The sequence below is a fragment of the Lepisosteus platostomus genome, chromosome 11 (assembly GCF_059453375.1).
Source record: "Lepisosteus platostomus isolate fLepPlt1 chromosome 11, fLepPlt1.hap1, whole genome shotgun sequence".
Classification (NCBI taxonomy): Eukaryota; Metazoa; Chordata; class Actinopteri; order Semionotiformes; family Lepisosteidae; genus Lepisosteus; species Lepisosteus platostomus.
In genome coordinates, this window is record NC_142621.1 from 32,170,573 (window position 1) to 32,290,446 (window position 119,874).

At 51.3% G+C, this 119,874-nt stretch overlaps 3 protein-coding genes across 9 annotated transcripts in view; 1 reads left to right on the top strand and 2 right to left on the bottom strand.

The window, feature by feature from the left end:
• The window catches only part of LOC148652454 (protein FAM78B), a 12,397-nt gene extending 7,493 nt beyond the window's left edge, over nucleotides 1-4,904 (top strand). The window contains exons 2-3 of one of the 2 annotated variants that reach the window (XR_015925322.1): nucleotides 125-1,153; nucleotides 1,239-4,904. Coding sequence is in view for 1 of the 2 variants with exons in the window: in XM_088599168.1 (XP_088455294.1) it covers nucleotides 125-647 (523 nt within the window). In the remaining variant the exon portion in view is untranslated. Of the gene's footprint in view, nucleotides 1-124 lie in introns of both variants that reach the window. The other variant, XM_088599168.1, reaches the window with a different exon arrangement.
• Nucleotides 4,905-12,762: 7,858 nt separating this feature from the next.
• Nucleotides 12,763-26,295, bottom strand: slc35a3a (solute carrier family 35 member A3a). 6 transcript variants are annotated; one of them, XM_088599169.1, is made up of 10 exons: nucleotides 26,203-26,295; nucleotides 25,956-26,065; nucleotides 23,714-23,757; nucleotides 20,632-20,836; nucleotides 20,378-20,532; nucleotides 20,003-20,125; nucleotides 19,276-19,450; nucleotides 15,838-15,956; nucleotides 15,165-15,298; nucleotides 12,763-14,174 (listed from the first exon to the last, which is right to left on the bottom strand). In XM_088599169.1, exons 1-10 carry the CDS (start codon nucleotides 26,223-26,225, stop codon nucleotides 14,084-14,086), a joined length of 1,179 nt encoding a protein of 392 aa, XP_088455295.1. In that variant the 5' UTR covers nucleotides 26,226-26,295; the 3' UTR covers nucleotides 12,763-14,083. The 6 variants fall into 6 exon arrangements, with proteins under 6 accessions (XP_088455295.1, XP_088455298.1, XP_088455297.1 ...); XM_088599172.1 differs by lacking the exon at nucleotides 23,714-23,757 and having other exon boundaries at nucleotides 26,203-26,288; XM_088599171.1 differs by lacking the exon at nucleotides 23,714-23,757 and having other exon boundaries at nucleotides 25,956-26,230.
• Nucleotides 26,296-28,739: 2,444 nt separating this feature from the next.
• On the bottom strand, nucleotides 28,740-112,482 carry notch2 (notch receptor 2). The gene is made up of 34 exons (XM_088599176.1): nucleotides 111,756-112,482; nucleotides 93,049-93,130; nucleotides 76,588-76,853; nucleotides 75,401-75,739; nucleotides 73,684-73,806; nucleotides 72,136-72,369; nucleotides 71,078-71,233; nucleotides 70,802-70,987; nucleotides 70,264-70,377; nucleotides 70,026-70,139; nucleotides 64,473-64,706; nucleotides 63,132-63,242; nucleotides 61,926-62,118; nucleotides 61,148-61,293; nucleotides 60,340-60,453; nucleotides 59,866-59,985; nucleotides 59,333-59,485; nucleotides 58,051-58,279; nucleotides 56,595-56,796; nucleotides 55,359-55,512; nucleotides 54,375-54,565; nucleotides 53,642-53,774; nucleotides 53,187-53,438; nucleotides 52,160-52,272; nucleotides 50,707-51,251; nucleotides 50,238-50,585; nucleotides 49,644-49,786; nucleotides 41,665-41,866; nucleotides 41,100-41,193; nucleotides 36,281-36,449; nucleotides 35,639-35,943; nucleotides 34,729-34,876; nucleotides 34,552-34,649; nucleotides 28,740-33,913 (listed from the first exon to the last, which is right to left on the bottom strand). Exons 1-34 carry the CDS (start codon nucleotides 111,820-111,822, stop codon nucleotides 32,564-32,566), a joined length of 7,428 nt encoding a protein of 2,475 aa, XP_088455302.1. The 5' UTR covers nucleotides 111,823-112,482; the 3' UTR covers nucleotides 28,740-32,563.
• Nucleotides 112,483-119,874: the final 7,392 nt, after the last annotated feature.

The window sequence follows — 119,874 nt, forward strand, 5'->3', positions numbered from 1 at the left end:
GTACCTCTAGGGTTGGCCATCCAGACGTCCAGCCTGCTACACCGGCCACCTCCCGGCACAGCACTCATGTGCCGGCAGTATGGATGCCCATATCCCCCTGTCTCTCTCTGTCCCCCCACTGCAGGTCAAGCTGGGAGCTGCCCGACCTGCGAGAGGGGCGGGTCAAGGCCATCAGCGACTCGGACGGCGTGAGCTACCCCTGGTACGGCAACACCACGGAGACCGTCACCCTGATCGGGCCCACGAGCAAGGTGTCGCGCTTCACCGTCAGCATGAACGACAACTTCTACCCCAGCGTGACGTGGGCCGTGCCCGTCAGCGACAGCAACCTGCCCCTGCTCACCCGCATCAAGAGGGACCAGAGCTTCACCACCTGGCTGGTGGCCCTGAACACGGGCACCAAGGAGAAGATCCTGCTGCAGACCATCAAGTGGCGCATGCGGGTGGACATTGAGGTGGACCCCAGCCAGCCGCTGGGCTCCCGGGCCCGGCTGGTGGGCCGGATTCAGCAAGACCAGCCCCGGATTCTGACCCGCATGGAACCCATCCCCTCCAACGCCCTGGTCAAGCCCAATGCCAATGACGCACAGGTTCTGATGTGGCGGCCCAAGAGAGGGCTCCCCCTAGTGGTCATCCCCCCCAAATAACACCGCGAGCAGTGCACAGCGTCACATGGGGGGGCATCTGCCTTAAACGTGCACGGGACAGGACACAGACAACAGGCCTGCCTGCAAAGTAGAAAGATACAGACAGCAACAGGCCGTACCAAGGAGGGGGCAACTTCTGCTTTGGCTGCCCCTGAAACCACACACTAATCCGCGAGGATGTGCCTACTCTTCGCCTCGGCTCAGGCAGTCTCGCTGCCAGCTGGGAGGGGAGACGGAAGGCAGAAAGATTCTCTCGGAGTTGATCGCCAAGGTGCAAACCACATTGGCCTTTTAGACATGGAGCGCCTCTCTCTAACGGTACACAGGACTGGGAAAAAGCCAAATTGAACACCACTGCATTCAGAAAACAAAAAACCGTCACCTGGCCTTTTGCCGGCAGATCTGACACTCAGCGTGAACTCGTGACAAAGCCAGAACACGTCCACACTCAGTTCCACATATGCAACTTCAGACACGCGCACTGCAGCAGATGTTGATGCTCAGATGTAAGATATTTTATCTTTTAAAGAGTACTGAAAAGAATCAAGCCACCGTCATGTGATTATTCCTGTCTCCCTGCAACAATTTCAGGCCATGATCGAAGCTGTCTCCTGTGCTGGTCTGCTGCAGAGCCCACCGGAGAGAGAGGGTCTTTGCGAGAGGCCGTGCAGTAGATCTGACCAAGAGACACCAAGACACCCTCACTATGGTCTGTATGCAAACCACACTGCAACACTAGGGGTGTCCTGTGGCAATTGGAATTAGCCAGTCGGCCAGTATTACACAGGACTGGTTCCCCGTGACTGAATTTTTGAAAATTCTGTTTTGACCAACCAGTATAGGCTGACATGGCGTAGCTGTGGGCTCATGATAAGGTGATTAAATTGTTCTTATTCCGATTCTTGCTTCCACATTAAGCTACCACAAATGGGAACCTCAGACAACAAAGTATATGTTTTATGTCATAAAAAAAAAACAATCCAATTCCAGCTGTCAGGAGACTTGTTGTCGACTGCAGACGGCTGTGACACCTGTCACCTTAAAATGCGTTAGAAGGGCATTAAGAATACCCAAATCTACACTCCAGTGTGTCTCTTCACAAAGGTGCCTATTCCAGTGATTTTATAACCAGACGTGTTTTCTAATCAGAGAGGACTCCAGTTACAGGAGGAGAAACTCCAGTGGGGAGCCGTGTCAGTGTGCACTGGCTGCAAAGAGAAACATGAAAGTCAATTCCACAAGGAAAAGTAGAAAGAAGGTAACGATATTTCGACAACTAAGCCTTCTTCGGGTGGCGAGAGAGAGGGAGAACAAATAACAAAGCAGGTGAGGGAGTGCCTCTCTCACTACTCTCCTTCACACCTGAAGAAGGCTCGCCCGCCGAAACGTCGTTGCTTCTTCCTGCTCCTCAGCACGGTATGAACCTGATTGCTCCTGTTCAGAAGAAGACACTCTTGGAAAGGGCCTACTTCTCTTTAAAAACAAGCGTTCGCTGCTGTTAGCTTGCCTTCACAAACATCTCCCCACCCGCTACACAGAACAGGCTTTGAGGAGTTCTCAGGAGTGTCAGGCGCAGTTCACACACCAGGGGGACCAGGCCTTGATGGGAAACGAACAGGGTGCTGCAGGTCCCGAAGGCCCTGTGTGTCTGTTCATTCCTGCCCTTATCTGGGCCAGCCTCACACCGGCTCCCCTTCCACCCACGCCCCCCCCTGAGCCTCCCATGCCAGCCTGGTCTTGCCTCTTCGTGCACTGGGATGGTCTGGTCCCGCTTGAGAGAGCCTGGGACCACAGACACGGGGCTCCTGGAAAGAACGGCAGTGAGGGTGGTGAGGGTGGCTTGCTTCTCAGACCGGGGTTCGGACATGTTCTGCCCTTCCTGTTTCTGGGTGCTCACTGTTTTGGCTAATAGGACGGGTGGGTGGCACTGTGGTCAGCATTGCTGCCTTGCGGCACTGAGGCCCTGGGTTCAATTCCAGACCCGGGGTACTATCTGTGTGGAGTTTGTATGTTCCACCCCCCCACCACAGTATAAAGACATACTGGTAGGTTAACTGCCTTCTGGAAAACTGGCCCTGGTGTGAGTGCGTGTGTGCGTGCCCTGTGATGGACTGGCATCCCACCCAGGGTGTACCCTGCCTCGGGCTCCCTTGCAACCCTGTACTGGAGGAAGTGGTTAGAAAACGGATGGGTTTCGAGATTGGAGTAATATTTACACTATGCATTCTTCTGAACAGACAAGCTATCTGAAACCGGTGGCATAGAACACGTCTTTATTAAGTATTAAACACAGTACTACTTGAAATCTTTTCCCATATACTGGTGTTGTTTAAATGTGTTAAGCTGCTCTGTGACCCGCCTGTTCACTCAATTCACATGCAAAGGGAAAGGGAAAGTGTTTAATGGAACTGCCCACCCTTTCCTCGAGTCTGTTTCCAGCCAAGCTCAGTCACAGTCTGGGCTGGCTGTGCAGGGGAGCTGTCCGAGGTGCTGAAGACACCACAGCCTTTCAACAGAGCCGGACTGGAAATGAGAGAAGAGACTTAACAACGTTTTCGCACTGTGGCACTGGAAAAAAAAAGAACAGGAAAAAAAAAGAATGGATGCTTTTTGTTTGTTTTGCATGCCAACACAGTGTTTTTAAAATAAGAGTAAAAAAAACATGCTGTCATGGTGTGTTTTTTTTTCCTCCACAAGGACAAGCTGAAAGCTAACAGGAGGCTAAATTTGTAATAGAGGGAAGAGATGCAGCTCAAAAGGGGAAGCTTAGTGGTAGGTGTGTGTTGTAGGGCCTTGCACTGATCTAAAAGAGTGGAGAAGGGGGAATGTTAGCACACTGTAACCTGGCGACACTCAGGAGTGAGAACTACATGCTGAAATAACCCTCCAGCCCAACAAACAGGCCACACGGTCTTCACTCAAAACGAACGCAGAGAGCAGATCATCAAACAGACCCTTCTGACACGGACAGGCGGAATTTGATTTGTCTGCGGCATCAAATTCTCAGCCTGTGTGTGCAGCAGACTGACAGCGCTGCTGTGCGCGTGGGCGCCGTGCGTCTGTACATTACAGCTGCACGGAATGAGTGATTAACGAAATTATGTTTTCCACCAGACAACTGAAAAAGGCACTCTTGTACAGTGACTAACACTTCGAATGGCCAGACAGCAGCAGGAGTTTGTATTCATCTGTGGTGTAGAAAGAAACTCTTCGACAAGGCAGGAAAGAGCCACTCTCCCCAGGAACACTTGCAAGTCCTGGGCGGTGACAGCAGTGGCCTGCCCCCCCACACTCCCAGGATTTTGGCTTCTCTGGGGTGGAATTCTACCCAGCCTGTGCAGTGCCTGACATTCTAGAACTCTGCTCCCAAGTAAATAACTCCAACTCTCTTAAAATTAACTTCCTATCCTGCCACCTGAGGGCACAAATTGGCCTGAATTTCTCCAGCTCTTCCCCCAAAATTCAATTCAGCAGTCTGACCACTTGCTTGTATTGTGTAACTGTCTGATGGGACCCTAGGAGTCCAGGTTTCTCACTTGCCTTCCTCCCTGTAGGAATCAGCAGACTCACCCCGGACACCCCAGCCCTGTTTTTAACTATTATAACCGGGGGGGGGAGTCAGCATCAGCACACGGTGAGGGATAACAGTGATCCTTTAGGGCATAAAAGTAAATGATTAGCTTCTCAAAGAGGATCGTAATGATTGGGAAACATAGGAGCACCAAACACCCAGAAAAAAAAAACCACGATGCAAGTTTGGTGTAGAAGACGTGTGCAGATTTCTCTAATCTAACTGTTTTTTTCAAGGCAAAATCTGTGATAACACTTTCAGGATCAGGATATTCTTAGGTGGCAGGGTGAGAAGGCTGTGAAACAGGCTAGAGGCAGCAATGTCACAGTAAGAGCCTGTCTGTGTGTGGAAGTGTGGAGGCATACTGTATACAGGATAGTGTACGCTCCCAGATTCCTCTTCCCCTCTCACTCCATGGGAAGATCCTTTCTGCCCAGTGATCTTCTGGCCAGGACTGCGGGAATTCAGCCCCCCTGCACATGCAAGCCTGCTACACTACGTTTCCAGTGACCCCAATAGCCATTAAAGAGTGCCACTGGAAGCATGACTGCTGAACTGTGTCCTGCTCTGCCCTACACGCTTTAGTGGTGAGCTGACAGTGAGTACTCCTCCGAAGGGCCAGGCTTGTCTTGTGATGAACTTCCTTTGTGTCTTTCCTAATGAGATTAAACGCCTATTAACAGAAACGGCGGCTGCCTTGCCCACCCTGAGTTTTTGCTCTTTATTTCCGTTTTTCCCCACTGATCAAACTTCAGGGAGGAGCAGCGTGGGCAGGGGCCGCTGATCAAGTCCCATCCGACTCCACTGCCGAGCGACCGGGGGAGAAAAACAGCAGGGAGACTGTTTGGCATGCTAATGATTCATTTACATCTCTTTCATACACTTACTCCCCAGTGTCACACCCCCTCCTTGCACCGAGGTGAAATTTGAACTAATCCTCTGCTTTCGTGATGCTGGGAATGGCATCGCTCAATGCCCTCAGCGATCCAAGCGCTTGCCAGCGAGCTCTTCTCTGCGTGGGGAGAGCAGGGACAGACACGCCCTCTGCCCCGCTGCCCGCTCCTCCCAGCCTGTGTCTTCGGCCATGGGAAGAAGAGAAAGGGTTAACACCCTCACTTCCTGTGGTATTCACATCACACAGACAGGCAGATGGCACGTGCCGTGCATTTTAACGTAACATCACGCAAAACACAGACTAAACCCACAAGAAAAAAAGCAGCTGGCTTATTTTACACCCGGTGGCGTTTGGTAAGAAAAGGACTGTGAGGGGTCTCCTGTACCGTGTTGCAGCCTCGTGGTGGACAGACTGCACAGCCATACAATAGATGTACAGTAAATGCATCAACATCCATCTCTATTCCTGGAATCGCCCTCCCCCCCCAGAGAGAGGAAAACAAAGACACACACGCTCCACACCAGGCTGCAGACTCACACTCACGCACACCCGCGCAGAGGACACTCGCCCACACACCCCCCGCCGTGCAGTGCGCGCAGCTAATGACAGCCCCCCCTGCAGAGCCACAGTGCAGCAGTGCTGCCATCGCCACTGCTTCTACCGAGCTGCTCGTTAACAGAAACTAGCAAAAACCCGGCCAGCCCACCTGCGGTCTGCGGGGGGCGTGCGTGGGATTAATCCGTTAATTGATTCAGGCCCCAGGGCTGCCGTGCGAGGTGGCGACTGCCTGTGCACATCTTGTGTGTGTGTGTGGCTGTAGAGCCTACAGATCGCCGTGTGCGCAGTAATGCGATGTAAGCTGTCCAGGTCAGCCGTCTGGTTTAAGCTGAGTGTGTGTGCCTGTGGACCATATCTGTCAAGGAACGTGTGTGGGGGTACGGGACAGAATGTGAGCAGTTGGCCTTCTGAATCTTCTTTGTGACTTTTGTTTGTACATAAGTACGCCATAAACAGACTCTGCTAGTGCCTATATCAATGTGTACGAGAGCACACAGAATAACTCTTGTCTGTTCCACTCTGTGACAACCTCAGCATTCTTGAAGGGATACCATAAGACCCCACCCTGCTGAAAATCTTACCTCTTATATTCTGAAGTGCTGAAGAAGGTCCTCTATTTGCCAGGTTCACTTAGAAACACTGACATCAGAAGCTATTAATGTGTAGAAGCTCAGCTGCATAAGCGGGCTTGAAAGTTTTTTTTTGGTTGCATGTCAAATGACACTTTCACACACTCATTCAACACCTCAAGAAAATAACATTCTGTATCTCACTTTCCATTTTCTCTCTCACCCTGTCTCAGTGTGCGGCACAGCTGCAGTAACCAGCGCTGCAGAGAGGGGGCGCTGTAAGACCTCTCTAGCAGTTTTAATGCTCCAGCTGCCGTCAAAATGATTGCAGACAGCAAGACACCTCTACCCAGACTGGCTGAGAGCCTCCCAGCAATCTTTCTATTCAGCTCAGATTTGCACCAAAATGTGTGATGTAGTTAGACACCTCACAGCTCTTTTTAAGTCATAAACAGGAAAGTCACACAGTTTTAAATTACTGGCTTAAAGCAGAGTGGGGCAATGTACAGAGTATGCAAGATGACACTGCAGCAGAACTGAGGACTAGGTAATGGCAAGAGATCGTGTCCATTACATACTGTACAGTGCCTTGCGAAAGTATTCGGCCCCCTTGAACTTTTCAACCTTTTGCCACATTTCAGGCTTCAAACATAAAGATATAAATTTTTTATTTTATGTGAAGAATCACCAACAAGTGGGACACAATTGTGAAGTGGAACGAAATCTATTGGATTTTTGAAACTTTTTTAACTAATAAAAAAATGAAAAGTGGGGCGTGCAAAATTATTCGGCCCCTTTACTTTCAGTGCAGCAAACTCACTCCAGAAGTTCAGCGAGGATCTCTGAATGATCCAATGTTGTCCTAAATGACTGATGGTGATAAATAGAATCCACCTGTGTGTAATCAAGTCTCTGTATAAATGCACCTGCTCTGTGATAGTCTCAAGGTTCTGTTGAAAGCGCAGAGAGCATCATGAAGACCAAGGAACACACCAGGCAGGTCCGTAATACTGTTGTGGAGAAGTTTAAAGCCGGATTTGGATACAAAAAGATTTCCCAAGCTTCAAACATCCCAAGGAGCACTGTGCAAGCGATCATCTTGAAATGGAAGGAGTATCAGACCACTGCAAATCTACCAAGACCTGGCCGTCCCTCTAAACTTTCAGCTCAGACAAGGAGAAGACTGATCAGAGATGCAGCCAAGAGGCCCATGATCACTCTGGATGAACTGCAGAGAACTACAGCTGAGGTGGGAGAGTCTGTCCATAGGACAACAATCAGTCTTACACTGCACAAATCTGGCCTTTATGGAAGAGTGGCAAGAAGAAAGCCATTTCTCAAAGATATCCATAAAAAGTCTCGTCTAAAGTTTGCCACAAGCCACCTGGGAGACACCCCAAACATGTGGAAGAAGGTGCTCTGGTCAGATGAAACCAAAATCGAACTTTTTGGCCACAATGCAAAACGATATGTTTGGCGTAAAAGCAACACAGCTCATCACCCTCAACACACCATCCCCACTGTCAAACATGGTGGTGGCAGCATCATGGTTTGGGCCTGCTTTTCTTCAGCAGGGACAGGGAAGATGGTTAAAATTGAGGGGAAGATGGATGCAGCCAAATACAGGACCATTCTGGATGAAAACCTGTTGGAGTCTGCAAAAGACCTGAAACTGGGACGGAGATTTATCTTCCAACAAGACAATGATCCCAAACATACAGCAAAATCTACAAAGGAATGGTTCACAAATAAACGTATCCAGGTGTTTGAATGGCCAAGTCAAAGTCCAGACCTGAATCCAATCGAGAATCTGTGGAAAGAGCTGAAAACTGCTGTTCACAAACGCTCTCCATCCAACCTCACTGAGCTCGAGCTGTTTTGCAAGGAAGAATGGGCAAGAATTTCAGTCTCTCGATGTGCAAAACTGATAGAGACATACCCCAAGCGACTTGCAGCTGTAATCGCAGCAAAAGGTGGCTCTACAAAGTATTAACGCAAGGGGGCCGAATAATTTTGCACGCCCCACTTTTCATTTTTTTATTAGTTAAAAAAGTTTCAAAAATCCAATAGATTTCGTTCCACTTCACAATTGTGTCCCACTTGTTGGTGATTCTTCACATAAAATAAAAAATTTATATCTTTATGGTTGAAGCCTGAAATGTGGCAAAAGGTTGAAAAGTTCAAGGGGGCCGAATACTTTCGCAAGGCACTGTATGTACACCGATTTCCTGCAAGGGTGATGAGCAATTTGCAATACATTCTAGGCTAATCCATTAGCAAATTGTCCAAGTGTTTCTCCAAAAGAAAATAACCAAGCAAGATTTGACAGTGTCTGCACCCAGCTCAATATTTTAAGGCTGCCGTTTAGACCCATCGATAAAAGACGTCATACCTGAAGTTTAACAGCAAGCTGGGAGTGATTCGTTGTTAATTGTAAAGAAATCTTTAAGGTTAACTTCCAGCCCTTGGAATACAGTAATCCCTTGCTATACAAGTCTTCATTTATACGAGATGTAGTCATTCTTACCTGCCTTTTCATTCAACAAGCTGATTTTCTCTAACAGACTGGGCTCTCTTAAAGCATTCCTGAAACTCTTTTCTCATCTTCTCAAAAGAAAATTGCTCATCTCATTTTTTATTACAAGCCTTTATTATGAAAAAGTTAAAAGCGCCTATAGTACAGGATAATATCTAATGTTTATGCATTTTCTATAGACTGTAATGATGTAACAGCTGTACTGTACAGTAAATGAGCAGCAGTGTTATTTTATTGTAATTCTACCTGCTGTTTATGCAATGGCTAATGATTTTATCCATGTTACATGAATAACTAACCAGGAATGTTGTTGTTTTACAGGAAGTACTGTTCTGTATTAAGCTTGTGTTTGGGTGCCTGAGGGAACCTAAAAAGTCCTGGAACCAATATGGTTATATCTTATAACACAGGAATTTAATTTCTGTAATTCAGGTTTTCACTTGAGCAGCAGTTTTCAAAGAACGAAGTAAGATCATATAACGTGAGATGACTGTACTGGAATCAGATCGCTTTTTTGTCCTCTGGTCAAGCTAAAAAAGACTAGGTCTTTTGTCCTCTCGGATAAGGCCATTCCTTTGAAACGGGGAATGCACATTGTTGCTGTTCTCTGAGCTGGGCAGTAATAATTTGATATGGTTTTATAGTCTGTAACCTGTGCTACAATCCTCAGTCAAGATGCTGATACAATCTTCTCATTAAGCTATCATTTGAGAAATCCTTAACCATCCGGCTGGGATAATTTTCTCAATTAATCACACAGTTAATACAAATGACATTCTTTAGTACATTAGTTAACAGAGCCACGCACACAGATTCTAAGAATTCATTATGCTCCTGTAGTATTAATACATTTGACTCACTATTCCAGGGAACGTAAATTACTGAAATGCTTGCATTCACCAACACAATCAGCAGAAGCGCACTGGTCCCTGAGCAACTCGCGCATAAAATCATACAGAATCTGTAATGTATAGAAGGCGTATTGACATTGCTCTGACATTGGGCCAGATGAAGAAACATTTCATTCAGCATTCACAGAGGGGGGAAAAATACGTTTTAGCCTCTAAAATAGGCAGTGTCCCGTTTTAATTCAAAAGCCAAAGTCTTTTCCTTTTGTATATGCAGTTATTTTTCAACCTTCTGATTTACACTGCAACAGAACCTATCTGAATGACTTACAGATATGCATGCTTATTGTGGACAGAGCATCCTTGACTCTTTCAAACATGGCTTCTCTTTCCACTGCTCTATCGTGAACTGTTTTTCAGAAAATGTGGGCTATATCATTGCAAGGAGCACTAAAGAGGGGAAAACACTGTAATCAGGCCCAGAAGGTGCTGGCAATGAACCTGATAGGATGTTCCTAATTTAAAAAAACTAATACTAATACTACTACTAATAATAGCACTTTACAAGTAATGGGGACTCCCCTCCAACACCACCAATGTGTAGCCCCACCTGGATGATGCAACAGCAGCCATAGTGCGCCAGAAGGCTCACCACACACCAGCTATCAGTGGGGAGGAGAGCAGAGTGATGAAGCCAGTTCATAGATGGGATTTACTAGGAGGGAAATTTGGCCAGGACACTGGGGTAGCACCCCTACTCTTATTGAGAAAGGCCCTGAGATTTTTAATGACCACAGAGAGTCAGGGCCTCAGTTTTATATCTCATCTGCCTTTTTACAATATAGTGTCCCCATCACTACACAGGGGCATTAGGACCTACATAAACTGTGGGGTGAGCACCCCTACTGGCCCCGCTAACAACTCTTCCAGCAGCAACCTTCGTTTGTCCCAGGAGGTCTCCCATCCAGGTACTGACCAGGCTCACACTGCTGAGCTTCAGTGGGCTGCCAGTTGTGCGTTTCAGGGTGATTTGGCTGCTGCCATGGAGGCACATTGTGAGATACAGTTAGCTCATATGTCAGCTTTGGTGGAGCTCAGGAGCTCTACAAATTGGGACTGGGGTGCATGTGCTCTTCTGGGAGATGACCATCAGAGGCAGAAAGTGCTGTATGAAGAGGGTTCACCACTGGGGAGGCCAAGGTAGAGCTGGCCTTAACAGGTGAAGTATTTAGACTTAATTGTCCTGCAGGACCAGGACCTCTCGAGCACAAATGAAACACAAAGTAAGTTATGCACATGACCACAAATGAGAAGCTGAATTTGACAATATTGAAGAGTGGCAGAGAGACCATCCTCATGCAGAAGAGCCAAAATGGGCACAGCCAAAAAAAAAACATCCACGTTTTTAGCATAGAGCTAACGGGCTTGGAGAAACTGCAGAGGAAATATGTCATCTGTCGCATCAGTGTATGTTGCAAAGCAACTGATTGAGAATCCCAGCACGTCAAGCTGGAGGCTGGTAAGGTCTTTGGTACAAGGTGATCCAGCACACAAGGATTTATAGAGGCAAATTCCATTTTCATAACGGCAGAAACTCAAACCTGAAATAAACCCAGATTGTTAAATTTCTGGGAATGTTATTTCAATGACAACACAGCAGGTGTTTCAAGAATCTTCACTGGAAGAGGCTGGCTGCTGGTCTGCTATACACGACAGAGCAGAAGGGGCTCTCAGGTAACTGGACTAGAGCCAGGTCAGCAGACAGATGGTGCACCCATCAGGGCTGGAGTCTTGGGACTGGTGCCCTGTTATATATATATATCCGATCTTGGCTCCTGCAGCCTTGAAATCAACCTGACAGGGGGACACCAGCCTCCTTACTAACCACAGAGACCCCGCAGGACACAGCACATGTTAGCATTTCTGTCGTCACGTTTTGAATTTTGTTCATCGACCTGCCTCGGTCACATTTGTGACCTCACTCACTTTCTAAGCTAGTGCTCCTATTGTTCCACAGCCTGTGAAGGTGACCACACATGGAAAAGTAAAGGATTACTGTTAAGGTTTTCCCAAACCGACCTTGTATAAAACACCTGTTAAGATCAGCAAGCCATTACTACTTGAAGACTGAAAAACATAACAGTAGGCCAATGGAACAAAAACGTCAGCTGGTGTTGCCAAGGAGAAAATCTATCTACATTTAACACTTTTGATTAAATTAGGTTGCTTGATGTTGAAGGGCATTTTGCTTCCTGTAAGCATACCCTTAAGTTCAGTACTCCCTACAGAGTCCTTTTGTTGAAGCCGATACCACCACATCTTTGATGAAACCTCTGGAGCAGATCCTCAAAACAAATGGGCAAGATACAATGTGTGGCCTCCTCTCGTTCGTCTCCCCCCCCCCCCCCATAAGAACAGATACAAAGGGCGGAATGACCACTTCTCATGGGCAAACCTGGTTTCATTCCCTTTCTGGCCTTGGAGATAAGAGGTTCAAAGATCTGAAGGAACAGACTTCGGGAATTAATCAGATCACATTAATAAGAAGGATCTACCTCACAGGCTCTTGCATGAGAAGTCCATTTATGTTTTTTGTCACTGTGATTTCAGGTAATCAATGATTCTGTGGCAATCACTGTTTTGGGAAAAGGTTATAGGATGTTTTCAGCAGCTTCCCTCAACACAATTAATTCCTCTGGCACACCGTCATGTCCACCGTGATCAGAACTGCTCTCCATCGTGCCCTGCGCAGCGATCATTACTCTTGAAGAAGAGTAAGACAGAGGCACACTGTCGGCTGAAGTGACAAAACGGAGACCCACCTGGCGCAGGGGAATCCACTGCTTGGGCAGGCTTCAGCACGAGCAGCTGGTGGAGGGAAGCACCCCTGCTGCTCGGGGTTTAATGGCCCACTGCTGCCCTCTAGTGGCAGATGAGTGAACACCATCGAGCAGACCACCCGCGTTGCGCCGTCCAGACAGCACATGACCATGCCCTTTTCACCTCCTCATCACTGCTCTAAAAGACTCTCGCCCCTTCGAAAACCGAGCTAATGGCAGGAAACACTGATTGTGCCTCACAGAGACGGGGACAGATTAGCCACAGCAAAACCCCAGCCAGTGAACAGACGGGAAAGGGTTTAATGGGTTTTCAATATTCTGTATTCTTTATAAACAATATTTCTCTCAAATACATTAACAAAATGACAATTACATAAAAGCACGGCCCACATCTCCCAAAATCTCCACTTAAAAGGACATGGCTGTAGTTAATTCCCTGTCTGGCTGACGTTTTACAGCCTATTTTCCAGAGTCGAGCCCCTCGTCCTTTGTGTAGTGCAGCCTGTTCAAAGGAATAACGGATTATTTGAACCGGCTGTAACTAGGTTTTGTGCTTATGATCGCTTTCTCGTGCCAACCAAGCTACATTCCCCAGCCATTTGAAACAGGTGGAAATCAGTGCACTATGCTTTCATGTGTCTGACGCACTTTGAAAAGTTTTTATTTTTACTTCATGCAGACTTGGGGTGCCTCTCATCTGTGGACTGTACTGTATCATTAACTGCACTGGATGAGAGCACCGGGTACACAATTGGGTATTAAGAATACCAACCGCTTGATGCCCAGGTAGAATGAGGGTAGGGGTTTGATCCGTGGTAGGAACTTCTCAACCATGTTAAAAAAAGCTGGATGCCTAATAATGTAACAATCCTTTCGACTGCAGCATTCTTTGCAAATCCTCCTGTGGGAATCGATTGCTCACAAGAATTACAGCCCCTCGGACAGCTGCACCTCTTAGAAACGGGATGAACTGCACAGCCGACTTCTGAAAGGCTCTTCAATCCTCGGCCTGAAGCAGCTATTCAAGGAGAACGCCACACAGGGAAGAGCCCCAGTCCGGCACTCAACCTCACCTGCACCCCTGTGCCCCCAGTCACCCCACACCATCCCCCACCTCCAGTGAAACTAAAACCGTCACGACAAAATAAAACAAATTTGGCCTTTTTTAAAAAAAAATGTAACAATCATTATATCGTTAAAAAAAAATCCCCCTCCCCAAAACTAACAAAAAAACGCCGCCTTGATTCTGAAATGTAAAAAAAGCCGGCGGACACATCCAGCTTGCCGATGCGCAGCTACAGTGATTCCCGGCGCTGGGACAAGTGGAACGGGCTTTTTGCCACGCCAGCAACTTGGATATCCGGGGGCTCCCCATCCGTGTCCGCTTGCGAGTGGCGACATTCCTGTCAAAATCCAGCGTGTCCGCACTCCCAGGTGTCCAGTGAACCTGCAGACCCCAGCAGCCCAGCGAGAGCCGAATGGCGCAGCCTCTTGTAGGATTGACTGGGTGCAGCGGGCAGCGGTTTTCGCGCCGCTGTGCACCGAGGTCCGTGTGCCCTCTGTGAGCGTGCCTTGCCCCCCAGCCTGGGGGGGCACCCCGGGGACCCGCCTCACCTGCGCTATGCCCGGCTAGGGTTGGGGGCTGGCTTCCCCTCGTAGCCATACAGGAAGGTGGCGGAGATGACCAGGACCGCACCCAGGAAAAACACGCTGGAAGGCAGAGAGAGGGCATGAGCATAAAAAACCCTTCTGACAATTCCTCTCTCTCCTGCCAAATCAGTGTAATATCCCAAGAAAAATGCAATTTACAACCAAAAGAGCTTACTATTGGTAACACCTAGTATAAAACCATTTCTGCCAAATTCCACTCCACGGTTTCTTTTTTCTTTACTTGTTGTGCTTTAACTGAGGCCAGAGATCTGCTCCAGCTGCAAACACAGCAGGAAATAAACCTTTACATCCCACTTGACACACAGTGCTCACAAAGTGGGCTGGCAGGCATACCTTGAGCTTAAGCATCAATAAGACATTAAAACACCCCCCAATGCATGAACAAGATGGGTCATTTCTCCAGGAAACACTATTACAAATTAAGATTATCTACTCAGTTTTGCATAATATAGAATATACAGACACGCCACTCACCTAGAAAACATTTCAGATGTTCTTGAACCAATCACATTACATTAGACTTTTACATACGATTTACACAACTGGACTGATATCACTCCTCATATAGCGTTACAAGTGCTGCTAATAATGGCTTTTTTGGGGCTGTGTGTGCAGATTTCAAGACTCTGCATGATCCTGTCCTGCTGTCCTCTATCACACCTGCAGGTTAGTTGTGACCTTGAGATCAATACAGGTAAATATATAGTCTCAATAAGCAACAATGCACAACCACACAAACTGCAATGATTATTAACATACGCATTAAGCATTTTATGTGAGATCTTAATCCAAAGCAAGATTCAGAATACAACAGTGCGCAAAGATGTGGAATGTGAAGCTGTTGGAGACAGGCAACTGACAAGCACGTTTACAGTTCGACGTTGAAGTACCCATGGCCAAATGACCCAAATTAAAATCGCTTCCAGGTTAGTGTCATCAGCTGCTTCCACTAGCACAGGCACTTTGGGAGAAGACTGCCTGCAGGGGGCGGCGTAACAGTGCAAGTAGGTTGCCCTAGGAGGGAGGTACCTGGTGGGGTCGAAGTCCTGCAGCCAGAAGTAGGAGATGAGGGTGGAGAGGATGATGGACAGGGAGGTAGCAAAGCCCTTCAGGATGTTGTCTGCGTACTTAATCACAGCAGCGACCACCAGCCCTCCCAGAGCCTGGACATACACAGACCCAATTAGACCGACGGGATTTTTATTACTGAACCTAAAATCGACTGAAACATATCCAGTGTATAACATAACAAGACCACATTGATAACAATTAAGGTTAACACTTAATGTGAATATTCCCACTGCATTGGATGCTCATATTTAAAAGTCTCATATTTATGTGCACCAAAACAAAAGTTCAATTGAAACTGGTATGAACCCTGCGACAGATATCAGCATATTAATTGCATACTCTGAGAAATGCAAATTAAGACCCTTTCATGCACTTATTACTAAAGCCTACATATGTAAAAGATGATTCTATAATACATCACTAATTTACTTGGTTGACAGATTTTAAACATTTATACACAATTATACATTAAGCATTTTGCGGGATTTCTTGTGAAGTGAAGCTGCTCGCTCTTTGTTTATGGAATAGCCATTTAACTAGAGCCACCAGTAACCCATAATCTCCTACTAAGAGCTGGAGAAATGTACTGGTGTGTAAGTGTTCGTGTGAAGGGCAGCGTGCCTTTGCTCACCTGCAGGGAGACGACGACACAGGTGAGCCTGCTGTAGCCCTGGAACACCCCGGACTGCCTCACGCGCTGCCCATCGAACACCATCATGCCCATCAGCCCGAACATCGTGCCGAACAGGCCTGGAGGAGAAAGTACAGCACAGGGATGAGTCTTCCACACACACGAGGAAGCACAGCACAGGGATGAGTCCTGTACACACACACGAGGAAGCACAGCACAGGGATGAGCCCTCTACACACAGGAGGAAGCACAGCACAGGGATGAGCCCTCTACACACAGGAGGAAGCAGAGCACAGGGATGAGTCCTCTACACACAGGAGGAAGCACAGCACAGGGATGAGTCCTGTACACACACACACAGGAGGAAGCACAGCACAGGGATGAGTCCTCTACACACAGGAGGAAGCACAGCACAGGGATGAGTCCTCTACACACAGGAGGAAGCACAGCACAGGGATGAGTCCTCCACACACACACACACACACACACACACACACACACACACACACACACACACACACACACACACACACACACACACGAGGATGCACAGCACAGGGATGAGTCCTCTACACACAGGAGGAAGCACAGCACAGGGATGAGTCCTCTACACACACAGGGGCCACACACACACACACACAAGGAAGCACAGCACAGGGATGAGTCCTCTGCACACAGGAGGAAGCACAGCACAGGGATGAGTCCTCTACACACACACACACACACGAGGAAGCACAGCACAGGGATTAGTCCTCTACACACACACACACGAGGAAGCACAGCACAGGGATGAGTCCTCTACACACACACACACGAGGAAGCAGAGCACAGGGATGAGTCCTCTACACACAGGAGGAAGCACAGCACAGGGATGAGTCCTCCACACACACACACACACACACACACACACACACACACACACACACACACACACACACACACACACGAGGAAGCACAGCACAGGGATGAGCCCTCTACACACAGGGGCCACACACACACGAGGAAGCACAGCACAGGGATGAGTCCTCTACACACACACAGCAGAGTTTCACAGGCTCCTGATCTGATCCACTAAAGCAGGACACCACCACAAAGCTCTGACAAAGCCCTGTTCAGTCAACAGACTGATCCCTCTGACACCCTCCCTACAACCCCGCTGCTCAGATCATGTACCAGAAATCACTAAGAGCTCAACAAAACAAAACAGCATAAATATAACGCATAGAAGAGTGGAAGCCATTCTGTGAACTGGTGCATATTTAAAAAGACAGAGCTCTCCCTTTAGAGCAAAAACTGCAGAAAACCAAGAGCTAGTTGGGCCGGCCCCCTCTCGTTCACAAGCAAACTCCTCCACCATCCCACTTCAGGCTACAGCAATCATGTGCAACAAGCAGGATGTCGCTGAGTCAATGAAGGAAGATGATCTGAGGAAAAACACTGAACAGACACAGGCTGGGTTTTGGAGGATGAAAGAATAATCTGGAGAAAAATAATTAATGTAATATATAAAGCTACTTAACAATGTGCTGTAACACATTAAAGCATATGTTTGAAGTGAGGTCTAACTTTAACCTCGTTTGCAGTTCATAAAAACTACATATACTGACCTAAGCGTTAATTACTTTGAAGGAAGATTTATTTACACTCAGGTGTACCTGAGGGTGTTTATATGTAAAGCTACATTCTGATGACTCTTTTCCGATATTTTAGTGTACATATCTTGTTTTAAATCACCACTGCATCTATGGTCCTGCTCATGTTTAATATTAAGGAGAACTCCATTCCACTTTAATCAGGTACTGAAGTACATCCCCTCACTAAATCAAGCATCCTGTCCACTTACATGAACCTAAGCATAATCCTAGGAAACCTGAATACATCATTCTCACACAGGACATCTGACGAGAATGACGAAGGCAGGACCAGAAGTATCTAAGTTCTTATAAAACTCCTGCTTCTTTAGTTTGTGATGCGTCTTGTACATCTACTGTTGTTCCATATTAAAAACATTGACAATGGGTCATGAAACGGCCTGTTTGATTACTCCTGTCTGGGTCAATGGGTGGGGCAGCAGGCTTCCACCGAGTCATGAACCGGTCTGTTTGAATACTGCTGTCTGGGTCAATGGGTGGGGCCAGGTCTACAACAGGCAGGTGGGACAGCAGGCTTGTTACTGGGTCACGACCCGGCCTGTTTGATTACTGCTGTCTGGGTCAATGGGTGGGGCCAGGTCTACAACAGGCAGGTGGGACAGCAGGCTTGTTACTGGGTCACGACCTGGCCTGTTTGAATACTGCTGTCTGGGTCAATGGGTGGGGCCAGGTCTACAACAGGCAGGTGGGACAGCAGGCTTGTTACTGGGTCATGACCCGGCCTGTTTGATTACTGCTGTCTGGGTCAATGGGTGGGGCCAGGTCTACAACAGGCAGGTGGGACAGCAGGCTTGTTACTGGGGCATGACCTGGCCTGTTTTGTTACTGCTCTCTGGGTCAATGGGTGTGGCCAACTGCCTCTATAACAGGCAGGTGGGACAGTGGGCAGAACAGAACCTGGCCATTTCCTTATTTCACAGGGCACCTTGCAGAGGGAACTACGTGCAAGTGTGACACATTTAACCCAAGGGAAGCAAGTGAGGATCTGAAATTATTTGGAAGGCTAATAAGACTGGTATTCCCCGTCACCTGTGAAATGTCTTTCGAACATTGTAAAGTCCTATATTTCACAAAACAAAATTCTGGCTGGCAAATAAAGCTGTGCTCCCTACAAAGTGTTAACCCCACAGCACACAAACTTCTCTTTATCCCCAAAACACACACACAGACCAAAGCACAGCACTGTACGGTCTCCTCCCTGCCAGAGTAGAAAAGGAGCGAGGAAGCAACAGTGTTTCAGTGTGTTACACAGACGACGCGTGTGCGTTGCACAGACAGAGCGGCTCTGTGCGCGTCTGTGTCAGAGTGAGCTGAACAGCGCCAGTGTGTTCAGGAGCCCTTGCTGTCCCAGGACACCCGACACTGGCTACGCCCCTCGGCCTGTGGTGAAAAGGGTTTTTGTCAGGGCTCTCTGCTGGGAGCTCAGCACAAAGGCTGCACTGTGCGCCCTTCTCCACCAGACAGCCCTCACCCTCCTGCCCCGAGAGGGGGGAAGGAGCAGAGCAGGGGTGCGGACAGGAAAAGAACAGGAGCCACAACTCCGGCTGGGGCAACGAGCAACGGACAAGAGAGAGAGGAAAGAAGGAAGAGAGAAAGGGCAAGGGAGAAAGAGAGAGGGAGCCAAGCAGGAGCAGAGACATGATAAAGAAACTGGGGGACAGGGACAGATACTCCAGGAGACACGCTGGGGGACAGAGCCGGAGAGGTTGAGGCAGATTAGAGGCTGAGAGAGGAGAAGGACAAAAACGGGGGGGGGGGGGGAGAGATGCAGGCAGACAGGGCTCACCCAGCTGGATGTTCCTGATCCAGACGCTCTGCTTGGTCTCCTTTAAGATCTTCTCAAAGTAGACGCCCGCGAACCCGCTGGAGAAGCAGGCGACGAACACCGCCAACACGCCGACCAGCTGGGATCCCGCTGACAGCTCCTTCTGCCCCCCTGCTGCGCCGTCGTCTGAGGGCCACTGCAGGCAGAAGACACAACTCCAGACACTGAGCGAGCACTCCCCCTGCAGGTGGAGCAATACATGCCCTCTGTAACACCTGCCGGCAGGCGGTTCCTGGTGCACACACGACAACACTGCTGCAGAGAAAACCTGTCAGGTAGGACAGTTTTTAACGGGGGCTCACATAAAGGTCTGGACCCTTCCCACAACACCAACTAGCTGAAAACCCGGATACGGGGACTGGGAATAATAGTTACAATTTGAGTTGTCAGCCGCCATCAGCATTTCCTTGTTTGAAGAAACCCATGGTAACCTCCAGACTAGTAAATACTGCCAGACAGGAGCAAACCTGCCGCAAATCTTATCATTCCAGCACAAAGCAACAATTACACCCGTGACTGCCCCAGGGTAAACAGGGAAGGACAGAGCACAAGGAGAAATTGGGAAGGATCACTTTCACCCGCAGGGTGAATTTCCCCATCAGCTGCGTGAATCTCCAGCTGTATTTGGGTCCCCTGGCCCTAGCTCGACCTGGATCAGTCTTCCCAGAGCCTCCACGCAGAGCCCTACCTGGACGAGCACGACTCCGGCCATGAGGATGAGGAGCGACAGCCACTGGTACACGCCGAGCCGCTTCCCCAGCATGAAGACGGAGAACAGCGCGGTGGTCAGGATCTTCAGCTGGTACGTCACCTGGCGAGGTACAGAGCGTCAACCTGACACAAGAGCACGGACAAAGACCAACACGCGCAGACAGCGTACAGTGTCCGTGTAAAGGTGCTGGAAAAGCACGAAGCAATCTGCCACAACCCAGCTCATACCACACTGACCTGCGCCAAACTGTATTATATACCCACCCTCCCCCCCCCATCTTTTTCCCCAGCTGTCCACCCCTGTAGGCACTGTTCCCACACCCCCCCACGGTGCTCACTAGCCAGTGGTTACCTGGTAAGTGGCTGCATCCAGGTTGGAAAGCGCCACGTACAGCAGGTTGTTCTGCAGGGTGTAGATGCCCGAGGGGATGGCCAGCTTCAGCGTCTCCATGGGCTTGTGCACGATCTCGTCTCTCAGCAGCCGGTTCAGGGCGCGCACGCTGTAGCCTGCGGGACACACGCACACACACACACGGGCTGGGTGACGCTGGCCCGGCCGCGGCGGCGGCGAGGTGGAGAGGCGGCGGCGGCGGCGGGCTCTCTTACTGGTGTCCTTGAAGACCAGCAGCACGCAGGCGGCGATCTTGAGGACCTCGGCAGAGACGACGGCGGAGGAGGCCAGGTAGCGCGGGCCCTCTTCCTGCAGCGTGCGGGAGTACCTCATCGTCAGCACCAGGCTGGTGGTCTGGAAGACCAGCACCCCCAGGGACATGTACTTGAGCCGCGACGACATTGACTCCTCCGGATCAGCCTGGGGGGGGGGGGAAGAGAGGAGGGGTTTGACACGGTGGAGTGCCCCATGGGGCTGCGTCCAGCGCTCCCCGTCTCGCTCACAGCAGCGGGCCTGTCAGCGGGGTGCAGGGCTCAGACTGCTGACCATGGACAGCATTCCTCCTGAGGTCACTTAACACGCACAGGCAGACTCCCCTTCTTAAACAGGAACGCAGAACTGACTACCCAGAAAGTTCGACGTTTAGGATGTTAGCTATCCCAAATGCGTGCAACTGTTTACCGGCGACGGCCACGAAGGGGTTAAAACAACCGTTCAAATAAAAAAAAAAAAGGCAAGATATTTACAGAACACAAATGACGCCACACACGCGAGTCTCCAGCTGACCGCTGTTTAAGTAGCGCCGCTGTACTCAGAGTGAGATGAAAAACGCAGGCAGTGCGTCATGAAATGCCAAAGCCAGTCAGAAGGCACACGCGTTTGAAGGCGTCAGCACATGACCTGTGCTGCTAACAGAACAAAACGGCGGCCGGGTGGCATCTAGGTTTGCACAGAAACCCCATTTCACTGTGTTGTCGCTGTAAAGCCAAACGAATGTTACGAAACCTCAACAGCGTAGTGGCCAAAACGCTTTCCTTTAAAGGGACTATTTTACCTCATACCTGTGTTTCTCCACAAATATACTGAGGTGGAATGGGCGCAAAGAGTGTCGCTCCTGCGTGTGAGGCGCCAAGTCTGAATGTTAATGAAACCTGCCACGTTTTTTAATTCAATCTGTACCAATGTTTCCAAGACACAGGAAACCGAATATTCAGAAACGACAGGGCGATCAGACAGCTGTCTCTGTTCACGCAGGAATCCCCCTTCAATGCACTTTAAATTCACTTTGTGCAGGAGCTGACACAGACGATCAAGCTGCAGTCACCCCTAAACAGACAGCACTCTGGGGCGGGGAGGAGCGTGTCTGCAGTAGTTTCAGCTCTGCTCTTGAGCTCAGGTCACTCAGCTTCCTGGAATCAGTTGTTAAACAGCTTCTTCCGGCTCTGCTGGTGCTGCTAGTTTGAAGAGACCTAGAAGACCCGCAGAGCCAGGCTCTTAATCCAGGCTCTTAATGTGCCTGTTTCTCACCTGCCAGCTGTTCCATCACACCTTGTGCAACTGGAGACCATCCCTGTGCTGGGGCCACGTGTTACACTTCATTGAACTCATACTGCACGCCCTCTCTGTTTGCACAAATAAAAAACGACACAGGGCTACCTTTCCGATGGCGTCTTCTTTCCCTTGCTTATATATGACCTGCTGGACTCCCCAACCCCTGCTGGGCTACACTAACAAAACAGCGCACTGGGACCCCCGACCGACCCCACACAGTAACGCTCCCCAATTCCTCTCAGCCAATCAGGCACTCCAGAGAGACTGTCGGATAAAACGCAGCACTCCAACCTGATGTCCCCAGGGGGTGAAAAATGCTCATCGAGACCCTGCGAGAGTCTTAAGCACAAGGCATTGTGGAAAATGAATTTTGGAACACAAAAGTTTGCACAGAAACCCCATTTCACCATGCTTAATTAAAGGCCAGCTGAGACCGACGATCAAGCTGCAATTACATCAGAGCAGACGGCACTCTGGGGCACTCTACGCTTAACTAAAAGCCAGCCTCGAATTTATTTTGAATATTAATTCACAACACTAAAACCGACCCGAGAAACAGCTATGAAACCAGCACTGTAAAAAAAAAAAACGTCTGCAATCTGATCCTTCCATGCAGGTCAATGAGGGAACTTGAGCCCTGCAAATCACACAGTAAATGCCAGCAAAGAATCACAACCTCGCACGTCACGGCTCGTGTTCCCGCACAATCAACACGGAGACAACCGGATGGGGTGTGACCACAGAACAATCATTCCTGACATTACTGGGAGAGCTCACTGGAGAGATTAACGGGACAGGCAGCAACTGCTCGCTCACCCCGGCGATGAGCACAATACCCCCCACTGCTCAGAGCTCACATGCACAGCGGCACAGCCACTTCCACAGGACGAGCAGGTCCAACGAGTTGAGGGAAAGTTGTTGTTCGGCCATGTGGAAGCTTTGCCGTTTCCATCTAGTAAGAACAAGCGCAAGTAAACTCCACACATAAAGGAGACAGAAGAAAACCGTTTCAGCCACGGAGAACATTTCAGGGCAGCTGGTCCGTGGAGCACAGGGGTGGCAGAAGCAGGGCAGGTCTGTGAGAAGGGGCAGAGGAAAACAGAAACCCAAATCTGGGAGAGTGAAATGCCTGGGGCTGAAATCTACACGTGAAGGGAGAGATTTAGACAGGAATCAGTCATCACTGAGAGCTGAGGGGAGGCGTGACCCCAGTGTGAGGCTAATTTTGTCCTGGGAACCCCTGAGAAAGGCCCCCAAGCCGACAGAAGGGGTTAAGCGTGAGGCGAGACGGAGAACGATCAGTCAGGAGGGGTCTTCACAGGCGAAAGGGTCAGCTCGTCTCGTTCCTGGTTCACCATCAGACGCGGAAAAGGGAACTTCCCACAGGGACCCCAGAACACCACCCCGAAGACCCCCGAAGCCTGTCCAGTGTCACACCCTAATAAACCCACACTCCAGCAAACGCAATAATAACAAAGACAGAACTCATTGGAGCAGGACAGCACGGCTTCCTGTGAAAAAAGCAATTATTGGATATATACAGGTCACCTATTTTTGCAGATCGGTACCAGCGAACAATATGACCAACCTCTGTTTCTACGCACCACCTTCCCGACTTGAGTTTGAAGCGAATTCAAAGCGAAAAAGACGTTTCTCCTCTCGATCAGCGAGTGCAGACTGAAAAGCTTCCCGGGGGGTAGTTTTTCAGTAGCATTGTCTCTGAACCGTTGCTACTTCCTCGCTCACCATAATAAGCACCTCTTCAGACTCTAGCTCCTCGGACTCCATGGCTGCAAGCAGGAAGAAACAGGAGGACACTGTTTCACCTGCTGCTCCTCTGTCAACTGCGCGCAGGAGGGAAGGAACAAGCCGGCAGAGTGGACAGAAAGAGAGAGGGTGGGGCAAAAAAAGTAGAAACCAGAAATCTGCACGTGAATGAGGTAGTTCAAATAGGATTCACCAGGGAGAGCAGCAGGGGGAAGAGGAGGAGAGCTGCGTGATTTTGGCTTCGGTTGTCTGTGTAACACAGGTGGATTTCAAGCCTTGCTGAAAGACTCAGAGGACACTGCCACCATGATCAGAAGAGGTACAATGAGAGGATTATCATTTTCAGGAAGTCTTTGATCCTCACTTCACTAACAGACTTCCTGAAACACCTGGACCATATTAATCCTACTACCACACTGTACCATATTCCTTCAAATATAGCAACCCTCCAATTTGAAGTGTATCATTAAATGCGCAAAAAAAAGTGCAAGATACTTTTTGAAACATACTGCCTTTATAGTGTATACCTGGTATGTTACACACCGTACAGAAAGAACAGGAGACTCCTCATTGCACACAAGCAGAAAACGTACTTTTAAGATGGAAGCTAACAGTATCACAAAAAGTGTGCACTATACTCACAGGACTACGGTAAATGGCAGGGCAGATTCTGCCTGAAATGCCATTACTGAGGTTAGTGTACAAACATGATCCTGTGCTCAGCTGGAAATGCACTGGCAGGTAATTATTAATCATAATTGCTTCCACCTATATAGCGCTTTTCTGGACACTCCACTCAAAGCAAATGTGAGAAACCGAGCGCTCATGACAAGGAGAGCCTCGCTGGCAGTCTGGCTGTCAGTGTGATCGTACTCGCCGGTCGGCATTGAATTCCTTGCGTTTCACAGAGCTCCTTTTATCCCTACAGCGCGCTACATACCACAGGGGACCCACCACACAGATCGGGGGGCGAAGCGAGCACTGCCTAGTTAAACGACGGGGGCAGTCTGGAGGGCAGGTCGTTCAAGCACAGGGCGGAATTCAGCCAAGACACCGGGGTTCATAACCCCCATTACTCTTACAAGCGATTGCCCTGAGGGAGCAGCAGGATGGGGTGTCTTCGATCCCATAATGGCAGCAGTTTCTCCACGGGTCTGGATCTACAGTAACCAAGAGTTGGGAACTACCTCACCATTTAGCGGAAGGCGGTGCACCCCGAAGAAGCAGCCGAGAGGACGATCATTGGGGGTGATCGAGGTGTGGAGAAACCAAGCAATGCGAGCGAAGCCCAGTCCAGAGACCTCCGCAGACGGGACAGCAGAGTTACTCGAATCCGCGCTTCTTACTCCAGGATCCACGTGGGCATCGCTTGGCCTTCCCAGAAGATCCCGAAACGTGCATCTCGGGTAGTTAAAACGCTATTGCATTTGATATACATTATGTTATACTCAGATCTATCCCCGTTAACCTTCCTGCTAAGAGTGTGGTTTCCTCCACGACCCGAGTGGGAGGCTTCTCGCAGAAAGGTCTCTCTTCCAACAGCAGCTCCGGTTCAGCTAACGAGCACCTGTGGGCCCCCCTGTCTTTTCAACTGTACAGGATGGGGAAAACCGATCACTCCTCCTCCCCAGAATCTGGAAGGAGGACTGACACACATTTCGCTCCCCAAAGTCAAACACGTAACCAGGAACCGGCCTCACGCCGCCCCGCTCCCTGCAGCCGCGGTCTGACGTGCGCAGGGCGGAGGCGTGGCAGCAACGTGTAAAATCCACACAGTCACCCACTGTCCCCCGTGTCCCTCTTCCCCCTCCCGCAGCAGGTTTCTACTCAGAAATGAGTCTCTTTTTTTAAAGAAATTAACAGCCCTGCTGAGCAGTCTAGTTATTCACCAATACGAAGTTTAACGCATCGCCTCCCCGTTTCCCCCAAGTATTATCGTCCCTACCGTGAGCACGACCTAGTCGCTACTTAGAAGGGCGGATCGTCCGTGCAATAAGGCTCGTTAAGCACCGTTAATGCCGATACAGTGGGGACTGGTTCAAATTAAAGCGCTTAGGAAATGCAACATACGTAAATAACATTAATACGGAAGTTGAGCATCTGCATGCAGTGCTGTAACGTCATCGCTGCTCACACTCCCAGGGCCTCTCCGCTTAGGTGCGCAAAATAAACAGGCGATCCCGGATCCGCGGCTGTCGACCTCCCGTCTCGACCGTCATACCTGTGTAAGTCGGCTCCCGGACACCGGCTCTCTCCGCCGGGCTTGCGGTCAGCGCAGCCGACTGCAGTCGCTTTCCTCGCCGACGACTCCCACTCCGAAAGCGGGTCAGGCTGCAAAACGATAACCGGGGGGTCAGGGTCAGGCGCGGCGTTCTGAAAAGTAACTACAGTCCCCTAAAAAGCACCACTGGGCCTCCGTCATGATCTGTTCACTGTTTGTTTAACTGCTGTACTTTAGTCGTACTCACTTCCTTCCCATCTCTTTCCACATCTCGCCTCCTGGTCCTCCTATGTTTTTTTTCTGAACAGTGCAATAGAGAAGCCACGACAGCCATCTAGCGGAGCGGCGGACTACCTCACAGAGGCGATTATTGAGCTTTGTCGTCATCAGTACTAAGTACATTTGAAATCTCTTTGTTTTCGAACAATTCAAGTTTTATTGTCCCCTAGGGGACATTTTTTTTTTACAGTTAAACACAACACAATGACAAATAAACATCATCAAAAGGGAAGAGAACACAGTAGTGTTACAGGAGAAACAAGAGACAAGGTAGTTACTCTGCATTAAGAGTGTGATTGCAGTGGGAATGAAAGATTTCCCGAGTCTGTTGGTTTTACACCTGGGGGCACAGAGGCGTCTCCCAGATGGGAGAAGTGTGAATTCGCAATGGAGGGGGTGAGACAAACACTCCATGATGCTTTTGGCTTCCTTGGTCACCCTCTGTTTGTAAAGGATACTTAAGTGATTATTCCTGATAATTTTGCCACTTATATTCCTTCCCATCTCCTGCTTATGCAATCGTTAGTGTACAAAATGTACAGCAGAGGGGACAAGACATAGTCCCGTGGTGATCCAATTGAGGTGCAGCGAATGTGAGATAAGCACTTCCCCAGTTTGATAAGAATGGGTGGGGGAAGGTTTGACCTCCTCATTCGCCGCAGGAAATAGAGACGCTGCTGTCCTCTCTTGGCTAGGGAGGTGGTATTGAGGGACCAAGTGAGGTCATCTGTAATGTGTACACCAAGAAACTAGGTGCTTCTGTCTCCCCAGGGGAGCCGTTCATGTACAGTGGGGTGATCAGCGTCGGCCCTACAGAAGTCAGTGATTATGTCATTTGTTTTGTTTACATTAAAAGATGGCCTGTTCCTTGTGCACCAGTCCACTAGTTGCTCCACCTCCTCTCGGTGTGGTGCCTCATCGCTGTTGCTAATGGAGCCCAACATGACGTCGTGTCATCTGCAAACTGGATGATGCAGTTTGAACTGTGCTGGGCAGTTAGTGCTTGGCCCTTTGATAGTAAACGGCGGACAAGTCGGGTTTGTCCTTAACGTTTTGCCAGGTGACAAAAAGCTGCGGACCCCTCAGATGGCAAAACACAACTCGCCAATTTACTCCAGCCTGGTAAGTTGGGAAAACTGGTTCCCGTGTTTACTTTCCTTGGACATTCTATCTGCCTGGAGGAGCGCTCTCATGTGGCACAACACAGAGTGGGAAGCGAGGGAGCTGGAGGAGAGGATACTTGCGGACCTCAGAAGGAGAATGAAGCGCGATGTTGCCAAATGGGGCTTCTCCACGGCGAGGGAGCGCTGGAGAGGACTGTGGGCCCTGTACAGGGACTAGTGGACAAAAGCAAGCGGTAGGGCCTGGAGGGACTCTTTAGTTGCACAAATCTGGCCCCATCATCCACTTGCATGAATTGACAATGGACACTCACCCCCGTTTGGAAAGTTTTATTGCATGGAAAGTTTTATACCTGGTTAGAATGTTAACTAATTTTGTGAGAATGTGTTCTTGTGAGATGCTGTTTTTGGAAATAAAGTATATTTTGACAGAAACAACAACAAAAAATGTGTGTGGAGTTTGTATGTTTTCCTCACGTTCCCATAGGTTTCCTCCCACAGTCCAAAGACCTGGCTGTGTGCATTTCTGTGTCTGTCATGTGATAGACTGGCGTCCCGTCCATGGTGCCTTGCGCCCAATGCTTGCCGGGGGATAAGTTCCAGCTCCCCCAAGACTCTGAATTGGATAAAATGGATGGATGAATATTCAACAGTTTAAATCACTTCATCGCCTGCGCCCAATCGACCGTTGCACTAATAAGCTGACTTATAGACCATGCAAGAGAGTCACTCAAGTGGATCAAGGACAATTACAATTGATTGGTTATTCAAACCGATGCCAAATTCAATCAATGTCCAAAATCTGTATACCTTACTTCTCTAAAGGCAAGCATGTATACCGAGATCGGTTTCTTTTGATGCTCAGAGTAAGAAATTAGATTTTTCTCATGCTCCCAGTCGAGATTTTTTCTCAACTGTCCAGAGCGGAAATATACCTTTCTGAAACCATAAAGGCTCAGATATACAGTATACACAAATATGATATCTGCACTTCTTGTTCCACTTCACTGTTGTATATTATTTTGTTGTGTTGTGGTGGTCCATTTGGGTAATCTGTTATATGTATTTTGTACGGAGCTGTACTGTTGTAAACTAACAACCTCAACACACATACAGTATCTGAAGTGTTTCCCACTGAATAATATTCGGGGTTGCACTACAAACTGCCCTTTTGTAAGGAGATTTTGTAAATTTGTGATGAGAGATTACAATGCTGAACTGTTATCTTCACCCCATCCTTAACATTCTGGTGGGTTTGGTGCCAATTTGAGGCAAAAACCAGACAGTTCCTGTTTTTAAAAGTAATTTTAGCTCACAGAACTAGCCTGTCAGAAATGAAATAAAAAGCATCACATTGCCAACATCAAACTCTCCACCAGTCTGGTACGAAAAAAAAGGTTTTATTTAGGCATCTGTTTTTTTTTTTAAAAAGTAAACTTTCTTATAAAGGGTTCCTTCTATTTGAGAAAGAAGAAAAACTACTTCATATAACATGAACAAGAATTTAGTAAACAGACAAAGAAGGATATACATAAAAATATCATTTATATACAGTATAAAAAAAAGGTTTACTATCAACTTAACTATGAGCTTTTTTTCTGTAACTCAGACTATTATACTGCCTGTAATATTCTTCAAATCTGGGTTATCCCATCTGTTTTTCAGGGAGTAAGGCTACACAACACTGTTGGAAAAAACAGGTCAGAGGACAAGGAGATACAGTATGTGGTCAGGCTGTTTGCACTCATATCCAGGACTGAAACAAATAAAACTGCAGTATCTAATAGGCTCTGCCCTTACTTGACTACCATTGAACCCATTCCTGTCACATTCATTGCATGTGGAGTGTAGGACTACTGACAGATGAAAGCTGCTCTATTAAGCCATTCCTGCTTGGCAGGTTTCTCTTAACTCTGATGTAGCAGAACCTTCACAAGACTTTTGTTGATCAGTAATTCACAGTCCAGTGGAGTTCAATGCATTCCTGTATGTGGGAAGTCTTCCTCCAAGACTTAAACAGATGTTTCCTGAAACTGTAACTTCACCGCCCTTGACAAACAAAGCTACCGACTGCATATTTGACCAGGAACATTACTTGGGTAAGCAAGATACAGTTGCAGCTCACTAGCGAAAACAACCGCAGCAGTGGGCACACCCAAACGTGTGCAAGAGAGAGTTAAACCCGAGATTCGCAAAAGTCTGCCCAACGCAGCCGACATCCTCCCAAACCCCACTCTCGTGGTTTTTACTCAGCTTAGAGAACACCTGGAGGTACGAGCAGAGGCAAACTAACACTTAAAACACCTAAAAAGAAGGGGTAGGAGGGAAGGAAATCAGAAAGGTTGAGAAAGCACAAGATGGGTGACACAAACTAACTTTGCACCTTTGCCTTCATGCTGGAAGCACACTGGTTCCACACTGGTTGAAGGCCACTTAAGAGAAAACTGAAACCTAGTCATAGAAGCGCTGAGCCTAACTGTCCAGGCAGAGTTGTTTTACTCTGCTGGTGGCCAGCCTGAGAGCCGTGAGATTAATAAGCCACTAGCCCCTGGATGTGCAGAAGAATCCTCAGACCCGTCCTTCTCTCTGTTCAGTGCAACATGTAGCCCTGCCCCCTGAGCATAGAGATGGCGTATCCTCGTAGCTGTCTCATCATCAGCATCAGGCTGATGACTGTTTCCAGTATTAGCTAACAATATGCTGTACATGCAAGAAGTGAATTTTAATGATTGTCCAAATCACCGTACTAGTCTGTTAAGACGCAGTACCAATTCTAACTCCCCCTACCGGTCTCCACTCCGGCCACACCGTAGTTTAATCTCATTGAGGCAGTCATCCATTAAGACACAATAATGCAATTTTCTATGCATGTTGAACAATTTGTGTGGTTAAAATGGAAAATCCATTTCCAGTTCTGTTACAAACAGGGACTAGCCACAAACTTCAAAACACTTCTGACGTTATTTTATAAAATTAGAGAAAAAAAAAATCACAGGGTAATTACAACAAAAGAAAAAGACTGATTGTAACAGTGATTTAAACTTTTTTCAATAACCTTGCATTAAAATGGTACCTTATCATAAAACATTAGAAGCATTTACATTAAAAAAAAACCAATATACAATAGAATTTGTAGAAAATATAATAATAGCAACAACGGCGCAGTTTTTTCAAACTTTCTCTAGCACCAGACTGCAGGAGTCGAGCTCTTCCAGGTGTCGATCGCTAGATTACCTGCCCGCCTGCGAGACTGACACTCAGATTCTGCTGTCAGAACAGGGTTCTTCACAGTCTTAAGTCTCCACAGTGCAATTCCCACCAGCTGCTCTGAACTTCAAACCCGCCAGTGCAGAACTTGTATTGATCTCGATATTTCATGTTTCCGTATTTCTTCACAGGGATCACAGACGTAACACAGGGCGAAGACAGCTCTCAAAACGTCTGGTACAAACTAGTTTTTTTTTTTTTTTTACACTCTTCTACATCACAGTAATATTTCTTAAAAAAAAACAAGTAAAAAGCAGTGTCCTGCCTTACACTTTAAACGGGTAGAACAATTAGTCTTCTCTTTAGCTCTTTGCTGGACTTGAATTAGAGCCTCTCTGCCTTTTTTGCAAACAGTTTTATAATGATGAGGTGCGATCCACTGACGTACTTATGGATAATATGATAAGACCCTTATCATGTTAAATATTTTTCTGCATGAGGCCTCTTCTCCTCTTTAAAAAACAGAGACATTATGGGTTAACAAGATATCAATACAGAGAAGCTATCTTACTAAGAAGGCAGAGTAACAGCTATATGTTGCTAACATAACATGAGCTATAGAGCAGTAAAAAAGCCTGAGTGTATAATCCTTTAAGAGCAAGAACGTAGTTTTCTTCTGCGGTTTCGTACAGAGGCAAACATCTGGCACATTAAGCAGAACATCCCCTATCCATATAATCACACCTAGCTAAAAACTGATACACTGAAAGACATTTCACGAGTCTGGTAACCAGCAGAGGCATAACATGTGTACGCCACAGTATATATGAATATATGTACATGGATATCTACCACACAGGCCATAGATATAGCATAATTTCAAAGTAGAGCTCAGGGGTTACGTCCGTACATGGTACATTATCAGGTAATAAAAGATTTAAAGAAAAATTAATTTAAAGACACTTTAAAGACACACTGCTGAGCAGAACCTCTAAAAACACAGCATTTTGCTTCTCCTCACATCATTATGGCCAAGGATCAAGTCTGAAGGTGTCCACCCATATAGAACAGTCCACTGAGAAGTGTAAAGCTGTATTTTTCAGCTCTTGGCTACTTCAGTCATTTTGAAGATGAATTACTTTCCAGTCATTGCAAACGCTGGTTCTGCTCCAGCTTGGTGCTGTGAGCTCTGAGGTGACTACTGCCATTCATCCGTTCGTAACAGACAAGGGCATCAGAGATGCCTTTTAACACTCTGGTTCATCAGCCTGATGGCAGAAGACACACCCAGCTTCTCTCTTCACTGCTGAACTTACGATCCACAGGTTCGTTGTCGATATCAACAGAATACAGACGTTGTTCATAAAGTACAGACCGTATTACTTCTGTTCCGAAGGTGTTTTAGATGGCTGTACAGAGTACCCTTATTATTCAGGCGTCTTGTCTACAAACACTTCCTAAAAGCATAACATTTTATAAATACAAGATAGCGTTGGGAGGAAAAAAAACGACATCCTTCAAAAAAAAAACACAAACTAAAAATGTGACCCAGCGGGTCCAATCTAAAGAGATGGCTCCTCAGGTCAGTCTAGGATCTATGTTAGGATCCTGACTCTCACACAGAAGGAGGGAACACACACTGTAGAGGAAAGCCTTTAAGGCAAAGAGGGTACTTTTCGAGGCAAATCTTCTTTTTCTTACCTTCAAATTGCTTTTTAAAGCTTAATGACTAATGTTGTCACGGAATACTGAATACCAATGGATCTGTGTCAGCAGTCTTCTTCTAGCCCCTCACCAATCCTAGTTTTCATCCAAAGTAAAAGCCTTGATTTTAAAAACTGATGTTGTTACAGACAAGGTAATGGCACGTATTTCTGCTTTTGAGGGAAAAAAAAATAAATACGCAGCTATATGACCAGAAGGAAGAACTGGACTGAGAGAGTGTTGGTTTCAGAAGCAGTGCGTCAGCTGTGATTGACTCCGCTGCCAGCAGGGGGCGCTCTATGCATACACCTGCATGTTGCCACGCTGGGAAGGGGGTGGCGGATGCTGCTGCTGCTGCTGCTGCTGTTGCTGCTGCTGCTGCTGTTGCTGTTCAGGAATGTGCGTGAGGCCAGGCTGGTGCTGCCCCAGGGGCGTGGGGCTGGTGGTGACGTCGGACCAGTCGGAGTTAGAATGAGGAGAGGAGGAGGACCAGGGATCGGGCGACTCAGGCGAGGGGGTGAGGTAGGGGTGCTCGCTGGGTGGGTGGGCGCCGTGGCTGGGCGTGCCATCGGAGGTGGCCGTGGTGTAGCTGTGTTGAGAGGGAGGGGTGGGATATTTATCCACGGGGCTCTGCAGGGTCTGGTAAGGTGGCAGAGGCCTCTGGGCATCAGCTGGTGACTGGGTGAGCACAGCAGCTGGGTGAGCCATGTCGGGCAGCTGGTACATCATGTTCTGGACGCAATGCAGGTGCTGCTGCTGCTGCTGCTGCTGGGGCGCCTGGGTCTGCTGCTTGAGAAGCGGCTGCTGGCTGCCCGGGATCATCTGGAAGGTGACGATGGGTGGCAGCTGCTCTCGGCTCATGGTGACGTTCATGGGCGTCATCATGCCGGTGGGCATCATGGAACCGGCGCCCAGGTGGGCCTGGTGCTGGTGCATGCTGGGGTGCGAGCCACTCACCTGGTGGGGGTGCATGAGGCCGAACATCTGGCCGTATCCGGACTTAGAGAGCCCCATCCAATCGTGCTGCTGCCCCTGCCTGCCAATGGCCAGCCCGGCCTGCTGGGATAGCATCTGGCTGACAGGGGGCAGTACAGGCCCGCGGGGCGGATGCATGGTGCCTGCAGAGGAGGGGTGCATGGTGCTGGGGGAGGTCAGGAGGGGAGGGGAGGTCGTGTCGGACACGTAGGCGTGGGGCGACTCCAGGGATTCGACGGGGGACAGCGTGACCGAGCTCTCCGACAGCGGCCCCTTGCCCTCGCCGGGAGACTTCTTCCGCCGCCTGGCCTTGACGTCCTTCAACTCCTTCGCCAGCCCCGCGGCCGAGCCGGCTTTGGCCGCAGGGTTGGCGCGGCGCGTCTTCTTGCCCTGGCCGGCCTGGCGCAGGCCGAGGAAGGAGCCGTTGGAGCCGCAGACCATGGGGGAGAGCGTGGCCCCGCCCAGGTGGCCCCCCGGCCCCGCGTGCGGGCTGTGGACCAGGTTGTACTCGTCCAGGAGCCGCACGATGTCGTGGTGCATCCGCTCCTGAGCCGTGTCGCGCGGCAGCCGGTCCAGGTGGTCGGTGATGTCGCGGTTGGAGAAGTGGTCCAGCAGCACCTGCGCGGCCTCGAAGCTGCCCTCCCGGGCGGCCAGGAACAGAGGTGTCTCCTCCTGCGGAAGACCCACGAAATAAATGTGATCACTCTAACCCCCCAGGGGAAGGCAGCTTGAGCCGTTTATCCTTCCCTGCCTGGTCTAGCCCTGTACGCAGTCAACGGGAAAGTTCAGACCAGAGCTCATCATGGTCTCTGTCGTGTTTTATGCAGACCAGAAAGCACACAAATCCCTTCCCAGATGGGACACAGTCCCATCACAGGGATCACCCCGCAAGAACACGCATCCCCACTTTTACAGCTGGGTGGACTGGAGCGACCGGGTGAGGTAAAGCACCTCACTCACTGTCTGTAACAGGGACTTGAACCCACAGCCCAGCTGTACGAGACCAGAGACTTAATCATTATAACACCATACAGCCCCATCTACAGTCCAGGGCATCGTCCTGGTCTTAAAATAGAGCCGTTTCCCATTTAGTGAATCGTACGGATTCATTGGGAAGGATTTTGCAGTCCTTCCTACAGGAGAACAGCATTATACAGTAGATACAATGTGCGTATCTTTTTAAGTTTCTGAGTATTTTGAACTGTCTTGGCCGCGGGCATAAAAAAGAATGAAAGTGCCCCCCAAGTGCTCAGACGGACCCCCAAGCAGAAGGAGCCGGACCACGGGCGGGGGGCCGGAGCGGAGCTCACCTTGTTGTCCTGCATGTCTCTGTTGGCGCCGTTCTTCAGCAGCACCAGCGTAGCCTCCACGTTGTTGACCGCCGCGGCCCAGTGCAGCGCCGACTTGCCTGAGGGGACAGAGTGGTTAACCGGGCCCGGGCCAAGCCCCGCGGGCCCCCTGCCCCCCTCGCGGCCCCGCGCCCTTACCGTGGTCGTCCACGGCGTTGACGTCGGCGTGGCAGTTGATGAGCTCCTCCACCATGCCCTCCACCGCCAGCCGCGCTGCCAGGATCAGCGGCGTCGTGCCGTCGTTCATGCGCGCGTCCAGGTCCGTCGCCCGGTTCCGGATCAGGATCTATGGGGGGAGAGAAGGGAACCATGAGCTCCTGCAGTAACGGGTTCGGTCAGTCCAAGTGTGGCTGACAGTAAGGACCTCCTCTCAGCAGAGCTTCCACAGGTGTAAACAGGCAAGATGGGCTGAACGGCCTCTTCGCATTTGTAACCGATCTTATGTTCTTATGGGAATTTGTGTCCGACGAACAGCATTTCATCTGACTCCAGACTCTTCTAGAGCACTTCTCTCCCTGCTAGTTGGGGATTAGTGTTCTTTCGCCCTTGTGTCAGAATGGATATCTAAATCGATGTGTCTCACTGTGACGTGCTGTGTGACTCTGGCTGTGAGCTTAATGTGTGTGCCGGTACCTCTGTGTGTGTGTGTACGCTGGCACCTCTGTGTGTGTGCGTGTGTGGGCACTTCTGTGTGTGTGTGCTGACACCTCTGTGAATGTGTGTGTGTGTGTGTACGCTGGTACCTCTGTGTGGTTGTGTGTGGGTGTACGATGGTACCTCTGTGTGGGTGTGCATGCTGGTACTTCAGTGTGTGTGTTCTGGCCCCCCTGTGTGTGAGCACGCTGGCGCCTCTGTGTATGTGTGTGTGTAAGCTGGTACCTCTGTGTGGTTGTGTGTGTGTGTACGATGGTACCTCTGTGTGGGTGTGCATGCTGGTACTTCAGTGTGTGTGTTCTGGCCCCCCTGTGTGTGAGCACGCTGACACCTCTGTGTGTGTGCACTGGCACTTCTGTGTATCGGGCACTCAGCGCGGGGTCACTCCACATACCTGGAAGACCCCTTGTGCGTCAGCAGCCACAGCGGAGTGCAGAGGCGTGCGGCCCATGTTATCCTGCGCGTTGGCGTCCGCGCTGGCATCCAGCAGCCTCTTTGCCGCATCGGCGCGGGCGTAGCGGGCAGCCAGGTGCAGAGCAGTCTCGCCGGTGCGGTCCGTTTGGGCCAGCAGCGTGGCACCCTGGGCGATGAGGTCGGTGATGACATTGGCCGAGGGGTCGCTGTTGTCCTCATCTTCATCCAGGCTGGCCTCCGTGCCACCCACACGCAGAGACGCCAACATGAGGGGAGTGAAGCCGTCTGGGAGGGAGGGAGGACGGGGGGAACAGTCACTTCTCAGGCTCACACAGACTCGTATTTCAAGAACCCCAAGACAAACTCTGACAGATCCAAGGATATCATCATCAGACTGGTGAATGGTATATGGTTTAAATGGAACAAATATGCCTGCATGTTAGAAATCATGGTTGATTGTTTCTAGATTAAAATAGGTTTAACATTCCTAGATGTCAAAGATCAGAGAGAAGCACGACAAACACAGGCAATCTCAGTAGCTCTGCTGTAGTGACTGTGTGTGAGTCCCATGTCCCACAGCAGATGAGACCAGACAGTACAGCGTGTACGTGCAGCTTGATACCTGGCCCGCGCACGTTGACGTCCAAGCAGTCCACCTCCTGCTCAGCCTGTGGTGGGGTCAGCGCTAGTGGTGGGGTCACGCGGATGTCAGCAGCCTCAAGGTGCTGTTGGGTCCACTGTCGGCGATCGACTGGCCCCTCACCGCCCGACAGCAGTGCCTGGTCCTCTGTCTGGATGTGGCAACATGGACAAACGGACAGCTGTTAAGTTTGTGCAAGACAGCATCAGGCATTCAAAGACACAAAGTGTCTGTGGGCTGTACGGACCGTCTCTCTCTCGCCCCCAGTCTGTGGGCTGTACGGACCGTCTCTCTCTCGCCCCCAGTCTGTGAGCTGTACGGACTGTCTCTCTCTCTCGCCCCCAGTCTGTGAGCTGTACGGACTGTCTCTCGCCCCCAGTCTGTGAGCTGTACGGACTGTCTCTCGCCCCCAGTCTGCGAGCTGTACGGACTGTCTCTCGCCCCCAGTCTGTGGGCTGTACGGACTGTCTCTCGCCCCCAGTCTGTGGGCTGTACGGACTGTCTCTCGCCCCCAGTCTGTGGGCTGTATGGACTGTCTCTCGCCCCCAGTCTGTGGGCTGTACGGACTGTCTCTCGCCCCCAGTCTGTGAGCTGTACGGACTGTCTCTCGCCCCCAGTCTGCGAGCTGTACGGACTGTCTTTCGCCCCCAGTCTGTGAGCTGTACGGACTGTCTCTCGCCCCCAGTCTGTGGGCTGTACGGCCCGTCTCTCTCTCTCGCCCCCAGTCTGTGAGCTGTACGGACTGTCTCTCGCCCCCAGTCTGTGAGCTGTACGGACTGTCTCTCGCCCCCAGTCTGTGAGCTGTACGGACCGTCTCTCTCCCCCAGTCTGTGGGCTGTACGGACTGTCTCTCACCCCCAGTCTGTGAGCTGTACGGCCCGTCTCTCGCCCCCAGTCTGTGAGCTGTACGGACTGTCTCTCTCTCTCCCCCAGTCTGTGAGCTGTACGGACTGTCTCTCTCTCTCCCCCAGTCTGTGAGCTGTACAGACTGTCTCTCTCTCTCCCCCAGTCTGCGAGCTGTACGGACTGTCTCTCGCCCCCAGTCTGTGAGCTGTACGGCCCGTCTCTCTCCCCCAGTCTGTGGGCTGTACGGACTGTCTCTCGCCCCCAGTCTGTGAGCTGTACGGACTGTCTCTCGCCCCCAGTCTGTGGGCTGTACGGACCGTCTCTCTCTCTCGCCCCCAGTCTGCGAGCTGTACGGACTGTCTCTCGCCCCCAGTCTGTGGGCTGTACGGACTGTCTCTCGCCCCCAGTCTGTGGGCTGTACGGACTGTCTCTCGCCCCCAGTCTGTGGGCTGTACGGCCCGTCTCTCGCCCCCAGTCTGTGAGCTGTACGGCCCGTCTCTCGCCCCCAGTCTGTGGGCTGTACGGACTGTCTCTCGCCCCCAGTCTGTGGGCTGTACGGACTGTCTCTCGCCCCCAGTCTGTGGGCTGTATGGACTGTCTCTCGCCCCAGTCTGTGGGCTGTACGGACTGTCTCTCGCCCCCAGTCTGTGGGCTGTACGGACTGTCTCTCGCCCCCACTCTGTGGGCTGTACGGACTGTCTCTCGCCCCCAGTCTGTGGGCTGTATGGACTGTCTCTCGCCCCCAGTCTGTGGGCTGTACGGACTGTCTCTCGCCCCCAGTCTGTGGGCTGTACGGACTGTCTCTCGCCCCCAGTCTGTGGGCTGTACGGACCGTCTCTCTCTCTCTCACCCCCAGTCTGTGAGCTGTACGGACCGTCTCTCTCTCTCACCCCCAGTCTGCGAGCTGTACGGACTGTCTCTCGCCCCCAGTCTGTGGGCTGTACGGACTGTCTCTCGCCCCCAGTCTGTGAGCTGTACGGACTGTCTCTCGCCCCCAGTCTGTGAGCTGTACGGACTGTCTCTCGCCCCCAGTCTGTGGGCTGTACGGCCCGTCTCGCTCTCTCGCCCCCAGTCTGTGAGCTGTACGGACTGTCTCTCGCCCCCAGTCTGTGAGCTGTACGGACTGTCTCTCGCCCCCAGTCTGTGGGCTGTACAGACCGTCTCTCTCCCCCAGTCTGTGGGCTGTACGGACTGTCTCTCACCCCCAGTCTGTGAGCTGTACGGCCCGTCTCTCGCCCCCAGTCTGTGGGCTGTACGGACCGTCTCTCTCTCTCGCCCCCAGTCTGTGAGCTGTACGGACTGTCTCTCGCCCCCAGTCTGCGAGCTGTACGGACTGTCTCTCGCCCCCAGTCTGCGAGCTGTACGGACTGTCTCTCTCTCGCCCCCAGTCTGTGGGCTGTACGGACCGTCTCTCTCTCTCGCCCCCAGTCTGCGAGCTGTACGGACTGTCTCTCGCCCCCAGTCTGTGGGCTGTACGGCCCGTCTCTCGCCCCCAGTCTGCGAGCTGTACGGACTGTCTCTCTCTCGCCCCCAGTCTGTGGGCTGTACGGACCGTCTCTCTCTCTCGCCCCCAGTCTGCGAGCTGTACGGACTGTCTCTCGCCCCCAGTCTGTGGGCTGTACGGCCCGTCTCTCGCCCCCAGTCTGCGAGCTGTACGGACTGTCTCTCTCTCGCCCCCAGTCTGTGAGCTGTACGGCCCGTCTCTCGCCCCCAGTCTGTGAGCTGTACGGACTGTCTCTCGCCCCCAGTCTGTGAGCTGTACGGCCCGTCTCTCGCCCCAGTCTGTGGGCTGTACGGACTGTCTCTCGCCCCCAGTCTGTGGGCTGTACGGACTGTCTCTCGCCCCCAGTCTGTGGGCTGTATGGACTGTCTCTCGCCCCCAGTCTGTGGGCTGTACGGACTGTCTCTCGCCCCCAGTCTGTGGGCTGTACGGACTGTCTCTCGCCCCCAGTCTGTGGGCTGTACGGACCGTCTCTCTCTCTCACCCCCAGTCTGTGAGCTGTACGGACCGTCTCTCTCTCTCACCCCCAGTCTGCGAGCTGTACGGACTGTCTCTCGCCCCCAGTCTGTGGGCTGTACGGACTGTCTCTCACCCCCAGTCTGTGAGCTGTACGGCCCGTCTCTCGCCCCCAGTCTGTGAGCTGTACGGACTGTCTCTCTCCCCCAGTCTGTGAGCTGTACGGACTGTCTCTCGCCCCCAGTCTGCGAGCTGTACGGACTGTCTCTCGCCCCCAGTCTGTGAGCTGTACGGACTGTCTCTCGCCCCCAGTCTGTGGGCTGTACGGCCCGTCTCTCTCTCTCGCCCCCAGTCTGTGAGCTGTACGGACTGTCTCTCGCCCCCAGTCTGTGAGCTGTACGGACTGTCTCTCTCTCTCGCCCCCAGTCTGTGAGCTGTACGGACTGTCTCTCGCCCCCAGTCTGTGGGCTGTATGGACTGTCTCTCGCCCCCAGTCTGTGGGCTGTACGGACCGTCTCTCTCCCCCAGTCTGTGGGCTGTACGGACTGTCTCTCACCCCCAGTCTGTGAGCTGTACGGCCCGTCTCTCGCCCCCAGTCTGTGGGCTGTACGGACCGTCTCTCTCTCTCGCCCCCAGTCTGCGAGCTGTACGGACTGTCTCTCGCCCCCAGTCTGTGGGCTGTACGGCCCGTCTCTCGCCCCCAGTCTGTGAGCTGTACGGCCCGTCTCTCACCCCCAGTCTGTGGGCTGTACGGACTGTCTCTCTCTCGCCCCCAGTCTGCGAGCTGTACGGACTGTCTCTCTCTCGCCCCCAGTCTGTGGGCTGTACGGACCGTCTCTCTCTCTCGCCCCCAGTCTGCGAGCTGTACGGACTGTCTCTCGCCCCCAGTCTGTGAGCTGTACGGCCCGTCTCTCGCCCCAAGTCTGTGAGCTGTACGGCCCGTCTCTCACCCCCAGTCTGTGAGCTGTACGGCCCGTCTCTCACCCCCAGTCTGTGGGCTGTACGGACCGTCTCTCTCTCTCGCCCCCAGTCTGCGAGCTGTACGGACTGTCTCTCGCCCCCAGTCTGTGGGCTGTACGGACTGTCTCTCGCCCCCAGTCTGTGAGCTGTACGGCCCGTCTCTCGCCCCCAGTCTGTGAGCTGTACGGCCCGTCTCTCGCCCCCAGTCTGTGAGCTGTACGGCCCGTCTCTCGCCCCCAGTCTGTGAGCTGTACGGACTGTCTCTCGCCCCCAGTCTGTGGGCTGTACGGACTGTCTCTCGCCCCCAGTCTGTGGGCTGTACGGACTGTCTCTCGCCCCCAGTCTGTGAGCTGTACGGCCCGTCTCTCGCCCCCAGTCTGTGAGCTGTACGGACTGTCTCTCGCCCCCAGTCTGTGGGCTGTACGGACTGTCTCTCGCCCCCAGTCTGTGGGCTGTATGGACTGTCTCTCGCCCCCAGTCTGTGGGCTGTACGGACTGTCTCTCGCCCCCAGTCTGTGGGCTGTACGGACTGTCTCTTGCCCCCAGTCTGTAGGCTGTACGGAGTGTCTCTCGCCCCCAGTCTGTGGGCTGTACGGACTGTCTCTCGCCCCCAGTCTGTGAGCTGTACGGCCCGTCTCCCGCCCCCAGTCTGTGAGCTGTACGGACTGTCTCTCGCCCCCAGTCTGTGGGCTGTACGGCCCGTCTCTCGCCCCCAGTCTGTGAGCTGTACGGACTGTCTCTCGCCCCCAGTCTGTGGGCTGTACGGACTGTCTCTCGCCCCCAGTCTGTGGGCTGTACGGACTGTCTCTCGCCCCCAGTCTGTGGGCTGTATGGACTGTCTCTCGCCCCCAGTCTGTGGGCTGTACGGACTGTCTCTCGCCCCCAGTCTGTGGGCTGTACGGACTGTCTCTCGCCCCCAGTCTGTGGGCTGTACGGACTGTCTCTTGCCCCCAGTCTGTGGGCTGTATGGACTGTCTCTCGCCCCCAGTCTGTGGGCTGTACGGACTGTCTCTCTGCACCAGTTTCCATGTCTCCTACCCTCTGTTTCTTGGCCTGGGAGCCCTCTTCCAGCCAGTACTCCTTCTGATTGGGACCGATCATGCCACTGCCATCCTGTGGCTTCACCAGGTTCCTGACAGGAGAGAGCAGGCAAATGTAAGTGTCAGGTCCCTTCTACCTCCACATCTTTTTGGGACAATTTACTCACTGGGAATGAGAGCTGACAAGAATTTGTTCTGGCGTCAGTGTGAGAGGGTGAGGACTTCAGTGTGACAGTGTGAGGGCTGCAGTGTGTGAGAGGGTGAGGGCTTCAGTGTGACAGGGGCAGCAGTGTGTGAGAGGGTGAGGGCTTCAGTGTGACAGGGGCTGCAGTGTGTGAGAGGGTGAGGGCTTCAGTGTGACAGAGGCTGCAGTGTGTGAGAGGGTTAGGGCTTCAGTGTGACAGGGGCAGCAGTGTGTGAGAGGGTGAGGGCCGCAGTGTGTGAGAGGGTGATAGGGACTCAGTGCCAGAGACAGCAGGTATGGTCTGAAGTGCCTGAGCTGCACTGCACCAGCGTGTGACAGAAAGAGAGCAGCAGTACATCACAATAACCAAGACTCCTACTTCATGTCGAAGTCGTCCTGCCCCACGGGCTCACGCCTCTTGCGGTCCTTCTTGGGCAAGAAGCCGTCGGGAAACCAGAGCGCGCCGTGTTTCCGCTTCCTCTTTGCCACCAGGACACCCAGCACCAGGATCAGCAGGATGATGGCCGCAGCAACACCCAGCAGGTACAGCAGGTGCGACTGCTCTATTTTGCCAGGCTCACCTGGTAAACCAACACACTGGTATGAACCCTGACCGGCGCAGGACACACTCACACTTGACCCCGTGGTTACATTTTCTGACGCCCACATTTCAATACAGATCGTGCTGTGGTGACAGTGAACATCAAGGGTTGTAAAAAACTCCCCTGCATGTAGTCACCCCTACGCTGAGGCAATGAGAGAAGGCTTTGGAAGAATACCACCTGCTCATAAAGAAGAACCTGCAAAAATGAGGCACTCCTGAGCCAACTGAATAACCGGCACTCAAAGAGAGTGAGATCCCACAGGAGAGGAAACAGCTGATAGAATAGGCTCTGTGGGGAACTGGCCACTCCGCTGGATGCCAATTATACAATCAAACCTTGTTTTTACGGGGTTTTTTCTAACAGATGGCTTTCTTCCAAAGCCCCCTCTCTCTACCTTACACCTAGCCACGGAGGTGAAACTGGGCAAGTCCGATCATACAGTTTAGACAATAAACCTCTGCAGCCCATTCAAGAATATAAGATCCCAAGCGATACATATAGGGCTAGCCTCACTCCCAGTACTGAAACAAGCACAGGAGGCCACAAGAGGAAACTAGACGTGGATGAAATAAGACGAAGCATAGGGAACGCTGTTATTTGTTATTTCAAATTCTTCAGCTACTAAACTAACAATGAGGGCTGTCCTAGTGCCTCCTGCAGGCTGGGTGAGGCAGCTCGTGTGCCCCTGGGGAAGGCGGTGTAGATTAAGCCGGTTCAGGGACGCCAAATATGTAAGAAAAGTGGCTCTCTGAAGGCACAAGTTCTGTAGGGTTTGGGCATTTACTGAGACAATTATTAATTGTAGCAGTAAATCACAAAGTTGATTCTTTTGATGGCTTTAGAATCCAACCATGCGACATAACTCAAACAACGCGCACACACAGGTACTAATACACGAGGATACATTTATTAATACATAGAATATGCATATAAACCTAACAGATCTTATCGAGAGGGTTATCAGAATACAAAAGTTATATATTCAATCAGTTACAAAGTGTTACACATATCAAGAGGACATACGTTCAGTATATCATTCATTAAGACCGTTTCGTAAAGTGAACTTGGTTACAACTTCTACATTAGATACTCAAACAAGTACATAACTCTTAGGAATTAAATTGATATCAACTGGTTGGGATAACAATTGAATTCTCGAGCTGTAATGCATTGAAGTTGAATACTCATCCAATTTTTGGGGATTCAGATCTCCTGCAGGCACAAAGAAACAGTTGCAGGCTGTTGCTGTCCAATCCGCGCTCTCTGGCTCCGTGCCAGGCTGTGCTGTGCGGCTTGCGACGGTGCGCTGCTGATGCTCACTGTTGGCTTTAACTAGCAAAGTTTGTGCACAAGAGAAAAGATGACTGTGGGTCCCAGCAAGTCAGGAAGAGGACCGGTTCGTTCCTGATGAAGAGATTGTTCTGAATAGTAATTCAGCTGTCCACAGTTCCGACCTGTTCACGAGGCCTGCTGCTGGTTACTCTCTGGTAACCTCCACTCTAGACTCTTAGAACAAAGGAAAGTTCTGGCACTCGGACACACTGGCCGTTCCGTGGTTGTCCGGGCTGAGTCTCAGGATGGTCAGGAGGCACGCTGCGAGAATGTCCTGCCCTTGGGATTCTCCTTTGAATTCCCTTTAGAATTGTTGAATCTGAATCTGAATCTTGTTGAATCTGAATCTGAATCTGAATCTCACAGGCTCTCTGTGTTGCCTGTTTTTACCTGGAGGAACTTCAGCTCATTGATTGGCTGAAAGTTCCATGGGCATCAGAGTCCCACGTGGGTTACTCGGCCCTACTGATTGGTTGATCAAGGTGAGATATGAGTCACTTAGTCCTGACACTTAGTAATGCAGTCCAGATGTCCAACTGGCACTCCCTAGACAGATAGGCGCCAATGGGTGACCATTGATCATGATAGCCAGGCTTAGCTAAGTGCATCCCCCTTTGGGAGCTGTCCTTGGACCTTAAATCACCTTGCATGAATGGTTTCTCTGTGGCTGCACCACAGAGATGAACAGAGAAATGAGGCCTAATTTGGGAAAGCTCAGAAACACTTAATTCTGCCTTATTATTAAGCCTCGCCGCTACATATCCCCCCTTTTTGAAGGTCACGAGGTCCTGAGGCATTGTTGCCTTCAAAACAAAACAGAGTTAAGTGATGTCCCTTGCCATTAGAACATTAATCTTAAATGTCTACATTACTCCTCGAGAATTCATACCAGAACCAGCATTGGATACAAACAGGATGAATAACATCTGGAGTATGTATAAACACGGTAGGAGACATTATCTCAGTCTAGGAATTACACATCAGGAAGTTCACTGTCAATATCTGATACCTCTGTGGTAGATATTTGGGGAGAAGTCACTTCCTTTCTTTTGACATGCTACCTTTGACTCATTCATGCTACCCGGAGTACATCTTGATGTGAGAGTACATCATTCAGAGTACACTGTCAGTCATGATCCAGCTACCCGGCAGCAGTGTTACAATAACACCAGTTCCTGTTCCCAGCCCCCCCATAAACCACAACACCTGTGTTGGGTATCTGCTAGGGTGGTTTGGAGGTTTGTTCCATTAACGCAAACTAACTACCTGTACCTCTTCAGGGCTTACTGTTTCTTGGATTTCTATCCAATTGAATAGTGTGGCACCTGAAGGCATCTTAGACCTCAAGTTTGGTCTTATATTGTCTGGTTCCAGACCGTACAGTGTTAAGTTACCATGCTGTACTATGGCCTCCTCGGGAACTTACAGGAAAACTATTGGTTAGATAGCTGCATTGTGGTAGCTGTATCATGCCCGTCACAAGTCATAGTGTCAGTTAAATGTGGTGTGCTGACCAGCCATTTACTTCCCACCTGCTCTTCATGGGGTTCATTAACCTCCCTCTGCTCATTAGTAGCTTTACACCCTTCATTGGTGAATCGTTTAGACACAGCCAATGGATAGCTTTGGTAGCCATACCCATCTCAAGATTTGGAACCGAATTCAATCTTGGTTTGCCTTCTGGGTGAGCTATGAGCGATGGGGTTAATGTCACATACTCCTCTACTGAGAAGAGTGGAATCAAGTGGGTTGGGAATTGTGCCATGGCTAGACTGGCTACAGTGGCACTAAACTCCCTTAACAGGTCTTGTGTCAACATTCTGGCCTGTTGCACACAAGCATAAACCCACTGTATAACACCAACAATCATGTCCACTGTTTGGGGAATAAGATTTAACCCTGTTGCATAGGAAGTTGCCTGTAGGGTTTTCCCTAAGCTTTCCAACTTTTGCTGCTGTTGATACAGTCTGTCACTACCCTCTGGCATCTCTGACACCTGCCTTCTTGGGGCAGTCAGGGTGAGAGTGCCAGTAGCACACAAACCTACCAGAAATAGCAAATGCACAACAGTGGTGGCAGCAATCAGTCCTCCCAAAAGTCTTTTCGGGTGGCTGATCCCAGTCATCTCCTTCTGAGTGACTGTTGCCTTTCTAAGCTGGCGCAGCATGTACATGGTGTCTTTCTCAGTATGCCCTGTGGCATCTTGGGCACCAACATCCTGCAAATCTGGGGAGATCTGACGCAGCGGCTGATGCTGCTCCTCCGTTTCCAGGGCATCTGCTTTTTCGATTTGTTCATGCCTGTGCTCTAGTAACCCTGCAGGGGGCGGTGCAGCGGTGGAGCATGCCTGACCCTCGGCTGAGTGGTCATCTGGAGCACCTGAGTGATCTGGGATTGTTACCCCATTCTCACTGTTCAGGTCCACCCTGCACACTTCCTGATTGAGGAATCCCTCTATTGGCATGTTTACAATCGTTCGCTGGGCGTGGGTGTAGGACACCTGCTCGCTCCCCCCTTCCCTCGCTAGGGGTTCAGGGAGCTGCCCCAGCACTGGGATAGCTAGTTCACTGTCTTTGAACTCACTATCACTCACCAGGCCCATGTCAGTGCAGGCGGGGATTCTGACACCCCTCTTTGCGATGTCCTGCACTGGCAGGCGGGTGGCTTGACCATCCAGCTCCAGTCTGGCTGAACCACTGTTGGTCAGACTCAGACTGACAAACTGAGCTGGTGGCTGTAAGAAAACCGTCTCGGCTTTCATTCCCTGTCCCTTCCTGGGGACTGGGTGTGTTGGCAACCCTGCCGTTGAGGCAGGAACAATCAGGTCAGTCTCACTCACTACCTGGTAGTTGTGAGAAATAATATTACCTGACTGCAGGTTCCCTGGGTCACAGCAGAGGGAATCGGCATCTGGGATCAGGTGTGTCCACAGCGCAGTAGTCTCAGCGTCCAGCTGGACCTCCTGTCTAACCTGTGAATGTTGCACTAGGGGCACCTGGCGGTGGCCCTGCGACAGCTGCTCAAGCAGATCCTCACTAATAGAGGACCTCTCAGGGCCAAGGGTGAGGGCTACATCACCAACCTGGTCTCCTGCCATCTGGATCCCTTCCACCACTGCGGGGTGGTGTTCCTGAACCCTCTTGGGTGCCAGGGTGCACAGGGAAAGCTCCTTCTCATCGCCATGTGGGGAGATCTGCTCCTCTTTAGGGATGTAGAAGGGGTGTGCTTTACCTGGTGGATCAGGCGGCTGCTCGGAGCACCGCTCCTGTGGCAGGGAGGCTGTTGTGACCTCAGCCGGGACACGACTTCCCTGTATATCTGGGGAACAAGGAAATATTTTTATTTCTTGTCCAGAGGGAACGGAAGGAATCTTCACATAGGCTTCTGTGTTCGGTGGGCACTGTGTGAGCACAGTCTGCCTCTTGGCCCCCCTTTCCTTCTGTACAGAAGGCTTAGGAGCCTTGACCTTTTTCCACACTTTGCCTTTCTGGTGATCCACCAAAGGTTCCTCTCTGAGTCGCATGCCCTTTTCTTTTTCTACCCGTTTGAGCTTGCCGTGTGACATCAAACACCTTTCAACCTCAGTGTCAATCAGTGTCTCACTGGGTAAGACATCTCCCATGGCAGCCTTGAGGTAAAAGCTTCTTGCTTTTCCTCTGCGTTTTACTGCCTGCTCTGTGACTTCAGGGGTGGAGTCAGCACTCACTTGGGAGTGGCTGACCTTATCCAGGCAGGAACCATTCCGCTCAATCAGATAGACTGAGGGAGGGAGAGGGGGCGGGTCTCCGCCTCCTCCAGTGGAGAGTATCAGCTCATTCACGCTTCCGGCAGCCTTGGGGAGCGGTTGTCCCTGTCCTAATAAAGCTTGTTCAAGCCTGGCCAGGCGGGCGGCTACTGAATCCTTTTGTTCAGCCTTTTCTAGCCCTTTCCCTCCCCCGGTGTTCTCATGGCACTTAGGACGCTGGGTGCGGTCCTGTGTGAGTGCTTTGGAACGGGGCTTAGCCAGCTCAGGAGCCTGTGCTCCTTCGAGCAGGGGGGAATTAACCCTGCTGGCTCTGACGGCGAACACAGTCGCTTTAGCAGCTTTTTGCTCAGAGCGACTTTGGACATCATACTCCCAGGCTTTCTGCACGAATCTCTTAATATCAGTCATTTTCATGGTCTGTGCATCTGTATGCATTAAGATCATCTTTCTGACTGACGGGTGGAGATTCGCAATGAATAAACCATTGAAATGTGTGTTCTCTTCGCAACCCTCATCATTTCGCCCTGCAAAATAAGTTCGTCTAAGTCTCTCGTAATATTCGCGAGGGGACTCTGCTCTCTCGTGCTTAATGTTAAGAGCGGCGGCTATCGCAGCAGTCGGGTCAATAAACGCACTGTATTCTTCGATAAGTGCTTGACAAAGCTGCTCAAAGTCATTACAGACTTTCTTCATCTGCCTAGCCATCCACTCATGTACAGCTCTGCTGGTAGTTTTCCTGACAAGAAACACTTTCTCCTGTTCTGTGGCGTTTGGCAGGTACTGCAGGTTATACCTGAGGTCCTGAATATAACTCTCGATATTATTCTCTGACACTGCGGGGTCAAATCTCTCTATGTCCTTCGCTAGCTCTCTCAGAGAATGGAGGTTTATTCTCCTAGCTTCTCCGCTGACGGAGATATGGAAGAGATCGTGGTCAGACCTGTCGCTGCTAGAGAGAGTGCTTAATAGCGACTCGAATTCAGACCTTTTTGCAACCATCGTTAAACTTAAAGAGTATCACTTTTAAGTACGAAATCACAGTTTTACCACAGAAAACCACAAGATCCAGTATGCAATCAACCCGGTAGATTGCAAAAGATCACAAAACAATCAAGCACTGCTTAAAGAGCAAGGGGAACTTTTTTCCTTTCGGCTTTCAGCACACTGTATTGTCGTGTATGAAACCCGCGGCGTTTTATATTGAATTATTCCGCTTGGTTGACTCATTTCAGTCTTGCCACGCCCACCCAGGGACGCCAAATAATGTAGATTAAGCCGGTTCAGGGACGCCAAATATGTAAGAAAAGTGGCTCTCTGAAGGCACAAGTTCTGTAGGGTTTGGGCATTTACTGAGACAATTATTAATTGTAGCAGTAAATCACAAAGTTGATTCTTTTGATGGCTTTAGAATCCAACCATGCGACATAACTCAAACAACGCGCACACACAGGTACTAATACACGAGGATACATTTATTAATACATAGAATATGCATATAAACCTAACAGATCTTATCGAGAGGGTTATCAGAATACAAAAGTTATATATTCAATCAGTTACAAAGTGTTACACATATCAAGAGGACATACGTTCAGTATATCATTCATTAAGACCGTTTCGTAAAGTGAACTTGGTTACAACTTCTACATTAGATACTCAAACAAGTACATAACTCTTAGGAATTAAATTGATATCAACTGGTTGGGATAACAATTGAATTCTCGAGCTGTAATGCATTGAAGTTGAATACTCATCCAATTTTTGGGGATTCAGATCTCCTGCAGGCACAAAGAAACAGTTGCAGGCTGTTGCTGTCCAATCCGCGCTCTCTGGCTCCGTGCCAGGCTGTGCTGTGCGGCTTGCGACGGTGCGCTGCTGATGCTCACTGTTGGCTTTAACTAGCAAAGTTTGTGCACAAGAGAAAAGATGACTGTGGGTCCCAGCAAGTCAGGAAGAGGACCGGTTCGTTCCTGATGAAGAGATTGTTCTGAATAGTAATTCAGCTGTCCACAGTTCCGACCTGTTCACGAGGCCTGCTGCTGGTTACTCTCTGGTAACCTCCACTCTAGACTCTTAGAACAAAGGAAAGTTCTGGCACTCGGACACACTGGCCGTTCCGTGGTTGTCCGGGCTGAGTCTCAGGATGGTCAGGAGGCACGCTGCGAGAATGTCCTGCCCTTGGGATTCTCCTTTGAATTCCCTTTAGAATTGTTGAATCTGAATCTGAATCTTGTTGAATCTGAATCTGAATCTGAATCTCACAGGCTCTCTGTGTTGCCTGTTTTTACCTGGAGGAACTTCAGCTCATTGATTGGCTGAAAGTTCCATGGGCATCAGAGTCCCACGTGGGTTACTCGGCCCTACCAGTCCCTGATTGGTTGATCAAGGTGAGATATGAGTCACTTAGTCCTGACACTTAGTAATGCAGTCCAGATGTCCAACTGGCACTCCCTAGACAGATAGGCGCCAATGGGTGACCATTGATCATGATAGCCAGGCTTAGCTAAGTGCATCCCCCTTTGGGAGCTGTCCTTGGACCTTAAATCACCTTGCATGAATGGTTTCTCTGTGGCTGCACCACAGAGATGAACAGAGAAATGAGGCCTAATTTGGGAAAGCTCAGAAACACTTAATTCTGCCTTATTATTAAGCCTCGCCGCTACAGCGGGTACTTACTTCTGACGCTGACCACAGGGTAGGACAGCGGGGCCTTGAGAGACTGCGCAGCGATGTAAGAGGCGGCCAGGCTGGTGTTGGTAAAGCAGTCATCGGAGCTCTGCACACACTGGCGGTTGTCGATCTCCATGTGCACTTCCGAGCTGCAAAGAGGCACACCGTTACCCACAGTCCACTAGGTGGCGGCACACTCAACCCGCTGCCAGCAGAGCCCGAGGCGGCAGCAAGGCTTTCACAGACCGTTATTTTCAAACGGTCGCTCCAGGGCTTCTTCCACAGCTGAATTTCAAGTGTGCTGAACAAATACTTCTATAAACGGACCTGAGCTGATTACGCCAATATATCAGGTCACCCTCTCGCGTAGACGTGCTCTGTTACCATATGAACTCTTCAGCACTGGTTTGGTCGTGGTTACTCAAAGCAGCAACACATGAGGACGACAATCTGCACTGTTCGGTGCTTTCTCCCATTACTCCGGGCTCACACGCGTCAACACGCAGCAATAATTCAAAATGAGCCAAATCTGGACTTGAGGGCCTATTTGAAAACATTCCGTCGACGGCGGCGGGACAGGGGCACCGGTGCGGGCCTCACCCAATGATCTCCTTCCCCAGCTCCCGCCGCGCCAGCGAGCGCCTGCCCCTGCGCTGCCCGCTGACCGCCCCCTCCTTGCCGAAGTAGGGGAAGACCATGAGCTGCCCCTTCTCGTCCTTCTTGACGCGCAGGTTGGTGCGCAGCAGCGTGCCCAGGGAGCGCAGGAAGCCGCGCAGGTCCCCCAGCAGCTCGCTGGGCTGCAGCAGCACCACCAGCACCAGTGTGCCGTCGGCGATGCGCTCGGGGGTGTCGGCGGCGCAGTCCAGCCCGTCCCAGCCGCACTCCTCCGTGTTGCAGCCCTGGTTGCAGTGCCCGTTGGCGTAGTGGTCCGCGCAGTACTTGTCGTACCTGCAAGGGGGAGGGAGACGTGAGCCCGTGAGCAAACGGCGGCAGGGGTGGGAATTTCGGGGACGCAGCCGGCAGGGGAGGGGGGAGGTACCGGGAACGGCGGCGGCGCGGCGCCACTCACTTGCACGTGCTGCCGGCGTTCTGGCACTCGAAGCCGTCGAACAGGCACGTGGCGGTGTTGCAGGCCTCGTCGCAGCGCCCGTTCTGGAAGAGCTCCCAGCAGGGCAGCGCGGCCGTGCAGTTCTCCCAGGGCCGCGGCCAGCGCAGGGAGCAGTCGCCCCCGTCCCACTCGCACTCGTGGGTGTTGCACTGCGGGTCGCAGATCTCGTCCCCGGCCCTGCCCGGGCACTCGGCGAAGGGGCAGGAGGGCGGGGGGGGGCGGGTGGGCGCGGGCGCGGGCGCGGGCACCTCGCAGTGGCGCCCCGTGAGGCGCGGCGGGCACTGGCACTGGTAGTAGGGCGGCAGGGGGTCCCCGAGACAGATGCCCCCGTTCTGGCAGGGCCAGCGGGAGCAGCCCAGGGGCGTCTCGCAGTGCGGCCCCGTGAACTCCGGGGGGCACTGGCAGCGCGGGCCGGCCGCCGTCTGGACGCACTCCTTGCGGTTCTGGCAGCGCAGCCGAGAGCAGGGGTTCCTCTCCACGTGGGTGCAGTTGCTCCCCGAAAACCCCTTGCAGTAAGACAGGCAGACAATCAGTACCAGAAACGGGGGTGAGCTGGCAGTCATACCCCCGGGACACTGAATGGGCACAGAATGATGGCAGCCAGCCCCAGCCCTGCATGTCGCAGCAGGGAAACAGTACGACAGCAGCGACAACGACAGAGGGGAAGAAAGCCGGGTACCATGAAATACACACATGCTGTCAAAAGTGTGGCTGCTGCATGAAAGGCCACTGGGGCTTAGTACTATTTAACCCCCTGACCCCCTAATAGTTTAACCCCCCTATCCTAATAGTGAAAAACAGCAAATCTGACTTCAGCAGGCTCAAATACGATGTGAAAGTGAGCATGACCAACAGACAGCAGTGTGCAAGGCTGAAGCTATCAGACCGAATGCCTGTGTGATGTGCAGCTGTGATTGCTAACAAGATGAGTGAAACCTGCATGACCTGTAGTCTGTCACACACACACACACACATCTGTCAGTAGTTTAGGCTGATATCTTGGTATCTCTAACCCAAGTGCCTCCCTAACTGTAACCACCTGCGTACTTGCACTTTGCCATCATGAAGCTGGTACAAAGCTGGGCAGCGATGCCCCATACAGTATGTGCATGAAATGAACCTGATCACAACACAAAATCTGATTTCCAGGATGCACCTTGAAAAGTACTGGATTTACCTGAGCGGCATCCTTCGAGCCTCTTTCCATTCGGCAGCATGAGAACAATACAAGGTCACGTTAGAGCAGTGCCACTGATCTCAGCACCCACCCCCAATGCCAACCCAGCGGGTGTTTCCTGGTGCAAATCCCCGAGCAACAGCTGCTCAGGAAGGTCAGACCCCTGTAATCAGCCCCGGGCCCGCACCAACGCAAACGCGGCTGTGTGTCAGGAGAGGCGCGGGGGAGTGCGCTCACCGGGCGGCAGTGGCAGCTGTATCCATGTGGGGTCCCGATGGCCATCCTGCAGGTCCCGCCGTTCTGGCACGGCTCCAGCTGGCACAGGTCCAGCATGGCCTCGCAGCGCCGCCCTGGCGTCGCGCGCGAGAGGGGGAGAGGGTCAAAGACAGGCGGGCAGAGCGGAGACCAGCTCACACCTGCTGCCAGGTGTTGTGGAGCGGTGTGTGTTATAACAGCGGAGCTGTGCAGCAGTGTGTGTTGAGAAGTGAAGTTACGCAGCAGTGTGTGTTGAACGGCGGATTGTGCAGCAGTGTGTGTGGGTGGAGTTGTGCAGCAGTGTGTGCTGAACGGCAGTTTGTGCAGCAGTGTGCGTTGAACGGCAGATTGTGCAGCAGTGTGCGTTGAACGGCAGATTGTGCAGCAGCTTGCGTTGAATGGCAGATTGTGCAGCAGTGTGTGTTGAACGGCAGATTGTGCAGCAGTGTGTGTTGAACAGCGGAGTTGTGCAGCAGTGTGTGTTGGTGGAGTTGTACAGCAGTGTGTGTTGGTGGAGTTGTACAGCTGTGTGTGCTGAACGGCAGTTTGTGCAGCAGTGTGTGTTGAACGGCAGATTGTGCAGCAGTGTGTGCTGAACGGCAGATTGTGCAGCAGTGTGCGTTGAACGGCAGATTGTGCAGCAGCGTGCGTTGAATGGCAGATTGTGCAGCAGTGTGTGTTGAACGGCAGATTGTGCAGCAGTGTGTGTTGAACAGCGGAGTTGTGCAGCAGTGTGTGTTGGTGGAGTTGTGCAGCAGTGTGTGTTGGTGGAGTTGTGCAGCAGTGTGTGCTGAACGGCAGATTGTGCAGCAGCGTGCGTTGAACGGCAGATTGTGCAGTGTGTGCTGAACGGCAGATTGTGCAGCAGTGTGTGCTGAACGGCAGATTGTGCAGCAGCGTGCGTTGAATGGCAGATTGTGCAGCAGTGTGTGTTGAACGGCAGATTGTGCAGCAGTGTGTGTTGAATGGCAGTGTCCTCTTGTCCACTCTGTCCCCCAGGAGAGCTCACCAGTGTATCCCAGGCGGCAGCGGCACTGGTAGTCATTGGCGAGCTGCACGCAATCCAGGCTGCCAGTGGGGTCACAGGGGTTGGACAGGCACTCGTTCACATCGCCTTCACAGTGTTCCCCCTCAAAGCCTTTCGGGCATGAGCAGGTGTACCCTCCAATGCCGTCATTACACTGACCCCCGTTGAGGCAGCGAGGCATCCTTGAGCTGGGATCAGGGGCGCAGTCGTCAAAGTTGATCTCGCACTGCAGGCCTGAGAGCACACACACATTAAGCCACAAAGACTTTAACCTGCGACGTGAAGGTGAGCACACGGTCATGTGGTCAAACTGTCCTTCATAAGATCCTTCCGAAGACAAAATCCAAAACGTGACGTGCATCCTGCGCCTCTTCCCCATCTCCCCCCAACTCTCCCCCCCCCCCCTCCGTGTGCGCCTCCCCCTTGCCCTTGCTCACCGCTGGTGCCTGGCGGGCAGGAGCAGGTGTAGTGGTTCACCAGGTTGATGCAGGTGCCCCCGTTCAGACAGGGCTGAGACTGGCACTCGTCCACATCGTACTGGCAGTTCACCCCCTGGAAGCCCGGCTGGCACTGCGGGTTCGGGCACAGAGAGAGAGAGAGAGAGAGAGACTCATTCACAGAGCAGAACAGTAGAGGAGCTGACCTCTGTATCTCCGCTGTTACGCCAGCCACTGTGCTATAATCTCCACACTTCACACGTGCGGCACCTGATTGCTAAACCAGGTCACGGCAAAACCCGAGAGTTTAGAGCGATTTTGAAAAATTCCTAAGATAACCACGGATTTTCAGAGCCACAATGAGCGTAGGCGCCTGGTGAAGAAACCGAATGAGCAGAATCCAGAGACGGATATTGACTGGATTGATTTTTAGTCCAAAAAGTGTTTACTGAGGTCAACGAATTGCATGTAAACATTTCAACAATGCTGCATTATGCTTCCTCCCGCCCTCTCATCCCACCCCTCCCTCTCACTCACACGTCTTCCTAGGACGCCAGCAGTCACACAAATGTGCCCTGGAATAATTATGCATCAGTTCCAAAATCACCGCCAGTTTTGCGCGCGGGGAAGCTCCCCTGCAGACGCGTGAAACGTCTCTGCCTGCAGCGCGACACTTTCTCCCCGAGGAGCTACCCCCTTCGTCCTCGCTCTGTGCCTCCGGAGGGTGGCTCACCTGGCAGGAGTAGCCCTTGGGGTTGTGGATCTCCACGCAGGTGGCGCCGTTCTGGCAGGGGTTCGAGGTGCACTCCTGCACGTCCACCTCGCAGTAGCTGCCCGTGTAGCCGGCCTGGCACTGGCAGTGGTGGGTGTTGCCCGTGGTCATGCACTTCCCCTGGTTCTTGCACACGCTGCTGACCGCCACACCTACGGACAGGGGGCGAGGACGAGGAGGATGAGCGATCCGGGTCTCCCCCGCCCCGATCTGGAACGTCACTCTGCGTCAACAAGACGATCTGTACAGGAGGGCTACTTAAACCCCGAACGGGAGAGATCTAGTCTATTCACTCATCACTTTCCTCAGCGAGACCACGGAGGAGAAATGTAAAGACCAGCAGAGGTACCGGGATACAGTTTATCAGTCACAGATGGAGAACTCAAATCACGAGAAGTCATTGTAACATGGCGCAATGGCGCATGGCCTCACGGGGAATATCGCATTACGTTGGGTCACCCGTACCAAACAACGATACTGCCACAAAGGAGAGAATCCAGACGTTTTCTTGACCCGAAGGGGATGTCATTCCGCGACACAGTTCTGTGGAGACTCGACTGGCATACTTAAAATTCTCCAAGGTCAAACCAGCTCAGGGGGACCCTCCCAAGGTCAGCGGCAATACAAGGTCCCCGAGATACAAGCCACATTTAAACTGAGGGGACACTCAAAACATCAGGTGGGACGGACGCTCCTTCACGCAGAGGAATATAAAAGATCTGGAACCGACGCCTTCATCCTGCGTCCGAAACTGAATCTGTGGGAACCTCTGTGAGAGAACTTGATGCAAATGAGCAAGATGGGCCACGGGGTGTCTCTCAGCTGTGACCTTTCCTACGCTCTTATGTGCAAACCGTTCTGCAGTGGGAAGTCTCCCTTCCACCTCCTGTAACAAGGGGCTCTGACAGGCAGGGGTGGCAGAGAAACCAGGGTCGGGGACCTCACCTCTGCTCTTGGCCACGTCTTCGCAGGACATCATGGGCACGTCGCAGTAGGACCCAGTCCAGCCCACGGGACACCTGCAGCTCCAGTCGGTGCCCTTCTGCACACAGGTGCCCCCGTGATTGCACTTGGGGTCTTTACACAGGTCCATGAGAGTCTGCGGAAAAGGAGAGGTGATATTAACAGACAATGAAGCACAGGAGCAGCCCGCCCTCTTCAAAACCATAGCCAGAAATAAAAATGACATGTTTGCTGTTCACTCAGCAGTTCAACAGACATATAAATGCAAATGCTATTTGACTGAATCCCACTGCAGGAGCTTGTTCCAAGATGCCCAAGAGGAGAAGTGCTGGCCTAAATTCCAAAGTGGGCGTGAGGCGTTCAGATCAAAGGCACTGTTGCCATAGTACCTGGAACAGTGTGCTGTACACACACAGAAGGCACGGAAGACCCACAGAGCTCCTTCAACACCGCGTTCTGTTGCTGAACGAGCCGCCTTTCATCAACAAGTTGATGATCAGTCCTTTTCCATTTCACATAATTAAACATATCATATGTTTAGCATGCGTCATGACGTGAATGACTTCAGCTACAACTTAAAAAGACTTTAAATGATTTAGAGAACAACTGAACTGAAAAACACAAAAAGTAATAAATAAACAGTGCACATTCATTAGAATTTTAGGAAAGGGGCCAACAATTTTAATTATGTGGCTTTCAGAGCACCTTCAACTGCAAACAAGCACTTCAGAAGAAATGCAGTGCAACATTAATTCTCAGCTTAAGCAGCTCTAGTTCACTGGGTTGTTGTCACCCTGCAGTATCCCACCTCAGGCATTCTTTTCCTGCACATCCAGCTGTCCAGACTAACTCTCAGTAGGCCCCTGTCTGAACGTTCAGATTGACAAATTCTGAACTCACCCAGGGAATACAAGAGCCCACATGCTGTACATAAAAGTTATTCTGCTTTCCTGGAAGCAGAGTCAGTATTAAATATTAGGACAAATGCAATATGACAGTGAATAAACAAGAGGGTTAAGCATGACAGCATATGTCATCAACACAAAAGTCCAGGATAGCCCTTTCCTTTCATTCAAATTTAGAAATGAGGCGATAATGTGACCCTCTAACAGAAACTGGAGTTGGGGTGCCTGTTGGGCCGAGTCCAGTAACTACACAGGCACACAGACTCTGACAGGAGGGGGGTCTGGGAGCGGGCGGCAGGTGTTCACCCCTGACCTGGCAGTTCTTGCCGGTATAGCCCACCGGACAGGAGCATCGATAGGACCCCAGGCCGTCCGTGCAGGTGCCTCCATTCCGACAGGGGTGCGAGTCGCACTCGTTGATCTTGTACTGGCAGAAGGTTCCGGAGAAACCGGGTCGGCATCTGCAGGTGAAGCTGTTGATGCCGTCGATGCAGGTGCCATTGTTGAGACAGGAGCTGCCAAAGAGAGAGACAGACCAGGTCACACAACACAGAAAGATACAGGGATCTGAAGAGTCACATAGAGACACAGACTGGGTCACAGAGCACTGACAGACACAGGGATCTGAAGAGTCACACACACTGAGAGACACAGACTGGGTCCCAGAGCACCGACAGACACAGGGATCTGAAGAGTCACACACACTGAGAGACACAGACTGGGTCACAGAGCACTGACAGACACAGGGATCTGAAGAGTCACAAAGAGACACAGACTGGGTCACAGAGCACCAACAGACACAGGGATCTGAAGAGTCACACACACTGAGAGACACAGACTGGGTCACAGAGCACCGACAGACACAGGGATCTGAAGAGTCACACACACTGAGAGACACAGACTGGGTCACAGAGCACCGACAGACACAGGGATATGAAGAGTCACACACACTGAGAGACACAGACTGGGTCCCAGAGCACCGAAAGACACAGGGATCTGAAGAGTCACACACACTGAGAGACACTGACTGGGTCACAGAGCACCAACAGACACAGGGATCTGAAGAGTCACACACACTGAGAGACACAGACTGGGTCACAGAGCACCGACAGACACAGGGATCTGAAGAGTCACACACACTGAGAGACACAGACTGGGTCACAGAGCACCGACAGACACAGGGATCTGAAGAGTCACACACACTGAGAGACACAGACTGGGTCACAGAGCACCGACAGACAGGGATCTGAAGAGTCACACACACTGAGAGACACAGACTGGGTCACAGAGCACCGACAGACATAGGGATCTGAAGAGTCACATAGAGACACAGAGACCTGGTCACAGAGCACTTACAGAAACACAGATCTGAAGAGTCACACACACACACAGAGACCTGGTCACACTGTACTGACAGAAACACAGATCTGAAGAGTCACACACACACACAGAGACCTGGTCACAGAGCACTTACAGAAACACAGATCTGAAGAGTCACTCACACACACACACACACACACACACACACACACACACACATACACAGACCTGGTTACAGAGCACTTACAGAAACACAGATCTGAAGAGTCACACACACACACAGAGACCTGGTCACACTGTACTGACAGAAACACAGATCTGAGGAGTCACACACACACAGCGAGACCTGGTCACAGAGCACTGACAGGAATGTAAGACGTTTAAATATGACCTGGTTCAGGCACGGCTTCAGAGGAAACGCATTTGCACTACAGACGCCAGTCCCCTACCTCAATGTGCACTCAGGGATGTTGTTCTCGCAGTGGATGCCATTGAACCCGGGCACACACTTGCACACGTAGCTGTTGACGTAGTCTTTGCACGTGGCGCCGTTCCGACAGGGGTTGCTGGCACACTCGTCCACTTCCGCCTGGCAGCGGTCGCCGTGGAAACCCGGCAGGCAGCTGCAGGAGAAGCTGTTGACCTTGTCGATACAGGAGCCTCCGTTCTGACAGGGGCCTGGGAAAAAAAGGACACACGCATCAGCACACGGGATCCTGGGGGAGCGCGGCTCTCACTCTGGTGTCCGGTGTAGGTGCACGACAGCTGCAGCGGTCAAGCAAGGCAGGATGGGAGTGGACGCTCTGGTCACCTCAGTCACAGAAAAGATAGCCGGCAGGTGCCGGGGGTCTGTGGCTGAGGATCTGCGCCTGTGGCTGGAAGGCTGCCGGTTTGGATCCCACGGCTGGCAGAGGAATCCTACTCCGCTGGGCCCCTGAGCAAGGCCCTTCACCCCAACTGCTCCAGGGGTGCCGTATAAAAAGCTCTGACCCCCAGCTTCTCTCCCCGTCTGTGTGTCTCATGGAAAGCCAGTTGGGGTATGCGAAAAGACAAATTCCTAATGCAAGAAATTGTATATGGCCAATAAAGTGATCTTATTTTATCTATCTTATCTCTTAGCCAGATTCTCTGAAATAGCGGCACAGCCATCACCTGTTAGGCAGGCTGCTGAGGGCGACAGCGACCTTGACCGCACCCCCAGAGGCAGCCTTGGGCAGAACGGGTTATGCCTCAGCTAGAGAACGCCAAGGGGCTGGCTGTGTCTAACTGCACGAGTGTGAGAAGCGCCTCAGAGCAAGGGCTTGACACAGGGCAGAAACTGGGACGTGTTTCAGAAGCAGCACATGGAGCCAAGGACCTGCAATGGCAGGGGTCTGTGGGAGGGGGCGCTGATTTGAGTTTGCCCAACAGGAGACGTTGTGCTTAAAGAGGAACTTTCACTCTTCTTACAGAGTTTACAGAGTTTACAGAGTTTCCGTCTCATTCTGGCGCTTCGCAGTTTAACGGCGCAGTCCTCCGTGACTGGGCTCCCATAACCTGACCCATTGTAGGTCAGGAGCGTACATTCTGCCTGTAGGGTACAATCTTTTCATCTGATTGCCTTTTTTTTTATTCTCGGGCTATAATGTAATCACACCATAATCAGAACTGCTCATATGTGGTGTTGACCATGAAAGGGCAAAGAGTTGGGTACAGACGGGTTTGACCGGCTGTGTGTGGACGGGCACTCACTGGGCGTGCAGTCGTCAATGTTGGTCTCGCAGTTGGGCCCGCTGTAGCCCTGCCGGCACTGGCACTGGTAGCTGCCCAGAGTGTTCTTGCACTGGGCGCCGTTCTGGCAGGGCCTTGAGACGCACTCGTTGACATCCTGCGTGCACTGCTGACCTGCAAACACCCACAGACGCGCAACAGCACGTGAGCAGACCCCTCGCCGCCATTTCCTGTGTCCACACACACACCTCGTCACAGTTCTTACAGGCCCCTCACAGGCGCAAAGACGTGTCTGCAGGACCTCGCCCTCTTCCGTCTCGTTCGCACGCACGCACACACTTCGTCGCAGTTCTTACGGGCCCCTCACAGGCGCAAAGACGTGTCTGTAGGACCACGCCCTCTTCTGTCTTGTTCTCACACACGCACACACTTCGTCGCAGTTCATACGGGCCCCTCACAGGCACAAAGACGTGTCTGTAGGACCGAGCCCTCTTCCGTCTCGTCCACACACACGCACGCACACACACGCACGCCAAGACGTTCATCATACCCACCTTGCCAGCCGCTGCCACACAGGCAGGTGTAGCTGGTATAGTCGGCAGACTCCTGGCAGATCCCTGCATTTGCGCAGGGCTGCGATGCACAAGGTGCCAAGATCACCTCACAGTTCCCACCTGGGCAAAGAGCAACAACAAGGGTTACACTGCTGCACTCACGCCCCCTTAGACCCCGAGACGACTACAACTACACAACCGTCAGCTCAGCACAGTCACAGGATCCGTTTTCCAGGAGAGCGTAAAGGAATGCAATTGAGACACTTTCAAAAGTGAAGGGTACCGCTGTAGGTCCCACAGTAAAAGAACACACATCAAGAAAAAAAACAACAATCAGGTTGGAAGCTTGGCTAGGAATCTCGCTGCACGGCAGTTCCTGACAGTCTAAACTCTGATTTGCTTTTCCCTGCGCGAGCCGAGCCCGAGTAGGACACACAAGGTGCAGAATGGGCCCGGAGCGTGGCGTTACTCTACCTGTGTAGGGCAGGGCGCAGAGGCAGGTGTAGCTGCTCACTCCGTCCACGCAGGTGCCCTGGTTCAGACAGGGGTTGGACGCGCACTCGTTGATGTTGACCTCACAGTTTGACCCTGGTGGGGGGGGAGGGGGGGGGGGGGAAGGTCAGACAGTGCTCTGGAGGGTGGGCGGAACGGGGGAGAGAGAAAAGCGACGCTACAGAACAGGGAGAGACGAGGGGGGTCTTTTCCCGGCCTAGTTCTTTTCTCATGACCCGGTTCGGGGCGCACAAGCGTGAACTCTCACTGCTCCGAGTATGAGGGAACACCCTCCCAATGCGGGGTGCGCCCCCATCCGAAACAAGACGTTTTTCAGGCTTCGCGTTTGTCAGAATGAACCAAATCTGGAGATCAACCGACCTCTGAGCCGGACCAACCGCTCCGAACAAACTCGAGAACGGGAATGACTGTAGCTGTAGTGAGTGGTATTGCTAAAGAAGACAGGGAAGAAGGGAGGTGGTCTGTTTAAAACAGACTGAGGATGAGGGCTCTACATAGTAAAGGGGGACGTGGCTCTGTTCTTTTAAGTGCAAAAGGAAAGATACGTATGGGGATTTCTGGTAAAGAGGAATTATATATGTCAGCTGTTAACATTCCACACTTGCGCGATTGTCCTGTGTCCCTTGCGCGTTTTGGAAATACTGAATTTTTCCGGTGGTGCCAATAAAGCCAATTTGAATTTCAGGGAGGGGAAAAAAAAAGAGATCAAGGAAGAGGGTAAAGAAACAGGAAGAAGCACAGAAAAGGAGATAGAAGGAGTCTCACAGACCTTTGAAGCCACGTCTGCAGGTGCAGGTGTAGCCATTAGTGAGGTCTGTGCAGGTCCCCCCATTCTGACACGGGTTTGACTCGCACTCGTCCTGATCCAGCTCACAATTCTTCCCTGTCCAGCCTGGATCACACTGACAGCTGTACCTGAGAGACAGAGAGAGAGGTCATCTGCAGCACTGGACAATGACACAGAGGTCATCTGCACCACTGGACATTGAGAGAGAGGTCATCTGCACCACTGGACAATGACACAGAGGTCATCTGCACCACTGGACCATGAGAGAGAGGTCATCTACAGCACTGGACTATGAAAGAGAGGACATCTGAAGCACTAGACAATGAAAGAGAGGACATCTGAAGCACTGGACAATGAAAGAGAGGACATCTACAGCACTGGACCATGAGAGAGAGGACATCTGAAGCACTGGACAACGAGACAGAGGTAATCTACAGCACTGGACAACGACAGACCTAAGGACAGCACAACACAACACACATTAAAGTTAAATCGCTGCACAAGCCAGACAACACTACTTTACCCACTGGGACGCACAGACACAAACGCAACACAAACTGGAAAGCCCTGAAAGCCAATACACACTAGCTGAGTGTCTGACCAGGGTAAGAGACAACAGGGAGAAAACCTGTACCGTATCCGTTTTGCCAGCACTGTAAGTCACTGGTCATGAATCTGAATGTGTTCCGCAGAGAAGCTGTGTGAAAAGAGTCAGAGAAGGAGGGAGAGAGAAGGTGCGTGCTAGGTGAAAGGCACTGACCCCTCCAAGTCGTCCCGACACTCCCCGTGCACGCAGGGGGCACTCAGACACTCGTCCTGCCCGGCGTGGCACAGCAAGCCATGCGTGCCCTCGGGACACTCGCAGTGGAAGCTGTTATTGCCGTTCACGCACGTGCCCCCATTCTGGCACGGGTTCGAGAGGCACTCGTCTATATCAGTTTTGCACTCGGGGCCTGTGGACAGAAGAAGGGCACACATCAGTACTGAGTGTTCAGCACTTGAAGCCAGGCTGGATACAGGAGCTACCTGCTTTCAGACACAAGGCGGTTAACAGGTCAAGAGCACTCGGACACACGAGGCAGAACTGCGACCCTTGGTGCCGTGAGATCACCAGGCCCATGCAGCTCTGTTAAATCACTGCATGTCCCCTCCTACAACTACGTGAGAATGGGGCTCAGCCAATCACCCTCGCGTTCAAGCGGCTTCAGTAAAAATAATACTGCAAGATGTTTTTCAGCACCGCGGAAATCTCACCCTGGCTTTGGAAATCAGTCCTGTAAGGAAAGAATTAAGTTCAAGATAAAACAGCGCCGCCGAAAACAAAGATCTCAAGAGGACTGTTATTGTAACAGTTGGCCGATATTGACCTCAACAGATGAGCTTGTGTCCAGAATAAAACCGAATGTGCTTGTTCACCTGCTTTATTCTTGTTCCAGAACTGCTCCGTCTGTCCTCTTAGGCTCCTAAAAGAGCTTGCAGGCCAGCCAGAGTGTTGAAATTGATATGGAAGGGCTACGATCACCTGTTAAGATTCTCCATTCTACAGTGTGAAAGGGTGCAAAAGGCTGGGCTTTGCCACACACTCAGTTTGATCGGGACTGCTTTTTTACCCATTGTGGTCTAATCCTGTCTGATCCTGAACCTCCAGTCCTGCTGCTTTCTACTGCTATGATCCAAGGCGCCAGCAGGGGGCGGCAGTGGAGGCCCATGAGGCCTGCTGTTGGCACAGTCCAAGGCTGGAAGCAGGGCTGTTAAATGCAACTGTCTGGCTGTATTTGAGGGGGTCCTTCAGTAGGAACGTGGAGGGGGAGAAACACTCTTGGGTGACGGGACGGAAAATGTTATTTTATTTGCGAGAAAAAGCCAAATGTATTTACAGATAAAAATGAAAACCTGCTGAGGGCCCCACAGAGGTACACAGGGGTGAGACAAGTATTGTCTGCTATACCGGAGAGGAGAGACATACCAGTGAAGCCAGGAGCGCAGACGCAGTCGTAGGAGTTGATCCCGTCCTGACACACTCCGAACTGGCAGGGGTTACTCGCGCAGTCGTCAATGTTGATCTCACAGTTGGGCCCTGAGAAAACACCAGAACAGGTTTCCTTTATTTTTTACACAGAACGCAAACTCTCTGGGATTCAGGATCCTCCATGGGACTTGGGAACTGGGAACAGGACGAAAGCCAGGAGCTGCAGCCCAGGTAAAACTACTGTGCTCCTCGAGCCAGTGAAACTCAGAAGCCCCTTCCAGCGGGGGTAAATAATTACTTCGGCACCAGTCTCCGACTCCTCTAAGTCACGGGGCGATGTCCCAAAAAGGCCAGATCTTTTCATTTTCTCCAACATTGAATCAACACGTCGCATCACGGCCTTAATGATGAAAAACACCGACAACTCTACAGCTGAATGTCCCCAGGGTTCAACATGGGATTGTACTTAAAAACACAAGCAAATTCTTTTGAATTTATTCACGAAAAAGCGCACTGTTGTGCCAGGCTTAGGTGAAGATGAAGTAGAAATTTTAGAACTAAATAATAAAAATACTTTTAATAAAGTTATGCAGCACAACAGAAAATCTACGGGGTGCTAGTTTGAGAGTCACTGAAGGCATTTCGATTTCTTTCTATCTGATCTCTTGTCGCAACACAACTGTCTTTTTTTTTTGCAAAGATGGCTCTGCTGTCAGCCTTGACACTTCCTGCTTCGAGATCTGCGCTCTGATTAGCTGAGAGAATACCCAGGCCTTCGCCTTGGCGAGCCCTGCAGCTGCAGGAAGCGCACAGAAGGCCCCCCTTATCCCTTATCCCCTTTATGCCCCCCCCAGGCGCCTCGTGCTGGAGGTGTACCGGGCACAGACCGCGGGGCAGAGACTCCAGGACAGTCCCGGGAATACCTGGGAATCCCCCAGGAGGAGCTGGAGACTGCTGAAGACTGGTCTACTCTGTTAACTCAGCAGGAGCAGGCAATTAGAAATCGAGGACGACGAGGGCGAGTTGAATTAATTCGGTGAGGCAACTCCTACAAAAGCAAGAGCTGTCGAGGGCGCAACAGTAGAGACTTCCACAATTAAGAGAGAAAGAAAAGAGGACAGGGGCACAACGGGGTAAATGAGACACGCTGCACTGCACAGAAAGGCCACCGGGTGGCAGCATGCGCATACAGAAAAGTGTGGAGAGCCCCCTGGAAGCAGTTCCCAGTTGGCTGGAGCACTTCGTATTTGTATTTTACCACCTCAAAAAAAACGACAGGGCGCCAGGAGCGGGGAGGAGGGGGCAGCGCGGCGGCGGAGGACCCCAGGGGCAGCTCACCATCTGTGCCCAGCGGACAGATGCACAGGTACATGTTGACCCGGTCCACGCAGCGGCCGCTGTTCTGGCAGGGGTTGCTCTGGCACTCGTTGATCTGCTCGCTGCAGATGGGCCCGGTGTAGCCCGGGTTGCACACGCAGGTGTAGGTGGCGATGCCGTCCACGCAGTGGCCGTGGTGGCAGGGGTCGGGCTTGCACTCGTCCACGTTCTGCTCGCACAGCAGTCCAGTGAACCCTGCAGAGAGACCGATGGGGAGGGGGGAGGGTGAGAGAGGGGGCGCGGCTGGGAGGAGGGGAGGACCGGGCCGGCGCTGGGGCAGGTCGGAGCCGGACAGCGGGGCTGAGTGAGCGGGGTCAGCCGGCCAGGGCCACACCCGGAGGAGCGGAGCAGAGCCAGGGGCCGCAGCAAGAGCGGGACGCGGCTCTTCCCGCAGTCCCGGGGTTTTCTTTTTCCGCTCAACGCGTCCGGGGAAAACAGCGGCTATGCATCCGCGGACAAGCAGCGGCTGATTGCTGTCCTTGTCACCATCACGCGCCTGCTGTGTCGCACAAGGGACAACAGGCTAAGCCCCTAAGAGGTTTAGCACGCTGGTGGATACGTGAACAGCTCAAAAGATCAGACCACTTGTACCGCTGTCCTTTAGCAGACTGAGCAGAACACAAAGAATGAGCCGAGGGGAGGAGAAACCCACGCTGGGAAGGAAGAAGAAAGCTCACCTCCAGGGCTGTGGAGACTTGCACAGGTGAGCATGAGGACAGCTCCCTAACAGACTGAAGCCGGGAGGCCACCCAGGAGGTTGTACACCATGAGTCAAGCCCTAGCCCTACCTGCTGTACTGACACAACACTGTGCCTAGTGACCACCACGGCTACCAAGCCGAGCAGCAGGCAGCCATTCGAGGGGCCAGCACAGCCTTCTCCTCAGTCCAAAGCAGAACTGCTAACAGCCTCGGGCACTCCCCTGTGGCACAGTTACGTCCCTCTGAATTCCACCCAGCGACCAACGAGGTTCAGGAAAAGAGAACCCAGCCGAGTGCTGAGTGGGTGGCTGTTCTGTGCACCAGCACCTCAACTTTTCTCCTGCTGCGCTTGCCTTTGCTGTTAACCAAAGGGCCTGTGTCTGCAAGCATGTGTAAGTACTGTAGTGGGGAGAGGAAACAGAAAAGGGAGAGAAGAGCTGAAGGACAAGTCCGTGTTCTACTGCAGGGGTCTCCGGCCCTGCTCCTGAAGAGCTTCAGTCCAGCAGGCTTAGTGGGTCACCATTAAATCACCAGGTGTCATTCATACGTATAGCATCTAAAAAACACTGTCAACCAGACCGGGCGGACCAAATGGCCTCTTCTTATGTGTGGATTTGTCCGTCTGCTCTTTGTGAACAGCACAAAACCTCCAACAAAGAGCTCACAGACAGAAGTTGGACCACTGCTGTTGTCACAGCCACTTGCGTGTTTCAAATACCCGAAGATCCGAGTTCCAGATATCCGAACGAGGAAGTCTGCAGCCATGGAAAGCCGCTATCTCACGAGTGACTTGTGAAAGGGATTGCTTCTCGCCCGGCTGTTGGTTTGCGGAACAAGTCCGCGACGGACCACCACCCCCTCCAGGGAGGATCCTGCCTCACGCCTGCTGCTGGCTGGGATAGGCTCCGGCTCCCTGCGGTGGCTGAGGCGGTTGGAAAATGGATGGATCTGAAGTTTGAAAGTGATCTATGCTGTGTGTGCACAGTTCCTATGTAAAGTCACACATTACCTCTTAAGGGAATTTCCCCCAAATCGTCAATGTTAATAATCCCTTACACAAGAAACGTGTCACTGCTGTAGATTACTGTAGAGCAGAAAATGCCGGAGTTTAGTCATAAGCTTTGTGAAAAGCTAGGTGTTTTTGGCACCTTAACACTATTTTAAGGCTTCCAGTAAAACACCTGGTCAGCTTGTTTTGCTCTGGGCCAGCAGTTCCAATGTTCAGCTCAGCCTTTCAACTCAACCGGCAGTCCGCAGGAATACAGCATCCTTCCAAGGAATCCAGATCATGCTTTTGCAGCGGAACATTTTTTTTAAAAGCCTTTTCCATTCAAATATTTTAAAACGGTCAATATCTTCAAATAGAGGAGTTATTCAAATGTAGTCCTAATCATTCACATGCTCTCCTTGTTGTATACAGCTAAAGGTTTCATACATTTTAACATTAAGAATGATTAATAGTTTTGTACCAAAAACAATTGCTGCATTAATCAGTTCTACCTCTGCTGCCTGCAATAGATGCGGCTTGTAATGGCATTCAAATATTGTTTCCTTGGATTAAGCCTAAGTCTTGCATGAAAACGTTGTTCCTTGTGCGCATTACCCGCAAATTCAATCCATATAAAAAGAACATACAGCTCAAGTCAAAAGAAACATGCCAAAGTCATCCACAGAACAATAATGGAGCTAGATCGACTGCACACTCTTTAAAAACTGAACTGGAGTAAAGATAATCACAGTGTGAATATCCCCCCGAGAGTGAGACATTACCTGCTGCTGTTATCTTCACCTGTTTTTTCCACGTTTTTAAAAACAGAGCGGATAAAGATATTTCAACTCAATCGCGGGCACAAGATTTTACAAAGGAGGACAAGGACTCAGACTGTAAACAGCCTGAATGGAAAAATCTTAATCTTAACTGAAAGTGAGCACACAGCCCTGATGCCTGGAAGCTCCATCTTAGCAGCAGATAACACAAAGGTCTCTTTTTTTTAAACGATGAGCCAAAAAAACCTCTCTGTGTTGCCGTTGTGATACCTTCATGGAGCCAAGTACCTGCTTTATCTGCTTTGTTAAGACCTTCGTTTGTGTTTGTTTTTAAAGAGGAGAAATCTCTCACTTGACCTCAGATCTGTGACTATCCAGTTGGGTTCTAGAAATCACTGTACATACAATTTCTGATGCTCCTGTGGAGGAATTCACCCACTATCTACTTCATTGTGCCCACCCAAACCGGAATGGCAAAATTCCCCCTGCCCACCCAAACTGGAATGGCCAATTCCATGTACCTTCACAAGCTGGAATGGCCAATTCCATGTACCTTCACAAACTGGAATGGCCAATTCTCTCTGGCCACCCAAACTGGAATGGCCAATTCCATGTACCTTCACAAACTGGAATGGCCAATTCTGCTCGAGGCAGCACCACCCGTAAAAGCACAGGGCTCCTCAGGTCCATTAAGAATCAATTTACTACAAGTTATGTAGAGTTGCAATAAATGATCCATAAATGCACACGGGTGATCATACTAACTGTAACTTTAAGATGACTGAATATCTCGAGGCCCTTTAATTACGAGTTTGTGATCAATCTCAATTAAAAGCAAACTCACAATTAAAAGGACATCCGTGAAACCTTCGACTGCACAATTAAATCTAAAGCCTGACCCCAAGAACGCCCGCCATAGTATCACCAAAAAGCCAAAAGGACAGAGTCACATTCGCCAGCTGAAACTAAGGCCTGTAATTGTTATGATTTGGAAAACACACCACCAGTTTCATTTTGTTACAGTACCCACATCTGTTTTCTTAATTTCCCGCAAATTTAAATAGGACGCACTGTACTTTTCTTATGTACTTCTTTTTTGGTCTAAATATGAAATATGATATCCATTTTGGAATCTTCATTGAGGTTGTGTTGTTGTTGGGGTCCCTGTTTACTCTATATATGCCTTTAAAAAGGAATACAGAAGACCATGAGCGGCGGTTAAGTAGCGTAAACCTGCCTAGGAGACACACCATGTACTGAGCTTGAGTTAATAACTGTGAGAGGGTGAGCGTTTGCACGCTGAATGGGTGTCTGTGTTCTGTTAATACACTGTGTGTGTGTGGTTCGCACGCGCGCGTGTGTGGAAGTGCTGTTGCGTGCGGGTAGTGGCGCCTTTGAATAAATCTGTGCCACAGGGGATACTTGGATTATGTTTGAGAAGCTGATGAACATCAGAATCAGCCACAGTTGTTGAAATATCTATCCGCTGAAGGGGCAGAGCCATCAGTGGATGCTGTCCGGGAACACAGCAGCCAATCAGCACAAGGCAGGCATGACAGTGTGACTAACCACCCCCGCCACAGTCACAGCCCCACACAGACCGGGGAGCACGAGTCCTGTTACAGGCACAAGGCACTCTGCTCCTCTGTGTTCTCAAGATCTCAGACGGGGAGCTCGACGGCTACATCTCTTCCTCAAGGCTGCATTTCAAAGTCTCTCACATGGGTCTGTGCATGTGTGACTCTTCCTGCCTTGTGTCTCTGTACACCAGCACACGTGTTAAACGCTAAATCATGTGGGACACCTCTGCCCACATTTCTGCACCAGTAACCAGAGACCTTTACTACTACGAATAATAATGTATGACCGTGTAGATTCCAAAGCCTCTAAAGCACTCTAATGCTTGTAAAATTCGATGACTTCATTCATCGGAGCCAAGACTATTCAGAAGTTGCGCTCCTCACCTGCCGTTCCCACTCCCACTCAGGACCAGGGGTCTGCTGTACTAACAGGATCTCATCCTGGATCCAGGCTACTGTCCTGATCTTAACTTGAGTTTGTTGGATCGGGCTCAGAATCTGACCCTGCTCTCAGGCAGGATCACAGCTTGATCGGCGTGGCTTTAAGAAGCGCTGAACACTGCGGTGCTTCTGACAAATTAGGGTGCTGGCAAAGATTTTGAAGACCATAATTAGGACAGAAAGGCCCTATCTTTCAGTGTTTCGATATTTATGACAGTGCATGTTTCACTGCACATGTACACAATGACATTAATAATTCTATAACTGGATTATAATGAGGGTGGCACAATGGTGCACTGGTGAGCAATGCCTGTTCTCGCTGTTGAATCGCACTGATCTTGCTCGGAAAGTACCACCCCCACCCCCATGCCTTCGGCGTGCCTGATCACTTGTTGTTTTAGACCAGCAGCTAGAGGAATGTGGGGCTGGAATAGGAGCTAGGAGACTTAACCATCTAGCTCAGCCCAGTGTCAGTGATTATGGCACCACCTACACAAAGCAGCCATTGAGAATGGGGAACACAAGCATTCAATTTAAGTACTAAAAATTGAATATAAGCATTCAGAATCATCAAAAGTAATCAAACTGACTAAGTCAACCCAGTGCACTTCATCAGAACAGACCAGGGCACACAAACCAGAGGGCACTGGTAGAAGCTACGTTGAAGCTGAAGCTGAGAACAAGATACACTTCTTTACCCAAAGAGTTTTGAGGACATGGACCAACTACCCAACATGGTGTTGAAGCCGATACCCTGGCTTCTTACAAGAAATGGCTGGATAAGACTCTCCCAATGGCCACAAGACCACCCAGGCTAGATGGACTGACTTTCCCTCTGAAACCTGTCTTGTGTTCTTGGGAAGACACTGTGTCTGTGCTGCCCAATAAGGAGCTATTGGCCCCTGCTTAGTCCACCCTAAGTAATATACACATGCTGAGGTCTCAGCCTTCCTGTGCATACATCTTATTACACGCGTGTGCCAGCACACACAGGCGGTCATGTGCGTGTGATGGTGTGTGTCATACCTTCAGCACAGTTGCATTCGTAGCCATTGGGCCGGTCGATACACTTGGCTCCGTTATGGCAAGGAGTGCTGGCACATTCATCATTGTCCACCTGGCACATCTCCCCACTGAACCCTGAGAGAGAGAGAGAGGGGGAGGAAGTGGGTGAGCAGTCTGTTGTGCTGGGGCTGGAGTCTCAGTAAGTCGGGAGATGGCGGAACAGAGAGAGAGGTGGAGGAAGAAGACGACAGGGGCGGACCTGCCGGGCAGTGGCAGATGAAGTGGTTGATCCGGTCCTGGCAGCGCCCGTTGTTCAGGCAGGGGCTGCTGGCGCACTCGTTAATGTCCGTCTCGCAGTGAAGACCCGTATAGCCTGGGGAGACAGACAGACACAGGGATCTCACAGTGAAAGTTTAAAAAAAAAAAACATTATACACCAATGAATTGAAAACGACCTATTAGCATTCATGCCGAGAACTAGGAGACCACATGACAAGAGGCTTCTGCAGCTTTTTTCCAAGGTCTATACCACTAAAACCAGGAGAACGTTGTGTCACCTCGGTCCTGCTCCCTCGCAGTGGACACGTTACTATAGGACCTCAGTACAACTAGCAATCGAGTTTTCCTGCTTCATAAATGATTAGCCAGTGGCTATAAAAGTCCCTGCATTTAATTATCATTGAGGCTTATTGGCCGCATGGCTTAATCCAGGATGCGCTGGGACAAGGCCTCAAGGTGGAGAGGACACGACGAGCCTGTCCCCCGGACCGCAGGGACCCCCCGCCCTCTCGCCGTACCCGGCATGCAGATGCAGGTGTAGGCCCCGATCTGGTCCAGGCAGGTGGCGTCGTTCTGGCAGGGCGAGGAGTGGCACTCGTTGACGTCGCTCTCGCAGCGCGGGCCCTCGTAGCCGCTGGCGCACTCGCAGGCGAAGGAGCCGTCCGTGTTCACGCAGCGGCCGCCGTGCTCGCAAGGGTTGGGGCCTGGCACGGGGGGGGGGGAGAGAAAGAGAGAGAGCACAGTCAGCGCGGGCGGTTTCAACAACGGGGGCGGGCGCGAGGGCGCGTCCTCACCGATGGAGCACTCGTCGATGTCTTCGTTGCAGGAGTTGCCCTTATAGCCTGGGGGGCACGTGCAGGCGAACTTGCCGTTCAGGGGGTTGGTGTCGCACACGGAGCCCTGGCGGCAGGGGTTGCTGATGCACGCGTCATCCAGGTGGCACAGCAGACCTGCCGACGCAGCGACAGCAACATGAGTCACCTGACAGCCGCCCCTTACGAGGCGAATCTGAATTTGCTCCTTCAGGGTTCCGAGTAAAACAGTTTCACAATTGCCATTAAAACCTGTTGATGGCCATTTGGAATCCTGTGCCTTTTTGATGACATTTTCTTTTCATTTTTACCACACGTACCTACCTTAAATATAAATTTCACCTTGCATTCAAACAAATCCACATACTGCTTTTAAAGCACCACAATGTGGTTTTTACAGCTGTTGTGTATTGTCAAGGAGCATAGGTACACTAGTGTAGCACTCCTGCACAAGGAAGAAAATGATGAGCCTTAGTTCCACATACTGTACATCCCCTGATAGAAGGACATATACCTTACTTCTCTAGCTTCTGGGTGTTCCACTGCCCAGATCTCGATCACCGGGGGGCAAGAAGCACAGGCCAGATGTACCCAAATCCATTCTTGAGAAATCACTATCAAGTACGAGCTAATGGCTCGTTCATTTTGAAAAAATCACTGCATTTAAAACGTGACGTCTTCCGAGACCGGTGTCTACGGTAGTGTATTGCAGGACATCCTGGCAGATTCTTTTCCGCACAGATATGTATGCAGCCTTTGGGGTAATCCCAAGGATATCTTAAAGAAGCGGTTCGAAACATTAGAAAAACATGACATACCCCATTCTGGCACTGAATACGTTTGGTCACATCAGGAACTAGTGAAGACTGTGAATTGGGTCTTAAAGGCAAGTGTGCCGTTGTCAAATAAATGCTGATGACGCACAACACTACGCTTCACCAGGATATCCGGCCCACGATCCCCCTCAGAAACAGGCAAGCATGGAAGTCACTACCGGAACCCCGCAAGGGGAAACGGGAAATGGGAAACGAGGCTGGCACCTGTTTTTCCGGGGGGACATTTGCAGTAGAAGGAGGCCACACGGTCGATGCAGGTGGAGCCCGGGGTGCAGGGCGCCGCGGCGCAGTCGTCGATGTTCTCGCTGCAGTCCTGCCCGCTCCAGCCGTTGACGCACACGCAGTTGTACGACCCCGGCACGTTGCTGCACGTGCCCCCGTTCTGGCAGGCGTTGGGCTGCAGCCGGCACTCGTCCACGTCCTCCGTGCAGAACTGGCCTGGGGGAGGAGGGGCAGGGAGACCGTGAGGCGGAGAGGCAGGGGTGAAAAGGCACTAGACTAGGAGAGAGACGAGGAGAAACGCAGCAAGACCAGCAGGGGCGGAGACGGACGTGTGGGGGAGAGAGAGAACCGACTGCGGAAGGGGGAAGAGAACGAGACTCTGGTTACATTTTGTAAGAGGTGGGGAAGGTATGTGCCCCTGGCCTCCGAGAAAATAGCTCTCGTGAGGGGGTCACAAACAGTCCTGTGGCTCCACCCCAAAAGCCTGAAACTTCAAACCCTTGAAAACAACTGCAGGACGACGCACATTTGCACGTAGTTAACCATTTTCATTAAAGGATCTGCCTTATCAAAACTGGTGGAACTGTTCTGCCCTTAGCTGGTTTAAATAATTGAGTACGTCGTTATATAGATTTAAATGAGCTTTTTATGCTGGTTTGAATAAGGGTTCCTGCTGAAGGCAATGATTTAAAACGGGAGTTTCTTTACCAAAATGATCCCTTCTTTCCCATCCCCCACCTTGTCTGGAGACTTGCGTATGTGCCAGTGATACAGAAAGATTTGGTCAGGCGAGAGGGCACACTGCCAGCACTCCTGAGAGATCCACTGACACAGCACTTTGAATGCAGTCCCAGTCACGTTGTGTATAGCACGCTGTCTGCTTACCACAGCCAACTCTCCCTATCTCCTATTTCTCCTCTGCCTTCTCTGTCCTCAATGCACAACTCTCCTTCATTATCTCTCTTCCCCTTTCTGCTTCTTGTCTCTCTATCCCCAACAGGTAAATGAGCAAGCCTGGCCTGGCTGTCCACCCCTCTACCTCAACCAGACAAACGCTCACCTGGCTATCTACCTCAACCAGACAAACGCTCACCTGGCTATCTACCGCTACCAGACACATGCTCACCTGGCTGTCTACCCCTCTACCTCCCCAGGCACACACTCACCTGGCTTTCAACCCCCACCAGGCACATGCTCACCTGGCTGTCTACCCCTCTACCTCCCCAGGCACACGCTCACCTGGCTGTCTACCCCTCTACCTCCCCAGGCACACGCTCACCTGGCTGTCTACCCCCACCAGACACATGCTCACCTGGCTGTCTACCCCTCTACCTCCCCAGGCACACGCTCACCTGGCTGTCTACCCCCACCAGACACATGCTCACCTGGCTGTCTACCCCTCTACCTCCCCAGGCACACGCTCACCTGGCTGTCTACCCCTCTACCTCCACCAGACACACACTCATCTGGCTGTCTACCTACACAAGGCACACACCCGCCTGCCTCTCTACCCTCACCACACACACTTACCTGTCCACTCTGGTGGACACTGGCAGTTGTAGGTGTTGACTCCATCCATGCAAGTGCCTCCATTCTGGCAGTGGTGATTGGGACAGTCATCGATGTTGTTCTCACAATTCGTCCCATTGAAGCCTGAAAACATGGAAACAGAGATAGGGAAAAGGAGAAAGAGGGGGAGACAGACATAAAGAATACAAAAAAGAGAGCAATAGGTGACTATGAAATGCCTGTTCTCAGTCCAACAATAACAGGAGGCTTCAGTGTTGAAAGGGACATTATGATTGTTTTCAAATACAACAGCAGACGTGAGGTAGGTGGAAAGGCATTCTCCTTCCCTGTGTTTATGCGTATCACAATGAAAATAAAACTCTTGCTTTCTAAACTCCTACGTTAGTTTGGTCTGAAGCAGGAGTACTGCTGTGTTCAGGTGTTAAACTATGTCTCCCTCCTGTGTAACCACTGCTCTCAGTCTTATCCCTTCCATCCAGTATCTGCACCTGCACCCATCAACCTCCAGAGACACGCCTTCCTCTATCATTTAATCCCTCTCACAGAATGTCAGGAACTGGAGAACACTGATTTTTGATCAGGGCATAGGTTGTTCCCTCTGTGGAACTGGGAACTAAATTCTGTAAGGGTTACAGGTGGATGAATAGCAAATACAGCCTCCTTTCTCTGAACTAAACATAAGAACAGTGACAAACAAGAGGAGACATTTACTAAACCCCTAACCTGTGTTGTAGTTAGTAGCTAATTCATTCTCATCAAGCTGTTTCTTGAAAAAAGCCAGGGTAAAGGCTTAAACAGCCTGGCTGTGTGGCTTGTTCCAGACACCCTCAAGCTCTTGAAGTTTCACTGGGAGGAAATCCCACAGCCTTAACTCAATCAGTTCTTCACCAGAGCCTGAACTGCAGCCAAACAAACTGACCCAACCAGTCTGGATTCCTCTGCACTGACACACAACAGGCCAGGAAGTGGCTTGGGATTCTGCAACTTCTCTATCGCACCATCTGTCTGTTTCCCTCACGACGTCTGGTCCCACCACCTCTCTGAGTAGCACGCCTCTCCTTTTTCTCAATCGCCCCTTCCTCCTTTGGCTTTCTGTGCTGTATCTGCACTCGTCCTCACTCTCTCGTTCGCCGCCCTGCTACATCCCTCTCGCCTTTGTGCATTTTTATTTTTCATTCCGCCGACGTCTCTCATCACACAGCCCAACGACAACGTGCAGAAGAAGCTAACGTCTAAAACCTTTTTAAGGCAAGCTACATAATGGCTTGTTACGTGGAGCGGTGGCACTGTGGCTAAAGATCTGCTCCTGTGGCTGGAAGGCTGCCGGTTCGTATCTCGCGGCCGGCGGAGGAATCCTACTCTGTTGGGCCCCTGAGCAAGGCCCTTAACCCCAACTGCTCCAGGGGTGCCGTATAAATGGCTGACCCTCACTCTGACCCCAAGCTTCTCTCCCCGTCTGTGTGTCTCATGGAAAGCAGGCTGGGGTATGCGTAAAGACAAATTCCTAAAGCAAGAAATTGTATATGACCAATAAAGTATCTTATCTTATAAAATAAGCAATAGACTTCTCTCACTGCCTTGACCCCTCAGCATGGCTTCCAATTCTATCTCCTTCTTCCCTGTTCGGCTGGCTGTGACGGGTCTTGCCAGGGAAAGGCGATCTACACCGCAGGAGCTGACTAACCGACTGACCGATGGGCCGGCGACAGCCCCTCACCTGGAAGGCAGTGGCACTCGTAGGAGCGGTCCGAGGTCTGCCGGCAGGTTCCCCCGTTGAGGCACGGCGAGGGGCTGCAGGGCTGGTACGCGCTCTCGCAGTTGCGGCCGATGTGGCCCGCCTGGCACTGGCAGCGGTACGACCCGGGCGTGTTGAAGCAGACGCCCTTGTTGCGGCAGGGCATCGAGGTGGCGCACTCGTCGATGTCATTCCGGCAGGTGGCGCCCGCGTAGCCGGGCGGGCAGGCGCAAGAGAAACGAGACCCGGGGAGCGTGGAGCACGCGCCGCCGTTGTCGCAGGGGCTGGAGGCGCAGGAGTCTACCTGCTCGCAGTCCTGACCTGGGGGGTTCGGGGAGAGGGCAGAGAGGTGCAGGCTTGTAACCCGTCGACTCCTGTACCCTGGACTAGTGCTGGGCGATAATTCAATCACGATACTTATCGCGATATAATTTTCCTCGATGTAATTTTAGCAAAAGTTCGATAAATGTTCGATATATACGTTTATGCTTTGCGCATGATATGCACATGCGCACAAAATACTGCGCGAGTGCGCATGAGTGTTGCAGACCGGGCAGCTAACATGGTGTTGTTTACCCACACGGTGGTGGCTGACAGGATTGTAGTTAGAGTGGAGAAATGAGCGACACTGAAGCAAATGGAGATAAAATGGGTAATTTGGAGATATTTTGGCTTTTTACGATCAGACATAAAACAGAGCAGTTTAAACTTTGCCGTCTGTCTGAGCCATCTTCCATGTGTGTTTTATCACACTGCAGTATTTCATTTTTCTATTAAGATATTTATTTTGTAAATTTTTCTTGTGTCTATTTTGACATAAAGAAGACTTGAATACTCTCTACCTCAGATTTGTTTAATGTTTCTGCTGTTTGGCAAGTGTTTGTTGTGTTCTTAAAATAAAGAGTTGTTAAATTTACCAATTAACTTTCCCTCAGGAGAAAAAATCTGCCTTTAAGCTTGAAAGAAATAATGATTTTACATTTACCGTGATAATTATCGATATCGACTGATATCAACATTTTTAGCGTGATAATGTTTTTGGCCATATCGCCCAGCCCTACCCTGGACCATGCATGCTCATGTGCACTGAGAACAGAGACAATCCTACACGACGCAAAATGCAACAACGAACTTGGTGCTCAGCTGTGCGGTAGAAACTGATGTCTTACCAGTCCAGCCCACGGGACACAGGCACTGGTATTTGTCCAGTGTCAGCAGGCGGCACTCGCCGTTGTTCTGGCAGGTGTTGTTGGGGTGACATGGCGTTCGGAGGGCCGTCTCGCACTGGCTGCCCGTGTATCCCAGGGGGCAAATGCAGCTGGTCTCCACCAGCACCCCCTTCAGCGTGGCGCTGCAGTTACCCCCGTTCTGACAGGAGTCCTGGCGGCAGGGGTTTCTGTGCTGGCAGTACTCCCCCAGGAAGCCGGAGACACAACTGCGGGTACAGAAACGCACGGGCACGCGTCAGACATCGGGGCGGAGGAAAAGCTTTTCCCTGCCCTCGCTGACAGCGGCCGCCACCCCTAGGGAGGGGTGCACAGCCAGACGGAGACTAAACATTGTGTTACCGTGCGTGTTCTGCGTTTCACGGCCTGTCACGTGCACAGGCCCACCACACTGCTAACAGATCCCCCGTTGCAGACAAACGAGCAGGCCCTGAAAGCGAAGGACTGCTATGGACGTGCTGCCTGCAGCTTTTCAAATATGCTAACTTGCACTGCGGACTTGAGGAAGTCATTTTTCAGATGTGTTAAAACTGCTGGCTACAGAAGTGTCAATCTAATAAGTTAACTCGTGAAACTGCACACTGCCGTAAGAACAGTGCAATAACATGAGTCGAGTTATCTAAAAGATGTCAACACAATGCGCTGTGGATCTGAAGTAAGCAGGGCAGTGCAAGCACACAGGTACCTCACGCTGCGAAGTGAACGATATTTCATACAGGAATCATATTATACGAAGGAAAGAAGACAAGAAGAAAGAAACATGACACCTCCAGTTTAGAAAGGTCACCTAACGAGCAAAAAACACCACGGAACTTGCCAGGCTGCTCAACATTATCATGTACAAGTGTGACAGGAACTACCGGGAAGCTAATCTCTTTCATTCAGATTGCGAAACTAAACTAACTCTTTGGCATGCATCAAACTAGTCAATTATGGACTCCAGCTGTTTACTTGAGCCCAAAACAGGAAAAAAAAACACATTCTCAACACACGCAAGAGCTGGTAACACTTACAAAAGTGTCAATCTTTTGGGGTTTTGTGGGGGGTGATATGTGACATCTCTAGAAACAGCACGAGTAAATGTTTGTTTACGGCAAAGCCTGAGTTTCTATTATTCATTTCAGATATTCTATGCTACAACAACTTCTCATCGAGTACAATTCTCAATTGAATGTACTGACCATTCTAGAAAGGTTGATTTGATGACTGATTCATCAGAGAACATCAAAGGCATTTGTCCCGAGTTCCAGAAGCGCTTGCCTACACAAAGGGTTGTGTGGGTATGGAACAAGCCGCCCAGCCTTGTTGCTGAAGCTAATACCTTGGTTGCCTTAGAGCTGTTTCAGGTGCCTGGATCAATTAATGACTGATTATCTATAGGGCTAGGTGGGTCAAAGGGCCTCCTTTTGTTCTTGTTGTCAAGCATTCTAACTTATTTTACGGTCTTAAACGTGGCTGTTAGCCCGCCCGCAGGATTGATGGTTTTTAAATCCAGATCACACTTTCACAGCGGCCCTGGTTGTCACTGTGTCAGCAAAGCACAGCACTGCACTGGCCGCAGCCAGGACATGACTGGGGTGCAGGCTTTCAGAAGCCGGTCTTCTAATCTCGAAAGACAGACGACACCAAAAATAAACCGAGCTGAAGCCTGCAGGCAGACGGAGCAGTCAGCTGAGGGAGAATCACCTGCACCTCCAGGAAACACTGAGCCGGACAAGCACTAAAATAAACGCCAGGAACTCGAAAAAGACATCTTTACTGTAGCGTATGAAAGCCTTTTATTTGGCAACCAGAATATTGTGCGATTCGAGTATATTGTGTGACTTGAGATTTAAGGGCTGCCTTAGTTCTGGGTCTGGGAGACAACAGCAGATCAGACAACAGACAACAGCAGATCAGCAGCACCAGGAGGAGTGTTCACTGTACGTACAGTGTATGTTCTTCTAAAGAGGAGCGCAAGGAGTCAGGAATCTTCTGGCTGGTAGCTCTAAGGAAGTGAACTGGAGAGATAGGGAAGTTCCTATCGCTAGGTGAGACACCGGACCCCTTGCATTCTGAGTTTATGGAATATTGTGGAAAAACGAGGAGAATATTCAATTGTTCCAACCCGACCGATTGCTACATTCAACTCATATGAATCGTAGGACAAGACTGTCAGGAGAGCCAAAGGAAACGCTGACTATCTGTTGGCGATCACGTCGGACTTTTTTGGGAACTTTTCGACCGCTGTAAGGTTTTTTGTGTATTGCAAAACTGCATTGAACTTCTCATGGTGGACTATTGTGCAAGAAGGGCAAATAAAGTCCCACAGCCCTGTTTGTTGGACATTACCCTTGCCTCAGCTCTCCCAGCCTGTCTTTTATTAGCCAGTCTAGAGCGCGGGACGCAGTCTGGAGACCACACGGTCAGGACTGCAGGTGTGGGCGCCGCAGGGGGAGCCTAGGCCGACATCTGACGGGGAAGGGCCTGGAACTCTTGGTGTCAAGAGATCAGAGCTTTTATTGGGTGAAAACCAGCAAGGCCAGAGTTCCCCTCGAACCCCGGCTAACCCTGCATGGCACAGACATCAGGCTGATCTCACTTCCTTCCCTGCCCTTTCACAAACAACAGGAAATGCGACTCTGACGGCAGCCACATGCCCCTGTCTCTGTTGTCTTCTTTAAAGTGAGCCGGGTGACTCAAAAGTACATTTAACAGTCTGACTGGGGAATGGCACGGATGAAACAGAGAGAGAGAGAGAGAGAGAGAGAGAGAGAGAGAGAGAGAGAGAGAGAGAGAGAGAGAGAGAGAGAGAGAGAGAGAGAGAGAGAGAGAGAGAGAGAGAGAGAGAGAGAGAGAGAGAGGCCTGTGCAAAGCAGAACTGGCTGTGCCCTCGTGCTCCTCTGTGACCTGGCAAGAGCCTAACCACATCCTGTTCATAGTGAATAGCAGAAATGCACTTTGACTTTGAACAGCTCAACATACACTGCCTTGGTCAAGCGGAGCACACACACGGTCTCAATATAGCTCCATTGTGGGCGTCAATACAATGAAACATACACACTGCTTCAGCTTGGTCAACTCGAGCACATTGCTTCAATGCACCTCGGTACAGTCACACACCAGTTTAACACCTTTAATCACAGACACAATACAGCTCAGCACACACACTACTCCTGAGCGCACTCTACCTGTTAATATAGATAGTCACAGACACGCTGCCTTAATCCTCTTCGGCACACTCTATCTGTTAACCACAGACATGCTGTCTTATTCCTCCTCAGCACACTCTACATGTTAATACAGCTTGTCAAAGACAAGCTTCCTTAGTCCTCCTCAGCACACTTTATCTGTTCACACAGATCATCAAAGACACGCTGCCTTAGTCCTCCTCAGCATATTCTACCTGTAAATACAGCTCGTCACAGACACGCTGCCTTAATCCTCCTCAGCACACTGTATATGTTAATATAGGTCACCAGACACGCTGCCTTAGTCCTCCTCAGCACACTCTACCTGTTAATACAGATCGTCATAGACATGCTGCCTTCGTCCAGCTCAACACAGACACACCACCCTAGTCCAGTTCAGCTCAATCTAACAGTTAAAACAGAACTGCAATCTCAACTTCTCAGACCGCTTATTAAATCTCGGTTACAAAATAAAATAATTAACGCCATCACAAAATTGGACAAATTCTGAATTGAGCACAAAATCATGAACTTTGTGAAAGTACTGTAGAGTCGCCATATTGTTGCCAACTCCTGGTCTCATCACGGGCGAGAGAGAGAGTTCACGTGAATTGGAACGTGAAGTGTCCCTTCCTGCCAACTCGTCATCGAAATGACTAATGTAATGTGATGTACGAGCAAATAAGTACAGGTTTAGCAGCAGACATTTTACTGCAGAAATGTTCCAACGTGAACTTTATGCAGAGTTATCTAGCAAGTTGGCAAAACTGTCTCAAAGACGACAGCAATATTCCTACTGGATTAAAAATCAATGTATTCACATGTGTGCTGGCTTACACATCTAATAGGGCTGCTTCACATCACCGGACGTTTTGTTGCCTCGTTCTGATTCACAGAACCTGGCGCTGCCCATTCTGGAAATTGAATCTATTTTGTGATGTAAATTGGAGGTTTAAGACGTTACTGTGTGCATTTTACTCTCATTGCGGTTTGACATTCACTCATCAATGCCGATTCTTTCTAACCCCGAAGTACAAAAATAGCATTGCAGCTCCCCTTTAGTACAGCTCTCCACTGACATGCTGGCTTAGTCCAGCTCCACACAGACACACTGCCTAATTCCAGCTCAGCTCACTCTAACTGTTAATACAGCTCTCCACAGACTCACTGCCCCAGTCCAGCTCAGATGACTCCGTTATACAGCTCATCACAGACACTCTGCCTTAGTCCAGCTCCACACAGACACTCTGCCTTAGTCCAGCTCCACACAGACATGCTGCCTCAGCACACTCTACCTGTTAATACAGATCGTCACAGACATGCTCCCTTAGTCCTCCTCAGGAGATTCTACCTGTTAATACAGATCGTGACAGACATGCTGCCTTAGTCCTCCTCAGCACACTCTACCTGTTAATACAGATCGTCACAGACAAGCTGCCTTAATCCTCCTCAGCACACTCTACCTGTTAATACAGATCGTCACAGACAAGCTACCTTAATCCTCCTCAGCACACTCTACCTGTTAATACAGATCGTCACAGACAAGCTACCTTAATCCTCCTCAGCACACTCTACTGTACCTGTTAATACAGATCGTCACAGACAAGCTACCTTAGTCCTCCTCGGGAGATTCTACCTGTTAATACAGATCGTCACAGACACGCTGCCTTAGTCCTCCTCAGCACACAGACACTACTCTTGTCCAGCTTGACACACTTATACATCTTGACGCACACTGCTTCACTGCACCACTCAACATACACTAACTTAAAACAGATTAACACACACTGCGCTTTAATCCAGGTCAACAATTACACACACACTGCCCCCACATGTCTCCACACATGTACACCACCTCAACACATCTTCACACAAAAATGGTCAGGTTACCCTTAGCATCCTAGAAGAACTATTCAGTTTACCCTTTATACTCAGATTCTTTTCCCATTCTAGGGCAGTAAGGCACTGTTTCCATCTCTTCCGGCATTTCAGTGAAAGTGAAAAGTCTCTCACCTTTCTACAGAACCGGAAAAGCAGAGCTGCTGCAGTTTCCCTGGGGCTTGTGCACGAGATGGAGAAATAACACCCCTCTCTCTCTCCCCTGCAGCCAGCAGGCCTGGTGTGTCATGGCTCTGTGCTGGGCCTGCTGTCAGGTGTGCTAAGGCACACTGTCTGGGGACATGCCGACACGCCCGCCGTTCGCCAGCCACCTGCCGCCCCCCATACCTGTCCCCTGCCCCTCGCCCCAATCAGCGCCTATTGTCCTGGAATCACAGTACGCCACAGCCCCCTGGGACGTCCTGGTAACCAAAACCGGTCGGGGCTGGAAGAGACGCACATCTCCACACAATGGCTCATTGAGGAGCCTCCCAGGATCAAAGAAGCACACCTGTCACTGCTCCGGTTACACTGCGCTGATCAACACAGCGGGCTCCTGATGCACACTGACACACACAGCGGGCTCCTGATGCACACTGACACACACAGCGGGCTCCTGATGCACACTGACACACACAGCGGGCCCCTGATGCACACTGACACACACAGCGGGCCCCTGATGCACACTGTCCAACACACCGGGCTCCTGATGCACACTGACACACACAGCGGGCCCCTGATGCACACTGACACACACAGCGGGCCCCTGATGCACACTGACACACACAGCGGGCCCCTGATGCACACTGTCCAACACAGCGGGCCCCTGATGCACAATGACACACACAGCGGGCCCCTGATGCACAATGACACACACAGCGGGCCCCTGATGCACACTGACACACACAGCGGGCCCCTGATGCACAATGACACACACAGCGGGCCCCTGATGCACACTGACACACACAGCGGGCCCCTGAGCACACTGACACACACAGCGGGCCCCTGATGCACACTGTCCAACACAGCGGGCCCCTGATGCACACTGACACACACAGCGGGCCCCTGATGCACAATGACACACACAGCGGGCCCCTGATGCACACTGACACACACAGCGGGTCCCTGATGCACACTGTCCAACACAGCGGGCCCCTGATGCACACTGACACACACAGCGGGCCCCTGATGCACAATGACACACACAGCGGGCCCCTGATGCACAATGACACACACAGCGGGTCCCTGATGCACACTGACACACACAGCGGGCCCCTGATGCACACTGACACACACAGCGGGCCCCTGATGCACAATGACACACACAGCGGGCCCCTGATGCACACTGACACACACAGCGGGCCCCTGATGCACACTGACACACACAGCGGGCCCCTGATGCACACTGCCCGACACAGCGGGCCCCTGATGCACACTGACACACACAGCGGGCCCCTGATGCACACATCTATCTACAGGTTTTTACTAGACATGTTATGTTTTGGTTAAATACTGCATGATTATTACAACAGTCTGTCTCAAACTAAGAATGAAACACAACGTGGAATATAAGCATCCCAGCACACTCTTGATATTCTAGTGAACAGCAGGTCTTTTTTGGATGCAGTGCTTCTCTGTAATATTCCAGTGGATTCTGCCCATGCAGGCTTGCAGGCAGCACTAGGCTGTGATGAAGGGCTGGCTATCCCCCGTTTTTAGCAGAGCTGCAGAAAGTGTTTTTGGGTGCTCGTTCTATGATGCAGCGTTTGAAGCCCCAGTGTCCCGCTACGCTGCACCACAGCTCCGATGAGCAACAAGCCGTGCCGTGCCAGTACAGCCATGACCAGTGCCCGGCAAACAAAAACCACATGTAGAGCAGGCCAGGCTGTGTCCGATTATCCACGCCTCCAGCGCGGCACTGACAGGGCGGCGTCATCGCTGCCGGACTGTGCTGGGAACCGTACCTCTGCTTTGAAGGGCTCCTATATATCATCCACACTCTTTACTGCCGCTCTTTGAAGCTGCAGACCCTGTGACGACCTGCGTTGCTGTTGTTTTGGTGAGAATGACTGGGGCGTATCCAAAGACAGAAATCTAGAGGGAGTCCCAGAGCTGTGTTGCATTATCCCAGGCCTTGTGTAACTCCCAACAGGGGGTACTAGGGATAGGGGGCTTATTAAAGGCGTTTCGTGTTTTAAACGGTCCTTGAGAAACAAAACTACGCTGTGACAACCCCTTCACTGTCAACAAGCTGCTGAAGCTGGCGAGGGGCGCAGCCAGACGGTGCCTATTCCAGACACACGGGGCACCAGGCCAAATCTCACTGCTCTGTCCCCCAGACAGGAGCTGGGACACAGGGGCAATGCAGAACAGCCAATCACGCCAGCAAGACTTGGGGAGGTGGGATCAAACTAAGGCACTCGACAAACACCCTGGCAGAGCTGGGGAAACATGCAGACTCCACACAGACAGACGATTGAGACCAAAATCAAACCCTGGGTCTCATCTCTAACCCCCTCACCGCCATGTTCATCATGCAATAGGAATCATCCCTTGAACCGAATAATTCATCCTTTAACCCATTTAGAAAGCTGCTGTGAATTCCAGCAGGGGCTGTAGAGACAGTTCAGTGTTTACGGCACTGTTGCACATCAAGAACAATCCGGCCAGTGAGCATGCCTTCAGACTGTGCCCTCCGAGACACAGGGCACTGTGGAAAGGCGCTATATAATTACTGCCGGATCCGATTTTGCAGCTTGCCGCCGAGACGAATCGGCTGCGGGGGGGGGGGGGGGGGGGGCGAGTGGCCGCAGCTGGATCATATTAACCCCCCAATTCCCTCCCCCAGTTCACCACAGAGTCAGTGCCCACTCCTCCCGACTCGAGCGGGAAGGGGAGGGGTTTCCTCCTCGCGGTTTCTCCCATCACACCCTCCCCGGGGCTCTCCTGTCCTGCCCGGCTCCCCCAGCGCTCTCTCAGGGAGGGGGGCTGCTGAGAGACTTATTTTTAGGAACACATCCGCCCCACTCCCACGCCCTCCTGCTGTGAAGCGTCTTTTCTTCGTTACTGTCAGGAAAAAGAGCAGGGCGCGGGGAGGGGCTGACGATTCTCGGAGCACGTTACGACATCGCCTTTTAATCTCCTGCGCAATCCGAGCGCACAGACGACGAACAGCAGAGACGTTTTCACATGCTGGGTCTTATGGTCACCCCCCAGCGATGGCCTTTCTGTTTATGAATGCTCTTCCAAGTTTATTTCCAGTAACGGAAGTGCTCTTACGATTTGTTTTGTATTTCCACAGCGTGTAAACAAACCGGGCCCACGGAGCTCGTCTCCAGCAGCCTCTCCCTTGACGGAAAGCTGAGGAGAACTCATGCCTGGGGCACCCCCGCGCGCATCCCAGCTCTCACGACACCCCCACGGGCACGGGCTCAGCCCGCGGGCCAGGTCAGCAGGAGGGACAGACAAGGGGCTGGACAAAGCTGACAGTCTGACTTTCCCAGCTTTTAGAGGTCAGGATTTTCCACGCAGGCCGTCAGGGGCCTTGTGTCAGAAAGGGTTTTGAAACCGAGAAGAAACGGCCAGTGTAAAGAGCAAGCGAGGGGGTGTCTGCAGCCAGCGGTCTTGCCAGATCACTCCGGTTTCTCTCAGCGAGGTGTGGTTCCTTAAATTCCTGCTGCATGTTTTTTTCTTCTTCTTTCAGACGACAGTCACGTCAGGCGGCGCGGGGAGCCCTGCGGCCCTGCGCCTGACCTTCCGCAGGCCCCCCGCCGAGCTGGCACGGTCTGGCACAGATGCCCACTTCTCAGCGGCCTGCCAGAGGTTTAGCAGCTGATCGGCACATTCCTCGGGCCCGCGCCACGCACCAGCGCTGCCCTCGGGCCCTGCGAGTGTGTCCGAGCCGCCTGCGCGTGCTCCTGCCCGGCGCTCCAAAACCTCGCAGACCTCCGGCAGACACACGCCGGGGGGGGGGGCGCCCCGATCCCCGCACAGACTGGACCTCTCCCCGCAAGCCAGCGCCCCTTGGTTCAGCCTTGGGGTCACAACCGGGGGGACAAGAAGACTCATTTCAGCTCACACAAATCAGGCATCTTCCAAACTCTCCAAAACCTGCTTTCGTCCTGAGCCTCTAGACTCTCTGCTTGGAGCAGGAACGAGCAGTAAACAAGCAAACCCTCCACAGCTGGGCTTTCCTTTCTCCAGCACCTCCGTGTCACAGTGTAAAAGGCAAACTTGCATTAACAGCCCACTTGTCAACAAACAGCAATGAGCTGCTCTCCCGCCTAAACCCCACGGAAGGCCAGCACTTTCTTCAAAGGAGCGAGCCAGCTGTTCTTTATTAACGTGATCCTGATTAGATACCCTTCTAAAAGCGCCCATTCACTGCGACTTATCAGACTGGCATTATTAAAGGCCAAATCCATCAGGTGCAAAATGAGGGAATGTCTGACACTGTAGTTTTCATTTTGCCAATTTTTTTTTCCCTTTACCTTTACCAGGCTTTTTATATACAATAGCAAAACAATGTCTTCAGTCTTGTTGTTCACATTTCATAGTACATTGTGCAGCAGTGAACGGCTTTCTCCAAATAGCTCTTCGGCTGTCATTGTGGACCATTTGTGCGACAGCCTTTTCGAAGGTTTAAATGCCATATGGCTGCTTTTTAATTGAAAAACCACATGCAGCAGCAAAGTGTGGCTGCTGCATCTTGGAAACAACAGCTGAGACATGACGAGATGACCAGGCAGTAGACCTGCTTCGAACACCTTTGATCTTCTGGCTCCTGCTTCACAAGTGGACCTGAAAAGGAGCCTTCTGTGCAGATCTGCAAAGGCACGCTAAAGATGTTCAAGTCCACATTTAGTTTAAAATGAAAACATAAAAAAAATGCTGCCTATAATAACATCAATGCAAGCCATACAGTTCTAATTATACTCTTTTCTGTGCACTGCTTCAGAATAGGTTTTCAGGGTGGGCGTTTTTAACACCTTGCTATTAAAAAACCACCCGTTTCTCAGCAGTCAGTCCCCTGATTTTCAAACCGTGCCATCAATGATCAAATCCGGAAATGCAGCTTTGCAAAAACGGACTGAAACAGGTATTGGAAGGCTGTGCTTAAAGATGCAGTTTGCAAAACATGTCTCCATACCACCGCATCAACAGCGCAATTAAATACAACAAACTTGCACACGGATTGAGAATTCCCAAGAGATTTTGCATATTCCTGCCCCCTCCCCCCCCCGATTAGGAGAATGTTGCAACCGTGACACCATCCACCACGTTTCAGTGAGAAGCCAGTCTGGTAATATCCACAGGAGTCGTTCGATTATGAGACTTTACCTCTGACCGACTACCTGTCTTTGTTGTACTGTAATCAGTGCTCCTGACAGGATACTCGCCCCCTTTGTGATGGAGAAGGGTCGGAAATTTTTCGCCTTGAGAAGCTGAATGAGAGGAAGGCCCAGTTGTGCGTCATTTTCTTTCGGACTCCTACAGTGGCTGCTTAGCAACCCTGCTCAGGGCTCCATACATGTCAGCTAAAACCCCAGTAAGCGGTCAAGTAATGAAAAATACACGTGTACATATTAAAAGCCAGTTTGGTAGCAGACATTATTTAATTAAATTACATTATCAGAAGGCCTACTGGTAACATGGGGGAACCACTACAGAGCTAAGTGTAATGTGTTAGCAGCTTTGAAAACCACCCTATGTTTGCAGCTGATTAGAAGTTGACAGCATGCATGGGGCAGTCAATGCCTGTTGAAATCACGTCCGGGGCTATAAACACTGAACTAAGTGTACCCCACCATTCCCTTACCCATGCCGTTACCATAGGGTGGGACACCCCTTATACCATGAAACAAGGATTCCTGCAGCACCCCCAGACTATGTGTGCTGATTGGGGTACCTGGCTCTTAGTGTCTAAGCTGACACACCTCTCCAGCTTGGAATGGTTTTTTATTCCTTGGCCGCACAGACCACCGCTGCCACCTCGGTCCTGAAGCCTGTCCTCCACCACTTCCAGGGGTCTCTTTCCAATGCCCAGAGTCTTGTACAAACCACGTGTTGCTTCCTGCTTGTCCTGAGCTAACCTTCTCTCGAGAAAAACCACAAAAGGCACGGAAAACACACCAGGAAAGACTGGATATTTTTGCACATAACCTGTTACCTTTTTGTTGTTTTGCACATTGCCTGTTGTTGTTTTTTTGCACACTGCCTGTTGTCTCTGTCTTTCTTTTGCTACACAATTGTATTGTTGTTGTTGTTTTTTTTCTTCTCTTTGTACTACTTATGTCCGAGAGGCAGCTAAATAGCATTTCGTTATACCATATACCATGTATATGAGTGTAATGACAATAAACTTGAACTTGGATGCCCTGTCTGCTGGTTACTGGGATGCTGCTGAAATCTCATCCTGCCTGTGTGCTGGACCCAGAGTGTCTGTGGCCCTGGGTGACCTTGGAAGAAAATGCAAACGTGAAAGGAGGCCTCCTTCTGATATGACTGCTGTACAAGAAACCCTGGCTGATTCGAATGGTTCCAGCACATAAGCCTATTCACGGCGAGCTAATCAATAGCTAGTGTTTGCTTTATGACTAAACGTTGCTAATCTGGCCTTGAAAAGAAGCGGTATCCCTGCTACAAGAGCACTTTCTAAAGGGAACTGGAGCGGTCTTCGAGCCATTTTTCCGACGCCTCTCTGATCTGACCTTAAGCACGGAAGTACAAAAGCAAGCATTAGCGCGCCATCGGCCGCACGTAATATGACCTCTGGCTCAGATACTGCAAAACGCCAAGACATCCTGTGCATCACGTACTGTGGAAAAGAAAAACTTGCTTTGCAACCCTGACAAACCTTTTTTTTTTTCTGTGTTCCTCACTCGGAATTGTTTTAGAAACTAATATCAGAATTTCTGAGGGAAACTATCTCTGTGGTCGATCCACAAACCTCGACTCTACTCTGCCAGTTTTCTGTTTATTTGTCTACTGCTTGCACTGAGCTAATCTCAAAAAAGAGGTGAATACTGTGGTATTATAATAATCGCGATATTGTTTTGGCGAGGTTACCATGCATTGCAAATGAAGCATGGCGCGTGTTAGGTGATGGGCTGGAACGCTATAAACGTGTAGAAAGCAGAGAGGCAAAGCTCCAAATGTAGGCAGCAGGGCGGGAGGTGGTCTGGGTTCAGGTTTGGGAACTGGATGTTTGTGGGCTCGTAGCCCAGGTGAGATACTACTGTTGTGCCCTTGAGCAAGGGACTTCACCAGCACTGCTCCGGAGAAATATTCACCTGCGTAAATGTGTACAAATGTAAGTGGCGGCAGATAAAAGCAGCTGCCGAGTGAGTCACGAACCTTGAAACGCAAAGCTGAAGGAGTACGCTAACCCCACCCCCCCCCCCCCTCAGGCTGCGATTCGACTCCCGCTCGGGGGTCCCAAGAACTGAACGTGCTGCACAAAGCTCAGCCAGCAGCTCCGCCTACAGGAGCGAGGGTGTGGCGGGGCGGACAGGCGCGGACCATCCCGCTCGCTCCTGAATTTCGACAGGCTGGCCCGCGACGGCCCCTCTTTGCCTGGTACATTCCTCGGCAGCAGGTTTTTGAACACAGTCCAGGGCGAGACATGTGGCTTTGATTACAGTCCCTCTCAAAACCATGAATAATTCCAATAACAGTAATATGAACTAATAGAAGGCAGAGCTCCTGCCTTTACTTGCTGGCCAGCTGTGGGGGAGGAACGAGAGCACAGCCTAACTGGGAAGAATAAAGCCCCTCAGTCACGGCACTGAGACAACACTCTGACAGCAGGGCCCTGCACAGCTCTTTAGTCAACAGCTGACCTCAAGGTTGCTTGAAGCCAATTCAAACACTATCTAACGAACTGGAATGCTGAACGCCTCCCCCAGATGCGGTAATGCCCAAAAGGAGAGCATTACAGTCCATTACAGGCCCTATCAAAGTGTCCCACCAACAGGCTGATCTTCAGGGCTTCGTTACTTTACCATTATTTCAACGCCTGTGCCAGACTCCCACACAGAAATACACTAGTAGGTCCAGTTAAACTGTCCTGTCCTTAAGCAGTGCCGTCTGTCGTTCCCAGAGCTGTGTTTATTCTTGAGGAGATGGAGGATATTTTGAAACCCACCGACGGTGACAGCGACGAGCGCATCCAGGGGTGAAAAGGACCGAGACTTCCCCGGCGGTGTTTAATCACGCCGGCTGCTGAACGCATCTCGAGAGGGAGAGGAAGAGCTCTCTTTTGTAGAAGAGAGACGTCTGTCAAAGGTGGGGAGGCAGTCTGCAGACAGACACGGGCCGCCCAGTGGTCTGCCTGCCTGGAGCGCAGTCACGCCAGACGGGGGCTTACGCCCGGTCACCACAGCAACGCGAGGAGGGGTGTCCACGCCGCTGCCACGCCAGGCCTCACGCACACACACACAGGCCAAGGGACCCGGCTCAACAGACGGGCCCGCAAGGGACCACCTGATGCCTCCTGTTGCCGAAATGTCAGGATGAGGAATGGTAAGCCAGTGTGAACAAAGGCACTGCTTCATTTCCACAGCTTAATGCGGTTCAGACATAGCAGTTCAGGAAAAAAAGCAGTGTTACATACCGGCTAGAACTGACCACGTGCAAATACCGTTTCTATTACGGGCGCGCTATTGCACGTAAGAACCCCAGCAGCGAAAATGGAACGGAATCCCTGTGATCTTCCCTGACGCTACAAAGATCGCACTAACTAGCAAGAACACTGAGCACCCGTATCGATATCTCCAAAAACCTCCGTTTGCTAAAACTGAATATTTTGCCAAAATTTCTTACCAAAACTGACATTTCTTAATGGGGATTTTGTCTTGCTCCGCAGCTACCTGACGCCATGACAGTTAAGCAGAGGTCGTGGGTGAGAAAGAGGGGTCAGCGCCGGGCGTAAAAGACACCCCGAGCGGCCCGGCCCCCCGTCATTCTGACACCCCGCATTGAGGCACCCACTTCCTTCCATCGGGCACAGCGCCGACCCCGCCAGGCCGGAATAACGCCTGTGATCTCCGGAAAGACGAAGACGACGGCTCAGCTTGGCCCCGAGTGTGAGCCGCTGGCCTCCCTCCCCGCCCGTGTCGAGCGGGTGACCCGCGCACGGATGGCGGGGGACACCGCCGCCCCCGCCCCCCATCTCAATCTGGGTTGTGGGTTAGGGCGCCAAGACGAGTTCATGAATCCAAACTAAGTGGCGGAGAAAGAAATATCACCATCGGTGATTCCGTATTTCGAAGCAAAAACCCAGTATTGCACAGAGTGGTTTCGGATGAGGGCTGACCTTGCCGATCAGGCCCGGAACGGGAGATCGGCTACAGTTCAGCTCAGTCTGCGCAGCAGTTAACTCCCCCGACACACAGGAAAGAGGCCTCCGTCTTCAAAATGCCAGGTGAACGGCTCTTGATGTTCCCCCACTAAGCTGTCATTTCTAAGCTTTCTCTAGCTAATAACGCTAATGACAGGGACGAGAGGGCAGGACGGAGCAGGACTGGGGGGGCAGGGGATGATGACAAATAAGACCTGACAGGCTAATTCCTCTGCTCCCCTGCTCTGCCGCCTCTGCGGCGATGAGCGAGTGATTTTTCCGAACGAGACGCGAGTCGGGTTACAGACTTGTGACTTCTGAAGGAACGTCCTTTTGCGTTACCTGCCCCAGGAAAAAAAAACAATCTGCCAATTCAAACAAAAGGCAGATTCTCTCCTCCCCCCGCGCCGTCAGCAGTGCACGCCGAGCACGGCCCTTTACAAGCATAAGCAACAGTGTTGTTGGTGACGGGCTTTCCTGTGTGGCCGGGGATCATGCAAGGTAGACTCCAGAGGAGCACACAGCTATTGCACAACAGCCCCCTCAGTTTCACTTCTTCTCCCCGGTCAGGGGCACTTGCCTTCTGTGGCTGTGGCACACTCCAGACACACAGCGCCACATCTAGAGAGACGTGCCACAATCTGCCAGGACTTTCCCACAGGACACTGCTTTCCCAATCTCCCCTTCGCCTCCCCGCTGGCAGGACAGGATTGGCTCCAGCAGACACAGAGCAAACGGACGTCAGGCTGGCACGCTTTGATCTTTCCGCAAACACAAACCAGCAGGAGAGAGGCGAGGCGAGGCAGGGCGAGAGTGCCCTTGTTTTAAAAGCGCTCGGGACTCGCTGGGTGCTCTCCAGCGTGACAGTCGCTGCCACACACCTTGCCCGGCGCGTGCTGGCTCCCCGCCGCGCCCCGGCAGCGCTGAGCGCAGCCAGGCGGCCACACCGGTCCGACAGCCTTGCCTACACACCTCCTCCTGCGCCTCTCCCGTTCGCCTCTCTCCTCCATATCGCACCCTGTCACTCCGGCAGCTCTGCTGAGTTTCCTCCCCCCTCCCCCAGTATGACTGACAGCTGGGAAGAGTGGGAGGTCCCCATGACTACCTCACTCCCTCTCACCCTACCCCTCACTGAGAGGGAGTGAGAGGGAGTGAGGGGGCAGGGAGAGAGGGAGTGAGAGGAGACAGGGTGAGAGGGAGCGAGGTGGTAGAGGGGACAGGGTGAGAGGGAGTGAGGTGGTAGAGGGGACAGGGTGAAAGGGAGTGAGGTGGTAGAGGGGACAGGGTGAGAGGGAGTGAGAGGGGCAGAGTGAGAAGGAGTGAGGTGGTAGAGGGGACAGGGTGAGAGGGAGTGAGAGGGGCAGGGAGAGAGGGAGCGAGGTGGTAGAGGGGACAGGGTGAGAGGGAGTGAGGTGGTAGAGGGGACAGGGTGAGAAGGAGTGAGGTGGAAAAGGTGACAGGGTGAGAGGGAGTGAGAGGGGCAGGGTGAGAAGGAGTGAGGTGGTAGAGGGGACAGGGTGAGAGGGAGTGAGAGGGGCAGAGGGGGGCAGTCTGTCTACCGGGTCTCTCCCAGTGCCAGCGAAAGAAGAAGGAAATGCTGACGCAGTGCAATGAAATCACCTCAACAGCTGATCTTTAATACAGCCCCACCTTGTTTTGCAATAGACTTTTCCTTCACTGCTGTTTCCCAATTCTCATCACATAAACAAGCTGCCAGCTCTCGAACACACAGGCCCCGTCCTTCACCGCCCATCCTCTGTGTTTTTCTGTGCATACTATGTTCAAAAACACATGTATTGGCTGATTTACAGAAATATGGAGACCTGCTGTTTCCGTATTGCGGTACTCTTATCGTGCACTGCATGACTTTTGCAAAGCACCTTGCACACCCTTTAACAAGACCAGAAGAGACCCTCACAGGCACTCACCTGACATGCAAACACGCATTCTGTGCACTTATGTCTATTTATATCACAATTCAAAAAGCATTTTGCCTTTTTGCCCAGACAGACTTACCTGCAGTAACCGGTGCCGTTTCTGAATGTGACGCAGGTCCCATTATTGACACAGGGCTCCTTCGTGTCCCGACACTGCAGGGCTGAAACAACAGGGCAATGTCAGACTACAGAAATTAAGCCACATTTATGAAGCACATATATATATACTGTATATCTGAATAAACGCATAACATGCACAGTCATTTACACACATGCCCAAATGTTTTAAGGCGTAGCGCTTCTGAGTGTTACTTCTAAGAACACACGAGAGACAGCGCTAGGCCAGTGTGTGCGCAGTTTGGCTTTGTGCATCGTAGCGCGGTACACAAACATCGCGCCGCGCAGTGCCTCACACGAACGAGCAGAGAGGAGCATCACAGGAACCAAGAGGGCCAGACCTTGACGGAAGAGTTTAAGGAGGTGCAGAAAGGGCTACACACAGGGTGTTTAATGAGCTCGAGCTCAGGGAGCTGGAATTACTCATGCGAAACATGCCCCGCAGTGGCATCACGCTCAGGGTAGCAGCGGGCTCACTCCCCGCTGGAAATACAGCCCTCTCAATCGCAATGCACAGAACTCTAGATAAACCGCGGTCCACTTTTTCAAGTCAAATTAAAAAAAAACAATGATCTCTACAGCTGCCACCATCTATACCCTACAGTATGTGTACCCCCTGTACACCCTATGTGTACTGTGATTGGGGTGGGATCTGATGTCACAACATCTAGGATTCAAACCTTGACATTTACGGATGATGAACAATTTGTCTCCAGAATATGCTACAGCAAACGAACAGCACAGGATCTTGACGCTCATTAGGCAGTTAGCTTCTAAGCAAGAATAAACTAAAGCTTGACGCATTTTAAGCGGCTGAGAGGCGGGTATGACGGCTCTCTAGGAGATTTCAGGCCCGTCCGGTGAGCAAGACAGCACAGTCCAGTCAACCGAGCATCTCGCTGCAGCGAGCAGAGCACAGCGCTCGCCGAGCTCGGCGCAGCAAGAAGAGGAAGAAGAAAGGAGAAAAAAAGACCAGAAAAAAAAAAAGAAGAAGAAATGGAAAGACCAGGACTGAAAGAAAAAACACCGCCACCAGAAGTGAAAAACGAGTCCACTGCCTCGAGGCGCTTCAGGACAGGGAAAGAGTGCCGAGTGTGTGTGGGGGGACGCGGGTCAGGGTCCGCTGGAAACCGAGTGGAGCACAAAGGGGAATTATCCCGCAGCTGAGATGCTTTTGACGCCCTCGTTGGCGTCTGTCCCGAATCACTGCGCCGTTTTCCGTTACTACAACACTATCCCAGCAGGCAGCCTGTGCTGCGTCCGGCCGTCGGAGCCAGGGAAATCACGAGGAGGAAAACGGAGCCATTCCCTCACTTTCTAAACGCATACAAAACTACATTTCACTTTGGGTCCTTTTTTCTGTGTCTATAGAAACTAGCGCCCCAAAAAAAACAACCCCTCAAATCGCATTGTGGCAAGAAGACAGGGGGGCACCTCAGCATTGCAAATCAGCTCCGTGGTTATCCGAACACGCGGCGCCGTTGGCGACGACAGACGTCTACAGATGAAAATCTGTTTGTTTTTTTCCTTCGAAAGGACGAGCACGTTTCTGCCTCAAACAAATTAAAAAATTAAAAAACAACAACAACATCCAACCCATTTGCTCATCCTTTTCGTTGGCTTTGAACTAATGCTTTGCACTTTCATATCTCCTGGTATACCTGCACCTGTCGGTCCATCCACTTTCTGGAAGCACCGTATCCTTAGCTGGGAGTGGCGAGCATCAAGCCAATACAGCAGCCATGCCCTCCGCCGGCAGAAACCTCAATACACGCAAGAAGCAAGGGAGGGATCCAGTGCAGCCAAAAGCGGACATGACCCATCCATCCATCTTCTAACTGCTTTATCCAGCACAGGGTCAGGGGGAGCCGGAGCCTATCCCTGCAAGCAATGGGCGTAAGGACAGGGCCCAGTGATGGGAGAATAGGAGCTACTGAACCCAGGAGGGGACAGGGCCCAGTGATGGGAGAATAGGAGCTACTGAACCCAGGAGGGGACAGGGCCCAGTGATGGGAGAATAGGAGCTACTGAAGCCAGGAGAGGACGGGAGCCAGTGATGGGAGAATAGGAGCTACTGAAGCCAGGAGAGGACGGGAGCCAGTGATGGGAGAATAGGAGCTACTGAAGCCAGGAGAGGACGGGAGCCAGTGATGGGAGAATAGGAGCTACTGAAGCCAGGAGAGGACGGGAGCCAGTGATGGGAGAATAGGAGCTACTGAAGCCAGGAGGGGACAGGGCCCAGTGATGGGAGAATAGGAGCTACTGAAGCCAGGAGAGGACGGGAGCCAGTGATGGGAGAATAGGAGCTACTGAAGCCAGGAGAGGACGGGAGCCAGTGATGGGAGAATAGGAGCTACTGAAGCCAGGAGAGGACGGGAGCCAGTGATGGGAGAATAGGAGCTACTGAAGCCAGGAGGGGACAGGGCCCAGTGATGGGAGAATAGGAGCTACTGAAGCCAGGAGGGGACAGGGCCCAGTGATGGTAGAATAGGAGCTACTGAAGCCAGGAGGGGACAGGGCCCAGTGATGGGAGAATAGGAGCTACTGAAGCCAGGAGAGGACAGGAGCCAGTGATGAGAGAATAGGAGCTACTGAAGCCAGGAGAGGACAGGAGCCAGTGATGAGAGAATAGGAGCTACTGAAGCCAGGAGAGGACGGGAGCCAGTGATGGCAGAATAGGAGCTACTGAAGCCAGGACAGGAGCCAGTGATGGCAGAATAAGAGCTACTGAAGCCAGGAGTGACAGGAGCCAGTGATGGCAGAATAGGAGCTACTGAAGCCAGGAGTGACAGGAGCCAGTGATGGCAGAATAGGAGCTACTGAAGCCAGGAGTGACAGGAGCCAGTGATGGCAGAATAGGAGCTACTGAAGCCAGGAGTGACAGGAGCCAGTGATGGCAGAATAGGAGCTACTGAAGCCAGGAGAGGACGGGAGCCAGTGATGGGAGAATAGGAGCTACTGAAGCCAGGAGAGGACAGGAGCCAGTGATGGGAGAATAGGAGCTACTGAAGCCAGGAGGGGACAGGAGCCAGTGATGGGAGAATAGGAGCTACTGAAGCCAGGAGAGGACAGGAGCTAGTGATGGCATGAAAGGGAATGAGGAGGTTCATAACAAAGTACCAAAATCTCTTCAGCTACACTAAGGCCAGCCAATCAGGTCCCTTTAGTCTTACGAACACATCTCAGGCTGCCCTCGCAGCTCCACAGATGCCAGCGTGCAGGGGAATTACCCACCGCCCTGAGCTCCAGTCTGACGCTGACCCGCGCAGGGTGCCAGAAACAGTTTCTGTTCACTCCAACGTGTCACACTCAGCATCTGAAAACTCCCTTTCATGATCTGCTTTCTGCTTCTTACAGGAATCGCACAAAAAGAGCAAGAGGGCAGCTCACACAACACCTGATGTCAGTTTATAAAATATCCGATGCGTCATCCACCACCGAGGTGAGAGGACACGGATGAGAGTGACTTTTTGACAGCATGGGTTTTGGAATTGAGTGGGTGGAAACATGGCAGCATAACAAATCGCTGTATTACAGCTTCACTGGATCATCCATTACAGTACTACAGCGTCGCATGTCACAGGGGACAAAGAGCTGCCTGAGCCCTGACGCTCATTCCTGTGGACAGCTGAAAGAAAAACTGCGCAGGGCTGGGGGAGAGAAATTAACAGTCCTCGCAGATCTGGGAAGCCGTCTCCCTCGTACCGCACAATAAAGCGAAACCACTCTTTTTCGTTTTCACTTCCCCCCGAAACGCACACATCTGTCGGGATCGGCTCCGGACACGTGGAGCCGGTGCGGGGCGGGTGAAGGAGGAGGAGGATTTCCGGGAAGAGCCAACGGGGCTGAGGAGAAGCCGGCAAGCCACGTGCCTGCCCGCCAGCGCCGCCAGCGCCGTCACCGCGGCCGTGAGGCTCGCCTGACACGCAGGAGCGGCGCAGGAAGAGAGCGGCCCCGCTTCCTGCCTCGCTCGCCCGCCAGCCCCATCCCCGGCGAGAGAGGCAGGGAGACGGGGCCAGAGCCCAGGGCAGAGCCCCAGAGAGAGGGGAGTCAAGACTAGCGGACAAGCTGGAAAGCCTAAGACACCAGGGCTGTCCGTCTGAAGCCGGCTGCTCTCCTCTCACCCCCCCCCTTCCCCTGCACAGTCTCCCCCTCTCCTGGAATTAAGGGTGAGGCTCAACGCTTCTCCTTTTCTGCCCTGTCAAGGCCAGGGTGCGAACTGGAGCACCCCGATCACCAGCTACAGCTCATGCTCCAGGTCTGTCCACGCCCCCCAGGGTCCCTTTGTGCCCTACAGAGTGCAGGACACCTGCAGCCTGGCCCTGCGGAGCACTGCTCTGCTAACACGAGCACTCAGGCAGCAGGAGAGCAAGAGGACATCTGTCCCCGTGAGTCTCGGCCTCAGAATCACAGGCTGTTTGGGGCGGCAGATTGAAATTGGGCGGAGAGGTGGCTCTGTGGCTAAGGATCTGCGCCTGTGACTGGAAGGTTGCCGGTTCAAATCCCGCGGCCGTCAGAGGAATCCTACTCCGTTGGGCCCCTGAGCAAGGCCCTTAACCCCAACTGCTCCAGGGGCGCTGTACAATGGCTGACTCTGCACTCTGACTCCAAGCTTCTCTCCCTGTCAGTGTGTCTGTGTCTCCATGGAGAAAAGCTGGGGTATGCGAAAAGACGAATTCCTAATGCAAGAAATTGTATAGGGCTAATAAACATTATAAAAAAAAAAATGAACAGAAAAGACTCAGCTGCGGTTCACCCTCCTGCATCACTTCCTGCCTGGTGACCGAATCTGGGTGCAATGGTTGTGTGGGTTTAACCCCTCGCATCCTGACAAAGAACCTGCAGGGTTTCTAATTGCTAAACCCTCTGCTAAACCCTGGCACTCCCACTTTCAGCAGGGCTGCAGTTGCCACACTAGTTGCTAATTAAACATAGCAAATGCCCAAAAGGCAGAATTAGCAAATAAATAAGTCAGGGGGGATTAATAATGCATGGATCTCAAACAACATTGTTTAAACAGGTATTGGTGCAACAGAGCAGCACTGAGCCTTTTAAACCAGTTAGTCGAAGCTTTTCACATCGCCCGTTGAAGAGGAAAGGCCCAGTAAAACCAGCTTTGCACTTAGTCAATTTTCTGTCTGCTTGGTTATTAAAGAGCAGACGCTGCCACACAGAAATAGGAGACACCAGCTCCCAAGACTAGATTCTCTTGCTTTGCAGCACTAAATACAATCCAGCATGGGCAGATACAGGCCCCTGCCCTCCCCACACTTCAGATCTGGTGTCGAGTGTGATCCCGTTCTGAATTACAGATGCAACGAAATCCGTTTCAACAAACAGACAACTGCCACTGTACACTTCAAATTACCCTGAAAGTCCACCACGTGCGTCGCTAACAGGAACTCCTTTTTAAATCAGCCGTTGAGCATTTTAAAGATTTCAGTCACAAAACACGAGTATATGGCTTATTCTTTGTATATCAGAGGACGTCGTGGTGGCTGGAGACGTAGGGACACTTCAGCCCAGAGGAATACTTCCGACTGAACAGTAAAGCACAAGGGGAAACCAGGGAAGTGCAAGAGCAGGGAGCACTTTTTTTTTACCCAAAGGGTTGTAGGAGCATGGAACAAGCGACACCTGCTATGTTGTTCAAACCGATACCCGGGATTCTCTCAAGAAACAGCCGGATGAACTACCGATTACCGAACGGGCCCAATGGCCCCCTCTCCCTCAGAAACTTGCTTGAGTGGCGACTACACTAGAAGGCACGCGAAAATGACTGACGCTCCTCTCAGGCAGCGGGCTTCCCAGCACCCTCCGCCCTGACCCAGGGGGGGAAAGGCCACGACGGTGTGTCACTCGACACTCGCTTCAGCCTCAAGTTCGTTCACCTCAGCCATTGTCTTGAGCGCAGAGCTGTTGACACTGGTGTCGAGGCAATTACCTGCACCGGGTTCGCAGAACAGGTCCAACTGGCTCCTTACCTCGCTGCACCGCACTGCCAGATCTCTACAGATAAAACCAAGATACTTCGGAGCTTTTATTCTCCCCACAACGATGGCAGAAGGGATCCTGAGTTATTTAAGAAGCTACAGTACCTGCTGGTTTTCTGGTCTTTCTGAGTTTGCTCTACCCCTCCCCCGACCCTGGGCAGTGGGTCTGGGGGTGAGAGCGTGTCTCTGCGGCCACCAGGCCCCTCCAGCAGAAGGGCAGCTCTGCCAAGGAGCACCTCCGTCTACTTTCAGTCACTGCACAGTCCAACAGAAGGCAGCGGTGAGCTGAAGAGTACCCCTACAGAAAAGGGGCACAAGGCAGGACGGATATATGCTGGATCACTGGGGGCACACCCAGGCTCACACACAAACCAAAACCATGAGCACAGGAGCCCCGAGCACCTGGGGACAACCCACATGGCCTTCGTAAGAACATGCAAACTCCCCACAGACAGCGGAGCCCAAGAGCTGTGAAGAGCTGCCCCGCTGTGCCTGTCCCTTCCTGCAGGCTCTATGGATCACCCTTAAATCACTCTCTAAGAAGCAACTTTGTTTTGACCATTTGCTCCAAGCGGTTTGGAGATCATTTGCAATGAAAACACCAGTATGCCACCCCGCTCTGTGAACGACAGTGAACCGTTAATGAAACACACGGCAGTACCACATGGCAAGCAGATGTGTTTATGTTTAATTACCACCAGCCACTACAGACTCTCAGAAATAAAACACACATTGTTTTCCTATTTTCAGACTCAAGGCTGCTATTAAGAGACTCCAGAGCGAGGGAAGAGTGCCCAGGCACGGCACAGCAGGGGGTGGACACTCCCCACCCCCCACGGCCCCTCTCTGGGGGGCGGGCAGGGTCGACCTGACCAAAAGGCTGCACTTCAGAACAGACCTAGACAGGCCTTCGGAAAGGCAAATAAAACACAGCAGTCTTCTGAGCTCCATAAAACTCCCCTCTAAGCCACTAATGTGTAACAGGCCCCAGAAGAGAGTAATCTGAGCCTCAGCACCCCCCCCCCAGCGCAGAACCTTGAAGATCTCATCCAGTGACTCACGCCCGCCCTTCTGGCCCTCCCCCGAGCTCCCAGGTGGGTGGGAGAGGCGGGGGTCCTGCAGCCAGAGCATGACGGCACAGTCCAGATGTGTTCCGCGGGGAGCAGGAATACAGCACCGCAGCCAGCGTCGCACGGCGGGATCACCGGGGCGATACGCAGCGTGACTGACCCGATTTCGATCTGCCAGACTCCACCAGCTCATACAGACAATTGGTTTCTTCTTCACTCGGGCAAGAGGGGGTGAGGAGTGAGGCAGGGGATGCCACACCCGGGCTCGGGCGCCCACACAGCGGGCGGGTTCGGTTCCCTCCGAGCACCCAGTCAAGGAACTGAACTCTTCACAGACCTAATAACGGGATTGAACTCTTTGTTCTTACTTCCTAAACGTGCTAGAAGTTGCCTTTTAATGATTGTGTTTCAGAAGTAACCGAAAATCTCCCAAGCTTCAAGCAGGAAAACCAAACTTGCCAAGGTTCCAACCAATCTTGTCGGGAATCGATTCGCGGAAGAGCTCTGTGAAATGAAAACCAGGAGGTGTGTGAATCCCCAGGTGCAGGAGTGGGGATCCCTGGAGTGAAACTCCTCACGAACACATTCATGACCTCGCAAGCTTGCTCGTGCTTTTACAACCGAGAACAGGGGGGGGGGCAGGTCTTTACGCAGAGGGTTGTGGGAGAGTGGAACAAGCTACTACGCCAGGCTGTTGAAGCCAATAACCTGGCTCACAAGAAACAGCTGGATGAGACCCCTGGAATGGCTGACCACACACATGGGCTGGATGGACCGAATTGCTGCCTCTCATTAATTATCTTTCTTACGCTCTGATGACTCATACACCCTGGGAAGCGAGTCACACTACACAGCTGATCTGACGAGCGCACACACAAGCTTTCTCTCAGGAGCCCCCAAAATATTTATCTGGACGACAACATTTCTCTTCTTGGACGGTGCTGCTCTGTCCTGGTCCTGGGAGACCTCATTTTCTTCCGATTTCTGCCCCAGCCAAGTTAACTGCAGGCACATTGGGTTCAGTTTTCTATATTAAGTGAGTTTTTAAAACTCTAAAAGCTCTTAAAAAGTTTCATGGGGTCTAGAAGTGGCATCGACACTGCCATTTCCCGGGTTTTAGGCAGAAATAAGGGACAAAAAGTCACAGCAAGCCGAAGAGAAACTGCATAAAGCTCAACATGTTGATCTTACTATATACTGTATAGACATTTTAGGACATTTTTGAACCCGAAGACTGAGAAAACATCCTGAACAAACAAGCAGATTGATTACATTCAGCAATTAGCACCAGTGATTAAGGGCCCAGTTTGAATGGAAACCAGCAGAAAACCATTACTGAGAGCCACTGTTCAGGGAGGTATTAGAAAATACTTGATTTTCTTAACTGATGTAGAATCGGAGAAGATGATACCATTATCTTCTCGGATCACCTACAGAATCACTGATTCCTCTATCGCTCTCTGCACCTCAAAGCAGCTGAATACCGGATCGGGCCTGACTGCACTGCTTCTACAATACTTAACTCCTGTGGTCAAAATAAACGTAACTAGTCCACAGGAGGCTGGAGCACTCTGGGACCCCTTCCCTTAGTCTGGACTCTTCGCTGGTGTGAAAAAGCTATAAAGCACGTGCCCAGGAGACCTAATTCCTGAGGCCACGCTGCACCTGGATAAAAGCTACAGCCCCCTCTCTGCTCCCAGTGTCCCGGGACGAGGACCCCCTCCGGGCTGCTGTCCAGCGACAGAGCGGCTGGTTTTTTGGCGGCTGCAGTCGGAGGAGAGCGCGCTCATGCCTCGTCCAGGAATGCGGCCGTCAGAGAAAGTCAAAAGAGCTCCCCCAGGGCATCCAGAGAGAGCTGCAGTAATTCCTGCCCCCGTCCTGACACGCGCTGCCGGACAGCGCTCTCGGCGGCAGGCCCGCCTGCTTCCTCTGCCCTGATAAGCACTGGCTCCCAGATCCAGCCAGGAAGCACTTCACACCCTCGACGGGAAACAATCCGACTGCAGGGACGTGCTGCCCTGAAGGAAATTGTTTCCTGTCCAGAAATCCAGATAAGAGTGATCCTCATCAGGAACCATCAGTGCTCTTCAGGAACCGGGGAGAGGGTTACACTACAGCACTGGAGTACTCTAGATCAGTGACTGAAGGGGGTGGGGGTGTACTCTAGATCAGTGACTGAAGGGAAGGGGGGTGTACTCTAGATCAGTGACTGAAGGGGGTGGGGGTGTACTCTAGATCAGTGACTGAAGGGGGTGGGGGTGTACTCTAGATCAGTAACTGAAGGGAAGGGGGGTGTACTCTAGATCAGTGACTGAAGGGGGGTGGGGGTGTACTCTAGATCAGTGACTGAAGGGGAGGTGGGGGTGTACTCTAGATCAGTAACTCGGGGGGTGGGGGTGTACTCTAGATCAGTGACTGAAGGGAAGGGGGAGTGTACTCTAGATCAGTGACTGAAGGGGAGGTGGGGGTGTACTCTAGATCAGTAACTCGGGGGGTGGGGGTGTACTCTAGATCAGTGACTGAAGGGGGTGGGGGTGTACTCTAGATCAGTAACTGAAGGGGGTGGGGGTGTACTCTAGATCAGTGACTGAAGGGGGTGGGGTGTACTCTAGATCAGTAACTGAAGGGGAGGTGGGGTGTACTCTAGATCAGTAACTGAAGGGGAGGTGGGGTGTACTCTAGATCAGTGACTGAAGGGGGGTGGGGGTGTACTCTAGATAAGTGACTGAAGGGAAGGATGTACTCTAGATCAGTGACTGAAGGGAAGGGGGGGTGTACTCTAGATCAGTGACTGAAGGGGGTGGGGGTGTACTCTAGATCAGTGACTGAAGGGGAGGGGGGGTGTACTCTAGATCAGTGACTGAAGGGGGGTGGGGGTGTACTCTAGATCAGTGACTGAAGGGGAGGTGGGGGTGTACTCTAGATCAGTAACTCGGGGGGTGGGGGTGTACTCTAGATCAGTGACTGAAGGGGGTGGGGTGTACTCTAGATCAGTAACTGAAGGGGAGGTGGGGTGTACTCTAGATCAGTGACTGAAGGGGGTGGTGGTGTGCTCTAGATCAGTAACTGAAGGGAAGGGGGGTGTGCTCTAGATCAGTAACTGAAGGGAAGGGGGGTGTGCTCTAGATCAGTGACTGAAGGGAAGGGGGGGTGTACTCTAGATCAGTGACTGAAGGGAAGGGGGGGTGTGCTCTAGATCAGTAACTCGGGGGGTGGGGGTGTACTCTAGATCAGTGACTGAAGGGGGTGGGGGTGTGCTCTAGATCAGTGACTGAAGGGGGTGGGGGTGTACTCTAGATCAGTGACTGAAGGGGGTGGGGGTGTACTCTAGATCAGTGACTGAAGGGGGTGGGGGTGTACTCTAGATCAGTGACTGAAGGGAAGGGGGAGTGTACTCTAGATCAGTGACTGAAGGGGGGTGGGGGTGTACTCTAGATCAGTGACTGAAGGGAAGGGGGGGTGTACTCTAGATCAGTGACTGAAGGGGGATGGGGTGTACTCTAGATCAGTGACTGAAGGGAAGGGGGGGTGTACTCTAGATCAGTGACTGAAGGGGGATGGGGTGTACTCTAGATCAGTGACTGAAGGGAAGGATGGGTGTACTCTAGATCAGTGACTGAAGGGAAGGATGTACTCTAGATCAGTAACTGAAGGGAAGGGGGGGTGTACTCTAGATCAGTGACTGAAGGGGGTGGGGGTGTACTCTAGATCAGTGACTGAAGGGGGGTGGGGGTGTACTCTAGATCAGTGACTGAAGGGGAGGTGGGGGTGTACTCTAGATCAGTAACTCGGGGGGTGGGGGTGTACTCTAGATCAGTGACTGAAGGGGGTGGGGGTGTACTCTAGATCAGTGACTGAAGGGGAGGTGGGGGTGTACTCTAGATCAGTAACTCGGGGGGTGGGGGTGTACTCTAGATCAGTGACTGAACGGGGTGGGGTGTACTCTAGATCAGTAACTGAAGGGGAGGTGGGGTGTACTCTAGATCAGTGACTGAAGGGGGGTGGGGGTGTACTCTAGATCAGTGACTGAAGGGGGTGGGGGTGTACTCTAGATCAGTGACTGAAGGGAAGGGGGGGTGTACTCTAGATCAGTGACTGAAGGGGGGTGGGGGTGTACTCTAGATCAGTGACTGAAGGGGAGGTGGGGGTGTACTCTAGATCAGTAACTCGGGGGGTGGGGGTGTACTCTAGATCAGTGACTGAAGGGGGTGGGGTGTACTCTAGATCAGTAACTGAAGGGGAGGTGGGGTGTACTCTAGATCAGTGACTGAAGGGGGTGGTGGTGTGCTCTAGATCAGTAACTGAAGGGAAGGGGGGTGTGCTCTAGATCAGTAACTGAAGGGAAGGGGGGTGTGCTCTAGATCAGTGACTGAAGGGAAGGGGGGGTGTACTCTAGATCAGTGACTGAAGGGAAGGGGGGTGTGCTCTAGATCAGTAACTCGGGGGGTGGGGGTGTACTCTAGATCAGTAACTCGGGGGGTGGGGGTGTACTCTAGATCAGTGACTGAAGGGGGTGGGGGTGTACTCTAGATCAGTGACTGAAGGGGGTGGGGGTGTACTCTAGATCAGTGACTGAAGGGGGTGGGGTGTACTCTAGATCAGTGACTGAAGGGAAGGGGGAGTGTACTCTAGATCAGTGACTGAAGGGGGTGGGGGTGTACTCTAGATCAGTGACTGAAGGGGGTGGGGTGTACTCTAGATCAGTGACTGAAGGGGGTGGGGTGTACTCTAGATCAGTAACTGAAGGGGAGGTGGGGTGTACTCTAGATCAGTGACTGAAGGGGGTGGGGGTGTACTCTAGATCAGTGACTGAAGGGGGGTGGGGGTGTACTCTAGATCAGTGACTGAAGGGAAGGGGGGGTGTACTCTAGATCAGTGACTGAAGGGAAGGGGGGGTGTACTCTAGATCAGTAACTGAAGGGAAGGATGGGTGTACTCTAGATCAGTGACTGAAGGGAAGGATGGGTGTACTCTAGATCAGTGACTGAAGGGAAGGGGGGTGTGCTCTAGATCAGTGACTGAAGGGAAGGGGGAGTGTACTCTAGATCAGTGACTGAAGGGAAGGGGGAGTGTACTCTAGATCAGTGACTGAAGGGGGGTGGGGGTGTACTCTAGATCAGTGACTGAAGGGGGTGGTGGTGTACTCTAGATCAGTGACTGAAGGGAAGGGGGGGTGTACTCTAGATCACTGACTGAAGGGGGTGGGGGTGTACTCTAGATCAGTGACTGAAGGGGGTGGGGGTGTACTCTAGATCAGTGACTGAAGGGAAGGATGGGTGTACTCTAGATCAGTAACTGAAGGGAAGGATGGGTGTACTCTAGATCAGTGACTGAAGGGAAGGATGGGTGTACTCTAGATCAGTGACTGAAGGGAAGGATGTACTCTAGATCAGTAACTGAAGGGAAGGGGGGGTGTACTCTAGATCAGTGACTGAAGGGGGTGGGGGTGTACTCTAGATCAGTGACTGAAGGGAAGGATGGGTGTACTCTAGATCAGTAACTCGGGGGGTGGGGGGTGCACATGGTAGTCCACAGTAACTCAAAGGGGGGGTATGTACAGGAGCCCTTCATACCCACGAGGGCACACTACAGTCATCCTTTATTTCAAACAACAGAGCACTCTGTCACTCCACTAACAGATGTGTCTCTATGAGCTACTGAGAGCCACATTAGGACCCTGCACAAGAAAAATGTGTTCAAGATTTTCAGCATGTTGTGCGGAAATCACTGCAGCTGTGAACAAAAACAACTTCATATGGATGTACAAACAGATTGCAGAGGACTGCTTTGGCAAAGACATTACACACACATTCATAATACTCAAAATGAGAAAAAAAGGCATGGTCAATGAACACTAGGGGCTATCTGGGATAGAAGTGGCAGCCATTTTTTAAATCTACAGCCCTGTCTCTGTAAATCATATCAGCCAAGGAGCATTCCTGTGTCCCTTTTCACATACATAGATAAGCACACATTTAGGTAAATACTTCTGTATTATCTCCATTCTCTATACAGTAAGTAATGTAAGAGGGAGGCCATACCTGTTTCAGAAGCTGCCAGGCAAACCTATGGGCAGAGCATTAATGGCACCTCCACACCGCTGCCTCCGAGAGGCACTTCTCATCATCCAAAGCCAGTTACCTCTAGCAGTCGCACCATGGAGAACCTCCCCCGCATCACACCATTTTCAAAACGTCCATTTGATTTTCAAGACTTATTTGGCATTTTTAAGCAACAGAATCCCGGGACGGAACCCAGGACCGAGGGCCAAGGCGCCCGCTGCCCAGCCCCACGAGGGGCAGCAGAAACCGCTCGCGCGCCGACGCTTTCAGTCACGGCTCCTGAATGTCCGCCGAGAAAACCGCCCCGCGGGGCTCTGTGGTTGAGGATCTGCGCCTCTGGCTGGAAGGCTGCCGGTTCGTATCCCGCGGCCGGCAGAGGAATCCTGCTCCGTATAAATGGCTGACCCTGCGCTCTGACCCCCAGCTTCTCTCCCTGTCTGCATGTCTCATGGAGGGGTATGCCAAAAGACAAATTCCCAATGCGAGAAATTGTATACGGCCAATAAAGTGATCTGATCTCTTATCTTTCTGGCCGTACACAAGACGTGCTGCCCCCAGTGGCCAGGGCAGGTACAGCGTGCTTGTTCAACCAGAGACAGCCCCACTCCACCACAGAACTGGACAAATCAGCTAGGCCACCTGCACTGTTATCTCCTTGCATTTGGGTTAAAAGGTAAGTACGCCCCATTTAAAAAACACCTTTCCGTGTCAGATCGTTTAAACTTCATTTCTCTAAGCCGAGTCAATGGCTTCCCAGGTGTCTTTCTGCGGCATGGCACGGTGTTGGTGCCCTGAGGGTCGCCTGGGAGAGCCAGCGGCTGTCTCGCTGCCGCCTGGGGGAAGACTAATGTTCTTCGGCAGTCACGCTCACAGCCTGAGAATGACCTTCACGCTGTGCTTTCCCGGCCTGTTATCACAGCCATGGGCCCTACGGCAAACTGTGCCTCAGACTGCAGTCTGCCATGCCTCTCTGCCCACGATAACCTGGGGGTCAGCAGCCTCGTTCGGCGCAAAGAAAAACCTTTCCTCTGTTGAGTAAGTTCTCCTCTCCCCCACCTGGCTTCAGACGGAGCCAGTTTCCACGGCGGGACTCTCCCGTTCCCGTTCCCCGTCCAGCGGGAAAGAGCTCCGCGCTCCGGGCTTTCCTGCGTCGACACGGGGCTCCCGACGGTCCCGGCCCCCACGGACCCTTTCCCTGGCTTCGCGCGCCCTGCCAGGAATTCGGGAAAATCTTAATTCTCTGTTGATCGGTCTTTCGGAGAGCGCGGGCCGGTGCCTGCTGTAAACCCCCCTCCCTCTCTCCCCGACTGCCGACTCTCCGTTAAACTTTCCCAGATGTCCGCAGACCGAGCCGCGGAGCGGGAGGGAGGGAGGGAGGGGGGCATCGGACTGCAGCTCTGGCCCTTTTTTTCCTGGAACCCGGGGACGTGATCTCTCCTCGTTGGGCCCCCAGATCGCTCACCGTCAGGCGACCTCTCTGCCCTGTGGAGAACTACACCCAGCTTCTGTCTCCCAGCGCAGAAAAGCGCAGCGGAGAGGCGGCAAACTCTTCAGGTTGCCAACTTCAAAGAGACCCTACATCCTGAGTCCTGAACACCTTGCAACGCAAATGCTGCACGGGCGTATTCGAACATGGGCCCCGCGCGGCAGCCGACACCCAGCTTCTGAAGGTGTCTCTCACTGCTGCCCGACAGGAAATAGCAGGAAGGAAGTATATAAGCGTCGCACACACCTGAACACACAAAAAGCCTCCCCAGGGGCCTGCACAGCCGGGGACGACGCAAGCTTGCGTCCCCCGAAACGTTTCCTTAACACTCTGCTTCGAGAGATCTTTTCTGTTTCCTTATTATGGAAGGAAGACATGCAGACGACCCGGAAAAAAAAAAGGCGAGGCTACATATTGGGGGGGGGGGGGGAGAGTGGCCTTGAGCAGTACAGATACTGAACAAATTACTCCCGCCATAAAGGTGCAAATGTCTGGTGTCCTTCCCTCTCATCAGTGCAAGCCGCACACGAGCCTGAACCTCAGAAACCGTGAAAGGCGGCACACCGTTACGCACAAGGGAGTCTGGTTCCCTTCGGATCCGACTCCTGGAGTTTCCCACGCAGTCCACTGCCCTGTCACTAACAGGAATGGCTGTGACACGGTGCTAAGTACAGCATTAATAAAAGGCCAAAGCGCTGGGATTACTGCCTCTCTGGAGGACAATCCTGCTCTGTAACAGCAGTTCAGCGGTGCATGTGCGCTCGGGTTACACACACTCCAAACCTCCCTGCAGCTGACACACGGTGTTAAGGCTCAGAAATGTCTGGCATTCCCCGGAGGTATTTTAATTTCTCGCCATCAATGCCGCTATAAGGGCCAGCTTCACTTCACTAATATCATTGTCTGACGGGTGGCTGGCTTGTTAGGGGTAAGAAAACTGCATCTGTGTTCAAGCCTCGCTCTTTCAGGCCCAATCTAGCCAAATCCATCAGAGCGCTGCGGACTTCGCGGGTTTCTCCGCTGCACGGAGACGCAGTGCCAAACTCCAGCGCTGCCACCGGGCAGAGCTGTTGAAGAGACGCAGGATGAAAGGAAACCAGCCTCGTGTTGCAAAGCAGGTTGAAAAATTTCAGGTTTTACAAGCCACCCATTCTACCAGGAAAAAAAAAACCGTAGTACTAGAAAAAGCAAATTTATTTTAATATTATTAACACCGAATGTCGGCGCATGCAAATTTACTCAAAATAAGGTTACAAACATAAAATATCCGGCACCACATTCACAAGCCCGGAGCTGATTAAACCAGAAAGAGCTCAAACGGCAATTTCCAGCCCTTTCTACCTGCGCCCCTGTCTCCGCCCCCTGCCCCGGCTCCTGCCCGGGCAGCGCCCCCCGGGCCGCTGGAGAGAACTCGGCGGGCCTCGGCATCCCCTGAACTGAAAACCGGGCCCTTGTACCCCCTTCTCCCAGGCGGCACCCAGCTGTGCGCCGACAACGCGGACCCTGGGGTGCCACTGCGGAATTCTCAGTATCTGCTCAGAAAGCGCCCTCATGCACCTACAGATCCACGCAATCGGGAGATAAACAAAGCAAAGAGCACACAAACAAATCACGGAGTCGCGGTATCCGATGAAAGACAGGTCTCGGCGCAGGAACAGAACTGACAGGGTGCAGGCGCCCTTATCCAGAGTCTAGAAAGTCAGCCACGGCGAAGTGCGCGGCACCGCAGCGGGCACACGGACAGGCAGGGCGACAGGGCAGCCTGCCGAGCCGCTGGCAGCAGGGCTGAGTCCCGTGAGCAGGGAATTAGTTTCGAGGGTCAGGCTGGTTTGCCCAAGAGCCGGCTTCTCACGGCCGGCGTGTTTTGGCCCGAGGGTCACCTGCGGTAGCGAACAGATTTCAAGAACCGCTGCTAGAGATGTTTTTTGTTTCTCTTCTCAAAAAGCCCTATCTAGAAGAACTAAGCAGGGTTTTGAAACGGCGTTAGCTCTGTGGCGGGGGTGTGAATTGGGCTGGCCAGCTTCGTCTAGAAGACGGCAAGACGTACTGGTGACAGAAACCCCCGAAGGAGGCAGGAATGGGGACTCGGCGCGGGAGAGAAAAACAGCCGCTGCCCGGCGGAAAAGCAACTTCAAACGTAAAGCCACACATCACACGACAGCAAAAGCAAGCGAACGAAATAACTGCCGAGGGGCGAAAGTCGGCTCCGGACAAGCGCCTTCCTGCAGCCGGAAACTACAGCCCTCTTCCCACCGATGATGTTCTGCGCGGACGCTGTGGTCGACGACTGCGCCGAAAATGAAAAAATTGCAATCTGTTCACACTATCTAATAATACAAACACACAGCCCCGAGTCCGGGGGAGGTAGCCACACCAGACAGGCGCAAACCACGGAACAATACAGCACGCCAAGGCGGCGTCTGCGCTCCTCCTCCGGTCCCTAGCCGTCTGTACCCCGGCAGTCATCTCACGGAGAGGAAGCTTTTGAGCTGAGCTTCGTCGTCAGGGAACACCAGGCAGGGGTCAATGGCTCTCCGTCCGCTCACACACCCGAGCAAACTAAACTCCCCCCTACCACCCCCCGGCCCGGCCCGGCCCCGCCCCGCGCTTGGAGAGCGGCTCCACATGTCCGAGGCACCGGGAATGTCCAGGTACCGCACGCTTAACGCAGCGGCTCTCCTGGTGCCCCGCAACATGTGCGCCGAGTCCTTCCCCCCCCCGCAACAATATACTCCGGAAAATGCGTGACCGTGTGTGCGTGTGTGAGGGTGTTTTTCTGCAGTTGCCTCGTCTCTAGTGAAACCCGAGGCTTCAGACTTTGTCTCCTCTCAGTCCGCGGGGGGCAGGTGGAAACCGACGCTTTCGGAGCGGCGAAGCTGCCACGGCTCCGCCAGTCCACCAAAACAAACAAACAACAGGGCATCGGCCCCTACCAGCAGCAGCACAATCTGAGCGCTCACACCGTTTTTAGCGTTGAGCTGTGCTCGCCTCTTGTGATGCCAAACATGTGGAATGCGGTCGCTGTCGTGCCAGACGGCCTCTGACAGAGAGGTCTCAGCCGTGTTTGTGACTTGTGCCCTTAATTAAGAGCTCCTCTGCAGGCCTAATCAGTTACGGTTCTCGAATCTGGTATATGCGATTTACCAGCGTGTTGAACACCAGTGTAATCCGTGTGTGCTCCTGTACCGAACACATTTCATACACCTGACGACGGATAGATGGACCAGCGAAAACCTTGTAAAATGATCCCAAACTACTAACTCTGCGGGTATTCAAAAGTTGCATGCGTTCATTAAAATAATCTGGGTTAAAAAGCCCCTTCTGGAGACAAAAAAAAAAAGTGTGTGGATGTGATCTGTACACTTCTACTCAAAACGAAGCGCTTCTCGCATTCTTTAAATATCCGCAGAAATTCGTCCAGCCGCCTCATTTTCAAAGACTCCGGGGTTCCTGCCTTTAAAATTACAGCTTTAAGCTGTGGTTTCCAATAATAACTCGTACGATCGCTGGGCCCCGGCAAAGGTTTCGTGAAATTGCACAGCATCCATTTTAGATTCAGACAGAAAATCGCCAAACATCTGCACAGCGGTTGGAGTGCAGCCCTTCCAAAAATAAGTTACCATCGCGATGGCAAACTAATGCGTTTTCGTTTCGCCGTGGAAGCCCGTCACACCACGGGATACCAACCGTGCTAACGCGTGGAGGAGAATGCTTCGCCGAATCGAGGGCGATTTGCTACATTTTTCTGTTTGCTTTTGTACAATTATTCTTTTTTAAAAAAAAAATCAAGACAGGAGCGTGCGAAGCCATGCTTCCTTCGGGCAATGACACATTACACTAACTGGTCTCACTACACTGCCGAATTTGCTTTCAGTTCAGACGCCCACCCCCCCAAAAAAGGAACCGAGACCAAAAAGTTTTCTGCCAAGATCACAAGTATTTTTTTTTGTTGTTGTTTTAGGAGATCGAGCCCGCTACAGCCGCGAAGGGGTCCGAGAGCCCAGCGCCGTGCCCCGACGCCTGTCCCCGCACAGAGCGCGGCGCATTCCTGTACTCACCGCCCGACAGGCTCAGCCAGCCCAGAATCAGCACGATCTCCCCCAAGATGAGCCCGGGTTTCCCCATCGCCTCTGTAACATCCACATAGAGATACCAGCACCGGGGAGAAACACTCCTGGCGAACGGCGTTCCTGGGACGCGCCAAGTCGGGAGGCTGGCGTGATCGAATGGTTTTAAAAAAAAATCAGGTTTCTCTCTTATTTCTTTTTTTTCCGGCCGCTGTAAAAAGAAACTGTTTACTGAAGTGTTTCAAAACTCCTCTCTCTCTCTCTCCCTCCCTCCCCTCTCTGCCTCTCTCAGACGCAGAGATCGTGTCCTTCCGCCGGAATCGCGATGATGTACTTGAAGGACACCCGTCTTCACACGCCCAGCCTCTAAATATATATTTTAAATCATCTATGTGCTCTGTTGGCTGTTGAAAAACGGGAGATCGACAAGTCCGAAGTGATTTAATGAGCTTCTTTTAAACCAATTTCACCCTCGCCCTAACCCTTTGCTACCTCTCTCTCTCTCCGGCGGAGGAATTTCCATTCTCTAACTTTTCAGCGCTGTATGACTCAGATTAACCCGTTCACTGATTTCGCTTATTTTCGGGTCGTTTTTGCGTCGTTTTTCGCAGTTGTGTTTGCGCCGAGCAGGGGAGAAGCGGCGAAAATTGAAAAGTTTCGCCGTCGTGGGTGCTCGCGGCGTGTTCGGCGCCTGGAGCCGGGGCTGTCTGCGGAGCGCGCGGCGGCCGGGGCACCGGCGAACGCGGTTCTGCAGAATTTGTGTCTTTTGGGATGAGACCGAAGAGTGTCTTGTTATAATCAGCGTGTTAAACACACATATATATATATAGATCACTCTCCTCCACGTGTTCGTGACAGCGTTAATAATAAGCAGATTGATGCGATGGCACCGGTTGAAGTGTGCCGTCTCTGTAGGGAGAGCATATCCAGGGAGCATGCAGTTGACAGTTCGCAGGAGATCAGACGGGCGACGGTGTACGAATAGCAGACTTGTATGAATAGCGCTGCAGAAAATAAGAAAAAAAGGAAAAATGTCCTTAACACGTCACAGCCCGAAGAACTGTTTCTAAACACAAAGTGCAGTTTAAAAAAATCACACGCACACCAGTTCAATCCATAATGAATAGTTTTGCAAATTGATCATATTTGAAAAACATTTAGTCTTCACCTTTCTAAACATTTTCCGCCCCCCCCCCTTTTTTTTTTTGGGGGGGGGGGGTTCTGTCTCTGTTCCGCATTGTTTCTCAGACATAATTTTAGGTTCGGTTAATATTTAACCATCCTGTCAGTGTTAACTATGATATACTGTTAATGTGTTCCATATTTCACGAAAAAACGTTATCATGTCATATAAATTATATTCGTGGTAATTCTGTCTTGATTTATTTTACATTAAATTAAAGTGCAAATGTTTCTTTTAGGCCGTAAAGTAATAAAAAGGAGTTCAACTTCATGCTCCTATAATCGATGCTGTCAGTCTTTCTTACTCCCTCGACTGGTCCCCGAAGATATATTTATATTTAGGAGAAAACAAGGGAAAATTCTCGAGTATATATAATTATTATGATGAAATGAATACCGGTAATGTCTTTTTCCAGAAATAACCACGGCATTTTCGGCTCGCACGTGCGGGGTCGTGCCAGCGCCCCCTGTGCCCCAGGGCCAGCACTGTCACCGCTGGAAGAAAAGTGCCGATTAACTACTGTACCCGGCAAAAACCGATTTCAAACAAACGAGGAAAGCTACGTTTTTTGTCGAGGAAATATGAAATAAATTCTCTTGAAACGTAGTCAAGACATCTATCAGGATCTGTCTGGGATATCAGGATGCACGAACGCTTTCAATTCAACAGTGAAGAAATGCCCAGTTCATTCCCGGCTGCTGTCCAAGCGGAGAAGGCGCGTGTGTCTTCAAGCGCTGGCATCTCTGGAACGCTAGCCCGGCGGTGCCATTCCAGGCGTTTGCGAAAACGAGAAGAAATGATGTGAAAAATGTCTCATCACACACGTCAACACGTAATGGATTTGAAAATTAAACTAGTAGTTCATTCCCTTTAAGCTAGCACAGTCGACATGATCTATTCCTTGTAGTATTAAGAGAGGAGTCACATTCCTATTAAAAAAAACAGATGATAATAATTCTGATTGGTACTACCACCTCTGTGCAAAGGAAACAAGTATCCCCATAGCAGCCTACCGTAATCCAACTCTTCAAACTGTGGTGGTGGTGGTTGAGGGCCATCGAGTCAGTGTCGACTCATGGAGACCCTATTGATAGTTCCTACGTCACTATCCATAGAGGCTTCATGGCAAGACGTGGAAGTAGTTCGCCAGGCCTTTCTTCTGCGCAGATAGTGCGAGTGTTGTTGCCATTGTCACAGAAACATGATCCTCCGCCGCCAACACCACCCCATACTGCTGCTGCCCAGTATGGGTTTCAAACTGTGGTCAACCTTGGTATATTCAGTGGACCGGTAGGTGGATCTTTTCCCACTGGGCAAGAATGTCAAAACTTCCAAAGTTCGGGCCTTTTTGCTCGACACTTTTAGAAAGAGTCAAGGGGGTACCCCCAGTGTGTATATTTCTCCATACAACCTGATCGGTACTCAGCTCCACATTATCACCTCTGCAGGAGATATAAAGTCAATAAAGCTGTGCATAATCCCTCTTCTAACCTGTATTTCAAATAGAATAACCTCGGTCTCAGCCTCTGCCATAACATCAAGCCTGATCATTCTTACCTCTTCTTTCCTATTATCACCCCCCCTCCTCAGATCTGTAGAATACAGAACCAGGAATCTCAGTCCATCTTAAACATACAACACGTCCTCATCACATCCGTACAGCACTGAATGGAAAAATGACAGACGCCCGTCACTTTCCAATCAATAAGTCAGGAGTCAGATCCGTCGCAGCAGACAGCAAAAACAGGACCAAGCTAGTGTTTGAGCAACTGTGAGTGGAAGTTGTAGGGGGTGCTGGGAAGTGTGTTTAAGCTTGAGAACAGGAAATGTTTCTTTACACAAAGGGTGTTGGGTGTCTGGAACAAACAACCCAGCCATGTTGTTGTTGTAGCAGATGACCCTGGTTCCTTTCACGTAACTGGATGAGACCCTGGGATCAGCTCACTATTAAGTACCAGCCAGGCCAGTTGGGCTGAATGGCCTCCTCTTTGTTTGTAGCTGTTCTTCTGCTCTTGGTATGTTGTTGCCAGGATAAAGCACAGAGCCCAGTGGAAGGGAGGTCAGTCGCCATCTTGGCTTGTCCTCTCTGTAATGTGCGCTGGCCGCTGCCAGGAATTTCCCAGAGACGAAGGGAAGAAAATGTGCTTCATGTATTGGAAAAGTGCAGCTAGAGGGAATGACTAAAAGGAGCTGTGCACCAGCGCAGATCATACCTGGAAGATTTCAGGACAGAGTAAAGTCTGCTGCTCCAGTGTTTCTGGAGAGGAAAGGAAAAGCTGCTGAGTTGCCAGGGCACACTGCAAACAGCTAAGGGTTAATCTCCAACACTAAACCTGGCTAATTCTGCTTAAATACTTTATGAAAGGAAAATTACAGAATGGTTGCAAAACCAACTCACTCGAGATTGCACTCAGATCATGCCTGAGCTGTATTCTAGTACTTGGGCACATATTGTACAGGGTTTTTTTTTTTAATCTGAGAGTGTACTTCTGCTTATGACCCTGAATCTGGTATTACTAAATCCTCATGAATCAGGGTGGCAGTGAAATTGCCCAAGAGTGTATTTTTTTATTTTGCAGCACTTAAGAGTGGGATTATTGCGCCAGACAGACCGTGGTAGGCATAGAACAGTTTGTAAAAGCTTTGGTTGATTCTTTAAACAGACATTAAAATATTTTGGGCAGCATGGTGGTGCTGTGGTCAGCATGGCTGTCTTGCAGCACTGGGGCCCAGGGTTTGAATCTGGAGCTGGCCTGCTATCTGTGTGGAGTTTGTATGTTCTCCCCATGTTTGTGTGGGTGTCCTCTGAGTTCTCCATTTTCCTCCTACAGCCCAAAGACATACTGGTAGGTCATTTGACTTCTGAGAAAATCGGCCCTTGCTTGAGTGTGTGTGTTTCTGTGTGCGCCCCGCAATGAACTGGCATCTCGCCCAGACTGTACCCTCCCTTGTACCCGTTGCCTGCTGGTATAGTCTCCAGCTGCCTCGCAAACCCTGAACTGGTGAAGCAGTCAGAACATAGATGGATGGATGAAAAGGTTTGCAGAATGAATCAGCTTCCATCACTAACATCACACACCAGCGGCAGATACACAAAATACAACAGGTTGAGCAAAGCAGTCCTGTTTGCCAAAGGAAAGCATCGCTGCAGAAGACGAACTGGTTGCTCAGCTAAAGGAGAGAAGAAGGATGTTGTGGTAGGGCCTCACTGAAAATGTGAGAATGTGGGTGTGGCACACAACATCCTTAAGGCATGGACACCAGCCCCCGAGAAACGCCCTTGCTCTGCCCTGACTCCACTGACATGCGCACTTGTCGAAAACAATAGGGCATCACATAGGCAAAGCAAGGTTTGAATCAGGCGAACAATGGCAGAACAAGATGAGGGAATTCAGCTCTTTCGGGGTGTATTTCACTACATCTGAATTAACAAAACAAGCAGGCACTCTTAAAGAGGATGTATGATCAATCTGTAACATTCAAGGTACTTAATGTACCCCACTTTTAACCTGTATCCCTACTATCTTCTCTTTGCCAGCTCTATGAGAGCCTCAGCTTCAGCTGTTTGTCACCATCCAGGAGCTCAGATCCACACCTGCTCATTTCTGTTATTGCCAAGCACTTTGTTCCACACTAGAACTCTTAATTGACTAAATAATAGCATTAATTGGAACTGTTTTACTGTTTTCGGAGGTCACCTTTTAACTCCTGCAAAATTCAACTCCAAACTCCTTCCTGGAAAAGAACGTTTGCAAACGTCCCAATCAAGCGACATGTTGGTTCAACAAAGGCGCCAATTAGGTAGTGACGCTCAGCTGGACTGAAGACCAGCAGGTGTGTTTGTGGCCCTCCAGGACCAGGGTCCGCACCCCCCTGCTCTAAATTTTACAAGTCACAAGTCACAAGGGCTTCTGTTCTTCCTGACACCAGAGGAGCAGCATCAAGCACAGCAGTTGACTCTGCCTGTTAAATGGGGTTTGTTCTTCAGTGGAATGATGTGTATCATTTCAGCTCAGGCAAGTCGCCCGAGGACACTCTACGTAGTTTATCAGGTGTATTCCTCATTGAAAACAGACCTACAGAATGCCATCTTCTAATTACAAACATACTTCAAATGGTGCTGTTAAAACCAGCGGGTATTCTGATCAGCAGGTAAGAATGTTTTTAGGTGGGTAGCTGCATCAGCATGCATAGGCTGCAAAGGAACAAGTAATAGGTTAACTCCATGCTGAAAAGAGAAGAGAGAAAACACAACGTTTTGGCTGTGAAGCCTTCTTCAGGTGTGGCCAGGGGTTTAGAATTGTTTTATACTCGCATGGTTTATGTGACCCTCTTAATCAGGGAAGCCCAGCTCTGCAGCAGCTGCTGTCCAGCGGGGTTGATAGGCCTCTTTAAATCTCTAGCTACTTAAGAACAAGGAAAGGCTTCAATGTGTCCAATTAGGCAAATAACAAGTTCACTAACAATGTAATTAAGGGCTTTGTGTGGAAGCAACACCAGAAACCTTTAGCCCCCTCCCTCTTTCTGAAGGAATGTTGTACAAAGACCTCAGTCGATACAATCTCCACTAGAGAAGATGATCTGGGATCTAATGCAGATATTCAAAGTCCTGAAAAGTATCAACAAGGGCCCTGCCTATCATTTTACTTCCTCTTTCACCAGTGGCATCTAGGCTACAGACAATTGCATACCGTACTTTGACAGAATGCCTTAGATTGAATCAGGTAGTATAATGAGGTTAGTCAGAGGTTAGAACGATGTAACACTGCTCTGTTTTGGTCAGTGGCCTCCAGTATCCCATGATGCCTGGTTATGTGAGGCACAGAGGTTCTGTCTTCAATGTCAAATTGGAAATGGGATTATTGACCTCTGAGTGGATTGCCACTAAATGTGTTGCCTCGCTCTTCTGAAGACAAAATATATAAGCAGTGCTGCGTTTTTCATGGCCAAAGACTCACTGATTCACGGCATAGATGTGTCTGTAGAGAATCTCTGCCTCCTTCACTGTCTTCAGAAGCACACATGCATTGTCAGATTCTCTCCCACTGTCCACAGGGCGGCTGCACACACAGGACTGGAGACAGGAAACACTTCTTTACTCAGAGGATTGTGGGAGGCTGGAACAACCACGCAGGCGTGTTGTTAGAGCTGATAATGCACAAAAGAACTTCAGAGTTTCCACAAAATCGTGGACGTTCTGAAAGAAGAAACAGCTCATCAGATGCTGAGCATGCTCTCACGCCTCACACCTGACTCACGCCTGAAGAAGGCTCAAACCTCATGTTATTTCTTACTACTCTTCCTCACTCCTAACTCCTACTTGTTCCCTAATCCCAGGGCATTTCTCGAAAGGAGAAGCGGTGTTACCCCAGTGTCCTGGCCTTTACCAATCATGGCTCCCTAATCATCCCCATCTTTCAACTGGCTTTACCACTCTGTTCTCCCCCCTAGTGAGAGATGATGTGTGGTGAGAGAGAGATGTGTGGTGGAGGGGGTTCCCATTATCCCCATTACCTGTACAGCACTTTGAGTGGAGAGTCAAGAGAAAAGTTTGAGGATTATTATTATGTGCTGGACTGCACTGGATCCTACGGGTGGAGCGGTGGTGCTGTGGCTGAGGATCTGTGCCTGTAGCTGGAAGGTTTGCCAGTTCAAATCCCGCGGCTGGCAGAGGAATCCTACTCCCTGGGGCCCTGAGCAAGGCCCTTAACCCCAACTGCTCCAGGGGTGCTGTATAAATGGCTGACCCTGTGCTCTGACTCCAAGCCTGGGGCAAGTTGGGGTATGTGCAAAGACAAATTCTTAACGCAAGAAATTGTATATGGCCAATAAAGTGATCTTATACTGTATCTTCCAGTTCTGCGAAAGGCTTCTGCAGTACAGCTCCCTCATCTCTTTCACACATCAGATTTCTGGGCAGCACATTGCTGAGTGTCACATTCCCACCAAAACACAAATTCCTTCCATAACTTAATGAAATTTGACCCTAAAAACCTTTACCAGCCCCTAGCACATAAAAAACACATTCACATGGCCATTTTTATCTAGGATCATCTTTATGTGAATCTTTAAATGAGCTCAGAAGATTATGAATGTGTACACAGAAGGCTCTCTAAAACAGCCTATTAAAGCTGTAGCTGAACTGGGATGATTGAATTGTACAGGTCCTGCTTAAACGCTGACATGATTTTAAATTTTATCTGTATGAGAGTGTCAGTGTTACAGGCTGAATTGCCACCAAACAAAAAGAGATGCCATTGTGATGACCCCCGCTCCATATTTCAAGGGTGATCTGTCGTTTCTGTCATTTTGCAGGCCACTGTGAGAACGTGTTTATGTTCTGACATGTAATGTTTCTTCCATTAGGTAGCCAGTACACCTTTAATTAGCACCTTCCTTAACCACGCTTTATTTCTTTGTGGTGATATTTTTGTCTTTCCAGCCTTGTTGGCCTCCCGGGAGTTTCACAGTGCCGTGATTGTATAGTTACTGTTTGTGTGGTTTCCGTCTCAGCCCTGCCTGTCCTGGGGGTGTGATCATACTGTAATACAGGCATAGCTCTGCCTCCTGGCCAGCTCATCAATAGGGAAAGAGGCTCAGTGTCTTTTCACACCATTGTGCATGGCTTCCTCTAGAACTGATAGCTGGTGTCACTTTCCACCACTGATGAAACACTTCCCAGGCATGGCTATTTTGTCATGATCACACACAACCGTTATAAAACAAACACTACCAAGCCAGACTCCACTGCTGAAGTGATATTGTATTATTGCTGTTAGGTCTTTTATTGTTCTTTTTTTAAGAATGCATTGTTATTGGAATGTGAGGCAGTAAGGTTACAGAGTACAAGGCAGTGTTAAGATCACTTTATTGGCCAATTTCTTATAGTAGGAATTTTTCTTTTCACATACCCCGACTGGCTCTCCA

What these genes read in the sequence shown, in the direction of transcription:
- notch2 (XM_088599176.1), bottom strand. Translation starts at nt 111,822, where the DNA reads ATGGGGAAACCCGGGCTCATCTTGGGGGAGATCGTGCTGATTCTGGGC. An exon ending in ATGTCCCCCCGGAAAAACAG is followed by an intron (nt 71,234 to 72,135) that starts GTGCCAGCCTCG and finishes CTGCGTCGGCAG; the next exon opens with GTCTGCTGTGCCACCTGGAT. An exon ending in CCCAGGCCAAGAAACAGAGG is followed by an intron (nt 36,450 to 41,099) that starts GTAGGAGACATG and finishes TGCCACATCCAG; the next exon opens with ACAGAGGACCAGGCACTGCT.
- slc35a3a (XM_088599169.1), bottom strand. Translation starts at nt 26,225, where the DNA reads ATGTGGAAAGAGATGGGAAGGAA. An exon ending in CCGGGAGCCGACTTACACAG is followed by an intron (nt 23,758 to 25,955) that starts GTATGACGGTCG and finishes TCCTGCTTGCAG; the next exon opens with CCATGGAGTCCGAGGAGCTA. An exon ending in GTGTCGTCGTCTCCCTGCAG is followed by an intron (nt 15,299 to 15,837) that starts GTGAGCAAAGGC and finishes GTGTATGTCCAG; the next exon opens with GCTCTGGGAGGGCTGGTGGT.